We start from the raw sequence: 144,179 nt of genomic DNA, 5'->3' as shown, positions 1-144,179 counted from the left end.
TCCCCTGGTACAAACAAACAATGAAACTGTGCCTACCCCATCTATTATACCCCCAAGCGCCCCCTCCCCCCAGTTGGCCCCACTAATAAACAAACACAAGAAAGGGAAAAAAGTCAACACAACGCCAGCTATCGTTGATAAGGCGGACAGTTTGGAGGATAAACTAGAGTAACTTTTTGTGGCCAGGATTGAACCCCTCCTGGTGGGTATTGCCAAAGACATTGTGGACACCTTGAATACGTGCCTGGAAGGTCTCTTAAAGCAATGTTCCCTTATTGATAGAATTGTACGCTCACTACCTCCCAATATTGTGGTAACAAGTGAGGGTCAAACTGAGGAAGTGGGCATGGGTGTGGTACCAGCAGGCAACCTGCCAAATATTCTCCCCACAAATGGCACTATGCATAAAGACATCAGGCCCCAGGCTTTAATCACAGTTCCTCCCCAGGTGTCGGTTAACGCTCCTATTTTGGGATCCCAGCCATTGGCCTTGCCCCAGAAGCGCCTACCGCCTCAGAGGAGGGTCACCCCAAGTTCATACAAACTTAACCTTCCCCCGGAGGCGTCTCCTCTGGTAGCGGTGTTTATCGGGGTAGACCCTCTTAGGGAAGGGGAATGGGAATCAACCAGGGACCTCATGGCCAAAGTGAAGTCTTGGTGTGCTGAGAAATGTTGTGGGGAGAACATTGCAGATATGATTATTCACGCAAGGAGGGTGGGTTGGATTGGCAAACAACCGAAAACTACATATGGTGATTGCGTGGTTATAAATTTTTGCAGGGCAGATGTGGCTGATAGACTTTTTTGGGATGGCTCGGCGATATCGACTGAGGACCATCAGAGACCAGTTCCCTTAGGCTTCTTCTACCAATCCCCAGCCTACCCTACATCCAAAATTAACTATCAAGCCAGATGGCAGGGTTTGAGGGAAGCAGTGGCATGCAGAAATGCTAACGTTTGCACGCAGACACAAGCAGTAACAGGCCAAAATGCCCCTTTGATAATGACCCAACAGGATTCCCAGGTTATAATCGAGGAGGGTGGGTTGAGCTTGAGTAACCACCACGCCCCTCTGTCTGGTATGGACGATATGGATTGACTACCAATTGTAGAGTTAACTTCAATCACTTAACATGTCCCTCTCGGAGGCCATGCCTTTGCACTTTAACAGTGCCGAGGTTGAGAGAGCAATCCGTGCAACCACCAGGAATAAAGCCCCTGGCCCGGACGGGGTACCGGCTGACTTTTATATACATTCGCCGAAATTATGGGCCGGTATCCTGGCAAATGTTTTTATAGCAGCAAATAGTACCCCACCTCCAACCACATGGGCGACCTCCACAATAGTTCCCATATTTAAAAAGGGCCAAAGGGATGACCCGGGGTGCTACCAGCCGATATCCCTTTTGGACTCTGCTATAAAGACCTTGGGCAGAGTTCTTTTGTCTAGGCTAAGGGACAGTCTGCAAGGCTGTGGTGGTCTGGCCGACATCCAGTACGGCTTCAGAGAGAAAAGAGGCACAATCGAACAGTGCTCAAACTTACACCTGTTGATCTCCAAGTACACGGTGGCCAAGGAGGGGTCACTGTACTTAGCGTTCCTGGACCTCTCCTCGGCCTTCAATTTGGTCAACAGGTCTAAGTTATGGGAAACCCTCCTGAGGATGGGGATTGATGAGGCCCTAGTTGGGTTTTTAGCCTCACTCCATCGGGAACTTTTTGCGGAAGTGAGGGTAACAAAAGAAGGCAGATGCACATCCCGTTTTAATTCAAAGCGGGGTGTTAGGCCGGGCTGCATATTAGCACCCCTGCTATTCACAATCTACATCAACGGCCTAGGCAACCACCTAGAGGGGGCTGTGGGAGACATTCCGTGTATAGGAGAAGTTAAGATCCCAGCTCTCCTATACGCGGACGACGCAGTACTTATAGCCCGTACTGGCGTCTGTCTCCAACAGCTTTTGGATGCATTTGGTTCTTTCATGGACGGGCTTGATCTGAGGGTTAATTCCACTAAATCCCACACTATGGTCGCCGGACCGCAAAGGAAAAGGGCCATGGTGAAATTTTTTTTGTGTAAAGGAGAGGTAGTCTCTAGAGTCCCTGTCTTCCCCTATTTTGTTGTGCTTTTTGACAGCAAGTGCACCTGGGGACCTCAGGTACGGACCAAAAGCCTAGCGGTGATAAGGACATCAACGGCCATCCTGAGTTTCGCCAAAAGGCTGGGCCATAGACCAATGGAAGCCATTCTAAAGGTGTACAACAGCAAATCCCTTCCTGTGGCACTATATGGTGCACCTTTATGGGGCTACGCATGCCTGGACAAAATCCAGAAGGCAGAAAATAGATTTCTACGTTCTCTTTTGTGCCTTCCTCAATCAACACCAACTTTTTCCATTCATGCGGAGGTAGGATTGGACTCTGTCCAGGATAGGTTGAGATTGGCGCCCCTAACATACTGGCTTAAGACATGGTTAAATACAGAATTAACTCTAAACCACCTGATTATGAAGGATGTCATGAGTCTGGAGCACAGTAGTACAATCCCATGGCTGGCCTATTTAAAAAAATCTTTTATGGACCTGGGACGACCAGATTTATTTACTGACCCCTCTGGCATTACAAAACAGGATGTGGTGGTTATTAAAAAACAATTTACGGTAAGGGAAAGATTGTTTCGAGAAGAATCAGAATTGTTAAAGCCCACAGTTAGATGTCATTATTTGCTAGTTCACTCACCTGCACTTGAACCCTATTATGTTTTGTCACCAACCCATTTCACACGTTTCTGTTAACGAAATTTAGGTTTAACCTCATTCACTTTTATTTGGGTAGTTTTAATTCTTAGTTAAAACCAGAGCTAGCACCACCTTGTACTGGCGACAATTTTTCAGTTCAAGACACCATGCACCTTATTATCTTTTGCGATTTCTTCTCTGACCAGAGAAAAAAAAACATGTTACATGTTTTAAGGGAAGCTGGCTTCTCCCAGGTGAGACCAGCCATGCTTTATTTACAATCATTGGGAAATATACGCATTACATTCGCCATGGCATATTTCCTAGTGGCAGCGGCTAGATCAAGAAGACGCAAGAACTCTGTAATCCCCTTTGTATAAACTGCTTTTATTGATTTTTAAACCCTGTTTTTATTGTAATACTATGTCATATGAATTCGATTGAAATGAAATTGTTTAATTGCATTTTACTTGTATATAATAATGTTTTTTATGTCCTTTGTATGATTTTTAACTGAATCGAATAAAGTGAATTTGACTGAATTAATGTGTTTGTAAAAATGTACAAACTTATGTTACACCTGACCGACTACTTTCAAGGATAGGCATATATTCCCTCCCTCCCAATATCAAGGGTGGACCACTATTATGCAGGACTATTCATTATGGATCAGTGAGTGCCAACAAATGCATCATGCATTGGGCACTATTATTCAGGTCTAGTCAGCATACTACCAAGGTGCACACTGTGTCACTGATGAGCAGATTATATACACCATACTCATCTCTACACTAGGAATAGCCACAGCATGGGTCAGGGGAGCCATCACTCAGCCAGGAACAAAGAAAATGTCTTAAGGAATGCTAATGCATATCACTGGTGGACATACATGAGACAAGGGGTTACTAGCATAATGCCTACACATTTCTTGTTAACTTCTTGATAAATTCAGTGATTCTGTATTCCCAGACCTGTGGCCCCAGAAACTCTTCTTTCTGGATTGAGTCATGCTGGGCAGTGGCAGTTGCTGGCTTGTGTAGAACGATGTTGAAACCAGGTCCACCCCATGCGGTGCTAAAGCTTTCTAGCACTCAGGAAACTGAGTGAATCCCATTTCAGTCTCCATCTCCTAGGCCCTGCTACTAAATTATATGCATTAAGCTACATCTATGTACATTCGGTACCTGCAAATACTTTCAGTACCACTGTCAAAAAACAGCAAGAGTGACAAAAGAACAGCCTTCCCAACCTACTGCCACACACAAAAACATAATATAAAGGGGTGCCATTTTAAATTAGGCAGGCCTACTGGCTTTGTCCAGGAGGCACCAGATCAATATATAAAAAGCTGATCCCTACCTTAATAAAACATTCATCACATGTTAAGACTTAACATTAAAACTAATAGAATCCAAAACCATATTAAAATATACTTTTTGTTAATAACATGCATTGCAATGTATGTCAATAAATATTTAAATGCAGCAGTTGTATTAAAAAAACAATACATGTGTGTGTGTGAGTCTTTGTTTTGCACTCCTTGTGCCACATAATACAGCTGAAAACCCTCCACAAAGATTTCTGGAATCATCTGCTAAACAGCAAAAGCGGCAGTTCTGATATTGCTTAAAACATCCTAAACTTTTCCAGGAGACACATTTTATAGGCCCAGAAAATGTACAGTTAATTTAATCAATAATTTCTCTGGGCTGCTCCACTCCATTCAGGACCCAACAACACTGTGAAAACATTTTGCTAGTTCCCCTAACACAAAGTCAAACAGAGTCAAACAAAGTCGAAGAAAATGTCTTAATAAGCCCAAAATTAAAATGATGGAGCAGGCCTAGCCATTAGCAAAGAATAATAAATAAATGTCTCCAGCCACTTTCAAAGCCCCATGCCACTTTCTCAAATTATTTAGGTGGGATTCCAGTCCCCCACAGGACACCCACAGCTTACCACATTGTTAGTGGCCCACTAGGTAGCTCCAATGCCTCTGAGGCTCCTGCAGCCCCGTGGCTTTCCACAATATCAAAACCAGTCCTACTCTCATTGTTTTCAGCAAACTACTAAAAACCTGGCTATTTGATCAATGATTCTAACAGCTGGCGTCTTGTCCTAGGAAGCTTCTTATGCGACGAGACACCTTCGGGTATTTGTGCGCTATACAAATCACAAAAACATAAACATAAACATGCAGCCTCTAGCCACTGGGTCCACACAGAGCTGGCTACATTTCTTTCTGATCCTATCAGTTGGGAGCACCCTTTCATCTATTCTCCCACCAGTTGGAAGTAAAACTTGGGGTAGTGAAACTCACGGAGTTTCACTACATGGAATTCTGTATTGTGTTTTTGTGATGATTTTTGGTGCCTAGAGTTTATCCAACGCTGTAAAATCAGCACAGATAGGACAATATGGCACTCCAGAGAGTGCTGCTTCTTTCTGCCACAAAAGCAGATTTTCTATTTGAGAGTCAGCTTTCTAAAGGCAAGTAGCAGTTTACTCCACATGAGCGATAGCGACCGACCTGCCGCAACCACCTTCATTGATAAACGTCACCAGGAGGCAGTCTAGCACTCGATTTTCTTGCTCTAACTCGCCCTCACGATCTTAATGTTGTCAAGCCACAAGTGAGAAAAAACTCCGGAGGTGTGGAGTTTACCACCCCATAGCTTCCCTGTGGACAGAGTACAGTGCCTGAATTTATCACTCTGTCCTAGGGCATGGGGAATCACAAATTTCGATTCCCTAATTGCAAAGCATTATGCATTCGCAAATTGCGTTTTCGCAAATTGGAATTGCAAATTACCATCAACTTAAAGTTGATGGTAAGTTGCGCTTCCTTTGATAAATGCAAATGTGCATACTTCCCTTAGTTGGGGTGCATCAGGGTGGCCTTTTGGCCCCCATGCACCCTTGAGATTGTATGCGCAATTTGCAATTACTTATTTGCCCCGTTTATTCCTTTCGGCCTCTGGGCCCATAAGAATGAATGGGAAGGCATTCCTTAATTGTGCATGTGTAGGAATCGCACATTTTTTGCAAAACCTACATGCATAAGGAATAGCGATTCTTTAATAACGATTCCTTAATGCATGTGGCCCTTAGTTCTCTGCCAAAATTGGATTAATTTTGTTCAAGTGTTTTGGCTGTACTGCTGTTGAAAGGTCCCCACATATTTTCCATGGAGAAGAGGTGTTTTGGGAAGAAGCTGAGATGAATAATGTGACAATTCATAAAATGGTGACAACGTTATTACCAAAACAAAAAAACACTCCTTATATGGAAAGTCTGACTTAACTATAACTGCACAGTGGTGAATGGCACTATTTCATCTCTCCCCCCCCCCACACCCCCCCTCTCTCTCTCTCTCTCTCTCTCTCTCTCTCTCTCTCTCTCTCTCTACCATCATTGTTAGGTATGGTAAAAATACTGAAAAACGAACTTTAAAAAAACAAAAGGTTAAAGTTAGGTGAAAATGTAATTCAAAACATACCTTAAGTGAATTTCTAAGTTGAATTTTTTTTTAAAGTAAGTTATTATTACCATGGCTAACTATATAGCCACTTTAAACCTTGGCTTTCCAGGGTATTTATATGTTTCTTTTTTAGTGTAATGTAGGATTTTGGTATAAATGATGTAATATAAAAGGGTATAAGCAGTGCATGGAGGTTTGATGAATTATAGTTGTTGTGTGGTTAGAGAGCTGAATACAGTGTCAGTTGAGGAGCTCTAGCTATAACAAAGAAAAGGTGGTATAGAATTGAAAATGTAAGGTATAACTGCAACTTTTAGGTTTTTAATTTGTGTGTTCTTTAAGTTTGGCTTGTATACAAGCAAGAAATAAAACTATTTTAATTTAAATGTGGTGTGTACATTATAAATTTAAGGAATAACTATAACTTTAAAATTACTAATGTTTGTTTTTTGTGTTGTTTAAGTTTGTATTGTATAGACAGAATAAAGAAAGTTTTCATAATATAAATATATATTAAATTGATGTTACACCTCTGATGACTTTGTCATTCTGCATTGATTTTTAACCATGTCATCCTTCACATTGAGCTATTTATTGACTAATCATCAAGGCAAGAGAGTCAAGGACACTTTGGCAGCAAACAATCTATGCCACACCAAGCATCCTGCTTCCTAATGGAACACCTTCAACTCACTTCAGATCATAGTTGTGATCTACATCGATATGGGGAATGCCTGATTTTACATATGAAGCCTCTGCCATAACAAATATCAGGGTGCTGTTCACCAATGAGCTAAATAACTCCCTTTCAGATGTCTCACTCCTTTACACATCCTTGAATAAATGTAAATGCATAGCCTCTCCTTTCTTACGGTAGTGTGAGCTTTGGAAAAACCAAGTAAGACCATGTCCGTGAGCCTCACTGCTTTGTCTAACACAGAGCTTGTCAGTTTAAAGAACAATCATGTACATTCAGTTGTCCATTACACACAATCAAGCAAGACTGGTTAGCTCTACACAGGACAATGGCCAGTATTGAATGTAAACACAAAGGAAACACAGGACATCATCTACCTGCTGTCCTGAGAACTGTCCATCAACAAGGGGAGCCCTCAATTATAAGGACACATCATGCTAAATGTGTTTGACATTTTGCAGTTGTAGACCTGGCCCTTGTAGCTCCGGTGTCTATGTCTCGGAAGAGCTCCCTGCAGAGTTAATGCTTTCTCCAGCTTTATATAAGCAGATGAGAGAAGGCACAAACAGAGGATGGAAAACTCATCATGGTGAATGTCATGAAGTTTGTCAACCCTCTCTCTTCTGTAGTGTGCACGTTTACATGCATTGTGGCCTAAAGGGAATATGTTCCTTCTCCACTTCCTCTTCTTTGCATGACTCCTCATCCTTGGAAGATGTACAACTTACCAATTCTCATATGACTGTGTTCGCACAGTAATTGCTGGGAATCTATTTAATATGCTAACCGTCTATAATACGCATTATTAATGGATTATTTACCAGTTTTATTAACAGTAATTTTCAGTGAGCGGTGTCAAGTGTTACTCTGAGTTGCTCATTATTATGTCTGTACCCACACATGTACACCCATTAGGCAAATGACCTCCCACCAGCAGCAGGACATCCATGTCACCAGTAAAGTCTTATTTGGCTCATTTTGGTTCAGGTTCCTTTCTAGCAAAGGCACCAATGGCACCAATGGCATCAATGTGCTACTTATTGAGCTCACTTCCTGATATACTCTTGACCTCTTCAATGAGCTTTAGCGCTCAACAGGTATTGGTTATCAGCTAGCGCCAAGAAGATGTGCTCCATATTTCTTCCAGTGCTGTGATGTAATTGACTGCTAAGCCATGAGACATTTTAATCTGAGTATGTGAAAAGGGAGCTGGCAGTCTGTGAACAATGGCACTTTCAGCTGCCGGTGTGGTAGCTGCACACCAATAAAACATGCAAAGAAAAGGCTGGCATGGAATTTGATCTCTCTGGCACATGTCTCTACATTAAATACAACAATGACCGGGGTCGTGTGCACCACAGGGTTCATACATTGTGCATCAAGGCTTAAGCAAAAATCGGGGTAACCGTTCTCGGTGGTCACAAAGCAACTTTTGGGAAGTCACTACGCTTCATCTACATTCCAATGGTCCATCCATGCAGACTTTCTGTAGAAAAAACTGTGCACTGGGGAGCAGTGTGCAGCAGCCATAGCCCCTGTTGCTGGGATTTTTAACATTCAAGATGAAGGTAAATACATGTGTTATGAATATGTAGTCAATGCTTTGACTCCTTCTCTAAATGACGCAGCACAGAAGTGATCGCATTGTACACAATCAGCTCACACTTACCCAGTTATGAGTTCCCTTTTACACAGATGGGATATACAGGCTGGTACCTCACCATGTGTTAAAGCAGAGAGTGACTTAAACTCCGAAAATGGGTGATGAGGCAGAATTCCACGTTCTAGATATGAATAGGAACACCTGGCTGATGGTCTTTATTGCCTGCTATAGAAGTGTGGAGGGGAGAAAACCAGTTCCTAATTATATATTTCCCCTTGTCGTCTGACTAAAGGACCACAGACTCTGGATTCAGGTTTCTTAATTTATTACAAAGCCCAAAATAAAACAATATAGACACACCTCATATTCAGAGTGTAAAGATACATGAATACTAATACAGAGCCCAGTTACGAATATAGTTCATTTAGCACAATAGGCACAGAGCAATGAATTCAAGAATCAGAACACAACTGAGTATAGACACTGTGTACAAATCCCTTTTTCATTTGTATTTCCGGAATCAAAGAATAGGCTGTTCCTACTATACTTCTAAAGTGGCATCCCTTCCTAATTTCCCAAAAGAATTTTCCTTAAAGGTGTCAGCATGTGTTGACTTCCAAAGAAGTGCACTCACGTTAAATGGGGCAAGTAGCGAAGCTACGGAGCTTGTTCTAAGATGCTCCCTTTCCTCAGTCAAAAGCAGAAGTCCTGCAAATCTGTCCCTGTGCCTTATACAAAAAGACAAAGGTTCACCCCTAACAGTTCACATGGTAAACAATTCCATGAACACCCTCCTTGAGTAACTTTACACAGACTGCAATTCATTCGAAGATTTCTCTGACGACCTTGGTACCCAGGTTTCACCAGGCACGGAAGGTGTCCTCCTTTCTCTCTGTTCAAGTTCTTCAAAGACATTCCTCTCCTCTTATATATCTCCTTAAAACTAAAATAACGAGGTTGAATTCCTGCAGTAGAGGCGTAAGGAAACTTTCTACATACACATACATTTTAATTAACTACCAGTTTGTAAGCAAACAAGGAGAAACTAAACTTAAGAGAAACAAAAGTTAGGCCTACAGTTGGCTAACCTGAGAAGATTCTTTAATGTGCACCTGTTACACAAGCCTCTTTATGAATCATTTATAAACAGAGAATACATTTTTAACCTAATACTTATAATGCACATGCATGATAACATGATTTCTCTAAACACATGCAAAATCCTGATCAGTCCTGTATATAGCATCACAAGTTAATTCTACTGATTTTATTATGAAGATATAAACTTCTTTCTAATAACACAAGTTACAGCAAAACAATAAAATATATGGAGTGCAGTTCGTACATGAATATAATGCACAAATTTAAGAGCATTGAGCGCTCTATCATCAAGAATAACCACCTCAATCTATAATTTTTAGGTTCTTTAAGGCAAGGATTCCTTGACATTGGGTAGTTTATCAGAGACATTTTTTGAGAAGGTGGTACATACCTTATGAAGAGCTGCTGCAGTTCCGGTGTATTTTACCTGAGGAGAGAGAGAGAGAGAGAGTCTATCGGGATTCTGGATAGTGAGGGTATGGGTCAGGCTGACACCTTTGCCATCAGCCCATGTCCTTCCACACCGGATTAAATGGGGATTGGTGTTTCAATAAGTGGACATTTTGCAGCTGCACTGCCCCCTATTCCCCCTCGGATACCACTCAGGCCAGTTTTTTATCGGACACTTGAAACTATACTATCCAGCAAAAACCTATGAGGAAAAGTGTCCCTGCAGCTAGTGGAGCTTTCTTTCTGCAGAGCAGACATCATTTGTACTCTTTGAGGTGATACTACTAACATCTCTAATGTGCACCACATGTTATCCTGGGCGTTTTTTGGTTTTGCCGTTTTACATAGCCCAAACTTGAATGGACGGTATTGTAGTGCTTTTACATGAGCACCAGTTGTGATACACAATAAAACATTCGATTTGGTAGGCGCAGGGTGATTAAGTGATTGCCCAGAATCACAGGAAGTTTAGACTCAACCCTGATTCCCCGGTTCCACAGTCAGCAGCTCTAGCCTAATTCTGTTTTGAGTGTCACGCCTTAAAGTACTAGAAACGGATCTGCAGACCGGATGTTTTCACCAAACAAATATAGTAGCATTGGTCAAAGCAGTGCTATCATCTGAGCTGCAAGAGCTGCTTCTGGTGGGTACTGAGTACAGAAGGGACCTGCAGATGTGAGGTACACATACAGTAGCTTCAGCTGCTCTAACATTCAATTATTTGAGGAAAGTGGTAATACGCTCCCACCGCTTGTCCAGCAAGAAAAAATTACAGATGTTTCATTGGAATTTCCATTTCACCCATGTCGGTTTCTGCTCACCAAGAGTTAGAGTTAGTCATTCCACTCTCTTCAATGGTGAGGGTGGTCCAGGTTGTACTGTTCACACAAGTAGCTTGCTTCAGTAGCAATCCTTTGTCTCTCTCAGAGAAGATGAGATTGTCTAGGATTTCAATATTTTTGCGAACTGGGATCTGAAAATTATTGAGTCCTGTGACCAGTGCAGATACACATTTTTACCCCTCTTGTATGTGTAGGGTGGACTATATCAGGGTGTTGTACAAAGAGACTGAACACTGAATATCGTCACACCCTAATATTTCCCAAATTACATTCAAAATATGAATAAGGCAAGTGAATGCTATTAAGAATACATTTACTTTTAATGTTAATCATAACCAAATATACATTTTCAAAATATATCGATAAGAATACTGAGCAACACACACTTGCAACCCTCCATATTTTGGTTGCTGAGATTTGTGTGACTGTAGTATCTTATCACATTTACTAATGAATAATTTGCACATGCACCCCATCCAACTACAAAGTGTGGACCAGATTTATCAACATTTTGCACCTGTACAGTGTCACCAAAAGTGATCCTAATGTGCTCAATCTGTGCTTAATCTGTATTTACTTTACAGTAGGAATATTGTTTTTTGGTGGAAAGTAGTCCTAAAGTGATGCAAATTAGCACCATGCATCACATTGTGCTCTCCATGTTTAATCAAGGGGCACCCATGTGTGGTATATGGTTTACCGATGAAGTCCCCCCTGCTTTTTAAAGCAAAGCCTTATAAACAAAATAGCAGACTGAACTTTGGTCGAAAAATGTAAACCTCCTTGAGGTGCCTTAAGTTTGAGAGCATTTTTTCTTTCACATTTGTTCAGACATCGCTTGAGTGCTGTAGTATAAACACACATACAATGTTGGAATTTTTGTTAACTATGTCCAAGCATAGTATTTTATATTGGAAGGGTATCATAAAGTTCACCCTAACTGGGGAAGACATCAACAGAGCTATAGTCTAGTAGATATGGCTCTGTCCCATCTCTCCTTTTCACGCAATGCAGCAACTATGGTTGCTGCACGGCATTGCATGACTTTTTTGTAAATTTCCTTTGTGATGTCAATGGTCATTGTCCTGGAATTTAGGGCATGGTTTCGAGATTGGTGGATGGGTTATTCCATCACAATTGTGACAGGTAATTGGTCCACACTGATATAAATGCATTATATCTATATATATTCTATGGCACTTGTAATACAGCCAACAGGATATCCATCTTGATTGTGATTGAGTAATCCGTATGTCGAACTCTAGATCTAGCCCTTAGTCTTGATTCACCACAGTATGCAGAGGCTTGTGTTAATTGATAACCAAATGACCAGTTCACCACTCGCTCAATCTGTGGATATTATTATCATAAGATTTGTAATGCGCATGGCTGCCCCAGGAACGGGTCGCCCCAGAGTAATCAAAAACCTTTGGCTATAGAATCTGAAGAGGAATCACAATAGAAAATGCCAGGTCTTTATGGCTTTGCAAAAGGCACGATGATTCTGGATCCCTCTGATGGATGCTGGGAGAGAGTTCCAGAGTCTGGTCGCAAGAGTTCTAAAGGAGCGGCCTCCAGCTCTGGCTCTTAAGACTCAGGGAAAAAAAGCCAACCCTCGGTCAGCTGAACATAGAATGCGCCAAGGAACATAGAAGGCGAGCAGATATGCTAACCCTGGCGGTGCATGTTGAGTCACAATTTTATGAGTCACACATAGCGTTTTAAATTGGATTCTTTTTTCTACTGGCAGCCAATGTAAGTTAGGTCGAAACTTAGACACTGAGCAAGATTTTGGGAGCGCCAGAAGAGTGCAGGCTGCTGTATTCTGTATTCTCTGCAGACGCCAGATAATGGAATTATTTGCGCCCAAGTAGAAAGAATTACCATACTCTAGTCTAGATAAAATCGTGGCCTTAACAATGGTCTGACAGATTTTTGAATCAAAGAACCCAAGTAGAAGTTTTAATCCTTGCAGGAGCCCAAAGCAGGACTCTGCTGCTGATTTGCATTGAATATCAAAGGAGAGACAACTATCAATCCAAACGCCTAGATTCTTAACTGCCTCTTTAGACAGGGGTGTTGGTTTTAGTTGGTCTGGCCAATATTGCTCTGACCACAAGTCACAGTCTCTCCCGAACAGCAGAATTTCTGACTTACTGGCACTCAACTGCAGGCAGTTCGAAGCTATCCAGTCCGCGATCACCAACAAGTCCTCCTTGAATTTAACAAGGTTGTGGTTACATTTCTTAGAAAAGGAAAAAACCAATTGGGCGTCGTCAGCGTAAGATACCACCGACAACCCTCTATTTTTAGCCACAACCGCTCAGGGTTGAACATAAATGTTAAAAAGTAACGGGCTCAATATTGAGCCTTGTGGCCCCCCCGTTGCAGGGCATACTCCTGAGAGTGAAAAGGGGGCACCAGGACCTGGAAAGATCTGCCCTCCGAAAAAGAACAAAGGGCTGATCCTCTAATTCCTAGCTTCTGAAGACGATTTAAAAGTTTCACGTGGGAGACAGTGTTGAAAGCGGCACTTGAATCTAAAAGAACTAAGGCTGCAGAATTTCCCGACGTTGAGGCTACCACGGATTTCTTCCGTCACTGCCAACAAAGATGAAGTGCTGTGCTGAGATATGAATCCGTTTCGCTCTATAAACTCTGTGAGAATGGTATATAAATGAGATTCTACCATCTTTGCCAGAAATGGCAGCTGGGATATAGGACTGTAATTCCTCGGATACCCGGATAGTGTAATAGTTGGGGACATGTTATTAGTAATTGTTCTCCTGAGTCGAAAATCTTAATGTTTCATACTGTTAGATTCTCCTTCCTTGGCAAACAACTTGCAATCCTCTCAAACAGATTTCAGTTGAAGATCTGTATCATAGGTTCTGTCATGCCAGTCTTGTCAGTTTTTCAGGCATTACAGTTATGGTTCATTTAGGTATTGTCTTTATCCTTTACCTTTCAGTTAAATGCTTTTGTGAGAAAAAAATCCCACAGACGTAAAATGAGGGATGGCTAAACAGCCCCCACTGCGTGTGCTTTCCCCTAACCTACTTAAACTGTGGGATTAATTATCTGGCATGAAAGACATGTTTACAAATGAGCTATACATGAGCAAACATTGCCCAGAATGCATAAAAATCAAATGTCATACATGAGCAGTATTGAACCCTAGCACATAGGGCCTATGTGTTGAAAGGCAAAAATACCTAATTTTATGTATTTAAATTATTATGTTTGGTGGTATATAAAGCCTAGTAGGTGGGTCCAGTCTCCAATAGAAAGCAATTGGCTCAAACCACCTAATCACACTGCACTTGCATATCACCGACTGAGTCAAATTTGAAGCAGTTTAATACTTCCTCAGGTTAAAAATTTGAGATGATCACAATTTCTGATGCTGCTAATACAACATGCACCAGCACTTTATTTTTTAGACCAGATTGTTATTCCTCATCTCTTCACTCACTGATATTTAGTGGGAATTATCCCCAAAGAGGGAGTTTGCTCGTTAGCTCCCTATAAGCCAATATTATTATTATTATTATTGAGTTTTATATAGCGCGTGGTTACCCTTGGGCATCCCAGCGCTTATCCAGAAAAAACACACCATAGCAGAGAAAGCGTTAGGCAGGGAACAGATGGGTCTTTAGAAGTTTGCGAAATCGTAAGGTGCCAGTTTCGGAGCGCAGGGCAAGCGGAAGGGAATTCCACAGTGCTGCCACATTAACGGAAAATCTTCTACCGCCAGTCCTGGCCTTTCTTACTATCGCGACTTGCAAAAGATGTTGGTGGTCTGAGCGAAGGGCGCGGGGGGCCTTGTAAGATTGAACCATGCCCCGTAGTATAGGTGGCCCTTTCCCCTGCAAGATTTTATGGGCCATGCAGAGTGATTTAAACTTCACCCTCTCTCTAACAGGGAGCCAATGAAGCGCCTTCAGCGCGGGACGGGCTGATTGCCGCCTGGGAAGGTCCGTCAAAAGCCTGGCAGCAGCATTTTGTACTTGCTGCAATTTGTTTAAAGTTGATTCTGGAGCCCCCAGAAACAGCGCATTGCTGTAATCCAGCTGTGAAATGATGAGCCCCTGGATTATTAACCTCCTAGTGGCCATCGGGAGGAGGGGTACGATCTTCCGGGCTGACCGGAGCAGGCCGAAACACACGCCTGCGGTCTTTTTAGCATGTGACTTGAAGGAAAGGTCCTGTTCCAGCCACACCCCCAAGCTCTTAATCTCCTGTTTTGGGATGGGTGGCGCTCCCAGACAGCTATGCCAACTGCTTGGGGACAAGGAGGGAGGGGAGTTCCCCAGCATCATCAGTTCAGTTTTTGAACCGTTGAGTTTAAGTGCTGAGTTGCACATCCAGGTGAAGATCTTGGCTAAGCATGTGTGCAGCAAGTCGGGTTGGTTCGCCGACTGGGGGAGCCCTACCACCAACTGGGTATCATCAGCATAGCTGATGATCTTAATACCCAGTGGCAGTACCACACTCTCCAGTGGGGCCATATAAACGTTGAACAGTGTGGGGCTCAATGATGAGCCCTGTGGCACACCACACTGGAGAGGGACCGATGTTGACTTCTCGTGGCCTTCCCAGACCTCGAACGTCCGATCTTCTAAGAAGGACGCGAGCCATTTCAAGGCCATCCCAGAGACCCCCACCCCGACAGCCACTGGAGTAACACCTGATGGTCTACGGTGTCAAATGCCGCACTAAGGTCCAGGAGGATCACTGCCACCAATCCCCCTGAATCCAAAATGCTCCTGGCATTCTCCACGACTGCCAGCAGGGCAGTGTCCGTCCCCTGGCCAGGGCGAAAGCCCGTTTGGGATTCACCCAGGAGGGAGTTGGATTCCAGAAAACCCGAAAGGCGCCCTTTTGTTTGTTTTTAATATTGTATTTAGGCAAATTGTCATTATTTTAATTGATCAAGTATTAAAGATCAGTTATGTTTGGTAATAGACAAAGTTAGGTGACAAAGCATTGTTAAGATGATCATATATAAAATATGGTAGCTGAACTCATGGGCATGCTTAAAACAATACATTGGACAAACATACAAATGTTTTCAGTGATCCTGCAGCAGTGCACATATTGATAAATGTGTGCAGGTTCAAAATCCTATGTTGTCATTACCTTGGCTTAGCAAAAGATATACATGGCATCTTGCAATAGCTAATTATCAATAACAAAAGTAAGTCAGCATTTGTTTTGATACAAGAATGACCTTTTTGAGGTTGCTGAATTCCTGATTTGTAATTGCTTTATCACCTACCTCCAGTTGTATCCACTGTAGTTAAAATTTGGTTCTACTGCAGTTTATTGCTTTTTTTAACAATATTTTACGTCATACTTTTCGCAACCCATGAAAGGTATGGATCTGTAATAGATCTGATGATCCATGACTCTACCCCCCCCCTCACCAGCTTGAAAGGCATTTGTCAACTGTAGCTTGCCTTATCACAAATCTGCTTAGAAGAAGAACTGTTAGACTTGTCAGTGCATTCTGCCTCAGCTGTCCTCTGGTAAAGGAAGGGTTGGCAGTTTTCAAGGCCCAGCTCCCATGAAGGCATCTGTTCAAGCAGCTAGTAGTAAAATAGAGACCACATCAATGCCCCATTTAATCTCACTGTGCCCATAGACCAAATTCTTTGGGAGAAGGTGGGTTTGGTTTGAGAGGAGACTGACAGTTCGGCTAGTCAAAGAGTGAGAGAAACAGAGGAAAGACTCCAGTCCTCCATCTGGCAAAACTGGACCACAAGAACTTGTTGGATTATATTTTACCATATTTCAGCATCAGAATCCAGGCAAATTTGTGACTCTGCTTAAACAATGATGAGGATATGTGGGAATATTGTTGATGTGCTAAGTAAATTACTTTAATCAATGCTTGTTAACATTATGACATTTCCATTATGAAATACATTCCAACCACTCTCAAATCAGAGGGAAAACTTTGAGTAAGTGCAGGTGGAAAATAAATATTGATTGTGCAAAAGCTACCCAAAAAGGGTTTCCCGGCGCATACCATGAAGCCATGACACAAGAGGTACTGGAAAGTTATTTATCAAACAGCCAAGTTTTTAATTGCTTGCGGAAACTGGAGTAACTTATTTCTTTCCTAAGTGGAATGGGAAGGGAATTCCAGTATATAGGCCCTAGGTATGTAAACGATTTTCCTCCCATGCGGGCTAGCTTGTATTTTGGAACTGCAAAGCATCCTTGGGAGGCTGACCTAAAATCTCTCGATGGAACATAGGGTGTTACCATGGAGCAAAGGTATTTCGTGGCTGTCTCAGCTTTGATTTTAAGCATGTAAGTAAGTGCCTTAAACTTTACTCGATTTTCTATAGTTAGCCAATGCAGTTTCCGTCGAAACACGGTAAGTGATTCTTTTTTAGGCACGTTGCATAGAAGTCTAACCTCTGCATTTTGGGCCATCTGTAGTCTATGAGTTACTTGTTGAATGGAACCCACATAAAGGATGTTTCCATAGTCTAGCCGGGAGGTAATTAAGGCATCAACTATCGTTTTGTTGGTAGTTTCTGGTAACATCCAGCAGATTTTTTTCAACCATTTGATGATAGAAAAGCAGGTGGCTGCAACTTTTACCGATTGGGCCTGCATGCTCAAGGTGTCGTCCAGGATGAAGCCTAGATTATGTACGTGGGATACGAAGGTGGGTAGAACTCACATTTTATCTGGCCAATGTTGTGTGCTCCAGAGGTTTTTTTTGTTTACTCAATATGAGCACCTCTGTTTTCTCTCCATTTAATTTGAGAAAGTTGGATTGCATCCAAGCTGCAATATCGGAGAGTCCTGTTTTGAGTGTAGAGGTGTCATTTGGGTTTTGAGCCCATAGTGAGAACATGATTTGGGAATAATCTGCATAGGAGAAGATTACCAAACCAGATTTCTCTGCTAGCTCTGCCAGGGGTTTCACGTATAGGTTAAAGAGTAACAGACACAAGATGGACCACTGAGGAACTCCATGTGTGAAGGCTTTTTGGGAAAAGACCTGAAAGGTTCTGTTTGAAAGGAAAGCTTGAATCCATTTTAAAGCTCCTTCACCAATACCGATGTCACTCAGTGTGTTCAGGAGTACCGTGTGTGAGATGGTATCAAAAGCAGCGCTCAAATCAAGCAGAATGAGCGCCACTGTTTCTCCTTTGTCTACATTATGGGGGATGGTTTATGTGACCCCTAACAGGGTGGTTTCTGTTGAAAAATCCACCCTGAAACCTGACTGTGAGGGGTGAAGTAGGTGATGCGAGGCTACATATTGTGTCAGATGAATGTGCATGTTTTTCAAGAACTTTGGACAGAATTGGCAACAGAGATATGGACGATAGTTTTTCATGTCATCGGATCTGCGTTGGGTTTCTTTAGCAATAGGTGAATCATGGCATGTTTCCAAATAGGAGGAATTTCCGCTTCTTTAATTGTATTGAGAATATGCGTTAGCACAGATTGCACGGAATGATCCAATTGCTTCAGAATGTTGGCTGGCAGTGGGTCCATAGGCGAACCCAAATTAAAGGAATTCAGGAGTGTGTTCGTATTTTCAATTGTTAAGATGGGCCATTCCATTAAGATGTAGTCCGTGCCTGTTTCATTGTATTCAGATGCATCTGGGGGATGGTACACAAAAGGTGAAGGTGTATTAGTGTTCCCATTGCTGTTTTCTACCTATTCCTGTGATATCATCTCTTGGTAGATACTTTCGACTTTATTTATGGAGAAGGCTGCCAAATCCTCGCATTTAGCTTGAGATAACATTGGTGGTTTGGCTACTGTCTCTGGGCCAGCGAGTTCCTTTACTGTGTTGAACAGTGTTTTGGCATTTTTAACGGCATTGAAGAGTGTCAGATTAACGAAAGTTGCTTTGGCTAGTTTACATTCTTGGTGGTATTTGCTCAGAAACAAATAAAGCGTCCCTAGATGGTGGGGGTATACCCTAAGGCGTAAGATAACCTAGCCAAAGGGCTTGGGGGTTATCTACGCTTTCAGAGACAAAATTATATTGCTCGAATCAACATACAATAACTCAAATAGAGGCCAACAGTCAGTGTAGGAACCCTGTCTACAATTCACCACATTAGTTAAGAGACTATAATCTTCACCAGTATAAAAAACAACAGTTTATTTAAAACAATACAATGTTAGTTTGCAGTAAAAGAGACAATTATACAATCAAGTACACATTTTAAAAACCAAAAGTCGACGCGGCGTTTCGGTGTCTTGTGTCGATGATAACACCATTCCATTCTACCAGCTCGCGTCTTATTCTTTCCAAATCTTCGGAATGACGCTTTCGAGTGGGTATCGGCCTCCCTGTCACCTGGTTCCTGATGCAGCTTCCTCATGGAGGAAGCTGTATCAGGTTCATGAGAAGAATAAGACGCGAGCTGGTAGAATGGAATGAAACAGATACGAATGCCTCTACCTACATAAGACAAGTTGGAAGTCTATCTACACTATACTACAAAAGTTACATGTTGTAAAGCTGAAAAGATATACAGTGGTCACCCCTGATACAGCACTGACCACACATATGAATTTTTATATCCAGGTGGAATAAGTATTGCTAAATTCCTCCAATGAAGAAAAGTCCATGAGGGGAAGAGTAATGATTGAAAAATCTGCATCCTCATGATATTTCATATGCCCCGAATCCCTCAAAATCTCTGAGAGATTTTTTTAAAAAAAACCCCGTCCTGAAGAAGGTGTTATCATCGACACAAGACACCGAAACGCCGCGTCGACTTTTGGTTTTTAAAATGTGTACTTGATTGTATAATTGTCTCTTTTAATGCAAACTAAAATTGTATTGTTTTAAATAAACTGTTGTTTTTTATACTGGTGAAGATTATAGTCTCCTAACTAATGTGGTGAATTGTAGACAGGGTTCCTACACTGACTGTTGGCCTCTATTCGAGTTATTGTATGTTGATTCGAGCAATATAATTTTGTCTCTGAAAGCGTAGATAACCCCCAAGCCCTTTGGCTAGGTTATCTTACGCCTTAGGGTATACCCCCACCATCTAGGGACGCTTTATTTGTTTTTGCACACTTGTTAACCCGGTCCCTTATTGGTTCCAAGGGTACCTCCCTCCTTGTGTTGTGGGTATTTGCTCAGAGCCATCTTATAGATCTGTTTGGAGGGTAAATCATAATTTCTCCTCCACCTTCTTTTGAGGATCTTGCAGTTGGTTTTAGAGCTTTTTAAGGAATCGTTATACCAAGGTGCTGGGGGACGATGAATGGTTCTTCTGTATTCGGTGGTAGGCAGGCAGGTATCAATGGCTTTAGAGAGCCATTTATGGACTGACTCAGCAAGGGGACCAGTTTTTTGTTCTAGAGTACGTTTGTGTTTCTCCAGACATTCGTTGAGTTTGCCAATATTAATTTTTTCCAATTTCTTTGTATTTCTCCCACTCCTTTGCTATTATTGGAGTTGAGATTATCTAAGGGGGAGCTCACCTTGAAATGTATCTGGTAGTGATCAGACCAACTAGTGGGAAGTGCCGGGGAGCAAGTAATGGTACTGATATTAGAAAAAATTGGATCGAGAAAGTGTCCTGCCGTTTGGGTAGGACCGGAATTCAGAAGCTTTAGATTTAGTGAGGACATGTCCAATATGAATCCAGTACTATTGGTGCAGGTATGGTCTTCCAGATGTAAGTTCACATCTCCTAAGACTGTGAAGTTATCTTTGTTGGTGGCTAGAGGGGAAACCTTTTCCATGAAAGTAGGGATCCAGTTAGCATGGTGTTCAGGAGGACGATATATTAGTACTCCTGAGAATGTAAAATTAGGAGAAAGAGAAAGTTTAAATAAAGCAGCCAGTGGGGTAACAGAACTTGAGGGGGCCCCCCTGCAAAGCACAAGGAGGGGCCCTCCCACATCCCCTCGCAAGCCCGGCCGACACACCACCTACCACTTTCATTTTTCACAGGAAGAGGACATATTACAGCTGGATAAGAACCCACAATGCTTGTAATCGTATTAATTGTGTATATATATATTTATGGCTGTATGGCAATAGAACAATACATACATACATATATACATATAAATGTATAGTTCTTCTATTATCATACAGCCATTGCCGAGTGCTTGAAGAGATTGTCAGTAACCAGGGCCAAGGCATTTAAAGAGCTCTCATTGTTTAACATATATAGGCCCAGGAATCGAAAAAGGAAAGGTATGTGGACTAGGTTGGGTTCGAAGACAAACATTTTCGGGCACACATTCAGGTACGATGCATTACAGTTTAATATTTGGTTTATGTTTAGATTTACCTAGATTTGTAAAGATATATTCGCCAGAAGACGGGCAGCTCCTAAAACAAGTGGCAATGAAAACTCCTCTCCACATCTTGTCCGTCAGGAGCTTCACTGAACTCGCTGCACCATGTGACAAGTTTCAGGTGACGTGAAAAAGTAAGAGGCTGAAATGATGGAGCTAATTATTAACATATACCTGGAAGGACATGGAACCCAATGCAAATTTGAAAAACCTTGGAGGAGTTCATCTTGCCAGGGACTGTGAGGACCAGCAGCCCATTTCCACCACAGCTGTCTCCTCTTCCCTCATTGCTCCCACCCTCTGCCTGGACTCTAATACTGCTCGCAGCCCACCTCCGGGGAGCTGCTCGTAGCAGTTTTGCATGCCTGTACCTTGGAGGAGTTCATCTTGCCAGGGACTGTGAGGACCAGCAGTCCATTTCCACCACAGCTGTGTCCTCTTCCCTCATTGCTCCCGTCCTTTGCTTGCACGTATTTATTTGACTATTCCCTCAGCTACGCGTGAGGTGCCCGGGCGCGCGCCGGGCAAAGCCCGGGCCATGGCCGGGCCCGTTTTAGCCCGTTCTAGACTGAGAGAGACCGGACCGGGCCATCTCCCTTGTGTCGGCTGCAGTACACATATTTCATTGCCTGGGTGTGCCATAAGTACTCTTGTGGCTGACGGCCTCAAGTAATAGCATGGCTGTACGTGAAATGAGGAGTAAAACCTTGGTTGATAGGGGTAACCTAACAGGAACTTTGGATAATTTTATAACAAGAGCAAATGGTGGAGGCCAGGCATCCTTAGCGTTGTGGGGGCCGTTGTGGAGATTAAGCAAGCTATTGCCCAGAATTGCAGAGTGGCACTCCATGATTGGAATAGGCACCGAGGCGAGAATTATCAGGTCCTTGGAATTTTTTAGCCCAAGACCCGCCGAGGCGGGGAATTGAACCCTGGTCCCGGGCTACACCTCCGCATCAGGTTCTGCCGCTTTAATCATTGAGCCACACTTCTCCATATTCCCGTATGCAGGAACACAACTACTATTTATAGGTAGAACAAAACTGAGGAAATAAAGGGACCCAAAAATGCAGCAACACTAATCATTTTTATATAAATTAATGTCTACAATCTGTTAAAGAAAGTGGGGAAAGCACGTGACTAGAAATGTTTTTCTTCAATAAAATAAGTACTCTTGAAAATAGAATTAGTTCTTCATTTTCGGTCATTTCTGTCATAGGGCACTTGCCCTAAGCTCACCTTCTGCTCGGCAAAGAGAATACCACAAATATTGACCTGAGCAGTGATGGTGTAAAACAAAAACAACGGGGGACCAAAAGACAGAAGAAAATGCACCATACATAACGTAAGCATATCTTTGTATAAAGAAGCCAGTAACATCTAGGGCCTAAATGTTACTGGCTTTTTTATACGAAGATATGTAGGATCGACAAATAATGCAGATGATGCAATGCCCTCCCCCCCATTGGCATCACAGGGCTTCAGCCCCCACTCAATCCCCAACCCCCGTTGTGTGTGGCATCCCAGGCCCGTTCACAGCCGCACCCGAGCACTTCACAGGTCGTTAAAGACCTTGTGCATGTTAATGGGGCTTTGTTGTTGTTTCACCGCTTCTAAGAGCCCCTGCAGCTCGACTCTGCCGATTGTCGGCAGAAGTCATCTCATCCCGCGACACACCTACGGCATATTAGATTTATGTTTGGGGAGTGAGCGACAGTTTATGCTCGCTATGCTATAACATTTAGGTCAGGAGGTTATTTCAGCACCGACAGATGTGGGAGTGAAGTGAAAGCCGCAGTGGGTACAAAGTAAAGGATCAGAGATAGCGTGAGTTTTTATACAATTAGATGTTCGGGATTTATTGCAGGCTTTCAGGGTACTAAAGTCGTATTTATGAATCTTTTGAAATGCTGGGGTCGTTAATTTTGCCGTTGGTATTTCTGTGCCAGGGGTTCTGGCCCTAGGCTTGGGCCAGGCGTGGACGGGCGCAGACGGTCTTGGCATGCCTTCGGTGCGCCATCGGCGCAACCGCTGCGCGCATCTGCTGCGCGTACAGTCTGAAGTGCTCATTTATCCTGACTGTGCCCCACAACTAGTCCGCTGCCCCTCCGAATACCTCTAAGATGGCGCCGGCGTTTTCGGCGGCAGTTCCCGGTATTGCCTAGCGCCCCTGCTCTGCTCCTAATCTGCAGATTCAGGTGGGTGAGTAGAAACTGTGCAGTTTTTAAAAGTATTGCGTGGGATATCGCGAAACAATAAGTGACACAAGAACAATTCTAAGTATAACTTAAAAACACAACCTCCCGGCTTCCGCCTCAGGAGTTACTGACTAGGTGGTATTAAGGTAGGGGGAGAAACTGGACGTCTTTTATCTTGACTGTGCCCAACAACTAGTCCGCTGCCCCTCCGAATACCTCTAAGCTGGAGGTGGCGGTTTTCGGCAGCAGTTCCCGGTTTGGCCTAGCGCCCCTGCTCTGCTCCTAATCGGCAGGTTCAGGTGGGTGAGTAGCAACTGTGCAGTTTTTAAAAGTATCGCGTGGGATATCGCGAAACAATAAGTGACACAAGAACAATTCTAAAGTGTAAATTAAAAACACAACCTCTCGGCTCCCGCCTCAGGAGTTACTGAGTAGGTGGTTCTATCTGCCTTTTTATCCACTCCCATAGTTACCACAGTTTTCTGTCTAACCTCTTTGAGTACTAAGATCTGCTCTCCTTTTATATGTACCTTTTGAGCAGGTGGGTCCTGCTGTTTGATACACATAATATGAAAATTTAAAGGGACTGTGAATACACTCATTCTGCATTTCTTATATATGTTTGTATACCCTTATTCCACATTCCTATATTCCCTCTTCCTAGAGATTGTGATCAGTTAGTGGCTCCAACAGTGTAATAGGGGTCTCTATTATTGGAAGGGTCATTCTCCTTGTGGCCTTCACACAGAACTGAGAGTAGCACCGTGATGATGATCAACATAATGAACTTGAGCGGATTATTGTGATTCCAACCTAAGCCCAGTGTTGGTACTTTAAGTAATTGAATATGTTGTGTGTATTGTGCTGACACTTTCTATTATAATGTCTATATATTTCCATGATGTTATTAAGTGGTGATACAATGGTGATAACTGGATCTTACTGCATTGGATCTCAACAACGTTATCTCTCACTTTGAGCTATTTACTGATTGATCAGCTAGACCTGAGAATCAAGGAGGCTTTGGATAAAAACCTGGTATTACAAAACTAGTGCCAAGGGGCCTGGTCAGTATGGAACACCTACACCCTTGCACTTTTTCTTTTCGAAATCTGAAAATATTCCTAATGAACAAAATACAGGACTAAGAAAACCCTCCAGTTTCTTGCCTCTGCCTCATACCGTACCAGCAAAAGTTATAACCTTTGAGGAAGCAGTGCGACACAACATTCAGCACCTGTTTAAGGGCACTGAAAAACCATATATGAACCTTTCGAAGAAAGAACAAGAGGCTTTATCCAACTTAGCGAAGGATGACACAGTCATCATAAAGCCCGCAGACAAAGGAGGTGCCACAGTACTTATGGATACAGATACTTACAGACAAGAATGTCTGAGACCACGCCAGGACTTGAACTCTTATAGTCCATTATCCATAGACGCTACTGAGAGACTTTCAAATACGATCAAATGTCTTATGGAAGAAGCATTATCAGAAGAATGGATTACTACCAACGAGGCTTCTTTTCTCTGCACTTCGAAGCCGGTGATGCCATATTTTTATGTGCTCCCGAAAGTTCACAAAGAGAAACGCCCTCTACCAGGACGCCCGATTATTTCAGGCATCGGATCACTTCTGGAACCTTTATCGACTTTTGTCGATATTTTTTTGCGACCACTGGTTAAACTTATGCCAACATATATTCAGGATACTAAAGACCTTCTGAGGATGCTTCCTGATATTGAATTTGATAACACCTTGGACATCCTGGTATCGTTTGATGTCGAGTCCCTGTATACCTCGATACCGCAAGATGACACACTAGAGACGATCGAGATGCTCCTACGAGAAAAGGAATGGGACTCCATCACTCCGGTATCCTTTATCATGGAACTGGCTACCATTGCAATGAAAGAGAACTTCTTTCGTTATGAAGATACACTGTTCCTGCAAACGTCAGGTACCAGCATGGGGAGCGTTTTTGCCCCCAGCCTGGCAAACCTGTACGTTCACAAATTAGAACAGGACTGTGTGTTGTCATCTATGAACCCTTACTTACAATCAATAAGGGTCTGGAAACGTTACATAGATGATATTCTGATTGTGTGGCGTGGATCCGAAAGCGAACTTAAGTCCTTCCACTCGTGGCTGAATGAACAAAACCCGTTTCTGCGCTTCACATGTGAACATTCAACCTCCACACTGGCCTTCTTAGACTTACGAATCAATGTAACCCCAGGGTGTTTGACATCTGAACTATACAAGAAGCCCATGGCACGCAATTCGTTGCTTCAATACGATAGCTGCCATCCCAAAGCGTTGCGGGATAACTTGCCCTTTGGGCAATTTCTACACATTCAGCGTAATTGCACCAGCAAGGAGGATTTCCAGAAACACGCTAAGGAATTAAGGTTTGTCTTCGAGAGAAGAGATATCCAAAAAAGCTGATCAAGGACTCCATGAAACGAGCCTCAAATACTGATCGAGAATCATTACTAGAACTTACCCTCCCTAAACCCAAAAATGAAAGGATAGCCTTTGTGAACACCTTCAACACAAGGTCAAATGCCATTCAGAAGATCGTGCGCCAAAATTGGAAAATCCTGAACACTGGCCCAGATACCCTTCCAGAACCACTTTTCGCTTACAAAAGGGGAACTAGTATAAGAGATCGGCTGGTGCACACACGACCGGCGCCCCAGAATGTCCACCAAGTGGGGACCTTGTAGGATTTACATACAATTGTGGGACACCATCCCTGTGGACACTGTGCAGCCTGCCCACAGACTAGTCGTTCGACGAGCTTAGACATTGGAACATCCAGGCGGTGGGAACAGAAACAGTTTACCAACTGTAATAGTACCAATCTCATCTACCTGATTACATGTCCCTGCCCTCTACAATATGTTGGTATGACAACGCGAAAAATCAAGGTGAGGATTTCCAAACACAAGAGCACAATCAGATGCAAGAAGCAGGCAACGTGCCTCACGAATCACTTCTTAGAGGTAGGACCTAAGCCAACTGATTTTACGTGGACTGTTCTGGAGCAACCACGCATTCCACCTCACATCACTGACATCAATAAACATCTATTCAAATTGGATCAGAAATGGGTGTATCGCTTGAACACTGACAAAAATGGCCTAAACGAAGACATTCCATGGACAGCAATATAAAAACTTGGTCCCCTTTGACTTCCAGGGTTGGTCCTTTTCAAACGGTTGTGTGTCAGCGACCTATTTGTCAGGCTTCATAGAGACCCCAACCATATGTGCCAGAAATGATGATCCAAAGCTTGTTACAATTCAGCAGGCTGAGAAATGCCATAGATACACTCTGAAGGGGATAAATAGACCATCCCACAAGCTTGTTATGACAGCGCCAACAGGCTATAATAATGATTCATTCTGACTCTGTGGGGGAAGCGCATTAGTAACACAGGAACACTACATCCCACAAGTAATAAGCCTATATCGTATTTAATAAACAGCACATTGTGCACATTTCTGGCAGGAGATTCCCTTGCTGTTCCTTTATCATCTGTATCTTTTGTGTCTTTGTCTTGCCCAGTAAATATCAATGGGCTTGAGACTGGATACTTGCGTACTTCTAAAACAACTACCGCACTAGGCACTATAATAACTTCAGAGTCTAAGACCGAGTGTGTCCTGGTGCACATTATATATTTTTCTTAAAAAGATCGCATTTTCCTAAAAAGATCGCATTTTGCTTAAAAAGATCGCATTTCCCAAAAAAAGATCGCAATACCCTAAATAAGATTGCAATATGGTTGATTGCCAGATCGTAATAGTGCTGACTATTCAAGCTACTATTCATGTATGATTACTGTATTTGTAACCAAGAGACCGCATCTGGCAACTGCAAAAAACTACTACTCCCATGTCTCCCTGGACGCAGTTAGATGACTCCAGGGCCAGGACCAATGGATCAACACGTCGCGTAATGACGTGTAACCATGACAGCCTGGACGTAACAAAATACGGAAATGTCCGTCCCTCGGTGCCTCCCCGAACAGCGCAGATGCCTGTTCGGTGCACCGACGGACAGGTACGCATACTAGCAGCATGGGGCTCAGCGGACTCGCTTAGCTGGAGGCGGGACGTTAATCGGGTTCTCGGCACTCCCGCCGCGAGCGCATAAGAAAAGACTCCGTTCTCGCACGCCCGCTACAAGTCACCCCTTCTGAAAAGCACTTGCTCAGTTTCTCCTGTTGCTCCAGTGAGTTGTCGTGGAAGGGCAAAGTAACAACGTTGCTTTTGGGTGAGGTGGTAGCTATATGTGCTGTTGGCCTTAATGAGTTAGACAGAATACTAATCCCCTCCGACCAACCTCAGGGGAGCGAGGGCTTACAATTTGATAGCCTGATGGTAATAGCCTTTCTATCCATGCACCCGTTTTTTAATAAAAGCGAAGCGGACAGAATATACAATCCCCTTTACCTATTACAGGGGTTCAAGGGCTCATAACTGTATAATCTCATTAAGAAGCCACGTTAGAATGCCAAGTGGGATGCGATTTAGCATGAACAACATAGGGCTTTGACCAGACATTGATATCATCATAGATTTGCAAACTCAGTGATGATTCTGCTCAGACCTGGAACAGCAGCTGACCAGTGGGGTTTTCCCACTTTCGTTTTTATGATTTCAATTAGAGAGGTGTCCCCAATTCCTGAGCTGTAGCCAGGTGAGGAGTGGCGCTGGTCCCTCATTCTTCAGGTGAGTGAGAGGAGTATCCAATTAATGTATGGTTGGGTAATATGCTCTGTACATAGTACAAACTTAAAAGTTATTAGACTTTATTTGAAACTAAGGAGAGATAACTTTTTTAATAATATGTTATCCTATCATCTCTGTTTCTCTCTATATGTGTCTTCAACACCTGTGCATCACTCTAACAGAACAGTGAGAGGACTTATTCAGGTGATACCCAATTTATTTATATCTATACTACTATTATAAAGAGAGAACTTGCACCTTTTGGCAAGGTAAACTCGAAAAGTACACCACCAATCCGAACAACAAAGACATCATTGAAAACCGCAGGGCAAGCAGAAGGACATAGGCTATTTAAAAATAAAAAATATACATTGTTTTAAAAATGTTTAAATAAATAAAAGTAGTCCCTTGCAACTAGCGCCGGCCGCGACGTCTGCGTCATGACATCGGGAGCGCGGGGAGGAGCGGCGTGGAAGCAACAGGAAGAGCGGCGCTGGAGAATGCAGGAGGAGTGAGGCTGCCTACAACGCAGTAGGACTCCGGAGCAAGCTGGAGCTCAGGCAGCGCGTGATGAAGTCTCGCAGGAAGAAGGAAAGGTAAGTTCTTCATCATCCCCCCCCCTGTGGTATCCTGCTTTGGATGCCATGTGAGAAATCATTAGTAACGAAGGTGCAGGCGAAATCAAAGTTTAACATTCCTCCAGTAGGTGGCAGTAAGTATCCAATCATGCCCGTAGCAATGTTCCAAATCATAATTCACTGACTCAGTTGTTGGTACTGCTTTTCTGAAATGTGTGACGCAAGGCAGTAAAACGGCCAGACAAAACATTCGCAGCACAGATGAACAACAGGGCACACAGGCGGAACCTCACACATTTCAAATGTAGGTGACAGTAACTGGAACACATCACACGTGTGCAAGCGGGAGGGAGTTGTACACACAGATATGAGAAAGTAATTGGCACACTTCACTTGTGTGCAAACAGGAACGATGGAACAAAACCAGGCAGCATCAGTCTCTGTGTTCATGAACTGTCACATCCGGGTTGTCAGGTATTTCAAATAGGGACGTGGTCTGAGCCGCTCTGCTGGTGGGTGAAGGACGACGAGGCTGAAAGATAACACACTCCACTCGGGGCAATGTAGGAGTGTTAGGGGGTCGGGGCAGGCGGGGGCCAAGGCGGGCAGTTGGCCCTAAAGCCTCATTACCCCCAGGCAACGCTGGGGCGGGCTGCTAGTATATATATATTATTGTTGCACTCACTCACTTTAGAAGCAGTCGCAAAGTAGATTTCTGGTCCTGAGGAAGCAGGAGACCCCGGTTGGGTCAATTCACTGCAGAAACATGTCGACCTTCAATAACATGCAGTAGATATTTGTTAAAAACTACTGTTACTTTGCACCTATTTGGTTTTTAATCTTGGAAGTGGTTGCCTTGCATTAAAATTACTTGTGTTTCCACTATCCATTTTTATTTTTACACTTTCACTCACACATATTGTTTTGAGCACTGCTTCCGGTTACCACTGTGTCTTGACTAGTGGTATGTACAGTGTGGACATACCACTTTGTGAAATTGCCCAAATGATGACAACAGGGCGGTTCAGAGTGTGAAACTGATGGGTACATATATCACAATGTGATCAGTCCCTTTTTGTACTTTAATAATAAGGTTGACACTTTTTTGAACACAGAGACCTTAGTTTCACGTAGACCCACAGTTATTGTTTGTTGATATATAATACACCTACACCCTCACCTCTGATTATAGCCTTGTGCCCCTGCACCTACACTGATTTGGAGGCAGCCTAATAGTCCTTCTAAATCCTCTACCATTAAAAGGATTAGGATCAGTGGTTGTATCAAAGCGGTACACATCTGCTTCACTTTGAGTTATTCTCACTCCCCAATACATCCATGGGTAAATGCAAGTCAATGGCCTCTCATATGCAATAGCCGTTGGAGCTTTGGACGTCAACTAACTGAGGAATCTAACCTCACTGATATGTCACATGGTCAACTAGGGGATATCAGTGTCAAGACTTCTCAAAATACTTCATGTTTCCCTTACACATAATCAATACTGGTGAACCTTACCCTAAGACAATTGTTTCTTAATGGTTTTAAACATAACCACTGACTTCAGGTCATCCTCTGCCTTCTACCCTGTGTATTGTTCATCAATGACAAGGACACATCATGTTAATTGTGTTTCAAAATAATGATGGTATAAAGTCTGTAACATTTTGCAGTTGTAGATCTGGTCCTTGCAGCTCCAGGGACGGTGTCTCTGAGGAGCTTCCTGCAGAATGAATGCTGCCTCCAGCTTCATATAAGCAGGTGAGAGAAGATGGGAGAGAGAGGATGGAAAACACATCATGTGAATGCCATTGATGCTGTCGAACCTTTTCTGTGGTGTGCAAGATTAAAATTATTGTGAAGTTATAGGTCTATGTTTCTTCTCCTCTTCTAAATGCCTCCTCATCCTCAGTAGTTGTACAACTTACCAATATTTTGATGGCGGTGTTTGCACAGTAAGTGCTTAGAATCTATCTTAGGCTAACCTTCTACAACATGCATTATTTATGGATTATTCACAAGTGGTATTAATAGTAGTGTTCATGGAGTTGTGTCAGTGTTACTCATTATTATGTCTGCACCCACACACATCATGCAGATGTCCTCCCACCAGCTGCAGGGCTTCCATGTCACCAGTAAAGTAATGTTTGGCTCATTTGAAACAGGTTTCTGTCTAGAAAATGCACTGATGCTATCAATATGCTGGATGTTAAACACAAATTCTTTTGACCTCTTCAAACAGATGCAGCACACAACAGGCATTGGTTATCAGCTAGCGCCAAGAATATGTGCTAGTAGTTTATTCCAGTTTTGTGATGTGCACTACAGGGTTCATGCGTTGTGTTCTAAGGCTTAAGCAAAATCAGGTTTATACCAATCCTTTCTAATGACCCCTCCATCTAGACTTTCAGTAGAAAAGAATGTGTACTGGGGACACGTGTGCTTCCTCCGTAGTCTCTGTAGCTGGAATTCTGTGACATTCAAGATGAAGGTAAATAGATTCACTGTTATGTGCATGTAGTTGATGCTTTGTCCAAGTCTCTGAATGAAGCAGCACAGAAGTGATTTCATTGTCCATAATCTGATCACACTGTGACCTCAGTTTTGAGTTCCCTTTAACTCAGCTCGGGGATACAGGCTCACCATTTGTTAATGCAGATCATGAGTTAAACTCCACCAAAATGAGGAATAACCTGCTCGATCAATAATTACCAGGTTCTTTAAGGCAATGTATCCATGTCATCGGGGAGTTTATCAGAGACATTTACCACGTGTGTTGAGTAGGTGGTACACATCTGTGGTAGGGCTGGAGCAGTTTTGGGGTATTTAAAATGGGGAGAGAGTCTGTGGGGCTGCTGGGTGGGGAGGGCATGGGCCAGGTTTATTCCATTGCCAGCAGACCCTGCCCCTCTCCACCTGTGGTGTTACTTACCATGTGCAGATTGAAACAAGATAACATTGGGCTTGGTGATTCTGGAACTGGACATTTTGGGTCTGGAAACACCTGACCACTTGCAGTTGCACCCTAAAAAGTTATCCCCCCTTCGGAAACCACTATGGGCAATTTCTCTTTGGACATGTAACACTGTCCTACTCAACAAAAGCCTATGAGCCATGGACTATGCTGCTGTAGGTTGTAGTGACTTGCTTCGATAGCAAGCTTGTGTCTCTCTCTGTGAAGTTGAAACTGCCCAGGATTTCCACAGTTTTGTGAACTGGAAGCTGAAAATCATTGTGTGCTGTGACCAGTAGAATTACACATTACACCCTCTCTTCTATGTGTAGGATGGACCCCATCAGGACCTGATGCCAGGAGGTTGTGCACTGTAAATTGTCATAACATTATCATTTAAAAAATGACAACCAAAATATGGACAAGGTAAGTGTACAATATTAATAGAATTTCTTTGTGTATATATACTATGACCAAATAAAAATGTTCATGGTATGCAGATAAGAATATTTTTTGTTGTCGATATTTGTGTATCATGATATTTGGTAGTTGATAAATTGAGAATACACCCCATCATCTCCAAACTGTTGACCTGATTTATCAAGTGTTGAATTTGGATTTACTTTCCAGCGCAAATCTTGTTTTTTTAGAGGAAAGTATTGCGTTTTGGAGCAAATCCTTATGAACTAACATGTGTAGACAAAGCTTTGGTCCGAAAATGTAAACCTCCTTGAGGTTGGAGAAATATTTTTGTTCCCAATCTTATCAACTTTCTCTTGTGTGCTGTAGGATAAGCACACATATCATGTTGGAAACTTTTGAAACTATGTGTAAGTATTGTTATTTCTATTGAAAGGGTACCTTAAAGTGCACCCGCGCATGGGAAAGAATGCTACGGGGCTATATTTGAGTCGATATGGCAGGGTTCCATCTCTTCTTTTCATGCAATGCAGCAACTCTGGTTGTTGCACTGCATCACATGACTTTTAAGTAGATTTGCCCCTGCAGTGTCAATGGTCGTGGTACTAAAATTTAAGGCCTGAATAGAGTTTGGCGGATGTCCATCACAAATGTGATCGATTATCCATCCACCATATTTCCAGTGCATGGCATCCTCTGGCACTTTTAATACAGCGGCTGGGTTATCCATCGGGCTTGTGATGGAGTAACCCATCTGCCAAACTCAAGATGAAGCCCTTATCCTGGTAGATCATGTGCGTTCCGATTTCTGTTTGAAGACCACCACATACAGGCAGGTATTGATTCACCACAGTATGCAGCGCGTGTGTTAATTGATAACTACACAACAAGCCCACCACTCGCTAGACCCATGGATAGTATTCATGATGGGGACACTTTATTGCTAATTAGTATAGGTATGTTATACAGTTTGATTCTCATTCCTTGGCAAACATCTTGCAATCTTCCTCAAAGAGGTTGCAGATCCCTCTCCCAAGTTCTGTCACGTCATTCTATCATATTTCTCAGGTAAATTGCACTTTTTATGTTATATACAGTTGTGGTAGATTTTAAAGCAATGCACCACCTCTTGGTGTGGTAGCAGACTGCTCTATTTATGGAGCAGTTGAACCCACACTAAAGTTTCCAACATGTGAAGCAAAATTCTTGGTGATGACTCAGTGCTTGACTGAACATATTGGGGAAGGATGGAGGAGTTTGAACTCCAGGCTCTACCTTCGGATTCTTAAACTGATGATTATGTTTTACGTGTTCATTGCATCCCGGTGACTAGAGACAATGTTATTTTATGTATTTATTGCACGTCTTTTAAAAGTGTTTTAAAGTTCTTATTAATGTGGTGCATGTTTGCAGTGTTACTTTTTTATATTACAAAACAAGTTAGGTGAATACCATCACACATCTCCTACACAAGTATTTGCACAGGGACATAGATTCGAATCTTCCAGATGCTCAGGACACATCATCCTTGTTGGGAATCCTTCTGTCTGCAAAGGGGTTCACTGTTATGTTTAGGAGATTTAGGGCCCAATGTAGGTAAATCTCATTTACCAACTCTAGAATACCGAATTATACCGATTTGGTATTCTAGATTTGGCAAATAAGATGTAGGAAATAATTCGGCAATATTTACCGAATCGGTATGTAAATGTAAATGTATTGCGACTTATATAGCGCACGTATCACCCGAAGGCATCAAGGCGCTTGCCTTGGGAACCCGTCCTGACTTTTTTCCCTGTGAGATAACCCCTACTGGGCATCCCCAAGGTGAAAGCCAGGCATCCCGCAGCGGGTGGGCCGCCATAGTGGAGATTAAGCAAGCTATTGCCCAGAGTTGCAGCGTGGGACCCCATGATTAGAATAGGCACCGAGGCGAGAATTGTCGAGTCCGTGGACATTATTAAGCTCAGGACCCTGCCGCGTCAGGAATTGAACCCTGGTCCCTTGCCAGACCTCTGCATCAGCCACAATTCTCCAGGTATGATATGGTAATTATTGAATCTGTATTTACCGATTCGGTAATTGCCATTGATTCCTATGTGCCTTGAGGTCCATAGGAATCAAAGTCAATTACCGAATCAGTAAATACCGATTCAGTAAAATTACCGAATTGTCAAGGGGGACAGGGTGTCACCTTGACACCCTGTTGCACCGTTGATTCTGGCTTGTGTGATTAGGGCATGTGTGGGGGCCACATGGCACAGGTGTACACTGGAATTCGTTATTTACCACAAAGTATTATTCCGTAGTAAATAACGAATTCTGAAGGGCCTGTGGCACTGTTTTCAGTGCCACCTACATCTAGATTTACCGATTTGGTAATTTTACCGATTCGGTATTTTACCGAATCGGAAAATTTACAGAATAAGTACATTTACAGATTCTGTAAAATTTAAGGCCCCTACATATCAAAAAACAAATACCGGTCGGTAATAGCCGAAATCGGCCGTTACCGACCGGTATTTGGTGTCCTACATCGGGCCCTTAGTGCTTCTACTAGAGAACAACACTGTGCATTTTGGGATTAGTAGTTTTATTTATATTTCAGTATCATGGGCTTCAGAAGCTATCATGCTGTGTGCTGAAGATGTAAAGCGAGGTCTGACTGAAGGTGCTAAACATCACAAGGGTGAAAATGTGCATCTTGGCAGTTATAAATCCATATTTATAAAAGAAGAAGTGGGGACAAAAGTCCTAGAATGCTACTTGCGTTTAGTTACAACAAAAACTGTCTGAAGATGTCACACAACAGTGCAGCACTTGGCAGACATGGAAGTGTGGTAAGGAGCTCTGCAAGTTTAGGAGGTCTGCAGTGATTGTACTGTTACCTACATGCCACCAGCTTTCTAGTCATAAGGATGCAATGAGCCACAGGCGGTGGCAGGTTCAGCAGCTGCAGGGCCCAGTGCCACTGCCATACTGGGGGACCTTCCTGTTGAGTGGAGGCTGTGGTGGCTGCTTTCAGGGTTGGAAGGACTGCCCTCTAAGCCCTGTAAAGAACCATACAGAAGTGTTCCTCCTCCAGCCTATGCACAACATACCTGTATTATACACATGAAAGACCTGCACATGGTCAGTGTTTCTCTCCCAGACCTCAAGAGCTCCAGCTCAGGGCCTCTCCTACATCTGCAGTGAGTGAGCCGAGCAGGCACAAGGGATATAGAAAGGACACAGCATGATACCGCAGGTGACAAGTGACATACTGCACATTGGAGAAGAGCGTAGGTAAAGACTGGAGAAAAGGTGAGACAATAGGAGGAGGAGAGGTGTGAAAGTACAGGGAAAGAGAGGAGGAAAAAACATGCTAAGACAACAGAGAATGAATAATGATAAGTGAAAGCAAGAAACGTGACAAGATGAAGGGAAGAAAATAATGATACAGAAACTGAATGACAAGAGAATGGGCAATAAACATCGTGATAGGAGACAGAACACAGAAAGAGTGACAAAAAAACAGGGATCAGAAGAGACGAGAGAGAACTAGAAGAGTGAAGTTTATTAAATCGTGGAAAAGACCGAGAAAAAGACAGAAGTGAAACAAAGTGTCAGCGAACTCTGAGGGACAGAGTGAAAGAAGAAGGTGAGAAAAGGAGAAAGAAGAAAAGTGAATCTAGAGTAAAGACAAAAGCATTGAAACAGCTGCAGCATGCTCAGGATGATCTGTGAGTCTAGGCAGCTGCACATCATCTTGTGCAGGGGGAGCTAAAGGAGCCCCTCAAAGGAGTGTAACAAGACAAATATCTTTAGTGGCCTTGGAGGTGTTTATGGACACTGACCTGAGGATGCTTGTTAACACACTCACGCACTGCACATGCGAGAAAGTGATGCATTGCATATTGGGGCATTACACACAGAGGGGCTCAGCAGCCTAGTTGTGTTGCATTTGCATGTTCATGTATTACATAGACCTTAATGGGGACAGGGCATTGCATACAAGGGCATGACCCATACAGCATAAGACATTGCAAAATAAACTGGTGTCAAACACAGATGCACCCGCTGACAATGGCCATAGGTGGAACGGAAAAAAGTAAGTATCAGTACTACAGCTTTTAAAATAGGATGCTGGTTGCTGAAACCGTGCTGCGTCCAGGTGTGTTTGGGACAAGTGTAAGCCGTCCGGGAGCAGTTGAGGATTATGTCCTGGTATAGTGCATTACATACAAAGGTATTACAGATAGAGGCATAGGGATGGTGCATTGCATACTGCCCCTTAGAAGTTCCTGAATTAGCAATATTGTTTCCATACTTGGGCACTGTGGATTGTATACTGGTACAATACAAGTACTGACAAGGTGGAGGCGTCTTGCATACTGGGGTACTGCAGCTAAGGCCCTAGTTGAGTTGTGCAACATGTTGAGTAATTATGGATCCTAGCCAGAGAATATTGCATTAGGCAATTACAAACAAGGGCATGTTGGATATCGCATACTGGCCTCAGGATATTACTTTACATAATAGGGCACAGAGGAATCTGTCCCACGAATAGAGCTTTGAGTACTTAGCCTTTGCCGCTCCCGACTTGGTTTGGTGGCTTTACAATCTGGGGCAATAGTGAGACTGGCCTACAGATAGTCAGCGATAGAAGTTTCTAGACTGCAGCATTGCGGATACTGACCTTGGGATGGTGCTTTATATGTCGGCCTTAAGGATACTGGCTTAAGGATGGTACTTTAGTAATTGTGGATACTTTGCTGCACTCACTGGAGAGATACTGGCCTGGCTAGCGTACCTTGCATGTGGGGACTTTGTGCCAACCGGACTGGGTACACTGCTTTATTTCCACTGACAATTTAAAAGGTGGTCATTTATGGTACTCTAACTATTGTGACACTGTGAAAACTGGCCCCACAATAGTGCTTTACGTACTACGAAGAGTTGTGGCGCCGCAGCCAGGGCGACTGACACCAGATGCTGGGGATCATGGTTCGATCCCCGGGTCTGACGGCAGGGGTCTGCCCAGCACCATTTGACTCTGGGCAATAGCTTGCTTAATCTTCCCAACGGCCCCCAGCGCTGGGATGCCTCCGGGTAGCTGTGCGCTTTACAAATACTGGATTTACATTTTTACATTTACTAGATACTGTGGAGACTGGCATTTAACCCCTTTGATGCTTGTGACAAGGTCAACTCGTCATGGGTGTTACCTGCGCTGTGCGTTTGACGAGTTGACCTTGTCACAAACAATGGGATTTTGAAAATTGCAGCGCAGCACGGGAATATATGATAGCAATGATGCGGTTAACTATTGGGGTATTGGAATATTTCATTCTTTCTCATTCAACGCTACTGCAAATTCTATTACTCTATGGCAAGGAGTTGAATACTGTGTACATTTTTGCCTTAGAGGAGGCGTGAGTGTTTTAAGACTGTCCAGGGTGAGGCTGTGTTCTCTGTCCAGAGGGCAGGTGTTGTTTCACTAACTCCCCTTCTAAAGTTACCTCTAAAAGAATGCAACATTATATGGAGTTTCAGAATAACATGTGTTTAATGCGAGCCCCCCAGCATAGCATGTGTGTTTGAAGTAGGCTCCTCAGTATAACATGTGTGTTTGATGCAGGCTCCTCAGAACAAAATGTGTGTTTGATGCAGGCCCCTCAGTATAACATGTCTGATGAAGGCTCCTCAGTTGACCTGTGTTTGATGAAGGCTCCTCAGAGCAACACATGTGTTTGGTACAGGCTCCTCAGAATAACATGTGTTTGGTGCATGCTCCTCAGAATAAAAGGTGTTTTTGCAGGCTCCTCAGAATAACATGTGTGTTTGCAGCAGGCTCCTCAGAATAGCATGTGAGTTTGGTGCAAGCTCCACAGAATATTATGTGCTTGTTGCAGGCTCCATAGAATCTCATATGTGTTTGGTGCAAGATCCGCAAAATGCCAGGTGTGTTTGCTGCGGGCTCTTCAAAATTATGTGGGCCTGGTGCAGGCTCCATAGAATCACATGTGTGTTTGGTACAGGCTCCTCAGATTAGCATGTGAGTTAGGTGCTGGCTCCTCATAATAACATGTGTGTTTGCTGAAAGCTCCTCAGAATAGCATGTGCGTTTGGTACAGACTCCTTAGAATAACATGTGCGTTTGGTCCAGGATCCTCAGAATAACATGTGTGTTTTCTGCAGGCTCCTCAGAATAGCATGTGTGTTTTCTGCAGGCTACTCAGAATAGTATGTGAGTTTGGTGCAAGCTCCACAGAATAAGGTGTGCTTGGTGCAGGCTCCATAGATTCACATGTGTGTTTGGTGGAAGATCCGCAAAATGCCAGGTGTGTTTGCTTCAGGCTCTTCAAAATGATGTGTGCTTGGTGCAGGCTCCACAGAATCACATGTGTGTTTGGTGCAGGATCTGCAAAATGCCAGGTGTGTTTGCTTCAGTCTCTTCAAAATGATGTTTGCTTGATGCAGGCTCCATAGAATCACATGTGTTGGGTGCAGGATCCCTCAAATTGTCAGGTGTGTTTGATGCAAGCTCCTCAGAATTATGTGTATTTGGTGAGGGCTCCTCAGAATAAAGTTTGTGCTATATGCAGGCTCCACAGAATAAAATGTGCGTTTGTTGCAGGCTCCTCAGATTGACGTTTGTTTTGTCTGGACTCCTGCTTTGAAAGCAGAAATATTTATTCAGGCAACTGTGTCTCATAAAGCCCTGGGTTCTACTTTACCTTCTGTACTCACGTATGTTTGCTCATTATAAATGTCGGACTAGAACTGCCTAAATTCCAAATGACTGGCGTCACAAGTGGACACCTGATCGTGTGTGAATTCTTCAGATGGAAATCCATGTAGACTGTTCTTCCAAGTCCCTGAATTTTATTGTTTATTTGGGTGTTTTATGTAGTGCTACCATACCACCTTTTTGTGTGCTTAGGAGGGCTATGTTATAGATACTATATACTATACTGTACTATACTATACTTTGCATTTTCTGATTTGGTGCAACCGCCACCTGGTGTGGGCAAGGGCATGCCAAAAAGGCCTTAATCATTGTACAATCATAATCCCCTTTTGTGAGTCTTTTAGCCTGCTGATCCACTTATTTGTCCATATTCTAACAAAGTCACACCTACCAGCAGGAGGTTTGATTAAGAGTTCAGTGTAACCAAAAATCCTCCATATTTGGGTTGGTTTGATGATTATTAAGCAGGAGAATTGTCTCTCTTGACTTCATAATTCAGGCTACCTTTACAATAATAATAATGAAAGAATTTAGACTTAATGTAGAGATAATCAGTAACGTTATGTTTGCAGTTTAATCTTTTACTTGCTCACTCTAATGCAAAGTACCTAAAGTCAATCTACTCCAAAACGTGTCTCATCTTTTGTTGTAGAATTTGTAAACAATAATGTTTTGTTTATTTTCAGATGGGAGATATCAATCAAACTGACCTGACAGGATTTGTTCTTGTGGGGTTCTCTGATCTTTCCAACTTGCGAGTTCCCATATTTGCTGGATGCCTGCTTTTGTATCTCATAGCAGTTTCTGGTAACCTTACTGTCATATCAGTCATTTACTCAAAGCCACAACTACACACACCCATGTACTTCTTTCTTACAAATCTGTCTTTTGTAGACATCTCCTACACTTCTGTCACAATCCCAAAAATGCTGGCCAGCTTCTTTCTTTCAAAAACACAAATTACTCTCAAGGGATGCCTGCTGCAGGTGTACCTTTTCATAGCCTTGATAGCAACAGAATTCCTTCTGCTCACCATCATGTCTTTTGATCGCTATGTAGCCATCTGCAATCCATTACAGTACACAATGATCATGAATAGATCTGTGTGTCTGCGTATGGCCACCGGAGCATGGATTTTAGGCTTCCTGGAGCCAATATTTCACACTGTTCTTTTATCCACATTCTCCTTCTGTAAGACTCATGAAATTAACCATTTCTTCTGTGACCTCACCGCCCTACTGACACTTTCCTGCACCAGCACTCGTACCATTGAAACAATGACTTTCATTTTTGCCGTGATATTGGTAATATTCTCATGGGTTTTAATCATCACTTCATATATCAAAATCATCTCAGCCATTCTGAAAATGCAGACCACTACCCAGAGGCAAAAGGCCTTCTCCACCTGTGCCTCTCATCTCACAGTGGTTATTTTATTTTACGGAGCCCTCATGTTTGTCTACGTAAGGCCAGTCTCTATGTACTCAGTAAGTGAAAGCAAAATGTTCTTCTTGGTCTACAATGGAGTAGTCCCTTTGTGCAACCCCATAATCTACACTCTTAAAAATAAAGAGTTCAAAGATGCTTTGAAAAGAAGAACAGGTGGAAGATCACAGAATAAGGAATAAGCCTGAGATACTAATATATCGTGCGATATATTTATTGCATATTTATTTATTATGATTTTTGTTTTACACTCAAAATAACTGGATCAATACTAGGATTTGTGGGTTATAATGTTTTTTTCTAATCTAACAGGCAAATGCAGGCATGGGTGTAGACATAACTTCAGGCATTGCATAATGGGAGGCAGTCTGCATATAGAAAAGGGGTCATATTAAAAGAGATGTCTATCTTTTTCCTTATGTATGGTTTACATTTGATGCTCACAGGTGTACTTGCTAAATTACTAATGCACATCTGAGGGGAAAGTGCCGTGGACAGGGACTGCATAGTTTAAAGTGTAAACTGAGGACAGTAGGTTTCAAGAAAATACATTAGAACATGTGCATACAATGGCATTTATTTCTGTTCTTAACCTCTTCGATGCTAATGACAAGGGTAACTCGTCATGCACTTACCATTCATTTCAATGGAAATTAAAGGGAAATGATAATATTGCCTTAGCACTAAAGGGGTTAAAATCACTAAACATGGCACAGCGTGTGCACCTTCTAAATTACTATCCTGAACACAATAGACCTGATTTACGAACTGCACTTTTACCTAATGTACAGCAAAACATACTACATTTTGCCTATACTTCTATGTGCAGAGTTGTCTTCCCCAAATGTAATGTAGATTGCTATTGCTGCAAAATACAGACCCACCCCTGGACTATGTGTGGTCCTTGCTAGCATTATGCTAGTACACCCTTGTATCATGTATGTCCACCAGTGATATTTGTGAGCATTATTAAGACATTCTCTTTGTTCCTGGCTGAGTGTTGGGTCACAGGACCCATGCTGTGGCTAATCCTAGTGTAAACCTGAGTATGGTGCACAATATCTGCCCTTCAATGACACCCTGTGCAATCTTGGTAGTATGCTTACTAGACCTGAATAATAGTGCCCAATCCATGTTATGTTTGTTGGCACTCAATGATCCATAATGAATGATCCTGCATATTAGTGGTGCACCCTTGACATTGGGAGGGAAAGAATATATGTCTATCCTTGAAAGTAGTGGGTCATGTGTAACATAAGTGTGTACCCGCTAATTCATTATGTCTAAAGTATTTATGGTACATCAGTGACATATTTTGAGCATTGTATGCTGCCTAGCAAGGCATAATAATGGAGCAGCGTTAGCATATTTATGGACAACGTTAGGGATCTTCAGCCTTCTGAAGAGTCATTGGTAACCCCTCAGTGACATATTGTGAGCACTCTTGGTAACATGCTGACTATAGCTGCATAATAGTGGCCCACCACTTGCACAATCACCAGCCACAGCTGGGTGTATAGGAATGGGAAATTAAACGTAGTAGGATTTCCCAATACATATGCCTCTATTAATATAGTAAATGGTTGCCTTATAAATTTTAATGAAGATACTTTTATGTCAAGTAAAAAGGTACATTCATGCTTTAGGCTCCACCAAAAAGAAGTAAAAATATTAAGAAAGAAATGTGCCTCATATTTTAAATCCAAATTGTGAATGTGAATGATAGGTGTGTTTCATAAAGGACTGTGTGATCCACAGTATACTATGGGCCCTTTACAAATGACATTCAGTGAAGGTGGACATGCATAAGAAAGTCATCCTGATGTTTGCGAGATGTGACCGGAGGCGATGCAGCTACTACCAGGTGTAATCATCAGCATCAAGGATTAAAGCGGGTTTCGTAGGAAAAGGCAGAAAAATAACTAAAATGTGGTAGAAAAAAATGTATTTATACTTTATAAGGAAGTGAAAATGTACTAGGCACTGCATTTTGCTACATACAAACATAGAAGAACAGTGCTAAACAAATACAATAGACATCAAAACCTACGTAGCAGAGATTGGGCACCTGGGAATGTCCATGTGGTGTGTACCCCATATTGTATTCTGGACAGTGGGGAGAGTCCATGTGGTGTGTACCCCATATTGTATTCTGGGCAGTGGAGAGTGTCCATGTGGTGTGCAACCCATATTGTATTCTGGGACCCGGGAATTGTCCATGTGGTGTGTACCCTATATTGTATTCTGGGCAGTGGGGAGTGTCCACCTTGTGTGTACCATATTGTAATCTATGTCATCACGAAAACCAACCTTCAATTTAAAAGCTGTGTATCAATCACTTTCTTTTCTCATATAAGAGCCACCGATCCATTTGATTGTTGCTTCTTATTGACATCCCTTCTATATCTAACCATCAAATGTCAATCAGGCAATGTTCGATTTAAAATAGATAAAATTAGAGACCTGTTTATTAGCACGTTTGCCAATCCAAATAATGATTGTGTGTTCATTAATAAAAACCTTGATCACAACCTTGATCATAACATCACGTTGTTTTGTGCACATTACATGAGATAGATGACTACATGGTGTTATGTTTGCTTTGTTTCCGCTTTCTCCAAGTGCCCAAGAAGGAGCAATATCTGTGGCTGAGCTTGGTTCTCTAGTACAGACAAACTCAAAATCACACCAGATGACAAAAATAATAATCATCCAACTCATTATTTTTTAAACAAAAATGACCTAGAGTACATTATCAAGGGGTTTGTAACCATAACTCAGCCACTACAGAGCATTCTGAAGTTGGAATTTTTTTTACAGTCATGTTTTTGTAATATTGATTCATTTCACTGCTATGATTAACATGATTGGCAAGATCACAAAACATTTTTGCCTGAGGCAATTTCATGTCTTGTTCGCAAGTTAAGAAACGTGCTTGTTCCAAACACCTTTTACCATTGTATCACAAAATCACAAATATAGCTGGTGATGTGTAAGAAGAACGTTTGTGAATTTTTGGCATGTGGAGATCTGTTCTGTTGTTTTTTGTACTGTTTTGTTGTTGTGCTGCATTGTTGCAAGGTTATTTTGTTATGTAGTTGTTGTGTTGGGTTTAGTTTGGATTATTGTATTATGATGTGCTCAGATATGTTTTGACCTAATTGTACAGTTTTGTTTACATTATTGTACTATATTGAATTGTTTACATTAGGAATTTTAACAAATGTAGCTATGTTTCTAAAAGCTGGGCATGCCTTGCTAGTTCCTCTGACAGTAAATCCCTTACTACACTTTAAGAGGGAATATTAGCTTTGTTCCAGTTCTTCAACAACAGACCAAAGTTTCAAAATTAGTATCAACACTTATGTAAATTCTTCACAAGTTGCGTACAGGTCCCCACATTTTCAAGAAATTCAAAGGCTTGGCTCTTCAATACCAGGCCATGTCTTCGAATGATAAAAGGGGTTTCCCCACTTACAGTCAAAGGCCAGTCCCATCTGGTTTTGCAGGTTCATAGATCTTGAGACTTTTTTCCTCAGACCCAATAAAAGTACAGCTTATTTGACCATTAATGTTGTCTGTCAGAGTCAGGGATTCCTTTGTTCTTTTAAAGGCAGGCGGGAATTCTCTAACAGGCAGTCTTCTTGATGCTTCCTGTGTTTAAAGCAGCACTCTGAATTTAGAGTGATTGTAATGAATTTTATCATATTACCAACTATCCATTAAAATATGTCCTTATAAATGGTAATATTGCTACTTAACCTCATCCTGTTTCTAAGAAGAATCATTAATTGCCTGGCTTCTGATGTTGAACTGTGGTAAAAATATCCTAGCAATGCCTGGTGGTCCAGTTTTGTCAGATGGAGGACTGGAGTCTTGCCTCTGTTTCTCTTACTCTTTGACGAGCCGTAATGTCAGTCTCCTCTCGCCCCTCCAAGCTCCAAGCCAAACACACTCTTCCAGCGACCTCATCTTCGCCCAAAGAATCTTGTCTATGAGCACAGTGAGCCTCAAAGGAGGCAGTTGTTTGGCCTCAATTGGACCTCTAACTGCTCAAACAAATTGCTTCATGGGAGCAGTCCCTTGAGAACTCTCCCTTTACCAAACAACTCCTGGGGCAAAAGGTACTGACAGCCATGTAGTTCTTCTTTTAAGCAGGTTTATGATAAGGCAAGCTATGTTTAACAAATGACTATCAAACTGGAGCGGAACTGGAGCCATGGACATTCAACATCAATTGTAGTTACTGCCACTATGGATCGGTGGGTGCCAGGGCAGCAGAAGCGTCGGATGGGAAGGGCCAGTCAGGGCAGGTATAGAATTAAAACAATTTAAATTACTAGTTCCTGCAGCTGCCTTGTGCTTCGGTGCTCCTCCTTTCTGCTGTTCCTGGGAGTCCCTGGGATAACACACTCCAATCCAATCTAGGCGCTGCTCTCATATTATGGGAGCAGCATGGGGATCGGCCTGAGTAGGCTGTTTTTACACTCTACTCAGACACAGAAAGTCTGTGCCTTTCTCTAACCCAACTGTGTGAATTCAGCCGGGTTAGAGAAACCTAAGTGCGCATGTCTGTTTGCCCAGCCTTGGATGGTCGGCCAAGCAGACATGCACACTTAGAAGAGCACAACACTCCTCCTTCCATGCCCATGGAAAGGCCCTCCCACTCCCTACCCACACTAGCTCAGAGTCAGCAGCTGAAAAGTAAAACAATTTAGCTTCTGGTTCTGAGCCAGTGGCAACCGGAGGCAGGTATATTGCTACTACACACAAAGCATTCTTGTACCAAGCAAAATGTTGACTGACTTATTATTATCTATAATTAGCTGTTGTTAGATGCCTTTTCTATCTTTCTCTAAGCCAATTGGATGTTGAACTTGCAAACATTTATCAACAAGTGCACCTCGGAAGGATCACTAAAATCATTTGTATGATTGTCCAATTTATTCTTTTAAACATGCACGTAAATTCAGCTACCATATGTTATATCTGAACAGCTTAAATTACTGTTTAATTTCAAAATGCAGTGTCACACCTGACTCAATCCTCTACCAAAGATAAAATGAGGTCACTTTGCCTTTTAACATGGAGTCCCCATGTGCAATGTACCGGTGCTGCTTCTCAGCTAGGGTTTGCTCCACCTGTGAGTGGAGAAAGATATCACTAGATCTCAAATGTGAAATCTGAATTTTACGCAGACTGGACAATTATTGCTTATGTATTACTGACTTGAAAAAGTGCCTCTTACTCCAGGTGATTACTTCAACGATTGCCATAGTTGAGGGAAAAGCACATGGAGAGAGGGTTTCTGAGCAGTCACTTATTCTACCCTGAGAAGAATTTTTATAAATTTGTATCTACAAAAATGTAAAGATTAATTTTCAACACTCACCACAAGCATTTTTAAGGTTAGATTTTATGATTCAGTATCTTTGAATTCTAAAGACTTAACATAATCATGTCTGCTTCTCACATACATGAGATGTGGGTTAAAAGCCAAAAGGAGGCAGATAAACCAAGCAGAACCTTCCACAAACTCACTCTGGATCTTATAAGCAATCAACTCAGACTGAAAGAACAGAGAGAGTAAAGGAAGGAAGGATAGAAAGGGACTGAGTGAACCAGAAAAGAAAGGAAAGTGAGGGAGTGTGGGTGAGCAGGAAGACTGAAAGAAGTTGAATGTGTTAGGAAAGTAAGGAAAAGGGAAATAAACATGGAGGATAAGAATAAGTGAGGGAAGCAGATTAAGGAAACAGAGGTGAGGTAGGGTGTGACAAAAGTAGTGAGGTTAAATACAAAGGGTGATGACAAACTACATTTTTTAATCACACTTACCATATAATTAATGAAAACTTACTTGCATGTTTAAACTACACTTTATATCTGTGAAAGACAAAAGAAAAAAAAAGTTTTAATTAGTAAAATATATATTTTAAAAAAGAAGAAAAGGGTCAAGAGGTAAAAAATCTAAAAAAGTGTACTAGGAAATAAAGCAATAGTTAAGGATACAAAAACAGAAATAAAGAAATGTAGAAAGACAACAAAGAGGGAAAAAGAAATAGAAGGAGAACAAATTACTGAAGATAAGTAAGATACTAAAAGAATGTGAGATACCAAAACGAAATCAGGAAAGAGAAGAAAGTAAAAGGAAAATGAGTGAAAAGGAAAGGAGTCTAAATGAGGATCTATTAATAAGAAAGAGGAATGGAAGATGACTGAGAGTGAGTGAAGGGGAGTCACAGAGTGAAGGGATGAAAGGAATGAGGTTAATATAGAACGATAGAGGAACAAGGAGTGAGAAAGTAAGTACACAGAAAGACAAAGGGAAGGACTGAGTGAACTGCAGTACAATGAGTGAAGAAAGGAAAAAGAGTAAAGGAGCAAAAGAAGGAAAGAGAGGGGAAGAGAACTAAAGCAGTGGTACTGAGAGAATGTGCGAAAGCTGAAAAGTGGTGAAAGGGAGAGAGGAAATGCAGACAGTTGAAATTGGATTGAGGAGTTGTGAAAGAAGTGGAGTAAAGGAACAGCGATGAAACAAAGTGAAAGAAAGGTAGTGTAAGTGAGTAAAGAGAGCTAAATAAGGGTAGAAAAAGGAAAATGAGTGTGAGACAATGGGAATACAATATAAATTACACAATGCAAACTATAGAATGACTTATACAATATGTTACATTGTTTATTTTTGCTGTTCTCAGAATATATTGAATTTCACTTAAATTAGTGAGTTCAAACTCTTCATCATATAACAGCGGGGAAAAAAACACAATCTAAAAGATTGTGTTAAAAAAAACATAAAAACTTACAAATCATATATGTACACTAAACTTTGATTCACTTACTTTTCCTTGAGGCCAGATAGTAGATAGTTAAGGTCCTTTTGGTGGAAAAAAGTCTGCTGTTCTCTATAACTTCCATTTCATCGACTTCCTATGAAAAAAGATCTAAGAACATCATACCTTACACTTTCCTTACAGCCAAATAGTGTCAGATATATGAGTATTTTTTACTATGAGATCCACTTACAGTACCTATATGAGATAAATAATTTTAAACATTAGACTAACTAACTAACTTTAATTAACTACACCTGTCTTCAACGCTAATTACCTTTACTAAAACTTTGGTTTTAAAAACACTAGGTAAGAATTTTTAAAGTCATAAGGCAAACGTGGTTTATAAGTCAAAGGAGAATCATTGCAGCAACTCCAACCTTTTTGACATTTTAAGTAGCATGTATAATGTCCTGATGTTGTCGAAGGACCGTCATGATAAATATTAGCTACAGTTGTAAAGGTTCTTCCTGAAATTGATAACTGAGAAGCCACAACATTTTTGATACAAGTTGTCAATTTAGTTCCATCAGGTCTACATCGTTGGAAAACTAAAATGATATACTGACCATAACTTTGTATAAATAATGTGGATAGCATTGGACACTTACATTGGGTACACACCATATTATGATCTGCTACTTTAACTAGATTTTTAAATGACAGTGATTTACAGTCTGGCAAATATATAAATCTTTCAGTGTCTATTCTAGTAGTACTTGATGAACTACAGTTGTGGCAGTCATGCTGCCATTGATAAGAAAGGCTAGAAAGATTATCTACATCTACACCTTCATCTTCCAAAACACCAAACATATACATTAAAAATTCCTGACAATCCTGCTGAATGTTCTGTGAAAATGTATCTTGACCAGAACACTTTTTTAAAATATTTCGAATTTCTGTTACACTTTCTATTTTTGTTCAATCACTGCTACATTTCTCAAACACAGAATTCAATAAACCACACAATCTTTGATCCCGATTTTCAACAATCTGTTCTTATAAAGTTTGAAGAAAAAAACAACATTAACCACTACATTAGCATAGCAGTTGACACCAGAACTGTTTTCAAACTGAAATCCAACAACATTTTCATCAGAATCCTTTTTCTTTCTGTTTTCAAATACATTTTCATCTACTTTTTGTCTTTTTGCTACTACCTCACTGCAATTATTCTCATTTCTTCTCTTTTGACCTACCACATGTTTTTCAAACAGAGGATATTGAGGCAAATGTGGAGCATACTCTCTTCTTAACCTATTGTATTCTTTAACACAATCTAGATCTGCACAAATCTTTGTCTCATTCTCATCACACTCAATCAAGTACAATCCTGATAAAGTTCTGACTCGTGATAATGCCACATATGCCATACCCTCTTTAAACACAGATCTTCCAATGTTCACCAAAGCACTATCTACACTTAAACCTTGAGATTTATGAATTGTCACCACATATGCCAAACAAACAGGAAACTGTTTTTGGCAAACATATAAGTCTTTTACTAGCAAACATCTCGCAGAACAACAACTGATTTGTTGTACTTGCTCAATGTCTTCAAATTTTATTTTTAAAAATTCAATTCCATCTCTATTTCTATAATTCACAAAATCAACAACATGACCCATTGCTCCATTTACCAGACCTCTTTCAACATTTAATTTCCTTCTAAAAACGATACGACAATTTAAACACACATTCAGAGTTTTTTCAAAACCAGCTGTTTTAGAATTAGTTTTCTCTAATGAATCCAATTTTGTTTTCAAATTTTCTGACAAAACAATTGTTGCACCCATATGCTCTATTTTATCTATTGCTTCCAGTTTCACAATTTCTTCATTTTCTAACTTTAACATTTTGTTGTTGAAGATGGAACATTCTTGCAGAGTTTGCATCAAACATATCCCAGATTTCTTCTCAGTCATTTAGAAAAAATATTCTCTGGAAGAATGTTTTCATTTGGATACAAATTTGAAATGAATCGAGCATGTAAAGCTTCTTTCCCAAGCTCATTTACTTTTCCGATTCTTACATCTTGTAGAATATTTTTATAATCTTCATCCTTTGCCTGTTGCATATTTTGAAGCAGTTCAGCATATTTAAAATTTAACCATATATTAACGTTTCCAATGCTTCCAAGGGACTTCCTGGTATATTCATGCGTACGCATTTTAAACACTGGTTGCCCTATTACTGGAGTCAACTGCAGTAGATCTCCAAAAACAATAATATGTTTTCCTCCAAATAACACATCATACTCTGTTCTAGGAATTTCTTGCATTCTCAAATGCACAAAAGCAAGCATTAGATTTGAGACCATGCTTAATTCATCAATGATAAGAAGTTTCATTTTCTTCAAGACTCTGGAAACTTCAGAACACGCATCTCCAGATAGCTTGTTGTAATGCAATTTATTATCATGCTCAACTGGCAGCATCAGTAAACGATGTAGAGTAATCCCTTTAATGTTATATGCTGCCAGTCCAGTTGGAGCAGTTACAACACAAGACAGCGGTGATTCAGTCCTTTCCTGCAAATAAGTTGCAATGGCTTTAATCAGAAAACTTTTTCCTGTTCCCGCTTCTCCACTTACGTACAGTCGAACAGGCTTAAATGATGTACATGAGCACACTTTGTTCTCATGTCTGAACCCATGTTCAATCTGTTCTGTAACTTCGTCATATATCTTTTTCTGCTCAACGTTTAGTTGCTTTACCAAATCTTTTAAGTTAACTCCATCCTCTTGTGCTTGTTCCATAGCTCTTTCCACCTCATCCATGGCAATTTCAGCTTCATTTTGGTCCTCCTAGTGGATCCTGACTCAATGAAGTAGAACTCTGACTGTCTTGAGAACTGTCTCTAGCAATCTCTTCAGCAATTGTGCTTTCTTGCTCTATTTCTTCATTCAACATTTGCAGATAATTTGGAAAAACAGGACATTCTATGGTATCCTTAGTTGCATTCAAAGAGTCTTCATAACAGAGAAAATCTCCAAGTAGTTCCTCTTCTGTATGCCATGGCTTAAAGAGTTGCAAAAGAGCTAAATAGTAAAATTATCTTTTGTCTGGAGCTTCGCAACTCAATTTTCGATGATTAATCAAATGGCCTTTTCTCTGCTTCACTAGACATCCTTCATACCCAATGACAACATATTTTCCATTATTGATATCTTCTGTGATGCTCCTCTTATAACTGTAGTTTTGCAGAACTTCATACAAACAAGTGTTCTCAAGGTGAGTACTTCTATTTGGATAGTATGTATCCAACATGTTTGTCTTCAAAATATCTGTACTGTTTGGTTCTTTCTCCGCCAAATATTCAATTTCTTGTACAGATTTCAAAACTCGATTTTGTGTTGCAGCAAGACCTAGACTCACCCAAATGATTGTTCTTGATTAGGCATAGAGACTTGCTGATGATAACCGATCAGAACATTCAGATGCTCCAATTTCTCGATGCAACAACATCTTCAGACTGAAACTCTACAATTTCTTGCTTAGACTCTTTTCATGTGAAATGTCCTCCCACATTTCCTTCAGTTCTGTCTTTTCTTTTTTTGTGATATAAGATGTCACATATTGAGCCACAGCAATAGAGTTGTCTGCAACGAACTGAATATCCATGTTAGCATTCCACATGGACAAAATCACTGGGTTGTAGTCGTTGATGTACTTGGACTCTTCGTTTCTTGTCAAATTATATGTATTTTTGGGTGATTTCCTCGTCACAGTATGTCGTAGAGATGACATCCAATTATTTGCTCTTCCCTTAGAAATCACTGGTCGTGGAAACGCAAAACGACATTTCGTGTAGTACTTTTCCTTGTTTTTGAATTTTCGACGACAGTACTTTACACAACGATGAGATTGAAAACGTAAAACTTGTTGCCTTAAACTGTTTTCTTCAGTAGTTTTCAGAACAGCACATGTTGAATACTCTTCAATGAAACTCATCACTGTTTCATCCGAATCTGATCCAAATCTGGGTGCATCTTTAATCCATAACAACATATGTATATGAGGAGCACCTCTCGCTTGATATTCCTTCAATAGGACTTCCTTTTGCTGCTTTCATTTGAAACAAGTCAATTGCATTCCCCATTACTTCTTTGGAATGCAAAGGATGAACAGTATAATGTTCATATATTTCTTCACTTCTAGACACATCAACTTTTTCAATTTGGCCAACTGAACAATCACTGTCTTCTTCTGTAGCTGTTTCCTCTGCTCCAACACTTACATCTTTGTAGTACTCATTGTTTTTGACCAAATACAACGTTGCCTTTTTGACATTCCTAACATCCACTAAATCTTGCCAGATTTTCTTACTCTTTGTCGGAACCCCATTAACTAGAATAACCAAAGGATCCTCTTCTACTCTTTCTTCACCAATTGTATCAATATTTTTCTTGACATCTAGAGGCAAATAAACAACTCTTCCCTTTAATCCTCTTTGTAAATCTGTAGGAGGTAATTTCCCTATCCTAGGCTCCATGCGAACAATAGCTTGAAAAGGATGGACACATTGAATCAAAATTGATTCATAAGTATTTAAATCCATCAATTCAGAAGGAATATCTATCAACTGAAGATTATTATGAGCAGCTCTAGCAGGCATTCTATTTTCATTTAATTTTTCTAAAGAATAATTACAAATACGCTGATCAAAACTCAAATCAAAAGAATTCTCCACCAACAAATAACCTACAAAATCCTTCCATTCACTATTATTTTCCAATTCACATTTTGCATATAAATCAACTAACCTAGTCTGAATCTTATAATGAGTCCGTCGACAACACACACAAGTTAAATTAGGCCTTTCACTTGATTTCACCTTTAACTTGGTAATTTCCTCGTCAAACTTTTCTGTACTTGAAATCTGTACATTGTCTTCCACATTACCATCTATTACTATATCCATTTCTACACTGTCCTCTTTGTTCCCAAAATAACAAAACTCAATTTCTTCACAAATAGTCTTCACATATACTTCAGATCCATGCAAAAGAGCACTGTTTAATTGTTTAAGCTTAAGTGCTGGACTTTTTGCATAATACAACCTTCTCACTAATTTCCTCACCTTATTATGATGCACTGCTAACATCCTAAAATGATGAAAAACACTCTGACATACTTTTCTAGAAATACAAGCCAGTGAATGCCCATGTAAACCTGTGTTTTCTCTCACTCTGCAAGGATCTAACTCTTGCAAGATCTTCATTTTTTGTTTCAGACTTTTCTTACTCTTACTATATGTACGTAAGAAATTTCGAAGCAAATCGATTGAATCCTGTCGCACACTACAAATACTACTGCACTTCCATGTGTACACTGGACTCGTACGTCTCCCTAAAACTTTATCAGCTAACAACTCTTCTGCATCTCTAGACACAAGTTTCTCTTTTTCCATCACACAACCATCTTTCACCTCATATGCTCGACCACTAATGTCAACTGCATGCACCAAATCATTTTCCTGAAAGTAACTCTCCTCATTAAAAAATGGCTCAGAACTTGAACTATGCATCCATTCTCCAGAAAATACTTCACAAAAATTAGTCTGATTAATAATTCTTTTCCATCTACTGTTCGATTTGAAAAAATCAATTGCCTTATTAAGTATCCTAATTCTATTGATTACTAAAATAAATAATTTTTTCTTAACTTCAACAATCGTCTCTACACTTTTCTTTTTCTTGTAAAAAGCAGCTCTCTGTTTACCTTTCTTTTCATTTTTTAGCAAATTTAAAACTACCCTATTGTGAAATATTCGTCTACGAATGTCCCTAAATTGATTTAACCTTCTATTGCCATCCATATTCTTTTCTCCTGCTCAAATAGAGACATTTTTTGAGGGCCTCTCCTTCCTTTTCAAATTTGCACTTTCCTTCTGGATCTTCACATTACCGTTAACATTTGTTTTTGTTTTACATATGTTGCGAAAAAAAGACTTAGTTGTCTTACCAGGACCTTTTTGGGTGTTTTTTGAAGTACTTGTTGTAGAGGATTCCTTTACTTCCGTTGCTAATTTTGTAATATTCCGTATGGTATTTTTCTTCTCCTTTGCCTTGACGGCATTTTTGCTTACTTTGTAAATGTTGATTTCAATCTGTTGTAAAGAAAAAAATAACACATTATAGACCACTATCAGCAAACAACAAAGCAATCACAATAAGCAAACGATATAAACACTAATTTGCAACATATCTAAGTTTATACCACAGCAACTATATAACTAGGAGTAAGACACAAACCAACAGCAAAGAAACTCAGGGCCTTATTTATGGAGGCCTTGCGCCACCGGTGGGTCACTTTTGTCCCATGTTAAAAGTGACGCACTGGCGCCACAAGGCAATCATATATAACACCTGTTGGAACTGGCCCTTCTTGCAGGGTCATCCCCAAACTTTTTGCTTCTTCCTCCCTTATTTTACCTGACCCGTGGCTGTTGGCAATAGGACTCGCACTTTACCACTGCTGATCAGTGCTAAAGTGCATATGCTCTCTGTTTAAATTGTTATTCTGATTGGATATACATGTTTGGCATATTTGTATCACCATGAAGTCCCTAGTAAAGTGCACTGGGTGTGCCAGGGCTGGTGATGACAAATGCTACTAGTGGGCCTGCAGCACTGATTGTGCAACCCACAGGAGTAGCTCTAAAAATGGTGTTTCGGGCCTGCCACTGCAGTGCCTATGGGCAGTTTAGAACTGCCATGTCCTCCTGGTCAGTGTCCCCACTGACCAGGCCTAACCCTTCCCTTTTCGTGCACATCAGTCACCCCTATGGAAGGCCCAAGGTACCCCCCTGGGCAGGGTGCAGTGTATGTGAAAGGTAGAGCATGTACTAGTGCAGATGACATGCTCTGGTAGTGAATTACAGCCATTTTCGTTTTTCACTATTGTAAGGCTATCTTGCTCCATAGGTTAACATGGGGGATGCTGGCTACAGTGGTTAACAGCATTTCTTCCCATAGGAACGAGATAGGACATAAATATCTAGTATCCCTGAACTCAGAATTTAATAATACATCTTTTAGGAAAGGTGGTTTTTAAATCCTGTGTTTGAGAACAGCACTTTTAGAAAGTTGCTGTTCTCTTGTCTGACCCTTCTGTGTGCCTGGGCCTGTTTGTGTATTGACTGTCTGGTTTGTGAGTGACAGGGGCTGGGGAATTCCCCCAGAGGCTGGATGAGTCAGCACTAGGCTGAATGGATACAATTGCAACCTGAGTGGTGGGAGGAGTTAGCACCTGGGCTGAATAGGGCTGTGCCTGCCTGCCACAATGCTGGCTCCACCTCCTGCTGGGCAGCTGAGGACCCTGCCCGTCACTCTGAAAGGAAAGATGCAGCCAGCAAAACAAAGTGCTCAGGATCCACCCAGAACTGGTTCAGACCGGGCTCAGGGCCCACATGCACAGAGAGAACAAAGACTTTAGGGGTATAAGTACAGGACCCCTGACAACAGAAAATTAGATCATCCTGGAATCAAGAAAGAACCTCTGCCAAGGAGAAAGCTGACTCTGAAGAAAGAAGACTGTCCTGCTGTTGCTCTGCTGGACTGACCTGCTGTTGCTTTGCTGCCAATGAGAGGGGAAGGACTTTGCTGTGAGCTGTGTCCCCTGTCTTGTAGGAATCTCCAAGGGCCCGAGAAGAGCTGGCTCCCTGTTTTTTAAGTCCCAGGAACAAAAGGACTTCACCCCCAGTTTCCCTGAACTCTGCTGAGAGAGTTCTGTCCTTCCTAGAGTGCTTGATCCAGTTGTGGGGCCTCTGGAAGTTGAACCTGAGCTGGGAAGCTTGAAACTAAGCTTGAGAGACTTTTGAAACTGAAAAGTGTCGCATCGCTCGCTTGCGGAGCGCATCCCCGACAGTACGAGAAGTTTCCCGACGCTACGAAGGTCGAGATCGGCGCAGCGCCTGACGCCGCTGCCAGAGCCGTCGCATCCTTCGTTTGCGGGACGCACCAGACCGGTGCGGGAGAATCGAACTTCGCTGCGAGTGTCGTCGCAGAGCCTGTCGTCGCTGGGTGAGATCACCACACCGCTTGCTTGCGGACCGCATCACGTTGCTGCAAACATCGTCGCAGAACCATCGCATCGAGGAGCTGCGAGAGAGAGGATCACCACTGGACCACGCATCGTCGCCCCGGAGATCGTCGTAGCCCCTACGAGATCATCGCATCGTGCCTTTGCGAGAACAGACTTCCTACGGAACCTACGCACCGGAATCCACGCAAGCAGCCTTCCTCCCCATACAGACCGGATTCGTCGCAACACGCCCGCTGCTGCAGCGGGGCTGTCGCATCGCCTCCCCAGGGTCTCAGGAGTAACGCATCGCTTGTTTTCCACCGCACCAGCTTCCTGCTTGTGGAATTTTGTTGCATCTAAAAGGTACTGTGAGTAAACGTGACGCAACTGTGAATTTTTCACGCATCTGTGGTTTATTTTACCGCAACTTAAAGAACTTTGATTACAACCTGAAGAACTCTTTTGAAACCATATTCTTGAACTGTGTATGTTGGATTTTTGCCGTTTTGGTCTTGTGTAGTTTAGAATAAAATATCTTTATTTTCCTAAACTTTTGTGGAATCAGTTTGTGGTGTTTTCACTGTGTTACTGTGAGTGTTGGTACAAATACTTTACGCATTGCCTCTGGTTAGCCTAGACTGCTCAGGCCAAGCTACCTAGAGGGCGAGCAGGGGTTATCTAAGAGGGTTATCTCCTTGCCCTGACTAGAAGCAAGGGTCCCTATTTGGACAGTGGTACCTACCTCTGCCAACTAGAGACCCCCAGTTCTAACAACACCCATATGTAATTGCCATTCATTTGCCCCCCAAATCGTTTTTTGAATAACATTCTAGAAACAAAGCGCAGGACCTATGCACAAGCATTCAATTTCACTACTGAAACCTCACTGTTTCACAAAATACAAATCCTCTATCTTGCAAATGTTCATAGCAAGCATTATCAAAAAGCAAGACAGAAATCGACAGCAAAGAAACTCAGGACCTTATTTATGAAGGCCTTCCACCACCGGTGCATCACTTTTTTCCTATGTTAAAAGTGACGCTCCAGTGCCACAACGCAATCATAAATAAGGCCCAAATATAAATACCATTGATTTGCCACCAAAATCGTTTTTGGAATAACATTTAAAAAACACAGCGCAGGACCTATGTACAAGCATTCAATTTCACTACTGAAACATCACTGTTTCACAAAATACAAATCCCATATCTTACAAATGTTCATAGCAAGCATTATCAAAAAGCAAGACACAAACCAACAGCAAAGAAACTCAGGGCCTTATTTATGAAGGCCTTGCGCCACCGGTGCGTCACTTTTGTCCCATGTTAAAAGTGACGCACCGGCACCACAAGGCAATCATAAATAAGGCCCAAATGTAAATACCATTGATTTGCCCCCAAAATCGTTTTTTGAATAACATTTTAGAAACACAGTGCAGGACCTATGTACAAGCATTCAATTTCACTACTGAAACCTCACTGTTTCACAAAATACAAATCCCCTATCTTGCAAATATACATAGCAAGAATTATCAAAAAGCAAGACACAAACCAACAGCAAAGAAACTCAGGGCCTTATTTATGGAGGCCTTGCGCCACCGGTGCGTCACTTTTGTCCCATGTTAAAAGTGATGCACTGGCGCCACAAGGCAATCATAAATAACACCCAAATGTAAATACCATTGATTTGCCCCCAAAATCGTTTTTTGAATAACATTTTAGAAACACAGCGCAGAACCTATGTACAAGCATTCAATTTCAATACTGAAACCTCACTGTTTCACAAAATACAAATCCTCTATCTTGCAAATGTTCATAGCAAGCATTATCAAAAAGCAAGACAGAAATCAACAGCAAAGAAGCTCAGGACCTTATTTATGAAGGCCTTCCACCACCGGTGCATCACTTTTTTCCCATGTTAAAAGTGACGCTCCAGCTCCACAACGCAATCATTAATAAGGCCCAAATGTAAATACCATTGATTTGCCACCAAAATCGTTTTTGGAATAACATTGAAAAAACACAGCGCAGGACCTATGTACAAGCATTTAATTTCACTACTGAAACCTCACTGTTTCACAAAATACAAATCCTCTATCTTGCAAATGTTCATAGCAAGCATTATCAAAAAGCAAGACACAAACCAACAGCAATGAAACTCAGGGCCTTATTTATGAAGGCCTTCCGCCGCCGGTGCGTCACTTTTTTCCCATGTTAAAAGTGAGGCACCGGCACCACAAGGCAATCATAAATAAGGCCCAAATGTAAATACCATTGATTTGCCCCCAAAATGGTTTTTTGAATAACATTTTAGAAACACAGCGCATGACCTATGTACACGCATTCAATTTCACTTCTGAAACCTCACTGTTTCACAAAATACAAATCCCCTATCTTGCAAATATACATAGCAAGCATTATCAAAAAGCAAGACACAAACCAACAGCAAAGAAACTCAGGGCCTTATTTATGGAGGCCTTGCGTCACCGGTACGTCACTTTTGTCCCATGTTAAAAGTGACGCACTGGCGCCACAAGGCAATCATAAATAAGGCCCAAATGTAAATACCATTAATTTGCCACCAAAATCGTTTTTTGAAGAACATTTTAGAAACACAGCGCAGGACCTATGTACAAGCATTCAATTTCACTACTGAAACCTCACTGTTTCACAAAATACAAATCCCCTATCTTGCAAATATACATAGCAAGCATTATCAAAAAGCAAGACACAAACCAACAGCAAAGAAACTCAGGGCCTTATTTATGGAGGCCTTGCGTCACCGGTACGTCACCTTTGTCCCATGTTAAAAGTAACGCACTGGCGCCACAAGGCAATCATAAATAAGGCCCAAATGTAAATACCATTGATTTGCCACCAACATCGTTTTTTGAATAACATTTTAGAAACACAGCGCAGGACATATGTTCAACCATTCAATTTCACTACTGAAACCTCACTGTTTCACAAAAGACAATTCCTCTATCTTGCATATTTTAATATCAAGCATTTCCAAAAAACATGCCACAAACCAACAAGAAAAAATCTCAATCTGCTTCCTAATTTGAGGTAACGCAAGTGACATAATTCTAAAACATTCAAATATATTTCTTTACAGAGGCAGACACTATTTATTGCTTCTCAAAAAAATAAAAGCCATTCTTATACCCCAAAATCGTTTTTTAAATAACTTTTTACAAACACAGCACAAGTCCCATGTACAAGCATTTAATTTTACTACTGAAACTTCACTATCTGCTTCCAAATCTTCTCCATAGAGCAAATAAGTCTCTATCTAAATTAAATGAATCATTACTTACCTTTACAAATGCTTTGGGAGATTAAGAACAGTGTCAGACACACACCCCAATTTTTCTTTAGCAGAGCAAAAGGTGAACACTCAATACACTGAAACCAAGACTGGCAGAGAAAACATCTAATTCTACACACATATGCCTCATTTCAACCAATCAAAACTCTTCCCTCACTTTTTTCAAACCAACACCCTACCCCCTCCCAGACCTTTCTATCTGTTACCATAGCAACTTCCGTCCTAACAGAACTCTTAGGTTCAAAAGTTTATTCTACAATGTTGCAAATTAAGTCAGCAAGGATGTTTGACCTCTCAATACACCAGCTTATCCAGGGCATTATTGCTTTTAGTAACTTTTTCTTAACCATTCAAATTGCTTCTTTCACACAACACAACCATGCACCCTAACTTTCAGTTTTCAACTATCTGAATCCACCAATCATTGCTTGTGATTCAAGAGCAGAGAAACTCCACAATTATTTTTTTGTAAACTCCTACTGTTTCAACTGCCATTTCATTCCCACACTTCATCTGACTGCACCAGAACCTTCTCTCTCCATGTATTCTGTTTGGATTATTGGACATAGCTACATCCACTGGGCTCAAAGGTATGCAGCTTGCAGAAATGTTCACAACCTTGATTTACCAAATGTGGAAATCAAGTGGATTGGCCGGAGAGGATTGAGATGTCACCAATTGATACCATTGGTGAAAACCTGTTTGCATCTGCCAAACCCTGACCTCTTAATAGTGCACTGTGGAGGAAATGACTTGGGCACTTTAACTGGGGTAGGTCTGGAAATGCTTTTAAAGGACACCTTTGATCAATTGATGACACTTTTTCCACAAACTGCCTTGGTATATTCCAATATATGCCAAAGACAGAAATGGAACTGGTCCAACCAATTTTGTCCACAATTTGAGAAAGCATGGAAACATGTGAATAAATCTGTTTCTGCTTACATGAGAGACTGTGGAATGGGTTCAATATACAATAATAACTTGCGTTACAACATGCAAGACATCTACAGAGGAGATGGTGTACACTTCTCAGATGAGGGGAATAGAATATTCCTCCTGAATTTAAGACTGTGCATTGGAACCTACTTGTAGGTACTTAAATCAGCCACAGAACCCAAAAGCCCTTTTCAGGGCTACCCTACCTCTGATCACTCATAATGATTTTCTGTTTCTAACTTTTTTCAGTATTTTTCACCAAAGTACGCTCCCCGGTACGCTTCCCGGTGCGCGTACCGGGCGCTCCCCCCTCAATTTTTTTTTTTTAAATTATTTTCTTGGCCTATATGAGCCTCCTAAGTCCCCCTCAGAAAACCTAGGGGGTCAGGGGCTGTCTACCGTGCCCCCTTCTACCCATTCCCAACGTTGTTTGTCCTCCATCTTGTGTCTCGAAAGTACCGAAACACAAAATGGAGGACTCCTGTAATGCTGCCGGTGCGCGTACCGGGGAGCGCACCGGTAAGCGCTCCCTAAAAAAAGGTGGGAAAGTAATTTACAGAAAAACTACTGGAGACACTTTCATCAAATATAGAATAGGCCCTACTACATAGCAGTCCCTACCCTTTACCCAAATTTTGTGGAATTCCATTGAGACATTTAGGATGTAGGCCTGTCTAAATATCCTGAGGTAAATTACATGACAAAAACACATATGAAGTGTTAGAATTTACAACCAATTAAAACGTTTCTTTCATTTTCTACGATTATTTCATGACATTTGATTGGTTATGTACATGAATATATATAAAAAGAGAGGGAAACACAGCCATTTTGACTACTACTTCCTGAAGTACATTTGAAAAGGAATTACACTGAGAACTTCAACTGCTAAATCAAAGGTAAGTTGTTATTTTGGAAAGTGAAGTATGTTGTGCACTTTAAGTTAATTTGAGAAAAAATATTATGATAGTTATGTACTATCACTCTGTAATAGTTATAGATTGAGATAGGCTTCTCTGTTATAGTTATAGATTGAGTTAGGCTTCTCTTGTATAATTATAAATTTACTTAGGCTTTATCACATACACTTTTTTATATTTCTAATTCCAGCCTGATACCATACACTGCCCAAAGATAACTTCACTGTTAAAAAATTGCTGAAAATGATAACTTTGATTTTATGGATGAGTCTCTGGACCATGAATTAGTTCAGTGTGTGGAATCAATGGAATCACAGAATGAAAATGAGGACATTCCAGACAATATATTATTAGAAGTTTTATTAAATTATGAAACGCTTTCTGTGCTTTGAGGAAGGAGTACCCTTCTGTGCTGCTTTTCCCCCGCTGAACTGCCTTTCTTTGCTAGGAGACCTCGCGGAACCCGCTGCGCGGGTCCCGCTTCGCCTGTGTGTCAGGGCGCTTCCCTGAGGATTTTACCATCGGACACCGTGGGCAGGAGAAGGAAGCACAGGGCTGCGAGCGCCAGGCGAGGGACAGGGACTCCATTGCCCAGGAGTCCCTGCGCTGTAATCACCTCCACCTGGTCGCTCTCCCTGTTTGCCCCGCCCTTGAGCACCGAGTGAAAGGTGCCTGCAAGCTGCTGCTTTGGTGGAGACGCTTTCTGTGCTTTGAGGAAGGAGAACCCTTGTGTGCTGCTTTTCCCCTGCTGGACTGCCTTTCTTTGCTGGGAGACCTCGCGGAACACGCTGCGCGGGTCCCGCTTCGCCTGTGTGTCAGGGCACTTCCCTGAGGATTTTACCATCGGACACCGTGGGCATTAGGAGGAAGCACAGGGCTGCGAGCGCCAGGCGAGGGACAGGGACTCCATTGCCCAGCAGTCCCTGCGCTGTAATCACCTCCACCTGGTCGCTCTCCCTGTTTGCCCCGCCCTTGAGCACCGAGTGAAAGGTGCCTGCAAGCTGCTGCTTTGGTGGAGATGCTTTCTGTGCTTTGAGCAAGGAGAACCCTTGTGTGCTGCTTTTCCCCAGCTGGACTGCCTTTCTTTGCTGGGAGACCTCGCGGAACCCGCTGCGCGGGTCCCACTTCGCCTGTGTGTCAGGGCGCTTCCCTGAGGATTTTACCATCGGACACCGTGGGCAGGAGGAGGAAGCACAGGGCTGCGAGCGCCAGGTGAGGGACAGGGACTCCATTGCCCAGGAGTCCCTGCGCTGTAATCACCTCCACCTGATCGCTCTCCCTGTTTGCCCCGCCCTTGAGCACCGAGTGAAAGGTGCCTGCAAGCTGCTGCTTTGGTGAGACGCTTTCTGTGCTTTGAGGAAGGAGAACCCTTGTGTGCTGCTTTTCCCCCGCAGGACTGCCTTTCTTTGCTGGGAGACCTCGCGGAACCCTCTGCGCGGGTCCCCCTTCGCCTGTGTGTCAGGGCGCTTCCCTGAGGATTTTACCATCGGACACCTTGGGCAGGAGGAGGAAGCACAGGGCTGCGAGTGCCAGGTGAGGGACAGGGACTCCATTGCCCAGGAGTCCCTGCACTGTAATCACCTCCACCTGGTCGCTCTCCCTGTTTGCTCCGCCTTTGAGCACCGAGTGAAAGGTGCCTGCAAGCTGCTGCTTTGGTGGAGACGCTTTCTGTGCTTTGAGGAAGGAGAACCCTTGTGTGCAGCTTTTCCCCCGCTGGACTGCCTTTCTTTGCTGGGAGACCTCGCGGAACCCGCTGCGCGGGTCCCGCTTCGCCTGTGTGTCAGGGCGCTTCCCTGAGGATTTTACCATCGGACACCGTGGGCAGGAGGAGGAAGCACAGGGCTGTGAGCGCCAGGCGAGGGACAGGGACTCCATTGCCCAGGAGTCCCTGCGCTGTAATCACCTCCACCTGGTCGCTCTCCCTGTTTGCCCCGCCCTTGAGCACCGAGTGAAAGGTGCCTGCAAGCTGCTGCTTTGGTGGACACGCTTTCTGTGCTTTGAGGAAGGAGAACCCTTGTGTGCTGCTTTTCCCCCGCTGGACTGCCTTTCTTTGCTGGGAGACCTCGCGGAACCCGCTGCGCGGGTCCCGCTTCGCCTGTGTGCCAGGGCGCTTCCCTGAGGATTTTACCATCGGACACCGTGGGCAGGAGGAGGAAGCACAGGGCTGCGAGCACCAGGCGAGGGACAGGGACTTCATTGCCCAGGAGTCCCTGCACTGTAATCACCTCCACCTGGTCACTCTCCCTGTTTGCCCCGCCCTTGAGCACCGAGTGAAAGGTGCCTGCAAGCTGCTGCTTTGGTGGACACGCTTTCTGTGCTTTGAGGAAGGAGAACCCTTGTGTGCTGCTTTTCCCCCGCTGGACAGCCTTTCTTTGCTGGGAGACCTCGCGGAACCCGCTGCGCGGGTCCCGCTTTGCCTGTGTGTCAGGGCGCTTCCCTGAGGATTTTACCATCGGACACCGTGGGCAGGAGGAGGAAGCACAGGGCTGCGAGCGCCAGGCGAGGGACAGGCACTCCATTGCCCAGGAGTCCCTGCGCTGTAATCACCTCCACCTGGTCGCTCTCTCTGTTTGCCCCGCCCTTGAGCACCGAGTGAAAGGTGCCTGCAAGCTGCTGCTTTGGTGGAGACGCTTTCTGTGCTTTGAGGAAGGAGAACCCTTGTGTGCTGCTTTTCCCCCGCTGGACTGCCTTTCTTTGCTGGGAGACCTCGCGGAACCCGCTGCGCGGGTCCCGCTTCGCCTGTGTGCCAGGGCGCTTCCCTGAGGATTTTACCATCGGACACCGTGGGCAGGAGGAGGAAGCACAGGGCTGCGAGTGCCAGGCGAGGGACAGGGACTTCATTGCCCAGGAGTCCCTGCACTGTAATCACCTCCACCTGGTCGCTCTCCCTGTTTGCCCCGCCCTTGAGCACCTCCCTTACTTATAAGGAGTAGTCCTTGCCGCTGCGCGGGAGCGCGCCGGAGCGACCGGGAGAAGCCCGGGACAAGGGCGGGACCGTCTGTGGCCGTCAGGGGCCGAAGGTGGCCGGGCTGGGCCACCTCATTGACGAGTAGGACCAATATTTTTCTTGCTACTTTGGTGGACTACACTGACTCATTTCAATTTGTGCCCTATTGCGATCAAATATTTGTAGTTTTGTTGTGGGGGGCTTTAAGTAATGTCTCTTACGCAAAATAGCACCACCTTGACACCCTCTCAGGCTGAGGGTGGACCAACCATCCTTGGCCCTTTAGACAAATTTTTTAATCGTGTTGTCCAAGATATTGATAAGGAGATTTCCTTAGCAGAAAAACGAGCTGAGCGTAGGTTGTCTATTGAGCTCCTTAAAAATTCTACAGAAAAACGCCTGCCGCAAGCCTTCCCGGCATTGGTTACCCCTTTGTCCTCCACAAGCCTGCCTGCTGTGTTTGAAATACCCAATGTTTACCCTTCAATTATGGAGCCTGAGGGTGGTTCGCCACCGAGATTGGATATTACCACCCTGTCCACAACTCCATCTGTAAATCCCATAGACTCCCCATCTAGTATAGTTGAAGCTAGTGTTTCTGATTCAAAACCATGCGCAAAAAGAAAAAGGAGTATTGCTCCGAGGAAATGTTACTCCTCAAAACCCCCTAACAAGGTTAGGAAAATCGCAAAAAAACCCTTACCTACCCAAAAGGAGAATAGTGGGGTTAGCGAAAGTGGTGACCTATCAAACGAGGGGGGAAATGTGGACTTGGCAAGCTTAAACCCTTCTTCTAATGACTCCCAGGGGAAGGGGTTGGCTGTGAATGCCCTTTCGACAGATCTACTGATACCCGAGTTGGAAAAGCTATTAAGGTCGCTTTTGACACCCATAGAGGTTCAAGTTAACAAGCTAGTTAACCGTTTGGATCATTTTGAGCAGGCCACCTTAGACAATTTCTTCCACATAAAGTCATTAATCAAATCACAACCTATATTAATTGAGACTAGCAAGGTTCAGGAAACCACGGGAAAGACAAAAAACATGCCTATTCTAGAATCAAAACCCCCGTCAGGTAGAACTACAAACGTGTCTCAGAAAAAGGGACCTAGTCAATCGCCCAACCCTGTAGTGCTAGCACGTACGGGTACTAGTACAGGAGAAAAAGTAACTAAGGTCCCAGACCCGGTGCCAAAGGGCAATAATAAAGCGTGCCCGCAAAGTAGTACCGCTGTTCCAAATAACCCCCAGCCCCGGCCAAGCATTCTTAAACCCCACCCTAATGTTGGAGCGGGGGGTATCAACGGCTCCAGGCCAAGCAATGCTGTACCCACTAACTCCCAGCGAACATCAAATATCCCTATACCCTGTCCCAATGTCCCAGCAACCAGACATTCACCAACTTATCCAGCGAAGCCACCTCAAAGGATACCTCTTGTGAATCTTACCCCGGACTCCCATCCCTACGTCGCGGTCCTCACCAATGTACCACCTCTTTTGGTTGGACAAAGAGAAACCTTCCAGATGCTCAAAAATAAAGTAATGCACTGGTTAAGGGTAAATAGACCATTACCGGGGGAAGTGGATGGGTTGATAATAGGGGTAAGGAGGATTGACTGGATTGGCTACACTCTTAAAAATCTGGGGGGGGACTGTATTGTTATTAATTTTCAAGACCCCAGGGTGGCTGGTTGGATAATGAGGCAGGGTTGGGGTACAAGTAGTGGTGGAATTGGCATTGTGGACCTCACCTTTTTTTACCCAAGGCAAATATGTGCCAAAACAGGAGGGCCTAGGAACCCAAACAGCTCAAACAACCCCCCGATGGTAAGGGTTGCTCCACCATCCATTACCCCATTGCAATGGCAAACCCACAGTTATGGTTTAAACTATAACTATCTGGAAGGCATGCAATGTTTGAATTGGGGTTGTTGACCAAAGTTTGACTATTGGAACAACAGGGGAGGTACATCTTGTTGGAAGTCTTGTTGGAACCCTGATGTCCCTGCATTGAATACTGATGTTGTGTCAAATGAAACAAATGATGGTGAAAGGACTGTATTTGAGGAGGAAGCTGTAGGGGGGTTAATGCAAAACTTGGGGAGTGGGGAACCATTTGTTTTAAGCACTACTGTTTCTCAAGGAGTTGAACAAAACACCATGTGTAACGTCCAAAACTGGGGAGAGCAGGGTGGTAGTCCAATGAACTCCCCTAGACTGCCCATTACAAGAACAGTATGCAGGGATGGATCTGCTCCAGGGAGTTTTATATCTTGGAATATTGCAGGACTGGGGAGTAAGCTGATGTCGCAATCATGGATTGATTTTACTAATGGGTTTGAACTATGCCTTCTACAGGAAACATGGGCTTGTGATCCTATTTTTCTCCCAGGTTATTTACATTTTTCGATTCCAGCAAGTAGAGGTGTCAGGGGTAGACCTATGGGAGGCCTCACAGTCTGGATTAGGCAGAACTTTGATACCACTGTGAAAATGTGGGATCTGGGTTGTAGAGATATTTTAATGTTGCAAATTTCATCAGCAAAGTGGGGCTCCAATACTGGGAGTTCCCCCACTTTAGAGGCCTTATCTAATTCTCTGCAAACCAAGTCCCTTGGAAATCGAATAATAGTGGCTGGGGACCTAAATAGGACCTTCGAACCCTTAGATAGTACTGAAGATCCATTGGGGCAGGAGGAGGACAATCTATGGGGAGTCCCTTATCTGAATCTAGCTCCTGTTAAACGCTGGACAAAGGATATACTTCTCCTAAATACTATGTGCTTGGAACATGGGATGAGAGCCCTCAATGGAAGAATAAAGGGAGACAAGGAGGGTGTGTGTACATATGATAATGGTCACAACAGAAGTAGGATAGACTACGTTATATGTAGTCTTAACCTCTGGCAGGGGGTTTGTGACATGGAAATTAAGGGCAGGATAGAAAGTGATCACAACCCCCTTTGTATGACCCATACCTGGTGGAAGTTACCACAGCCCAATCTCCAAGCAAGTGATGGGTTGCTCCCAGACATGGCAAATGATATGCGCAGACTTAAATGGCCATGTGTGTTGGCGAATGCAGCATCTATGGACTCTATTGCTTCCGAGGTGGATAACACAATTGTCTCCATGGAACTAGCAAGCTCTACAGTCCCAGGATCTAGGACAATTACTGATATTCATAACAATCTCTTCTCCCTTTTAAAACCCCATTTTGTGAGAGCATGTAAGGGAAATCGTACAGTACCCACCAAACCAGCTAGGTGGTTCAATCGAGAGTGTAGGGCAGCCAGATTAACCTTGGGAAATGCTATTAGAAATGGGGACAGGGCAGCAATTATAGCAGCAAGGAAGCAATACAATACAAGCATTTCCATGGCAAAGAAAACGTGGGATGAGAAGTATTGGGATGAACTAAAAGAGGCCTCTACAGCCAAGGATTCCAGGCTTTTCTGGAAGATAGTGAAGTGGGGCAGAGGCGGTACCCCAAACAAACCAGATAATAATGTTGCAGAGTCCGCTTGGGTGAACTATTTCAGGCCCCAATATGCAGAGACAAAGGACATAGTGGGAGGGGATGCAATTGTAGCTGTATTTCCCAAAGACAATTTGTTTTCCGCCAAAGAAGTTGAACTTGCAATAAGTTCCACACAAGGGGGTAGGGCCCCCGGTTTAGATGGGATACCCTCGGATGTTTTTAAAAATGACAAAAATAGGTGGGTTAGGTATGTGTTTTTATTGGGGAATGCCATCGCAAAAGGTGCGCTAGTCCCAGACCAATGGAAGGGAGCTATTATTATACCGATCCATAAAAAAGGAGACCGATCCCTCCCGGCTAAATATAGGCCAATAAGTTTGATTACCACTATCCAAAAAGTAATTGGGAAGATGGTGGTAAACAAACTTATGGAATGGGTGGACGAAAATGACTCCCTTTCCCCCTTCCAGGCAGGCTTCCGGAGGGCCACTAGCACCATTGATCAGGTGTTTCGTTTTACTATGCTGCGGTGGGGGACGGTACTTCTTGGCAAGGGCAGCCTGTATGTCGCTTTTGTCGACATGCGGGCTGCCTTTGATTTAGTTCCAAGAAGTAAGCTCTGGACAGTTTTAAATAGGATAGGCATTCCAGCGGAATTGCTCACTCTAATCATGAGGTTGCACGAGAGCAATTTTGCTAAAGTCCAGTGGGGGTTGAATGGCCAAACCTCCATCGACTTTTCAGTGAAAAGAGGGGTTCGCCAAGGCTGTGCCAAGGCACCCTTGCTTTTTACATTATATATTAATGGGATAGTTGGCAGGATGCTAGCGCCGGGACACCCCCCCGGGTGTAGCTGCGCGCTCTACAAACTACATAAATAAATAAAATAAATAAAATAGTGTGGATGCACCTTCGTTAGCGGGCATCAGGGTTCCAATCCTGATGTTCGCCGACGATACATTAATAATGTCTAAGACCCCGGCTCGGCTACAGAGTGCCTTGAATATTTTTGATGAGTTCTGTCTGGAGCATGGCCTTGAAGTAAACATAGGCAAGACTAAGTTGATGGCTTTTTCCCGAGGATGTAAACCTCGCCCTAGGATACACATGAATAACATCGGGCTGGAGGTAGTAAGGGAGTTTACCTACCTGGGGGTACAAATAGCAGATAACCACGGCTGGTCCCACCACATAGAAAAAGCTGTTTTGAAACATCAGCAAATTTCGGGGGCACTACGGGTGGAGCACAAAAGATCAAAAACAAAGCCCATAAAACCTGTCCTTGCTGTATATGATGCAAGGGCAATAGGGTCGGCCCCATATGGGGCCGAGCTGTGGGGTTTTGATAAGTTTACTTCCCTACAGATAGCAGAGAACAGGTTCCTTAGGGGAATTACGGGACTCCCCCAGAGCACCCCACTAATCCCTCTTAGTCTTGACCTGGGGAGAAGATCTGTCAGCGATCGAGCTAGATTGCGTCCTATTTTATATTGGGGGCGACTTTGGTCCACTCCCGAGATTAAGCACTACGCAGATGGGTTTCTGGCAATAATTAAAATGGACACCTTCCATAAAATACCATGGTTGAAAAACTTAAGGGTAATGTTAGGTGAACTGGGTCTTTCCAACCTCTATGATAATCCCGCGGGGGAAGTTTTCCCAAGCAAAAACACACTCAAAACTCTATACTGGGAGTGGATAGATGGTAGGCTTTGGAGGGGGGTAAAATCTGATTCGATGGGTGGTTGTTTCTTGGAAAGCAAAATGTGTCCCGTATTAGAACAGTATTGGGACAGGAAGTTGTTTTTCCAGCTAAGATCTGGCTCCCTCCCCCTGAGACATTTAACAGGCAGGTGGAAGAGTCTGAATACCCTGTGCTGCCCAGCATGTGGAGCAATTAATGAAAGTGTGGGTCACTTCCTATTTGCTTGTAACGCCAATGCCACCCCAAGAAGGGTATGGTTAGCCCCAGTTTGTAAGAACCTTGGGACATCCAGTGCTGTTGAGGCTCAGAGAATTATCTGTACCACTACGGAGGAGCCTATTGTCATGGGAATAGCTAAGTATTTGAGGTGGGCCTGGTCCATTAGGCGGAGAGCTCTCTCTTCAAATGTGTTTTGATTATTGTTTTAAATCTGTGCTAATTTTTATATTGATCAAACTGGCACAACTGTTTTATAAATATGCATCTGACTAAATGTTTTATTATCAATTGTGAAGTTTTAAAATATATGTTGTGCTTTTATGAGTATGCAACTCGAATAAAGCTTTCCTACCTACCTAAATTATGAAAAAGAATCAGAAGAATAAATTTATATTTAATAATCAAAAATTGTTCGAGACATTATTCATTTTTATATGTAATTCATCAAGTAGTTCCAAAATGTTTATAACATAAAGTGAGACTTATAGTATACTGTGCAACTTTTTTTGTGTTACATAGTAAGTTTTCTCATAGTTACTTCCTTTTTCCCACTATATTATCTCCAATGTGTATTTAACAACTCTTTATCATCTCCTGCCTCCATGTTGTTTCTGCTTTCCTGACAGACTATGGTATAAATTCAATATACCACAATAACTTCTGTAACACCATGCAAGATATCTACAAAGGAGACAGTGTATATTAAATTTTAGACTCTGCATTAGTACCTACATGTTGGTACTTAATAAAAAAAAAACAACAAAAAGAACAATTAATAAACATACAATTTTTGAAAAGTCTGTCATTCTTTTTTCCCCATAGTACGCTCCCTGGTACGCTCCCCGCTGCGCATACCGGGCGCTCCCCCCGCGCAAAATGAAAAAAAAAGAAGTTTTGCCCCGCGGGCCCCTTTTATAGCCCCCACATCAAACCTAGGGGTTCAGGGGGGTCTACCCTGCCCCCTTATGGTCATTTCCCCCTTTGTTTTGGCCACCTCTTGTGTCTCGATCCTACCGAGACACAAGATGGTGGCCGCTCCGGACTTTTTGGAATGTTGACAGACACCCAAGAGCCAATCAGCTTTCCGCGCGCGAACTCGCATAGCGCGCCGGTGCGCGCCCCGTTGCGTGTACCGGGGCGCGCTTATAGATATATATATTTTTTGGAACCTAAATTACTCAAAATCCACTGGAGCACATATCTTGAGACATAGCAAAGGCACATCGGGCTACCAGTCCCTACAATTTTGCCAAGTTTCGTGAAAATCTACTCAGCCGTTCGGGCTAAAAGTGAGTTTGACCGCCCTATGGAAATTAACATGGGGAAAACATGTTTTGGGACCCCCCTTTTATCTCAGACCCCACTTGACGAATCCCCCCCAATTTGAGGAAATTTTCAGGCAGATTCGTCAACCGGCTCCAAAGTTATTCCAAATAGAATTTTGAGATTTTGCATTGAAAAAAATCCTAACTATAACTACCTACTGGCGACCGCCAGTAGGTAATATATATATATATATATATATATATATATATATATATATATATATTACCTACTGGCGGTCGCCAGTAGGTAGTTATAGTTATGACCTAGTTTCCATAGGAAATCAGCAACATTCTATTTGGAATAACTTTGGCGCCGGTTGACGAATCTTCGCGAAATTCTCAAAGAAGATTGGGCGCTCCGCTCCTTCCCTGAAAGTTTCAGGGTGATTCGTGAAGTGGGGGCCGAAAACGTGTTTTCCCCATACAATTTTCCATAGGGACCTTTAGACACGGCTGCAGTCCGAACTACTGAACGGAATTACACCAAATTTGGCAAAAAGGTAGAGTTTGGTTCGCAGATTACGCTTTTTGTTAAATGTTGTAAATCCATTCAGTAGTTCCTGAGAAAATCAAAAGTAAAATCATAGATAAATCTATAGACCAAGTACCGTACGCGTACCATCTGAGGACCATCTGAGGACTATACGTGTACCATTACGAGCACAAGCTGCAAGCTTGGCTGTCAACACTCCAAACAAGGAAGTGTTGGCAGCCATCTTGTGCCTCGGTAGACCTGAGTCAAAAGAAATCACTAAAACTAAGGGGCAAAATGCAAAAAGGGGGCAGGGTAGAAACACCCTGACCCCCTAGGCCTGCTCAGGGGGTCCCACAAGGACTCCCAAGGCCCAAAAGGGGTGTGCATACGGTACATGTACCCTGCCGATAAATTAAAAATAGCATTTTTTTTTACCCCGGGAGCAATATCCCAGAGGCAAGGGACTCTTTGTAAAGGGGGCCCAGAGGGGCCCCCTAGTCCCGGGGACTGCCACCCCCTGAGGCCCCCTCAGCCCCGGGGACCGCCACCCCCAGGGCTTATTTTTATAGGGTGGGGAGGCTCTGAGGCCCCCCAGCCCCGGGGAATGCCACCCTCTGGGGCTTTCTACAAATGCTGGAGGGGCCCCTCCTGGAGCCTTATAGATGCCCGGGGGACCGCCACCCCCAGGGCCGGCTCCTTCAGTGTCCCGGGGTGCCCACCCCGGGACACTGTAGTTTGCTATGGTAGGGCGGAAGCCCCGCGGCTCCCACCCTACCATAGCAAGCTGCTTTAGTTTTTGGAAGAGAGAGCCGGAAACCTGCTCTCTCTTCCAAAAACCAAAGACAATTGCTTTTCTACATGGGGAGCAGCATGTTAGCTGCTCCCCATGTTAAAAAGCGATGCCGGCTCCCGCAGGAGGCTGGGAGCCGGCATGGACCGGGGTGGTTCGGGGACTGCCCCACGGTCCCCAATGGAGTTGGGCATCCCCGGGGGATGGGGTCCCCAGGGCTACAAATGGCCCGGGAGGGGGGCCACACGGCCCCCCCTACAAAAAATAAATGGCCAACCTCGGGGAATGGGGTTCCCAGGGCCAAAAGTGGCCACAGGCTTAAGACCTGGCTATTTGCCAAAGCCTACCCTTAGCTCTGGATTTGCCTTTTTTTGATTCCCTTTTTGGTTAGGCGCCTTGATGCCTTCGGGCTTAGTAGCACGTTTATAAATTGCATTTTCATTTCATTTCATTTCGAGCGGTGCAAGGCAGCTCCCTGCCTAACAAAAAAATATTTTTTTTAAAAGGCCCATGCCCTAGGGGATAGGGTCCGCGGGGCAGACTATGACCTTGGGAGGGGGGAACCACGGCCCCATCCTGATTTAAAAAAAATAATAATAATATTGGGGGCAGGCCCTGGGGATGGGGTCCCTAGGGCAAAAAAAAAAAGAAAAAGAAGGGGGGCTACACAGCCCCACTCTTAAAAGTACATTCACAAAAAAACGGATGGGGAGGAGGCCACACCCCCTCATTGCACCTCTCTGAAAACACACCCCCTGGTGCGTTTGCAGAGGGGGAACTAATTCCCCTTGAATACTGGGGTTTACTGGGGGACAGCAAGCCCACCAGGAACCTCCAGTATGTGCCACGGGGCTGCGTTGCAGAGAGGTGTAAAAAGGGACGTGGCCTCGTTACACCTCTCTGCAACGCAGCCCCCTGGCATATATTGGAGGTTCCTGTTGACCAGTTGGCCCCCAGGTACCCCCAGTATTCAAGGGGAATTAGTTCCCCTAATGCAAACAAGCCAGGGGGCTGCGAGCAGAGAGGTATAAAAAGGGGCGTAGCCTCATTACACCTCTATGCAACGCAGCCCCCTGGCGTGTTTGCAGGGGGGAACTAATTCCCCTTGCATTCTGGGGGTCCCTGGGGCCAACTAGCCCAACAGGAACCTCCAGTATGCGCTAGGAGGCTGTGTTGCAGAGAGGTGTAAAAAGGAGCATGGCCTCATTACACCTCTCTCCAACGCAGCCCCCTAGCATATACTGGAGGCTAGTTGGCCCCCAGGGACCCCCAGTATGCCAGGGGACTTAATCCCTCAACTTAGAACGCGCTACGGGGAGCATTTGCACAGTGGTGAAGGTAGGGGGCGGGCTTGAGGTGATAGGTGTGCAAACATGCCCTGTGGCTCATTTTAAGTTGGGGAATTAATTCCTCTTCAATCCAGAGGTCCCCTAGGGGCCAAACGTGCCACAGGGCGTTTTTGCACACATGTCACATCAGGCCCCGCCCCCTTCCTTCACTATTGAGCAAAATATTCCTCTAAAATCAGCCGAACTACGATTTCTGATTCACTCGCCTATTATCACAGGAGACCTCAGTGCTGCATCTTTGAGCCCAGTACGGACCCTGAAAAGTAAATCTAAGCGTACTTACCAGTAACTTGTATTTCCTTCCATAGGAATCTATTGTGTGGTTTTCACCAGAAAAGTTTCTAAGTGTCTATTTTTTAAACGTACAAATATTCCTCTAAAATCAGCCGAACTACGAATTCCAATTTACTCAACTGTTATCACGAGAGACCTCAGCGCTGCATCTTTTAGCCCAGCACTGACCCTGAAAAGTAATTCTAAGCGTACTTACCAGTAACTTGTATTAACTTCCATAGGAATCCATTCTCTGGTTTTCACCAGAAAAGTTTCTAATTGTCTATTTTCACAAACTAAAAATATTGCTAAAAAATTGCCTGTATGACTTAAACGCATTCTTTCAACTGTTTACAGGAGATGCTGCAGTGCTGGATCCAGGATCCACCACTGAGTAAGAAAAGGTGACGATAACAATACTTACTTGGTAAGTGAATTTTCTTCCATAGGGTAACATTGACTGGTTTCACTTGGAAATTATTCTAAGCGTGGAGTTTTGGAACTTTAAAATATTTCTATAAAATCAGCAGAACTATGAATTCCGATGTACTCACCTGTTATCAGGAGAGACCTCAGTGCTGCATCGTTGAGCCCAGTACTAATCATGAGAAAGTAATTCTAACCATACTTACCAGTAACTTGAATTTCCTTCCATAGGCTAACATTGACTGGTTTCACTTGGAAATTCTTCTAAGTGTGGAGTTTTGGAACTTTAAAATATTCCTATAAAATGAGTCGAACTGCGAATTCCGATTTACTCACCTGTTATCAGGAGAGACCTCAGTGCTGCATCTTTCAGCCCACTGCTGATCCTGAAAAGTAATTCTAACTCTACTTACAGTAACTTGAATTTCCTTCCGTAGGCTAACATTGACTGGTTTCACTTGGAAGTTCTCTAAGTGTGGAGTTTTTGAACTTTTAAAAAATCCCAATAAAATCAGCCGAACTACGAATTCCTATTTACTCACCTGTTATCAGGAGAGACCTCAGTTCTGCATCTTTCAGCCCACTACTGATCCTGAAAAGCAATTCTAACTGTACTTACAGTAACTTGAATTTTCTTCTATAGACTAACATTGACTGGTTTCACTTGGAAATTCTTCTAAGTGTGGAGTTTTGGAACTTTAAAATATTCCTATAAAATCAGCCGAACTGCGAATTCCGATTTACTCACCTGTTATCAGGAGAGACCTCAGTGCTGCATCTTTCAGCCCACTACTGATTCTGACAAGTAATTCTAACCTTACTTACCAGTAACTTGAATTTCCTTCCATAGGATATCATTGCCTGCTAGTTAACATATTTATAAATTAAAAAAATAAAAAAAATAAAAAAATATTACAATTTCAATACTTTTAAAAACATGTTTTATTCAATTTGTATTAAAAATATGTTATGTAACTTAAAAAATAAAATATCTAAAAATAAATAGTTTATTACAATGTAGTAAATCAGTTTAAAAAATCACAATTAATACATTTGAAAATTATGATTTAGAAAACCTTCAAAATTCATTGAAAAAAACATAGGTTTCAGCCACGTTATAGTTAGGAATTAGCATTTAAAAAACCTTAGAAATTTACTGAAAAAACCATAGGTTTCAGCCACGTTATAGTTAGGAATTAGCATTTAACAAACCTTAGAAATTCACTGAAAAAAACATAGGTTTCACACGTTATAGTTAGCTGGACATTTCACTCATACAAAACCTTTGAAATTTCCTCAGCTAACAATAACTCGTGCGCCCGCAATCCACTGCTGATGACATCACATATTACATCACTCATGACATGGTCATTGAAATCACTGATGACATCTCAAATGACATCACTGATTACATCACTGAGTGAATGCACATCAGCTTTAATGGCTGCAGACGCGTTACAGCTTTATGCCTTCTTTAGTGTGGTAAAGTAAATGTCAGATACACACAGTGCAAAATTCATTTAAATAGTCCAGCTTTGAAATTGGGTGATCTCTGGCCAATCGCGGGCATCAGTCGCTTCTGGCATGATGATGACGCGGCAGCATCCTCATTCCATTGCAAATCAATAATAGACCTCAATGTCCAAATAACTTTCATATTTGATGTTTTCCATTGGATGCCAGCTCTCATTGTTCACACCAGTCTTCATGATGGTAAGTTCCTGTGTGTATCGTACCCCTCATCTGCATCTGGGTTGAATACAATCTCTCCATGGGCATCAGTCAGATGGCCGGCATGCCTGGATTTGGATAATCTGTGACCTCCATAGGCCAATGTCAGCGGTGGTTCAGGCAGGCCAAAATGAATACGTTTATAATCTTCCCGCCAATGTCTCAAAAATCCTGATGGGTGCATCCATAAGGCGGGAATTGGACCCATCAGTTACACAACTACTTCAAAAAACGGTTGGAGCACGCACGAGGTAAAATAATCAGCTTTAATGGCGGCAGACGCGTTACAGCTTTATGCCTTCTTTAGTGCGGTAAAGCAAATGTCAGATACACACATGCTAAATACATTTAAATAGTCCAGCTTTGTAATTGGTTGACCGAAGGCCAATGGGATGGTAGCATTCACTTCCGGAATTATGATAACGCACCGACAACCTCATTCCATTGCAAATCAATAATAGACCTCAATGTTCAAATAACTTTCATATTTGACGTTTCCATTGGATGCTAGCTCTCATTGTTCACACCAGTCCTCATGATGGTAAGTTTCTGTGTGTATCGTACCCCTCATCTGCTGCTGGGTTGAATACAATCTCTCTGTGGGCATCAGTAAGGTGGCTGGCATCCCAGGATTTGGATAATCCATGACCTCCAACGGGGTTTGTCAGCAGCGGTTCGAAAAGGGTACAATTAATACATTTATGAACTTCCCACCAAGGCTGCGAACTCGTGATGGGTGCATCCTAAGGCGGGGGTAGGACCCGCCAGTTACACAACTACTTAAAAAAAATGGTTGGAGCACTCACGGGGTAAAATAATTAGCTTTAATAACCGCAGATGCATTTCAGCTTTATGCCTTCTTTAGTGCGGTAAAGCAAATGTCAGATTCACACTGTGCTAAATTCATTTAAATAGTCCAGCTTTGTAATTAGTTGATCTCTGGCCAATCGGAGGGTAGCAGTCACTTCTGGCATGATGATGACTCGCCCGCATACTCATTCCATTGCAAATCAATAATAGACCTCAATGTTCAAATACCTTTCAGATTTGATGTTTCCATTGGATGTTGGCTCTCATTGTTCACACCAGTCCTCATGATAGTAAGATCCTGTGTGTATCTTACCCCTCCTCTGCCACTGGGTTGTATACAATCCCTCCATGGGCATCAGTCAGATGGCCGCCATCCCTGGATTTGTCAGCAGCGGGTCCGGCAGACCAAAATGAATACGTTCATGAACTTCCCTCCAATGCAGCCAAACTTGTGATGGGTGCATCCGTAAGGCGGGGGTAGGACCTGCCAGTTGCACATCTACTTCAAAAAATGGTTGGAGCACTCACGGGGTAAAATAATCCACTTTAATGACCGCAGAAACATTTCAGCTTTATGCCTTCTTCAGTGCGGTAAAGCAAATGTCAGATACACACGGTGCTAAATTCATTTAAATAGTCCAGCTTTGTAATTCGTTGATCTCTGTCCCATCGGAGGGTAGTAGTCATATATACATATTCTAGAGTATATTTACCAGTACAGTTTTATTAGTGTACTTTTCAAAGTCATATTTTTTTTAAAGTGAGTTTCCACCTCCAACCTTTTTTTCCTGTTTCCGCGACAGACAAAGGTGCAAAAACTTCGGTAGTTGCGGATAGCAAGCGTTTTTCAACAACCTATTTGTAGTGGCACTGCAAACAAGTTCAGTATATATGTTAACTATTATAATATTTCAAGTTCTGCTTTTCTTTCCATTTTTAAAAAAAACAACTTTGAACTTGGATTTTCCATTTCCGCTTCACTTTTAGTAACCAAAACTTTTTCGGTCACTGTGAATATCACGTGACAGGGATGCAAGAAATATCACTGGCTAATATAGTTTTCAGCAAAATCAGTAGGAAGTACACACGCACTGCTCCTTCTTTAATCTTCTTTCATAGAACTTCATTCTGAGCAGGTGGATTCATTTACAGTGGAAACATTTTGCTGTTTTTTTCAGAAGTGGCAGCACAGCAAGGAGATGGGGGTCAGTAGCAACAACAGCTCAACCAGGATGTGGAGGAGGGGGACAGTGAAGATCTAGAAGAACAGGAACCTCCACAAAAGAGAGCTAGTGTGGCTTGAGATTTTCTTTACAATCCTATCAGGTGAATCAAAACAACTGCCAAATGTGTGCAATGCAATGCACTATTTGTGGGACGACCCTCACTAGAGGTACCAACAAGGAATATTCAGGCAGGACAACGTCCATGTCACACCATCTAAAAACCTAGCATTAAAAAACTCTCCAAGGGGTGACCAGGTAGAGGGAAGCTGAAGGGTCATGTACTTCAGTGGCAGCATCAATTCCTGGTCGAAAACTCCCTTCCAAGGTGCTGATTACTGCAACATGTATGGCTCCAGAGATGGCAAAAATGGCCACCTACTACATGAACTGTAGTGTTGTCATAAGTGCTGGTGTGCAGTCTCTTACAGCTATTTACAATTCAGCAAAACAGCATACATGCTAATTTGTTCCATATTTTATACGTTTTGCACATTTTTCAATGCATGTTTTTTAAATTCCTGCTCTCCCAGTCGCCATTTTTATTATTAAAAACAATAAAATGTAAAACTTTGCGAAACATTTAAAAAACAAACAAGAAAAAGGTTGCTATTTGAACTGTCTTTTACAGTTAAAAAATATCTAACATATGTATATATGTTGGATTGAGTGTATGACTGGTGTATAGATGATTGAGTGACTGTACAATTGGTGCATGGAAATTACAATGAGTGCAGCAGTGGTATCTTAGTAAACATATGAGTGCATAAGTAATTGGGTTATTGCATGTGTGCATGGGTAGTGTGTGGCTATATGGATGAGTGCATATGTAAAGCCTGAGTGAATGGAAGAGTTAAACGGTTGTGAATGGATGAGTGCATCGATAATGCCTGGGCGAATGAAAGATTGCATGGATAGTGCATTCGTGAATGGATGAGTGCCTGGGTACCACCTGAGTGAATGGATGAGAGCAGTCATAGTACCTGAGTGAACAGATGAGTGCAAGGGTAGTACCGGAGGGATTGGATGCATACAAAGGTTGTGCCTAGGTAAATGCGTGAGTGAATAGATGAGAACAAGTGTAGTGCCTGTGTCATTAGACACGTGGTTGGATAGTGCCTATGTGAAGGGATGAATGCATGCAATGTGACTGAGTGAATGGATGAGTGGAAGGGTAGTACTTGGGTGATTGGATCTGTGCATGCCTTAGTGCCTGGCTGATTGGATGAGTGTATGAGTGGTGTGTTGATACAAGGCTGAGTGTATGGATGATGCTTGGGTAAATGAATCACTATACAGGTAGTGCTTGGGTGAATGGATGAGTGCATGTGTAGTACCTGAGTAAACAGATCAGTGCAAGAGTAGTTCCTGAGTGAATGGATGTGTCCATGGGTAGTTGTTGGATGAATAGATGAGTGCATGGATAGTGCCTGCGGGAATAGATGAGTACATGGGTACTGACTGAATGATTCGATATGTGCTTGGTTAGTGAATTGGTGACTGCATGACTGCATGAGTGAATGGATGAGTGCAAGTGTATTGCCTGGATCATTAGACAAGTGTTTGGATAGTGCCTAAGAGAATTAGTGAATCCTTATGTAGCCCAGAGGAGATGGCACCCCCACATTTCACATACTTAGCCCCGTGGAGGAGGGGTTCTCCGGGGAGGCTTTTTTTGTAAATATAACCCCTGGGAGGAGGGGGTCTCCGGGGCTGTGGGGTTGCTACATGACCCCTCTCACTGAAAAGCATAACCCTGGGGAGGTGGCCGTCCCTGGGGCCATATCTCTTTTTATTATTGTCCCCGGGACCTGGCCCACACAGGGGCCTGAAGGAAATGAAGTGCAGGAGCCCACAATTCATTTTCTTCTTATTTTTCTGCTGGATTTGCAGATCAACAGCAAATCCTGCTGAACATGTACGAATAAAAATTATTTTTGGTCCCTGGAGGTCCTTGTGGGACCCCCTGAACAGCCCTAGGGTGTTTCTACCCTGCCGCATTTTCTTATTTTTTCAGGTTTTTAAACTTTTTTTCTTGTGACTCGGTTCAACTGAGTCACAAAATGGCTGCTAACACTTCCTGGTTTGAAGTGGTGGGAGCCAATCAGATCACAGGCTCAAGATTGGGAGGGTTTGCAGATCCTCTGTGGCCACAGTCGTATATCTGAGAAATGTTTACTAAACGGATTTACACAATTTAACAAAAAAAATGCCTTATGAACCAAGAGCTACCTTTTTGCCAAATTTGGTGTAATTCTGTTACACAGTTCTGGCTGTAGACTTTCTTCTTTTGTGACCCCCCTTTTTCACGGCCCCACTTGACGAATCACCCTGAAACTTTCAACACATGAGCTGAACTGACTGATGTATTAGTTTGAAACATTTTGCGAAGATTCATGAAACTCCTCCAAAGATATTGGCAAATGAAAAAACGCTCTTCCTATTGAAACTAGGTCCTATCTAAACTACCTATTGGTATAGTTGTTTTTTTTATTTATATTATTTTTTTGGGGGGGGGGATTCTCAACAATAAATAGCCATGTATTATTTTTAAAATATTGAAAGCTCAATATGTTGCCCAAACACTGTGGGGGGAAAGCACAACTAGAACTATTTTTATAACCATCGGAGTATTTATTATCTGAAACACTTTACTTATTTACCACTGGCATGTAAAATTAGACAGTGTGTAATAGATGAAGAATAATGGGCTCTAGTTAAATGTACATTGCCATAGCCAGGTCGGGTGGCCACCACTTCTGCGCACAGCAGGAGTTTATTTTAATCAGTTGTTTTTTTATTAACTGGGTGGCGCCGGGCAAAGAATCCAAACATTTTGATGGTCAATGCCCATTGACCAGCCGGTTCAGGTGGCTTAGTTGACTAATGTGTCCACTGCAGGGCCTGTGTTTGACCTAGGGCTAGACTGGAGGACATCTGCTGAGCGGATTCACTGGCGGTGGTTATTCGAGAGCCAGGCCAGAGGCATGGCCTGGATGCCAAACCCATCATGCACAGCCATGCACAGTGAGGCTTGACTGCCTACTGGTCTTGACCCTGCAAGAATTGATTACTACACTCAGGACGTCGATGCAGCACAGCAAAAACTAAACAAAACATCACTGACAAAAACATTATTGAAGAACAGCAATTGCCTATTAAATAAGAACTTATCTTGAAAAACGCAGCTAAAGTTATGATAATGCAAGCAATCAAAACTCGCCATGAAATTGACTAATTACAGTTAACTCTGCAAACTATAACTGATGTGTCTTGAGAGTTAGGGTGAGAGCGGTGGCCAATCTTCACTACTGACGTCAGTAGGAGGGGTTGTACATGCAGGATGTAAGTCATGCTCAGTCCCATCTCTGATGTCATCGCCCAATGAGCTAGGCCGAAGGCGGAGAGCAGCGGTGGTTGCAGGTTTAGGAGCTTGATTTAGTATATACAAAAAAACACAGCAGAAAACTTTCTGAAAAAATTGTAACGGGTGAGTTATGGTTTATGATATGCCATAAAAAAATTAAATACCAGATTTAAAGAAAAGTTTTGATTGTGATATAAAACGGAACACCGCTGAAGTGGTCAAATTACCACACAAACATGATTTGCACCTTTAATTCCATAAATCACCAACAAATGGCTGCCCATGTCTTTACAATTTTAAGAACTTACCAACAGAACATCAGGGAGGAACAATATAACACCAAGAAAAGAAATAGTTACATATTCAGTATAAATGTCAATGTTAAGGTAAAATGAAAAGTCATCCTTCTTTTCATCATGGTCACTGGGAATGGTATCTGTGACGTCACGTGAGAGGTCATGCGAAGTCCTTTTGGATGAGAGCGCGGATCCTAGCAGCAGGATTCGTTTTTTTTGTTAAGTTCAGAAGAAAAGTTTATTGAGCAAAAAAGCAGGTATCAAGGGGTAATAAACGAAAAAAGGAAGGGTAACAGAAGAATGGGAAAAAGAAACTAAAGCAATCATAAAAATAGAGCATTGGTATCAATACATAAGTAAATTATGAGTAAAAAAAGCAGAACATGGGTAACATATTGATTATACATATGAGCAAGATAAATTACAAACAGTGAAGGAAACCGGGATGCACACCATTTTATTCTATTTTTGCAAACTAATCCATGCCTCTATGATAAATGCGTGCAACGTTGGTGAAGTGCCTTGCCCTGATGGCACTTATATTTGTGACAATGTAAAAAGGTGAGGCGAGTTTATGCCCCAAACCAACTGCACTGCTGTAAATGCCTGCTTGGACAATTCATTCCACTGTTCATCCATCAATTAATCCATATTTACAAGCTAATCCAAAACATTTTTTCACTCATGTTTTTCCTTTATTTGTTCAACGCTCTACATGCGGGATTCACGACTCTTTTTTTCAGGTTTCTCATGCGCAAACTGTGCCCATCCAGGCCTCTTGTTTAAACATGAAAGATGCCAAGGTTCGTTTCCAAGCAGTGTTTTTATTGATATCCCAATGCATTTCGGGCGGGATACACCCTTCGTCAGGGGACACTGTAAAGTCACAATACAACTATTACTGTTTGTGCATAGCTAAATGTTGCTATTTCATTCATGAAGTACATTAATGCATTTAAAAAAATCCTATGCATGTCGGAATTATTTTCTATATTGTGCTTTTAAACGTGTATTAACGCAGACACAGTTATATCATTACTTATGGGTTCACTTTCCACATAAAAACGCTTTACATTCTGTTAAACAAATTCCTTACATGGCAATAAATATTGCCTGCAAATAATCTTGCCTTCTAATGCCATTACTGATAACGGGCAGTTTACCAACCATCTATGCTGTACCTGCAGTCCAATCTCCTTATCCCTCTATGTACCCCTTCACTCTACTGTCATTCACCTTCTAACAATGCCGCCCCTAGATACCTCCTCTCTCCCATTATCAACCCAAAACCACTCGTGGATTTACAGTATTTTTCACAGCGTGCATCTCGCACTTTCCTTCTATTGCCGTTATCCACTTCCTTCTGCTAAAAAAGTCCGTTCAAACAACCTCATTTAAATGCCCCATTCTCCTTACAAATCAAACTTAAATCCTCTGCTAACTGCCGTACCTGCTACAGAAGCTGTGAGCTTGCTGCGTTCTCCCGTTTAGCAAATAGAATCTGACCGCATTTTTTTCTTATCACATTTAAATCATGCTCATGTGACCTGCTACACTCTGATTGGTATTCCAAACATAATTGACCCACCTCGTGGTAACTGAACCCTCCTTACTCTGTTAACGGCCTCAACTACCCACAATGCATTATATCTGTACCCATCTAGTTTCATGCAAGTCGTGAAGAAATGTCCATAGTCTTTCAATCAATGTTATTCAGTGCAGTGTCAATTCATTCCAAGGGTCGTGTTTGTCACTGCTGTTGTCCCTTCTTTTTCTTTTTAAAAAGCGCTGCTCGTTATCCGAACTAGATCTTTTCTCCGTTCATGTAGATATCTAACTTCAATTACTTCCACTTTTAACATTCTTTGCTTTGCGGGTGCTACCCCTTGGTAGGGCAAAATATTGTGGCAAACAGTGAAGGAAACCGGGATGCACACCATTTTATTCTATTTTTGCAAACTAATCCATGCCTCTATGACGCTCCCTTTCCTCAGTAAAAAGCAGAAGTCCTGCAAATCTGTCCCTGTGCCTGATACCAAAAGACAAAGGTACACCCCTAACAGGTCACATGGTAAACTATTCCGGGAACACCCTCCTTGAGTAACTTTCCACAGACTCCAATTAATTCAAAGTCTTCTCTGACAACTTTAGTACCTTTGGTTTCACCAGGCACAGAAGGTGTCCTCCCTTTTCTCTGTTCAAGTTCTTTAAAGTGTAGCAAAAAGAATCCGTGGATGATGGATCAAAAGAACATAGCCGAGGACATACGGGTCGTTCACCAATTGGGTGGAAACCAACCTCTGTTAGCCGAAAAGAAACATTGATTTTCTTGAGTCCCCTCACTCACCCAGGGTTGCCTCAAGTTCTTCAAAGCCATTCCTCTCCTCTCATATATCTTATTAAATCTAATATAACAAGGTTGAATTCCTGCAGTGGGGGCGTAAGGAAACTTTCTAGATGCACATACATTTTAATTCACTACCAGCTTAAAGGCAAACAAGAAGAAACAAAACAAGAGAAACAAAAGTTAGGCCTACAATTGGCTAACCTAAGAACGTTCTTTAATGTGCACCTGTTACACAGGCTTCTATATGAATCATTTATAAACAGCATTTTTTATCATCATTTATAAACAACAATGTTGCTCATCTCTGACTGGATGGCTCACAGCCAGCTCAAGTTGAACCCGTCTAAGACGGAACTTGTTCTGGTGGGTGGCCCTACCAATCCTTGGGATGACAATTACTGGCCATCTTCTCTTGGCACTCCCCCTTGCCCGGTCAGCTCTGTGAAAAGCCTTGGAGTGGTCATCTCTGAGGACCTATCTATGAAATCCCAGATCTCGGCTGTTACATCATCCTGCTTTTTTCAACTGCGTAGGATCCGTAAGATCTGCCGATTTCTTACCAGAGAGGCACTCATACTAGTCATACTGGCTTTGGTCATCTCCAGGATTGACTTTGCTAACATCTTGTATGTGGGGATACCTGCCTATCAGCTTCAAAAACTCCAGCTAATTCAGAACCAGGCCGCCCGCTTGGTGTTCCATCAACCTAAACACCAGCATGTCTCTCCCCTTTTAAGGAGCCTCCATTGGCTCCCAGTAGCCAAACGGTGCTCCTTCAAACTCGGATGCACCATATTCAAATCTCTCCATAACCGCGCCCCTGAATTCATCTCCTCCAAGCTAAAGAGATACCTCCCCACCCGTAATCTCAGATCTTCTGCTGATAATCTTCTCTGCATCCCATCTAACCGCCGCAAAAAACACAGCGGAATGCGTCTTTCTTCTTTAGGCCCTTCCTTCTGGAATTCCCTCCCTTCCTCTTTTCGCCACTGCCCCTCTTATGAGTCATTCAGGAAAACCTTAAAAACATTCCTCTTTAAAGCAGGCTCAGAATAATAACCTTTGCCCTGGCTCGTTATGTCTGTTATGAGCGCCAAGAAACCGTCTCGGTGTACGTGCGCGGTATACATTTTTTAACATAACATAACATTAACAGTGAATACATTTATTTTACCTAATATTCATAATGCACATGCATGATTACATGATTTCTCTAAACACTTGCAAAATCCTTATCAGTCCTGTAAATAGCGTCACAAGTTAATTCTACTAATTTTAATATGAAGATATAAAATTTGTTCTAATAACACAAGTTACAGCAAAACAATAAAATATATGGAGTGCAGTTTGTACATGAATATAATGCACACATTTAAGAGTGCTGAGCGCTCTATCAACAAGAATAACCACCTGAATCTTTAATTTCCAGGTTCTTTAAGGCAAGGATTCCTTGACATTGGGTAGTTTATCAGAGACATTTTTTGAGCAGGTGGTACATACCTTATGAAGAGCTGCTGCAGTTCTGGTGTATTTTACCTGAGAAAGAGTCTGTCGGGCTTCTGGTTTGTGAGGGAATGGGTCAGGCTGACACCTTTGCCTGCCATCAGCCCCCGTCCTTCCCTACCTGGGGTTCTACTGTGTGTGTATCCACACCAGATTAAATAGGGTTTGGTGTTTCCAGAACTGGACATGGGTCCGGAAAAACCTGACCACTTGCAGCTGCACTGACCCTTATTCCAGCTCAGATACCACTCTGGCCAGTTTGTTATCAGACACTTTACTCTATACTACCCAGCAAAAACCTATGAGGAAAAGTGTCCTGCCAGCTAGTGCAGCTTTCTTTCTTTATAGCAGAGAAAATCTGTACTCTTTGACATTATACTACTAACATCTCTGATGTGCACCACTTGCTATCCTGGGCTTTTTTGTTTTTGCAGTTTTACATAGCCCAAAATTGACTGGAAGGTATTGGAGTGCTTTTACATGAGCACCAGTGGTGATACAAAATAAAACATTGATTTTGGCAGGGTAGGCACAGGGAGATTAAGTGATTGCCCAGAATCACAGAAAGTTTAGACTCAACCCTGATTCCCCAGTCACGCCTTAAAGGACTTGACACTGATCTGCATACATGGTTTTGTCACCAAACAAATTTAGTAGCATTGGTCAAAGCAGTGCTATCATTTGGGCTGCAAGAGATGCTTCCGGTGGGTACTGAGTACAGGAAGGTACATATACAGTAGGAATGTATGGCCTAACCACTACTGCCTAAACCACGACTTCCTCATTAACGAACTGTGGGGCATATTACCAAGCATTAGCGATAATTATCGCTATTGCTTGGTTAGAGCCAACAATTTACCGCAGCGCTGCGGCGATTATTACCGCAAATAAACCTTGGTATTACCAAGGTTTAACGCAAATGCGGTAAAAATCGCCGCAAAGCATGAATATCGCTGAAAAGTCAGCGATATTCATGCATTAGCGAGCTAATGCTCTTAGCCATGTTATCCACCTCCCATTGGATAACATGGCTAAGAACTGCTCAGGGCAGGTGTTAGCTTTTGGAGATATTCCCGCTTAGCGCGAATATCTCCAAAAGTTGGTAATAGGAGATAGCGATGTTAGCGACTGTTTTCAGTCGCTAACATCTTGGCACGCCCACTTTGCATCTCATTAGTGATAAATATCACTGACATGCAAAGTGGGGCCCAAGATGGTCGCTATCTCCTACTAGCTGTCGCTAACTGGTGTTAGCGGCAGCTAGGTAATAGGGAGATAATTTTATCTCCGCTTTCTTGGCTTTTAAAGCCAAAAAAGCGGAGATAAACCCCCTTGATAATATGCCCCTGTATTTAACCACTACTTTTTAAACAACTACTTCCTAAACAACGAAAATCATTAGCTTTAAATGCACATTCCCAAATGATACCAGTTTGTTACTTAAAATAAATACGTTACGAGCTGTTACTTATTCTGCATAAACAAAAAGCAGAGTGAAGCACAATGAAACCATTATTTTTAAAGCTGTGATGTGCGCAATTAAGCATTTTTGAGATTCAAAAGTCATACTTCAAAATACAGGAAAAGAGTTTGAAAGAGTGTTAATTCACACTGTGCCACTAAATTTCTAGTCCTCCTTCTATTTTAATACAGCTAACTGCAATGTACACTAAAATGCCGGAATAACGAATTAGAAAGGTAAAAGTAAAAGCATTTTGTTAAAACGTCAATACATTAATTCATAATAAAATATATATTTTTTTAAAGCATTGTAATACATATTTTCAATGATAATACATGTATAGAACATTCAAGCACATTTAAAAAAAACGGGCATCCACCATTTTGCAGTCATCTCAACTGTGAAAGCAAGAGAGTACGGACGCATCGAGGAGAGAAAGGCTTCACCAAAGAGAAAAGCAACGCAACAGTGCCATCTACTGGCACAAACAGGTAATTAAATTACAAACACATTAACTAACAAAGTGAAATGAGTAGGAAATGAAATAATTATTTCGAGAAATTACATTTTTAAATATGTTGAATAAAGACAAAGTAAGCCAACATTTGTAGTCAAGACAGAATTAATAAGCGACATCAACAAATAAAGAAATGTTTTGAACATTAATCTTTTCACGGTGTTTAAACGTGTATAGAATTAAAGAATGTAAATATTAAAGAGCAATGATCTGCCCACATCCTCTAAATATCCTGCTCTCTTTTCCTTAAAAAACGAATATTTAATAAAATGTCAAATTTTAAATAATTCAAACAAAATTTACATTTATTTATTCCTTTAAAATTACAGATACACTACTTAGCACCAAAATAATAATTTGAGACGTTGAGGAATGCAGAGACAACCGTAAACAACAAGTATGTTAACATTAATTAATATTATGTTTTTCAATTTAAATCAAATTTAAAAATCAGCGGCCTCATTTATGAAAACAGACGCATCGCTGCGTGAAAGCAGCGATGCGTCACTTCTCAGTGCGCACTCCTTACAAAATTCCTGATGCGTCATATATAATGTATGACGCATCATGTCGCACGTTACAGATACGTCAGTTTTTCTGACATATCTGTAAGCGCAAAAGTGATGCATTGCTGGAGTGTGTCACAAAAGTGACACACTCCAGCAATCCATCCATTCACATGGGGCTTGCCTGCGTCAGTCTTACGCCTGCTGTGAGACAGGCGCAAGATTTTGACGCAACAGCGTCTTAAAAGTGACGCAGTGAAATCTCATATATTTCACTGCGTCACTTCTACGACCCTTCCTTGCATCAATACGCCCCCCTTGCATACATTACACCTGGCGCAGGTATAATGTGACGCAGGGGTTTACAAAGTGACGCATTACCTAGATGCGCAACTTTGTAAATATGGTGCAACAAAGTGTATTTTTTTACTCCTCTGGTGCGTCACAAAACGTGACGCACCGGCGGCGTAAAAGTGACGCACAGCCTCATAAATGAGGCCCATACTCTTTAATTATTTTATAAAAATAAAACAACATGTAAACATTTTAAAAATGGGAGAAAAATGAAAGGTAGATGAATGAGAATCAAAATAATTTTGATTTATTTAAAATTGCAGACGAATTTCTGAATTAAACTACAGGAAAGGACAAGGAAAGTGCAGACCCTCAAAGAAAGAGATTCCAAAAATAATTGAATAGAAAAAAGGCATGGTAAGTTTTTTGAAGATTGTTAAAATGTATCCTTACAAACAAACAAACAAGAAAGCAATGTACGGAGAGTTTAGACAGTGACAATAAAAATGAAAAAGAAAATCACTTTTAATGTCAAAAGAGATTTTAAAATTTATTTTTAAATTTCAGAATACAAATCCTTAAAAAATCCTGCATTTCCTTGGATTAAACTAAAGAGCAGTGGACTATAAGGATCTACGAAAAGAACAGAGTGAAATACAAAGGAAAATACAGGAAAATACCTACATAATTAGATAGTCTTTTTTTAAAAACACCAAGGGCATCATTAGGATGGTGGGCGCGTCCGCCATCCACGTGGTAAAAGGGACCTCCCGCCATAAGGGGGAATTAGGATGTGCCCATCACAGTGGGGGGCAAATCCTGCATGTTAAGCATTTTGGCGGGCGGTGCTCTCAGCACCGCCTGCCACAATGCTTAAAAAGCACTTTTGCATTTGCATGTTCAAAGCGACAGGCACCGTGCGGTTCCTGCCGCTTTGATTATGTAAATGCAGGGGAGGTACCACAGGTACCCCCCATGTGCACCCCCGTACTCTCCTTCACTCTGAGAGAAGGCCAGAGTGAAGACCGCAATGCCGCCACGGAAAGGTATTGAGAAATGCCTATCATAATATGGCTGCCGGTGTCTGATAGACACCGCCACCATATTATTCCTCTAGCGCCCCGGCCGCAAGGCGACTAATATGGCGGGGAGAAATCAAGAGTGGATGTCGGGCGGATTGTCCGCGCCAGGCTGGCGGTGGCCACCGTCAGCCGTGCGGGGGCAATCCGCCCAACATCATAATGGACCCCTAATTTTTAGTAGAGGGACCCCCAATTTTCACTTAACAACACATTTTTAATTCCCTTAAAACAAACATTGTGAAAAGCATGTAGAAAAATAAAAACATGCATTTAAAAAAAATGCCCCCAAAAAATGTGTGAAAAACCGGTTGATAAAGATTCTTTTAATTACAAAAGCAAGGAGAGAGTACCAAAAAATGCCAAGTGTATAACAAGGACAATGAAACAACATAAAACAAGCCTATGAAAAAAAGGAGATAGTATGAGTACACCAAAACGTATATACCCTTAAAAAAAGCAACATAGAGAGTGTGAACCAAATCATAATGCAACTTATCCAGGGAGTCAACACAGAACAGCTCTGAATACAATCACTTATTGTACAATGTCTATTCTATTTTCAGAAATGTAATCTTCACAAAAACCAACGTTGAGTTGATTCAAACAACCAAGCAGGGGACTAAAGGAATTTACAAGAACACAGAGAGATTTACAAGGTAAGTAGACATTATTTAAACTCAAACATGCTTTAAGTTACAAAACCATTACCACGTTTTTTTACAAATTTTAAAAAAGAGTGAGTACAAATGAAAAAAGAGCATAACAGTGAATCTGAAACAACAAAATTAAAGCTTTTTAAAAAATTGAAAAAAATAAATAAAAAGAAAAAAATAAGGGGCCCATTAGTGGTCCGCCCGTGATCCGACCCCACCAGCCATCCACTTCCCCAGCTGCCAAGGGAGGGACCAAGGCAGGCGTAAAGACCGTCCGCCGCTTTTTTCTTCCGTTCATGAAGTTGACTGGGTGTAAAAGGGTTTAATATGGTGGCGGTATCTAATATACACTTCCAGCCATATTACTATGGGTGCGGAAAGATGCAGGAATTGACTGTGGGGGCCCGTTGCAGGCTGTCAGGTACTCTGGGAGGTGCACATGGGTCCCTATGATACCCCCACGAAGTTCCGTGCACAACATGGCTTGCACCACGCAATGCCTGCCTTGTTGTGAATGGAAGTACGCACCATGCCTTCCAGACATTGTGGCTGGCGGTGCTGAGTGCACCACAGTGGCGGCCACATCCTAATTGCCCCCAAAGGATCCCTGCCCTTAAGGCCCGATACCTGATAACCCCCTAAGACTTAACAACCATGATTTTTTTAAATAGATAGAGACTAAAGACCAAAGCAAAACAAGCAAATCAACCAGAAAGTCAACACAGATCACATGTTATAAAAATATTAAAACTTTTTGTACCATTTCTATTCTATTCACAGAAATCTATTCCAAAATTTCAAATCTACATCTCATTGATTACTACAACAACGCAGTATCCTTCAAGAAACTACAAAATATCAAACATATATACAAAGTAAGTATAACTATAAGTTAGAAATGAGTCTTAAAAACCGTGCAAGTGACTATCATGGCTTTTCCTTTAGAATGTTTTTTGATTTAAGCATGCTTTTCAAACGCTTACCTTCCCCAAATTTGTATTACTTTTTAAATATAGTGAATTTGGGGGGAGGGGTGGGGGTTAATCCACCCGCCCCCATCTTCCCATAATATCATGGTAATAGCTTGTGTATTTGTGGGGGGAGACCCCCTACACCACCCATCTGCCAATGTTTACATTATAATTAAATGCGTATTTGTGGGGGTAAACCCCCCACACCCCAGTCTTCAAATGTTAACCTTATAAATAAATGAGCATTTGTGGGGGGAGACCCCCCACAACCCCATCTACCTATAATAACATTGTAAAGGCATGCTTCTTTATTGGTGAAGACCACCCTTACCCTCCATCTACCCATTAATACGTTTAAATAGAATGCGTATTTGTGGGAGAGACCCCCCACACCCTCCATCTACCCATAATAACGATGTAAAAGAATGTGTCTTTTTGGGGAAGACCACCCACACCCCGCTTCTTTCCATCATTTCCTAGAATAATCATACATATCTTCTCTGAAATATCTTTTAAAGACCTATGTTCATTAAGCAGCATGCGTAGAAATGATAGCTGATATAATTTTTTTTTTTTTTTACATTCAAATAGATTTATCAACAATGTCAAGCAGCAACCGTGCATCGTATGTAAAATCTCGGACAGGGAATAACCTTCTTAAGTATGGTGGGTACCTCTATTGTAAAGATAAAAGTGTTGAACCCAGATGTCATTGGACGTGTGTGCAATACTTCTCTTCCCATTGCACAGGCAGAGCGGTTACTCTGGAAGACACCATGGTTAGGACAACAGAGCATAACCACTCTGCCTCTGCAATGGAAATAGAAGTAAGAGAAAATGTCCAACAGATCAAACTTCTCGCACACACCTCCAATGAAAATTGTGGAACAATACTGAGGGAAGTGGCTCATAACATACCGTTGCATGTTGCAGGTAGCATGCCCTCCATCCCCAACCTTAGGCGGATGGTTCAAAGAGAAAAAGTGTCAAGTAATCCACACCCAATAACACCCCGTAATTTTGAAGATATTAACATCCCTAGTAATTTATTGATGACTTTCTCTAATGAATCCTTTCTTTTATATGATAATAGAGACTTACTAAAAAGAACATTTTAACTCTTGTGAACAGTCAAATTTGGATGATGGATGGGACTTTCAAATCAACACCCCATCCATTTTCTCAAATTTACACTGTTCATGCTAACATAAATAACACCACAGTCCCTCTAGTCTATGCTTTGCTGCCTGACAAACATTCTTCTACGTACACTGATTTTTTGTCAGTATTAAAAAACAGAACCATGAATAAAAGTCCTGCAAAAATAATAATAGATTTTGAATTGGCGATCATTATTACAATCACAAAATTATACCCTGAAACACAAATTCAAGGATGTTTCTTTCACTTTTCGCAGGCTTATTGGCGCAAAATACAGAAATCATCCTTGGTTGAGGAATATTTGTCAAGCAGCAAGTTACAATTTGAGTTAAAGAAACTAACAGCATTGTGTTTTGTACCACCTGAGAGTGTAGATGAGTACTACACTGCAATTGCTGAATCAGATTTTTATACCCAAAATGAAGACAAATTGGCACCAATTTTAAATTATTTTGAGGATACCTGGATTGGCCGTCTAAGCAGGTCGGGTCGCAGGAGGAAACCCAAGTATCCTATTGAATGGTGGAACTGCTATTCAACCTGCTTGGAAGGTGGTGCCAAAACAAACAATGCAATTGAGGGTTGGCATAATTCTTTTAATAAAACAGTAGGTAGACATCATCCTAATATATATCATTTTCTAGAAATTTTGAAAAAGGAACAAAGTTTCCAGGAAATGAGACTAGCGCAATCACTTTCAGGTAGTCTGAATCCACGGATTTCCAAAAGAAGCAGAGAAATGTCTGAGAGACTATTGGCTAAAATACAACTATTTTCGTTGATGGTGGCTTCAGACTACCTTGAAAGTATTGCTTACGTTTTACATTACTGAAAATTAAAAATATTAACAACATTATGGTATTACTTGACTTTTTTTCTTCAGTCAACAATTCGATTGGAATTTTATAAAAATATTTTTCACAAAAAAAAAGGAAAGTTGGGGTTCCTACATTTTGCTGACTTCTTTTTTTCAACGCAATGGGACTGCGTAATAATCCATGAGTCACCATTGGCTATCAACACCAATCTTTGCCCAAAACCATTTTTCCATAATATCCAAAGAATATGGCAGAATATCCTGTTTTTACTTTTCAAATTCACAAATCCAGGACAATATTTCCAATAGGCAATTTGGTTTGCCTTGATGCATTGCATAAATGCAAACTCCTTTTATCCAAGAAATAAAAAAATACGCAATATTCTTTGTTAATTTCCAACATCCAAAAGAGAATGCTTTTTGAAGACTAAGGGCCCCATTAGGATGGCGGGCCGCCCTCCATCCTATCGGACATCGGGACCGCCCGCCCTAAGGGCGGGGGTCCCGCACGCAGCATTAGGATGTGCCCGCCACTGTGGCGGGCACATCCTGTATTTTTAGTATTGTTGCGGGCGGAGCTCTGTGCTCCGCCCACCACAATACTAAAAATGCTGTGCAGCATTTACATAATCAAAGCGGCAGGCACCACGCGGTGCCTACCGCTTTGATTATGTAAATGCAGGGGGGTACCACAGGTACCCCCCGTGTGCCACCCCCCTTTGGCCTTCACTCTGGGGGCCCACAGGGGGCCCCCAGAGTGAACACCGCATGCCTTTCCGTGGCGGCAATGCCATAAAATGCCCATTGTAATGATGCGGGCGGTGTCTGACAGACACCGCCTGCATGTTACTCGTTTTCCGCCCCGGCCGCAAGGCGACCGGGGCGGAAAAGTGGTGGGCGGTGTTTTGCTCCACCGTGACCCCCCCGCCATTCTAATATGGCGGGGGGAATACAGGGAAGGATGGCGGGTGGATTTCCCCCGCCAGGCTGACGGTGGCTACCGCCAGCCTGGCGGGGGCAATCCGCCAACCATCCTAATGGGGCCCTAAGACTTTGAAAATAAGGCAACTCGCCAAAATCCAAGACAATAAACATTGCTGGTTCTCAACAAGGTAACTTCAAAAAAATTCCACAAACCATCTTGTTTCAATCAATCATTTTTTTAAGACTAATGCCAAAAATCCAGGTATTAAGGCCAATTTACACACTAGCACGTGAAAACCTGTTTTTTTAAAAAATGCTCCTGAATTAGACTTCGAATGAAAATGTAATTCTTAAAGTAAAACAAAAAGATGTCTTCAAACAAAGGCACCCTTGGGAGCTCTTATTGCTTATAATGTAGACTTGGTTAAGAAAACAAGTTGTATGTTTTAAACTGGGTGGTCCATTAATGTAAACTATTTCTGGAGGGATTACAAGTACACATTACACCGTCAGACTAAGGGTTCAATGGGAACAACAGACACTACACAGTAAACCTGTTGTGTCTCAAAGGTTAGATTTTTTTTTTAAAAAGTGCAGGCCACCAGTATCCAACCACAAGACCACATTTCAACATGCAGAGTATAATAGGATGCTTCTGAGTAAGTGTGGCTTGATATCAATCACAACATAAAGAACATTCTCAGTCTTGGATTCACGGAGATGGCATGGTCATTCATCAATAAGGAGATTTAATTAGTCAAACGAAAAGCATTCTCAAAATATTACATTTAAATTAAAACATTTTTTAACAAGGAACCATTCAAATGGGGGTAATACTACTTGTAAGGTGCATCGGTGTTTTTCATTTTATAATAGAGCATTTCATTAAATTCTACTAAACCTGTTCTTTAGCAAAGCCCTTCCCTCACTTTTATCATTACATTAGAGGTGTCCACGATATTTTACTCAAGTCAAGTCAAGTCAAAATATATGTTTATTATGACCATGGTCTTTAAACTATACAGTGAACATAACGCAGAATGGAGTATGCACCATAAATTCATACACTTATTTTTAAAAACTTGTCCATTAAAAGATCATACACGCCATTATCAAAAGTACAAAATTCAGTAAAATTTACACTTATCTTAAAACGTATTTTTGTATATTAAAACCTATTCACATTCTTACTACTCCAAAGATTTCATTCCGCTAAGATCCATACAGTACTACATGTAATTCTTTGGCTCTCGATGCACTCAGGGCCACCTTTATAAATTTCCCGAGGGCAATTACAATGTCGATATAGGGGATTTCTGTTAAGATGCTGGCTGCCTGCGATCTTGTTTTTACATCATATCTTATAAAAAATTGGGCGCAGCCAAAGTTTTCTATGTTCTAGGAGTGTCAGACAATCTAACATAATATGCAGCAGGTCTCCCTTAGTTCCCAGATTACACCTGCAGCGACCATCCTGATCTAACATTTTTATTTTAAGTTCTCTGTTTATTAGCCATGGGTTGATCCCAATTCGAAGCCTCAGGATCTCTTGCCTGAGTCCACGATTGTGTAATCTATCAAGGTAGGGGAACCAGTTTTCTTGAGACCAAGCATTTAGCATATGCACAACTGATTTTTTCTTTGTTAGATGGCCTATATCAAGCACTTTGGAGACTTCTTTTCCCCTTTGCTTCAGGTCACCTTTGGTACTTGGAATTTGATATGTTCCCAAGTCCAAGACGATCTCTAATGAATTACAGATTCCCTTCAGTTTTTCCCTACTGGCCTTCGCCCATTTTAGCTCGCTTTTCTGAATTTCTTTGCGACACCAGTATGCTACTTTTTTACTTTCTGGGTCTTCTAATCTCTTCCAGAATCTGATCACAGCCATCTGGGTTAGTATCGCCCAGGACTTTGTGCCTATTTCACTTCTGATGGCTTGTATCATAGCAGATTGGGGAAGTGATAGGAGCCTTTTTATGCAGTTCCCCTCTATCACGTCCCAAGATCCCTTACCGCTCAAATAAAGGATCTCTGCGCCATATAAAACTTGGGGGGGATCATTGCATCAAAGGCTCTAAGCAGTGGTCGGTGTGACATCTCACCATAGTCCCCATTAAACCTTTTTAGGCCACATATGGAAGAGAGAGCCTTTGCTTTTTGTGTTTCCAGGTGGGTATTTCAATTTAGAGCCCTATCGAACCATATACCCAAATATCGGTACTCATTAACTGTCTCCAGTTTAAGGTCACCTATGTACCAACTGAATCTACTTAATTTTTTCCCAAAGCATAGGGTTTTAGTTTTATCCAGGTTGATAGTTAGAAATTTTCTGGCACAATATGTGTTGAAGGCATTAAGCTTCCTTTGGAGGCCCCTCTCAGTCTGATCTACAATTACCAGGTCATCCGCATACAATAGGCAGGGAATCTTATTTCCATCCATTTTAGGGCTGGCACTGCCCTCCACCTCTAGATAAGCCGGGAGATCTGACAGGAAAATCGAGAAAAGCTGGGGGGCCAGCACACAGCCCTGTCTTAATCCATTAGCAATGGGTATTTTTGGGGTCAAGGAACCCACCGTATCTTTAATAACTTGACCCCAGTTTTCTCTATGTAGTTCTTTTATTATAGTAAGGAGGTCTTTTGGAATATTTAACCTCTTTAGGGTCTCCCATAGGCAGGCCCGATCCACAGAATCAAAGGCTGCTTTGAAGTCGACGAAGCAACAGCATAACTTGCCATTTTGTTCCGTCGACTTCCTCGCCATCGCCCATAGAGCAAATCCGTGGTCTATTGTCGAGTGGCCCGCTCTAAATCCACCCTGTTCTGTGGGAATTACTTGGTGCTCATCTACCCATGCATTCAGTTGTTTCAATACAATTTTAGAAAACACTTTCTCACCTATATCTAGGAGATTATTCAGCCGGTAATTTTTTGGCGCCTCTTTGCTCCCTTTCTTATGGATCGGTCTAATTACGGCCCCCTTCCAGGTTGGAGGCATTACCCCTTCTTTTAGGACTACCTGGAACATCTTGGCAAGAAATCTTGCCCACCATTTAACCTCGGTCTTCAGAATTATTGCAGGAAGATTATCTGGGCCTGCTGCCCGTGTTAGCTTTAGTTCTTTTATTGTGAGCTCAACTTGTTCTTCATTAAATTTAAGTAGAAGGTCTACTGAGATTTCTTGCCATGTTCTGATCTCCATCTCCTCACTTGGAGTCCTTGCCCCGTACAGATCTCTTATGTACCCTTCCCAAGCAGCCTCACTCACCACACAATTTAGTTCACCGTCTGTTGCTCCAGCTGCAGCCTTTACTAGTTGCCAAAATTGCCTTAGGTTTTTGTTCTCTATGGCTTCTAGTAATTCTAACCAGCATTTTTCTTTATATAACCTTTTTGTGGAGAGTACCATTTGCTTGAATTCTTTTTTCTGCTTAACTAACTGTTCCTGTCTCTCTAGGGTGAAGAACAACAGACACTACACAGTAAACCTGTTGTGTCTCAAAGGTTAGATTTTTTTTTTAAAAAGTGAAGGCCACCAGTATCCAACCACGAGACCACATTTCAACATGCAGAGTATAATAGGATGCTTCTGAGTAAGTGTCTGGCTTGATATCAATCACAACATAAAGAACATTCTCAGTCTTGGATTCACGGAGATGGCATGGTCATTCATCAATAAGGAGATTTAATTAGTCAAACGAAAAGCATTCTCAAAATATTACATTTAAATTAAAACATTTTTTAACAAGGAACCATTCAAATGGGGGTAATACTACTTGTAACGTGCATCGGTGTTTTTCATTTTATAATAGAGCATTTCATTAAATTGTACTAAACCCGTTCTTTAGCAAAGCCCTTCCCTCACTTTTATCATTACATTAGAGTTGTCCACGATATTTTACTCAATTTACAATTTACATATAATCTTACCTGTCTACATTTGCGCCGTCATCCTACAATCACCGGAAGGTTTGGATTCCTGAAAACGAAGTAAAACTATCACGCGAGTACATCAGCATATTAAAGCAAAATAGAAGACGGACGAGTATTTCCATGCAAGTTATGGAAAAGCATGTGAATATGTATTATAATTGAATGTTACCATATTTTTATTATAAAACAATACAGCATCAGTTTTGAAACCATATAATAATTTGTATATTTAAAAATTAAAAAACGATCATAATAATAATAAATAATGTATTTTTCACAAAAATGACTGCTTTTTTTAATTAAATACAGCAAAAATGTTTAAATAAAGCATTTTAAATGTTTACAAATACGCTTTTCAGAAAAGGCTTGCCACACATTTTGAAGGAAAAATCCTTTCCGCCCAGCTGTCGGTCACAAATAGCTGGGACCAAACTGGAGTAATGGCCTGACTAGATACACGTCTGGAGAATGTCTAGTTGGTTCTCAACCCGCCCAAAGAAAGGAAGGCATTGCCCAAGACACAGCTAACCATGTAAGCTGCCGAGTGTTGACTGGCTCATGAAGTAACAACAGAGCAGATTTCCCCACTGCTGCAACTACACTGAACCATCTAGAGCTGTGACCTAGTCTGGTGGACATCCTGCTGTCTCTAGCTAAGAGTCTGCCTCCCACTGGCACTACTTCCAAAACATTCCACAATAGACTGCCTCTGTATTCTTGGTATGTCAAAGGCACATGAACCACCTCTACAATGCTGCAGGGGTGTGTGTGAAAATACTGTAAGTCTTCTTTCCAACCCTTTACCGCCTTCTAGTGAACCAGCAAACTATTCAAAGCTTACTAGTCAGATAAGCTTGCATGACCCTCCTAGTCTCTAGCCACAATTACCTGGAGCACTAGGTACCAAAATAGCATCAGAAAACCCAGCCCACAACTGGGCTATTCAAGGATGCATGCCTATTTGTTTCATTATAGCCATGTGTTAAGGCAGAGCCTGGAGCTGCAGTAAACTACATTCCAGGCAATGGATAGGAGGAAGGGTGTGGGGGAGAGAAATAACGTGCAACACATAATGCCAGAATGTATTCAAGTCATAAAGATTGTACTTTTCTTTACTTTTTAATACAAATTATTTTAAATGTGTATCAAAATTGATACCTTGGTATTGAAATACTTCCCTACCCATTACCCCTATCATCCCTATATCCCGTCCCTAAAAATAAGTATTAATGAATTGTGTAGGAAGGATTTTTTTTTTAATGTTCATTTTTTATATTTACTGTAATTAAAAAATAAACTACGTTAAAAATGTCTATGCAAACAAATACCCCTTTAATGCACTCTTCCCATCTCTGTAGGGATTATACAAAAATATTATTATATATCTTTTTTTAAATCTATAAAAATTAATAAGAGTAGAATAAATATAAAAATAATACCTGGGTATTAAAATGGATACCTGGGTATTAAAATACTCCCCCACCCATAACCCCTCAAACCCTACATCCCGTCCCTAAAATTGTAATTGTAAATATAATTTTACTTCTAATGTACATTTTTTTTTAAAATACGTATGTAATTTAAAATTAAAATGCATTGAAAAATTCATCTCAAAACAATAACCCTTAAAACCAATCATCCCATCTCTGGAGGGAATTTAATTAAGAATTAAAATATTTGTGATTTTAAAAATCATTTTTAAAAATAAATACTAGAGTAATTACAAATATAATACCTGAGTATTAAAATTGATACCTGAGTAATAAAATACTTCCCCACCCATTGCCCCTATAAATCCTACATCCCATCCATAAAGGTAAGTATGTTTAAAAAAAATATATATATATACAAATATATATATTTTTTATAATTTTACATTTATTTAAAATACCAAAGTATAACAATATTTTTTAGAGTATTGAAATAATTCCCAAAACCAATAACACTAATTTCCTAACATCCCATCCCTGATGGAATTTAATATAAATATTATTTATTTTATTTATTTTTGTATAAAAACATAATTAAAATTTAATGAATAAAACAAATACAGATTTATTTATAAACTTCACAATCCATTAGCCCTTTAAAGCCTACATCCCGTCACAAATTGCTAAACAAATAAAAATAATATATTTCTTCAATAAAAGTATGACTATAAAATTAAATTAATAATTAGGTATTACATTTAATCCATTTAAAAAAACGTAACTGATATGCCAGTAAATTCCATTAAAACGCTATTCCCACGACGTGCTACAATTTACAGAATCTAAAAAGTACAATAGAGACAAGTTGGGGGAAAGGAGAAGAGTGACGTTGTACCACGTCACTGGCCAATCAAAATGCAGGAGAGGTGAATGGGACGTGCCTAACATATACTGGAAGAATGAAGACAGATGATGTACCTGACATTCTTCCTGGACTTCGTGGTTCCGGTCTTCGTGGTTCCAGTCTTCGTGGTTCGAGTCTTCGTGGTTCCAGGTTTCGTTGTTCATCGTGGTTCATTGTAAAGACATCGTGGAAAACGTAAGTCATTGTTGAGACTTCGTTGTTTAGGATGTTCCCCATACAGTAGCTTCAACTGCGCTAACATTCAATCATTTGAGGAAAGTGGTAATACGCACCCACCGCTTGTCCGGCAACTAAAAATTACAGATGTTTCATTGGCATTTCCATTTAACCCAAGTTGGTTTCTGCTCACCTAGAGTTAGTCATTCCACTCCCTCCAATGGTATGGATGGCACTGCCGTCCATGGACTATTCTGCTCCAGGTTGTAGTCTTCACAGAAGCAGCTTGCTTCAGTAGCAATCCTTTGACTCTCTCAGTCAATATTTTTGCGAACTGTTATCTGAAAATTATTGAGTCCTGTGACCAGTGCAGATGCACATTTTTACCACTCTTGTATGTGTAGGGTGGACTATATCAGGGTGTTGTGCCAAGAGGCTGAACACTGAATATAGTTATACCCTAATATTTCCAAAATGACATTCAAAATATGAAGAAGGCACGTGTATGTTATTAAGAATACATTTACTTTTTATGTTAACCATAACCAAATATACATTTTCAAAATATGTAGATAGGAATGCTGAGCAAAACTCACTTGCCACCCTTAATATTTTGGTTGCCGATATTTGTTTGACTGTAGTATCTTATCACATTTACTAGTTAATAATTTGACATGCACCCCATCCAACTACAACGTGTGGACCAAATTTATCAACACTTTGCACCGGTACAGTGTCACCAAACGTGATCCTAATGTGCTTAAGTGCTTAATCTGTATTTACTTTCAAGTACGAATATTGTTTTGTGGTGGAAATTAGCCCTAAAGTGATGCAAAGTAGCACCATGCATCACTTTGTGCTCACTATGTTTGATCAAAGCGCGTCCAATGTGTGGTATGTGGTTTACCCCATGAAGTTACCCTGTACTTTTTAAAGCAAAGCCTTATAAACAAAATTAGCAGACTGAACTTTGGTCACACCTCATTGAGGCATGCCATAAGTTGGGGAGCATTTTTTCATTCCACTTTTTTTAAACATCGCTTGGGTGCTGTAGGATAAACATGCATACAATGTTGGAATTTTTGGTAACTATGTCCAAGCATAGTATTTTATATTGGAAGGGTACCATAAAGTTCACCCTAACTGGGGAAGACAGCAACAGTGCTATAGTCTAGTAGATATGACACTGTCCCATCTCTCCTTTGCACGCAATGCAGCAACAGTGGTTGCTGCACTGCATTGCATGACTTTTTTGTAAATTTCCTCTGTGATGTCAATGGTCATTGTCCTGGAATTTAGGGCATGATTTTGAGATTGGCGGATGGGTTATTCCATCACAAATGTGACAGGTAATCGGTCCACGATATTACAAATGCATTATATCGATATATATTCTATGGCACTTGTAATACTGCAGACGGGATATCCATCTTGCTTGTGATTGAGTAACGCATTTGTCGAACTCTAGACCAAGCCCTTAGACTTGACTCACCAAAGTATGCAGAGGCTTGTGTTAATGGATAACCAAATGACCAGTTCACCATTCTCTCAATCTCTGGATATTATTATTATAAGATTTGTAATGCGCATGGCTGCCCCAGCAACGGGTCGTGCCAGCGCAACCAAATATCTGTGACGTTAGATGCTGAAGAGAATTACAACAGAAAAAGCCAGGTCGGTATGGCTATGCAAAAGGCTAGATGATTCTGGATCCCTCTGATGGAGGCTGAGAGAGAGTTCCAGAGTGTGTCTGTGAGCGTTCTAAAGGAGCGGCCTCCAGCTCTGGCTCTTAAGACTCAGGGATTACAGCTAAATATAGAGTGCGCTGAGGAACATAGAAGGCTAGCAGATCTGCCACCCCCGGCGGTACATATTAAGTCAGAATTTTATGAGCCACACATAGCGTTTTAAACTGGATTCTTTCTTCTACTGGCAGCCAATGTAATTTAGGTAGAAACTTAGACACTGAGTAATATTTTGGGAGCACCAGAAGAGTGCGGGCTGCTGCAATCTGTATTCTATGCAGATGTTGGATACTGGAATTATTGGCGCCCAAGTAGAAAGAATTGCCATAATCTAGTCTAGATAAAATTGTGGCCTGAACAATGGTCCAAGTAGAGGTTTTAATCCTCACAGCAGCTCCAAGCAGGACCCTGCTACTTATTTGGATTGAATATCAAAGGAGAGACAACTATCAATCCAAATGCCTAGATTCTTAACTGCCTCTTTAGGCAGGGGTGCTGGTTTTAGTCCGTCTGGCCAATACCGCTCCACAAGTCACAGTCTCTCCCAAACAGAAGAATTTCTGACTTACTGGCATTCAAATGCAGGCAGTTTGAAGCCATCCAGTCCGCGATCACCAACAAGTCCTCCTTGGTTGTGGTTACATTTCTTAGAAAAGGCAAAAACCAATTAGGTGTCTTCAGTGTACAATACCAACGAAAACCCTCTACTTTTAGCCACAACTGCTAAGGGTTGAACATAAATGTTAAAAAGTAAGGGGCTAAATATTGAGCCTTGTGGCACCCCCTGTTGCAAGGGGTACTCCCGAGAGTTAAAAGGTGGCACCAGGACCTGGAAAGATCTGCCCTCCAAAAAAGAATGAATCCAGGCCAGGGTCGATCCCCTAATTCCTATCTCCTGAAGACGATTTAAAAGTTTCACGTGGGAGACACTGTCGAAAGCGGGACTTAAATCCAAAAGAACTAAGGCTGCAGAATTTGCAACATCGAGGCTACCACAGGTTTATTCTGTTACTGCCAACAAAGCTGATTCAGTGCTGTGGCGAGATCTGAAACCGTTTTGCGAGGGATCTAAGATTTTACTTCACTCGATAAACTGTGAGAACGGTATTTACATGAGATTCTACCTTCTTTGCCAGAAATTGCAGCTGGGATAAAGGATGGTAATTACTCGGCTACCTGGATAGTTTAATAGATGGGGACATTTTATTAGTCATTGCTCTCCTGAGTCTAAAATCTTAGTATTTCATACAGTAGATTCTCCTTCCTTGGCAAACAACTTGCAATCTTCTCAATCAGATTTCAGTTGCAGATCCGTCTCATAGGTTCTGTCATTTCAGTATTGCCAGTTTCTCAGGCATCACAGTTATGGTAGATTTAGGTACTGTCTTTATGCATAATCTCAGCCCTTTTACCTTTCAGTTAAATACTTTTGTGAGAAGAAATCCCACAGCCGTAAAATGAGGGACTGCTAAACAGCCCTCACTGCATGTGCTTTCCCCTAACCTATTTAAGCTGTTGGAATAATTACCTGGCATGACAGACATGTTTGCAAGTGAGCTATACATGAGCAAAAATTGCCCAGAATGCATAAAAATCAAATGTCACACATGAGCAGTATTGATGTCTTTTTTCACTCGCATGGGGAGCTAACCCTAGCACATGGGGCCTATGTGTTGAACGGCAAAGAGAACTAATTGTATTTATTTAAATTATTATGTTTGGTGCTACATAAAGCATAGTAGGTGGGTCCAGTCTCCAATAGAAAACAATTGACTTGAACAACCTAATCACACTGCACTTACATATCACCGACTGAGTCAAATTTGAAGCAGTTTAATCTTTCCTCAGGTCCAAAATATGAGATGATCCCAATTTCTGATGCTGCTAACACAACATGCACCATCACTTTATGTTTTGGACCAGATTGTTATTCCTCCATCTCTTCACTCACTGATATTTAGTGGGAATTATCCCCAAAGAGTGAGTTTGCTCGTTAGTTCCCTATAAGCCAATATGGACCCTTTTGTTTGTTTTTAATATTGTATTTAGGCATATACCAATTTTCATTATTTTAGTTGATCAAGTAATACAGATCAGTTATGTTTGGTAATAGACAAAGTCAGGTGACAAAGCATTGTGAAATGAAGTCTTACAATAAGAGGATCACATTTAAAATATGGTATCTGAACTCATGTGCATGTTTAAAAGAATACATTGGACAAACATACAAATGTTTTCAGAGATCCTGCAGAAAATCGATCAGTGCACATATTGATAAATGTGTGCAGGTTCAAAATCCTATTCTGTCATTACCTTGGCTTAGCGAAAGATGGAAATGGCATCTTACAATAGGTAATTATCAATAATAAAAGTAAGTCAGCATTTGTTTTGCTACAAGAATGATGTGTTTGAGGTTGCTGTATTCCTGATTTGTAATTGCTTTATCAACTACCCCGGGTTGCATCAACTGTACAGGCATTTGACAGGCATTTGTCAACTGTAGCTTGCCTTATTAGAAACCTGCTTAGAAGAAGAGCTATTAGACTTGTCAGTGCCTTCTGCCTTAGCTGTCCTCTGGTAAAGGAAGTGTGGAAAATCGTTACGATTTGGTGAACATCGTCTGCGCCATCTTGCCCTTTGCCCCGATGCCACACTCCTTGTCGCACATACTCACCACTTTAGCTACCTTGATCAGAACCACCCTCTGCACATCCCTGGCACCCAGCACGGCTCTTCGCCCTCACAAGCACCCCCACGCACTAATCACTCCCGCTCTCACATGCCTTGTGCGTAAGCGGCAGCCATTTCGAGCACCATGGCCCCTCTGCCCCTCGCTGATAGCCAGCGCGTCTCTCACTCTCCTCGCAGGCATCCCCCGCACTCTGACAACCCCCTCGCTCTCCTTGGGTCATAAACCCCTCTTCAGCGCAGATCTGCCTCAGAATCCCATCCTGTTCCCAGCGCGACACCTCCCTTCATTCCTTTCATAGTCTCAGGCCCTTTGATGCAAACCCCCTCTTTCCTGTGTGCCCGTCTGTCTTCCTTGTTCCCAAGCCACCACCTGGCCCTGCGGATACTGTTTATTACCCCGTACAGTAGGAAGCCTCCCCTTATCAAAGGACCTTCGGGTCGATCGAACACCCCTCACCCCATGAGATCCGATCAACTCCACACATTCCGTGAATCGGCGGAATGTCCAGCTGCGCGATAATCACCACCTGTTGTGACCGGGGTAGGGGCTTCTACTGTAAATGTGTGGGAACGGGCTTGAAGCGGGGATTCCTAGGATGCTTTTCCAAACATCAAAGTATTGACGAATATGTGTTTCATGTAATAAAGCAATAAACCTGCGTATAAGAGGCCAGGCCTCAGAGATGTGGTTAGAGCACCTCGTGACAATACTTGCTGTCTGAATTGATGTGTTCTCCTCCGGAGAGAATAAACCCTTGTTTCCTGCCTTTCAGTCTCCAGCGCCTGCTTCTTCATTTGATTAATATTGGTGGGTCATTGAGGCGACATCGCCGGGCAACACTAAAGGGTCTTTGGTCACTGGTTGTCTGCACCCCTTTTACAATTGGCGTCCCAAGCGTGGGGCCCATCAGCGACTCGTGGATCCAGTGGGAGAGGTCCTGACGACAGAGTGAACGACTGCAACGATCGGAAGGTACCCTGTCCGATAGACCCTCGTCTGACAGCCGATCATCCGAACTTCACTGGTTCCGAACGGACCTCTCTCGAGTGATCTACGGTCCTGACTGGGAACCATCAGGAGTGCCACGAGGAGTACGAAGAGAAGAGGACGATCGGGCGCTGGATTCGGAAGACAAGAAACTGTCCATGCGGTCCGGGTAAGGTCGTGTAAACACGACAAATCGCGAAATGATTGATAATTGATGAAAAATACTAGTATTACTTTTTGTTAATTTATTTGGAGATTCGCTGTCTGCAAACGGAGAAACAACCGGCTCTCTCTTTGCAAGCAGTGAAGGATAGGTAACGCACCCGTCGTGCCTATCTTTCTCCCCCACTGATCAATTGCCCCTCCCCATTGATTAACTGTTACGGATTGTTTTCTGGAGATTCTCTGTCTGCAAACAGGAAAGAATAGGTCCCCCTCTTTGCAGATAGTGAAAGGGTAGGTGACGCAGACCTTTGCGGGCCTACTTATTCTCCCCATTGACCATTTTTTATTTCTTATTTATTGACCAAACACTGATTGCCCGATATTGGTTCTTGAGGTATTCACTGCCTACAAACAACGTAGAATAGAAATATTCTGTCTAGTCTTTGCACGCAGTGATTAGATAGATAGTGCTGACTATTATCCCCATTGTGATCCGTCATGCCTGTCTTCTCCCCACTGAAGGATAGCTGGTTCAGCCCGGACCATTTTTAGAGGTGGACCATCTAGCTCCGCTGGAAGGCACCCCTAATAAAGAAATGTTCACAAAGTATGGATTAATTACCATAGCCTATAGTAAGCTATGGCACAAGTATACCAAATCAAACCAAGAGAAACAATGGCCACTGATAGGATCCTTCGATTTAGACAAAATAGAAAGGGTAGAAATAGCCCTTTGTAATAATAAGACAACGCCTATTATGCTCGATAGTCTCGGAATGTGGCGCAAAGAAGCTACGCAACGAAAGGAAAGAGACGAAGTCAGAGTAGGTAAAGAAACACGGCAGACAACCCTCCAAACGTCCGGTAGGCAAAAGGAAAGGCCAACGACGACACAGTGCCGAGGTTTAGACACAAAAAGAGAACGGTGTAAAGGGATGTGCCGACAGGACAACCCCGAGACACAACGACCCAAAAGTAATCCCCTAACACTATGCACAGGACGAACAGATTTAAGGCAAAACCAATGTGCTTTTTGTAAATGTCTCGGGCACTGGAAAGCCCAATGCCCGACTCTACAGAACATAGGTAAGAGCGGAGGGTCGACAGAAATAACAGGTCGGCAGAAAGGGAGAAGGCGCGAGATAAAAACAAATCAGACTAACACGGACAGGACGGATAGAACCACCACGTTTGATTATGCTCGATGGCACAGATTTCGTCAGACCAATTTCAACGACATGCCTGAGTTCTGGGACTGATTGCTCCCTGTTGCCCCCCCCCCACTCTGAAAAACAGAAGCAATTACAGGCCTGCGTAGACAATCCCCCGTTAGAAAAAGGACTCAAGGAAACCAAGCATCTGTTATATAATTTAGGATTTAATTACGATAAAGATAACACACAACCAACGATAAATAGAAAAACTAGTAAAACATTCTTTAAAGTAAACTGTACTAATAGGAACAATACAAAACATATTACGTTCACTCCGGAAGTTCTCAAAATGTAACAAGTCAACGGTCCCGCCCATCCGGAAGGCGAAACACAGCACGTGTGGGGCGGGACCAGCCATCAGCCATAGACCAAAAGAAATCGCCGACGAGAATGTACAGGAGGCTCCATGGGCCGACATGAAAACGGTCTTCCCATACTCTCCTTCCTGGGGTGACGTCCCCTGGGCCACGAGTAGGGAGGGAGCGGATGCAGATGACCCCCTCCCTCGTATCTCCTGGTCCGGCCATCACGAATTCCTCCATCGAACTGGCGCAGGGGGACTGGGAGGGAGAGGCGACGCGGACGAGCCTCTCCCACCTCCACAGGTAGGAGGTTTCCCAGCCCCGGCCCGGCGCCGAAATCCTCCAGCCGGGCCACAGATCTATTAGCGTAGCACAGGACGTACAATGCCCGACGGGCCTATTTTCGCAGCACAGAACATACAATGTCCGACGGGCATACTTGTGCAGCACCGGACAAACAATGGTCCCCCAAGAGTCGGAGTCAGGGGTGTAGGGTGGTCATCATGTGCACCCCTGATTCGAAGGGACGGCGTGGGATGCGCCGGGAGAGGGAGTGAAGGACTGGGTTCTTTTGGACCCAGCGGTGCCAGGGCACAACACCTGAAACCTTCGTGGGTAACCTGTTCCGGCGTACAAGTCACAGAGACACGGGACACTTCCTTCGGCGTCAAAGAGTCAAGGTTTATTTACTGCAGGGAACACAGAAATCACGGCAAGTACAACGCGTGCTACTTGTGGAGACTGCTTCAAATTGGTTATGTGGATCGCTCCTTTTATACAGTTTTTACCCATAGGCTAACATTGAACACAAAGGTTTACAACTCAGTTCCCACATCTAGCTCCCAGAGGGGTCGCTTTGGTCGCTTTGAAACACATAAGGTCCGGAACATAAGTGCGGAAACATTTGGCGGTTCCCAACTGTAAAAACCCATCTTCCCACCATTAGCAAATTCCAATCAGCAATCAAGAAGATCGAAACAGGAACGAAAACAGGTGCAGAGGAAGACGGAGACAGTGGGGAGATCGGAAAGGGTGTAAAAGGGGAGGTGTCGGGAAGCACGAGATACAGGCATCAAAGGGACGTGCCTAATGAGATGCACGGCTGAGACAATAAGCCCGTGCGGCAAGATGAGCCTCGAGCGGCACCACCTGCCTTACAGTAGCAACCCCCTCGTCATAAAGACACTTTCAAAGAACATGTGTCTTCCGCAAATATCTTGGGAGTCCCAGGGTCGCGAAGCGGACAGCGTCCGTTCGCTGACTACTTGAGGGCAAGAGACAAAATGGATGCCGTATCTAAGATGGAACCCGTGGGTACAGATGAAAAGCCCACGTAACAAACGAACGGTTTAAGTTAGCACAGCGAAACTGCGCACACTTACTAAACTCGTCATTTGCGGTTCATAGATACCGGACTCGACCATATTCGTACGAGTCGAAAACACCACTTACAATTGTCACGGAACCTCAGACGCTCCTTTTGCCCTCATGTAGGCAAGCACTAGTCGGAATCGTATTCGATATTCATCAGACCATCAAGATGTCGTTGTAGCATAGCCTTGTCCAACCGAGTCCCCTTGGTAACAGGTGGTTGTCTCATACACGTTGTAGCACAGAGGCCACATAAGGCAGGACCACACTGCACACAAAGGCAACACGTGAACAGGAACACTACCACAACTCCGATGATCATCAGAATCTTCCAACCCCAAGTCGACATCAGGCCCCAAAACCAACCGAGTAGCGTCCAATCCCCTACATCCACGTGTATGGATTCGGAGATCTTATGCAACTTCGAGATGGCTTGATAGACAGTAGGAGCATTATCAGGTATGAAAATGCAACAGCTCGAATGGATCACCTTACATACCCCACCACGATCTGCCAAGACGACATCTAAAACCATACGGTTTTGTAACGTCATAAGTCTCTCCGCCTGAAGTTCTGTGGTGATATTACCAAGGGCACTGGCAGTAACATTAGCTGTCGATTCCACCACTCGAGTCAAATGTCTCAGGTTCCTACTATTAACCATAGGTCCCCAAAACGGGAGGAAACCCTTGAAAAAGTCTCCTGCCTCTTGACCGGCAGTATCCTCTTCGCTAATTACGCCTCGTACAACTCTAGTCTTATGGTAATCGGCATCTACAGTAAACGTCGGAGGCAACAGATTTGCAACAAAACATGAGCCCATGAAGTCCGAGGGCAACCATGTATATGCACGATCATGACAGATGAAGTACGTACCCTTGGCAGCCAGAAACACAGGGATCGGGGACATTGACAGAACGTAACTTTCAGTGCAAGCACTTACTCCAAGTGAGGCTTGCGAACCACGACCCACAAGACAAAGATTACCAGTGTGGGGTACGACCCATATTGGAGGCGAGCTTTTAAGCTGCTTTTCATTAATGAACGTACTATATTCCCCTCTATCCGGTGCCCTATAGGCTTGTACCTCTGCCTTAGGGATGAGAAAAGCATCATAGATCTCATCTTCCAAATCCTGTATTATCATCGATACCACCCACTGCCACGAGGTAGGACCCGGTTTGGGGGAACGTTCTGGAGTGGGGTGGAAACCTAGTGCGCTTCGAAGCATTGTTTGGTATGCTCGAGCTGACCCTTGGGAACTATACGGTAACACCAGATATGGAATTCCCTTACCCGTAGTATGTGGCATCAACCCACACACCCAACAATTAGTAGTGTTAACCACTAACTGATGCTGATGGAGGAGCTGGATAAAGGAATTGTTGCGGAATTCTACACGTCTAGCCTGTTCGTGTTCCGGTAAAATGTGAAAAGAATGGGGAGAAGCAGTAGTAGCAGTAAGAGTAAGATTAGGGTAAGGAGTAGGAGTAGGGGTAGGAAGTAAAAAGTAAGACATAGCGTAATACACCCCACCCGCCAAGAATGCAGAAGCAGTTAAGAACAATACAAACAATTGGAATACAAAACATTTAGTACGACTAAGTTTCTGCAGTTTGACTCTATACGCCTGAGCTCCTTCCAAATCGTTCAGCTTCGAAAATGCCATTTCCCTATGACCGTCCGCAACGTTTCTTGACGCACTTCGTTCTGTGCAGCAATGGTCAATCCCTAGGAGTTCCTAGGAACCGACGGCCTTTAACCTAGCGTCAAGACCTACTGTCCAGAAGGAAGTACGCGCGCGGCCCTACGGCCCTCAATACACAATATGTATTTATTTAACACAATAATTCAGCTGTGGAAGGAAAAAGATACAAGGAAGAAGCTTAATATATGTACAAAACAAGTTTCAACGATACGAAATGTTCAAAGTTGATCAGGGGAACGAGGATATTGCAGTTATCAATTTCAACAAAGCAAGAAATTTTATTAGTCCTTAATGCGAGAACGCAAAGAATATCGATGTTTCCCGGGACGTGTCTGCTCGTCGAACAAAGGATCCGTTGAAGAGACAGCGTCCTGCTGATCAGTTTGTTGATTTGATCTTGAGTCTTTTGCTGACAATGTTCCAACAGTGGCTTTCCGCTGCGCTGAGTGTTCACCAACAAGCTGTGCGTCGCTAAAAGGTACAAACGCCGGCAATGTCTCTGCTTCTGTTGACGCAATGCCTTTCCTCACCCACGGGTCTGCCGGTAAAGGAATAGGGACTCGTTTGCAATGGGTAGCATGTACCCAATTCTTCCGCCCCTCAAGACGAACGGCAGTCCTCGTGGCCAGGAGCACCTGGTGAGGTCCAACAAAACGGGGGTCCAGATTCTTCTTGCGTGAGAAGTTCCGGGTGACAACCCAATCACCGGGTTGGAGCTGGTGGCCTGGACCCTCCGTCTGCGTCGGCAAGGCGTCGTAAACCTGTTGATGAATTAACCTCAGTTTAGCAGTCAAGTCATGTAAGTAATCAATCAACATCGGATACTCAAGATCAACGAATATACCTGGCCTAGGAACCCCCCACACATTCGCAGGACGGCCGAACACTATTTCATAGGGACTAAGCCCTATTCGGGAGTGTACAGTCGCCCTAGTTGACAGTAATGCTAGAGGCAAAGCGTCAGGCCACGAAAGTCCAGTCGTAGCCTGAATCTTCGCTAGCTTTAGTTTAAGGGTGCCATTGTACCCTTCAACCAATCCAGCTGACTGGGGATGATTGGCGCTATGGAATTTCTGATTAATTCCAAGGCCCTTACACACATTCTTCATTACACTTCCAACAAACTCACTTCCGTTATCTGACCACACAACTCTAGGCATTCCATACCGAGGAAAGTATTCCTTCAGTAGGATTTTCGCAGTAGACAAAGCAGTATTGTCTTTGAGGGGATAGGCCTCGATCCATCGGGAGAATGCGCAAACCACAACCAAAACATATTTCAAGTTATTGCATCGCTCCATATGGATGAAGTCCAATTGAATCACCTCAAAGGGATACGAAGGAGGAGCAAAACTGCCAGGGGGAGTTGGGGTTCCTTTGCCAGGATTGTACATTATACACACCATACAATTCTTCACCAGACGTTCAGCACACTTTGTAATGCCATCATTCTTCCACACAGGCGACAACAACTTGCAAATGCCTTTCGCGCTGATATGTGCTAACCCATGTGCCATTGTCACAACGGCCAGCACATACGCATCAGGCAACATCCATCTTTTCTGATCCGACAAATCAATCCAACAACCATTCACATCCAACCTTCCCGTACTTTCTTTCCACTTCATCTTTTCCGTATCGGTGGCCTCATTCTGAATTGCTTTCACGCTCTCTATAGTATTTTCACACATACTCGATTCTGTAGGCCACCTAACCGAACTTGTCACATACATTCGAGTACTAAGGTTCCGGGCAGTCTCCTTAGCAATCTCATCTGCAAACGCGTTACCACGACCAACATCATCCGTTACTTTACGATGCGCACTACACTTAACAATCGCAACTTGAGCAGGCAAAGTCAATGCATCCAAAAGATCATTCACAAGCTGGCCATGCTGTATTTTCGTGCCGTGTGACGTCAAGAAACCACGCTCTCGCCACAATCGTCCAAAGCTATGCGCTACACCGAAAGCGTACTGGCTATCGGTGTACACATTCACACGTTTCCCTTTCGCTAACACGCATGCTCTAGTAAGAGCAATCAGCTCTGCAGCTTGGGCAGAATTCTGATTCAATCTCGCAGTCTCAACAACAGTATTCAACGTTACAACAGCATAAGCAGTAGTCACATCACCATTCGGCAATTTAAAACATGACCCATCCACATACAAAGTGCCGTCAGGGTCTTCCAATGGGGTGTTTTTAAGGTCCACTCGACCTTTTGTTTCCTCTTCTGTACGCAAGTAGCAGTCATGTTCTGTTACTGCATCTGACTCTGCACTAATTGGTAACAAAGTTGCCGGATTCAGGACATTACAACGTTTTATTTGAATGTGGCTTGCCAAAAGCGTCAATTCGTACCCAGACAACCTCGCACTCGTCAAGTGCTGAGTTTTCGTTCGATTCAAGAGGGTATCGACTGCATGCGGAACCATCACCGTGAGCATATTATCCATGACCAATCCTGCTGATTGTCGGATGGAGACCGCAGCTGCCGCAGTTGCTCTCAAACAACTCGGCAATGCTCTAGCTACTGGGTCTAAGGTCGAGGAAAAATATGCACATGGACGTTGCTTACCACCAAAAGGTTGCGTTAAGACACTCAACGCACAGCCTTCTCTCTCGTGAACATATAACGTAAACGGTTTGCTGTAATCAGGGGTACCTAACACAGGAGCCGAACACAATGAATCACGTAATTCAGAAAAACTTTTCTGACATTCTTCCGTCCATGGTAAAGGAGTTGAAACATCCTTGCACGTAAGAGCCACCAATGGTTTCGCTAGCAATGAAAAATTTGGAATCCACTGCCTACAGTACGACGTGATACCTAGAAAGGCACGCACATCTCTTTGGGTTTTTGGCACAGCCATTCGCGCAATCGCTGCAATTCTCTCTGGGGTCAATCTCCTTCCCTCCTTTGACAATAAGTGACCTAGATAGGTTACTTCTTGACAACAATATTGGAGTTTAGAAGGTGACACCTTGTGATTCAACTCACAGAGATGCTGCAGCAATGACACCGTAGCAATTTTGCAAATGTCCTGAGTATCAGCAGCCACCAATAAGTCGTCGACATATTGAATTAAAGCCGCACCAACCGGCAACCTAAACGCATCCAGTTGACCCTTCAAGGCTTGACTGTAAATAGACGGACTTTCACAGTAGCCCTGAGGAGCGCGTTTGAACCGGAAGCTACGTCCACCAAGAGAGAAACCGAAAAGGTCCCTGCTCTCTTCGGCGATCGGGATGCTGAAAAACGCATTTTTCAAGTCAATCACCGAAAACCATGATGCAGTAGCTGGAATCAGAGTCAGTAGCGCCGTGATGTCAGGCACAACAGGGAATTGAGGAACCACAATTTTATTTACCTCCCGTAAATCGATAACAAAACGATAAACAGGCGGTTTGGTAGGATCAGTACGTTTAAGAATGGGCAGTACAGGGCTATTGCACACGTTTCCCCGAGTCTCCTCAATAACATCTTTCTCGATCAAATCATAGATGATCGCTAACAAAGCTCGTTCACCATCAAGGGAGATACGGTATTGGGGAATACGTGGCAAGCGCACATTCGATTTCAACTGAACAACATAAGGGGAGATATCAAGTAGGCCCACATCGTTCGGACCCGTCGCCCACAAAGACGCAGGAAGAGAATCCAATTCCGGTGGAAGCTTATCGAGGGACAAATACATGGGAGAGACTACTTTCTCCCCAAACGTAAGCTTTACACCCGCAGGAGAACAATACAAAGTTGCATACAAACGTTTAAGCAGATCCAGACCCAAAAGATTTTCGCCACAACCAGTGGTCAAAATCAACGGAGCTTCGAGCTCACGCGGCCCAATTTGAAGGGGCAAAGGGCGTGAAACTGGATTGCTAACGGGGGCGCCAGAGAATCCAACGGATACATTTGTTAAGCCAGACAAAGGTGCGCCAGGGAGTTTCGAATGCATAATGGAACTTTTCGCTGCACCAGTGTCCAACAGAAAAGGCTCAACGACGCCCGATGTAGCAACTGCGACGTAAGGCCCTCTCTGATCAACCGGAACTGATACCACTCCCTCTCCTTGTCTTCGGCTGTCCTAGTAATTACTGTCGTCAGTTCCCTGATCGACGTAATAATCGTCTACATTGTACTGCGCAGATCGTCCTTGAGATGATCCACGTTGGTCGAAACAGTTATTAGAATTTGATGAGTTGTCAGAGCGGTCGTTCTGAGCACCACGACCTCTACCACGTGATGCATTCTGCGAACCACCACGGCCTCCTCTAGACGAATTACCACTATTACGATCATTTAAAGCAGGACAATCAAATTTAATGTGTCCCTCCTGTCTACAATAAGCACATTGATTGTACCCCAACGAAGATCTGTTGAAAGAGGAATCATTACGCGACTGCGATCGATTCGATTGCGACTGTGATCTATTCTGCTGAGACGCATTCTGATTAGAACGCGGCGGATATGCTTGTTGTAACAACACTTTAGTTTTCAGCTCTTTTGTCTTTTTATCAGCTCGGTCATTTTCTTCTTTCTCTCTATTTTCATAATATTGCGCCGTAGCCAGAATCTGAGCTGAGGTAGAAACGGCCCATGCACTTTCTGAATTCTTCAATTTATTGCACAAGTCGGGCAATAAGTTCGACACGAATTTATCCACAAACAGCCTTTGTCCACCCTCAGTACCCATATCCTGTCCACTATGATCAACAAATGTTTCCTCAAACCTCGTAAAGAAGTCTGAAACACTCTCATCTTTCTTTTGCTTACAGGCTGACAACTTGTCCCAATTTACCCTCATAGCTGGCATAAGCGTTTTCATTAAAGTAATGATTCGCTGGGGAAGAAGTTCGATCAACTGATCGGGTTTAGCAGCAGCCACTTGTCCAGCGTCTGCCGCTGTAATGGCAGCCCAGTCACCACCTAATTCATTTGTGTGATCTTGATGACGAATCTTGGCCCATACCGGTTGCGGTACGACATTGCCAAACAACATGTCAATATCGGCAAGATTCATTACCGTAGCATCTACAAGCTGCGATAATTCTTTGTAATACCCCGCAGGATTTTTGCGAGGATCAGGCAAAGTTTGTTTCACCTGAAGCACTTCAGATCGTTTCCATGGGAGATGTATCCATACTCTCTGGAAATGTGCCGCTACTGGAGCGTTAGCATTAGTATTATCAGCGGGTACCCAAACCGGCGGAACTTCACGCATGGGATATTGGCCAGACTCAGCTTGCTGGCGTTCAAGATCCTCAACAAACAGTGCGTGAGGAATAGGAGCAAGGCGAAAAGACAGCAACTGCTCAATAGCTCGTCGGACATTAGTATCGACTATCAGTCCAGTTGCGAACTGAAGCCGAAGATTAGACAGGGCGGTCAGCACCTCGTCAGGCGCAACAGCCGCTATCTGATCATGTAGGAGTTTACACATTTCGTCAAACACATATCTCTGAGTCGGTATGTTGAATTGACTAAATGTATCAAGAACGACTCGGGGTGGATTTCTTTGCGGATTGTCCATCCAACCCATCGCCATATTGTATAGCGCAGCGCGTTCCCTATTACCGGGAAGCTGACTACGTCTCTGAGGTGGACCATCAGAACCAGCGGACCCAAAGACAGGTCCGAGCGACTGGAAAAAATTTGTCGCAATGGGAGAACTACGATTACGAGTAGAGGGACAAGAGTAAGACACAGAACTAACAAGAGGAGGAGTAGAAGCGTTAGCAACAACAGGAGTTAACAACACAGGAGCAGTAGCGTGAGTAGGAGTATGTGGAAGCGGAGGAGCAGTAGGAATAGAAACAGGCACAGGAGCAGGAACAGTCGGAAGAGCGGGTGCAGGTTGAGGAACGGGTGGAGGAATAACAGGTGGAAGAACAGGTACGGCAGGGACCACAGGAGCTGCGGTACCCTGTACGTACGGGGGTGGCGACTTCATAAGATAGGACATTAAAGGATCCTCAACTGCCTCTTCCTTCTTATCCGACTCCGTAGGCAAAGCAGGATAACATTTATCTATGGTCATACGTTGTAGCCTCTCAAACACTTCCTTATCCTTATCCTCCTTATCACGCTGAAACTGCTCAGCTTTCTTCACAATGGTAGCAACATTATCTCGCTCACTACGTTTATTCTGTCTGATCTCTTTCTGTCGGGCTTCTTTGCGCCACAACCGAAAGGCATCAAACATGGCCGGCCTAGATTTACGTTCGAACAACTTAATTTCTAAATTATCTAAGATCGACGCTTCGAAGCTACCGTGAGGTGGCCAACGAAGATCGCCGTCTTTCTTTGTATATTTTATCCAATAATCGTTAAAAGCAATCGGGCCTAGCCCATGTTTGCTATATAAGTCATAAGTAGGAGTTCCAACCGGAGGTATCGGACACGAGTCCTCCAGCAGGGAATCCGCACCACAAGGTCTACAACAACTGAACAAAGTACTGCGACCAGGCATCTTGCACACTAGCCGAGTTTCACAAACTTCAAGGGTTACGGGATTTACCAAGTCCCAGCAAGAACAAAACCCTCGGTCTTTGGCGGCTGCAGTCGTCAAACAAATACAACAACAAAGTACGCTAGCAAAGTGTCACCGACAAAAACACTCACACAGCGTGTACAACAAAGCCACTAGTGTTTACAACAAAGACACTCGCTAAAGTGTCTACAACAAAAACACTCGCTAAAGTGTTTACAACCAAGGATTCTGGGAGCGACCCACAAATACTTAACTCAAAGATCAATGGCGTCCTCAGGAAGGCCCGTCAATCGTCTCGCTATACCAAGGTCTACGCCAGGCGCCAAAACAGGTCTACAGTCAGGGCAGCAGTCCGTCGCAGCCGTCAGGAGGCGGGAATCTTCGCGGGAAAAGTCTTCGGGCCACTTATTTCGACAACAGGATCGATGAAGCGGGGTGCACCTTCCCTCGGAGATTTCACACGAAGTTCCTCACGATCGTCGGGCTTGGACCGGTACCACTGATGCAGCCCCACGTTGGGCGCCAACTGAAGGACTGGGTTCTTTTGGACCCAGCGGTGCCAGGGCACAACACCTGAAACCTTCGTGGGTAACCTGTTCCGGCGTACAAGTCACAGAGACACGGGACACTTCCTTCGGCGTCAAAGAGTCAAGGTTTATTTACTGCAGGGAACACAGAAATCACGGCAAGTACAACGCGTGCTACTTGTGGAGACTGCTTCAAATTGGTTATGTGGATCGCTCCTTTTATACAGTTTTTACCCATAGGCTAACATTGAACACAAAGGTTTACAACTCAGTTCCCACATCTAGCTCCCAGAGGGGTCGCTTTGGTCGCTTTGAAACACATAAGGTCCGGAACATAAGTGCGGAAACATTTGGCGGTTCCCAACTGTAAAAACCCATCTTCCCACCATTAGCAAATTCCAATCAGCAATCAAGAAGATCGAAACAGGAACGAAAACAGGTGCAGAGGAAGACGGAGACAGTGGGGAGATCGGAAAGGGTGTAAAAGGGGAGGTGTCGGGAAGCACGAGATACAGGCATCAAAGGGACGTGCCTAATGAGATGCACGGCTGAGACAATAAGCCCGTGCGGCAAGATGAGCCTCGAGCGGCACCACCTGCCTTACAGTAGCAACCCCCTCGTCATAAAGACACTTTCAAAGAACATGTGTCTTCCGCAAATATCTTGGGAGTCCCAGGGTCGCGAAGCGGACAGCGTCCGTTCGCTGACTACTTGAGGGCAAGAGACAAAATGGATGCCGTATCTAAGATGGAACCCGTGGGTACAGATGAAAAGCCCACGTAACAAACGAACGGTTTAAGTTAGCACAGCGAAACTGCGCACACTTACTAAACTCGTCATTTGCGGTTCATAGATACCGGACTCGACCATATTCGTACGAGTCGAAAACACCACTTACAATTGTCACGGAACCTCAGGAGGCGGCGCGAACGAGCCTCCCTCGCCTCCCCAGGTGAAGGCTCCACAGCTGCACCCTGGCGCCCCAAACCAAATGTCCTGCTCCAACAGCATGATGTTCTGTCTTTGTCGCCACAAGAAGTTTCTTCCACTCCTGAAAGACACGACGAAGGGCGGCGGCTGCAGGGTCTCAAAATGGCGTCTGGGCCCTCTGGAAGGCGGGTCTAGGCCGCTGGAGTAACTTTGTCCGGAATTGCAACTCGGGCACTTGCCCACCTGGGCACGAGCCCCCACCTCCGACAACATCCCCACAGCTTTGAAGATTCTACCAGAGTCCCAGAAGCCCTCGGCCCCTACAGGCTTCCGGTAGGGAACAACTGCCTTGATCACAAATGGAACGACCACGACATAGCCACAAGATGGTGGTGCTCTCGTGTCTGCACCAGCTTCAGTCTGAACCACCCAGGAACATTATGGGCTAACGAACTCGAGTAAGTTCCGGCTGAGCATCAACGTGACCCGGTAAGAAAGATTCTACCTCTCTCCCCCCCCTTTTTGATTGACGGTCCACACCACCAACCCCTCTGTTAGCACAGGTTTTTGAACTGCCGAAAGGGACTCTGGTCCAACCGCCAATCGTCGGAGACATTTTTCCCCTGATGCTACTTCCGGACTAAACCGGCCTCGCCCAAAATGGCACCGGTATCAAATAGGAACTAACGGACACCTTGTGGTGTTCTTTAGCTAATGAGACTTGATGTACTAAGATATATATGTGAACCTTTGCACACTTGATGAAAAGGAGAGGAGGGTTCGCTTGGCGAACATTTGAAAGGGGTCCCGACAAAATGTTGATTTCAATGAACGATTTATTTTGATATTTATTGTAACTGGTACATAATGTCGCTTATGATGCACACCCACGGAATACATCTAGGAAATGTGATTACAATAAGCTTGACTGTGTTCCCATTTATGAACTAAAATGCCCCTGATCCCTCATCACTTAACGAGACGTTTTTAGTTACTTGCAAATAATTAATTAGGCCTTTTTTAACATGTTCTTATGCGACAAACTCCCCTACTGTATGTGCCATGTCCAGCCAAAATATGATTGCACTCTCACATTTTAAGTACTGAACGATTATGCAAATAAAGGTTTTCCAAACTATGAATGGGTATCACATACTTTTGTAAATGTGGGAATCGGCGGGAGGGCTATTTTGTGCACAACCATTTTGCTCTCTTTTTAAGGTTATTAGAAAAATGGCTGTTCGGCCCCGGATTGATGATCGAATCTAAGGTATGATACGCTGCCTCCAAATATGCGACTAAGCTCAGGAACTAATGCATGAAGAAGGACCTTGACTTCGGAGAATGGGTAAAAGCAAAACGGTATGAATGTTAGAATGTCATAAGGGTATGATGATCGAAGGTACTAAGGGACAGGGTGAGCCGAAGAACTGATATGCCCTAGAACATCACAGCGTTGGGAGTGATTTAAGGATCCCCAATAGCTGGATACATTTACAAACCAGATACCTCGCGCTAGGCACCTCTGATTTCTTTTTAGCGTTCTCCCCACACACGATCTATAATGCCACCCTCGGACCGTCTCCCCCATGAACAACCTATCGCTCGCCACCCTTGCCACACTGCCCACCCCTTTCGGAAACCGAGACCCCAGGGATTATATCCTGAGGGGATAAGACGGGCATGTGGTAAGTAAAGGACTTTCGTGCCCGTACATTTGATATGCTCGAATGTTGTTCCCCCTCCCTTTCCCTCTTTTTCTCCCTCTGCAGGTTACAATGGAATCACGATTAGGGTATCGTAACAGATCCGGAGCCACGTCACGTCCGATACATGAAACGGACTAACGCTGCAAGATGACACCAAAAGGCGCCCAACTCAATGCACGTCCTTCTTGTACCTGACCTAATGCTCTTCCGTCCCCAAACTGCATGCTTTCTACGTCCTAACACAGACCCGAAACGTCTTATATTGGGTAATGCACTGAATAGCCTAAATGGTACACAGTCACTCCCCAGGACACTTGTGTATCATTTAGCCTATTGTTGCATCTCTCTCTCTCTCTCTCTCTCTCTCTCCTCCACACTCTCACTCTTCATAACGACTGGCACCTAATTGGCGAACCGCCATCCATGGTGCACCACCCAATTGGCTCCAAATACCGCAAGTATTTGCACAAAATTTGTCTTAATAAAATCACATTTATGCCATGTTACTACCTCTCCTTTCTGCTAAATATTTATAAAAACTAGATTGGCCAGAAGAGAAAGGACAGGTAAGACGACTGAAGTTCCCTAATCTGACCCGTAATCAGGGAACCACATGTCAGTGGCTTTTATGATAAAAATGCCTCAGGTAACGCGATCCTCCCCGTCCCGAATTGTCTCAATGCCCAAACAGTAAAAGTGATCGAAACATCCCCGTCTTCCCAGAACACCCCCAGTTTTGTATCAGCTGCCCCGAACGAGAGTTTGAAAAATGTGGCTCACCCCCCGGCTGTAAGAGATGGGTTGGCTTACAACTGACACAGACCAGCCGTTGTTCCTAGAAATAATTTTTGATGAACAAGCTACAAAGTTTAGAAATTCGAGAAATGTCCCTGAACGCATACCAACTGAACTGTAGCCTTCTGCTAGATAACACCCTTATGACACAAAGCAAGATGATAGTCCCTCCCCCAGTCTGCTATGTTCCTAGCCGTTTTCCATAAGACCCCGGTCACCCCAAGGATGAGTTGAATAGTTATCGCAAGCCCCCCGTTTTTTAATGAAGTAGCTAGGTTGTAAAAGACTATGTAGAAATTAGAATGATGTTTGCGAAGTTAAGATTAGATCGAAATGAAGAAATTGTTGCAAGTAAACCCTGTTGAAAGTAAACTGTTTAGCCGAAAGATAGGATGCACTGATATAATGAAAAATCGTTTAGCCTATGTTCATTCCTCAGAAAGATACCTATTAGACCATGGTGAATAGCACGTTGCACTTTTTCGTACAATACAAAACCCTGAAGAACGACATAAGACTCGAACTAGGAAAGTGGGTCTCTGCCAGAAGAATTGAAAATGCAACAAATAAGTATCAGACTTCGTTCCGCGACAATGAATGTAGTATAGCAACGAAGGAAAGCTGTAGGGAACCCAGCAAACCTATCATCAAATATTTATACATTGGCTGCAAAACCTCCATGTAACGGATGCTTACCCAGCTGCTTAAGGTTGGGAGAGAAATAGATTTATGTGATTACCTACCTCTGCAAAACCTCTAAAGACTGTCTTTTCAAACTCATTTAAGGGTACCACTGTCGGAGGAGAAAGAGACCGGATGTGGGACAACGCGGCCTGACTGCAGATCGTGGAACCTCAGCGACAGAGGCCAAGACGAGACCACAACAGTAAGGAGTCGCAGGACGAGGCACTGTTTCTGACAGAGTGAAAGGAAAGGGCTGACCTGAGGCCCCTGCTTTATGATCGACATGTGCCGAAAGGTCCCCGCTCTCTGAACCTGGACATGGACCTGCCTGTCTAAAATTCTTCGTCTCCCTGGTCTGTTCCCGATCTGGCCCTGCTCCATCCCCTCCTCCTCCGACCTACCATAAGGACTATTCACACACCCCCTCCCTCCACCTGAACTTCCAAAATCCTCTAAATACTACTGTACCATCCAGAGAAGGGTATTTCCTGTGCCAAAAGGAAAGGAGCTCCGACTAAGTAGACCAGGAACTGTGTTAAGTTTCATGACAAGTGACCTAAAACACCACCAAGGGTCACCCCAAAGAGAAGCTAAATGAAGTATGTGGTTCTGCCCGGTACCGAGCACCTTGAAGATGATGGAAGCAACAGGAAATACCCACTACAGAGACCTAAGGACAGACAGACTCCACAGCTCAAAGACAATTGCACTCTTCATCACAACCTTTTTTTTTTCTGTCCCCTCCTAATGACCATACTCTGGATTATGGAATAAAATGCACCTGCTCCAAAACCGTAACGCATTTCTCCCATGAGGTCTGGCGAAACAAAACAAAGCCACTCTCCTGCCCGCAGACCTCCAACGGCTCAACCCACATGGACATTCCTACTAAAGAATGAATTATAATTCGGGTGCTCAACAGTGCCACCAGAAGACGACAAAGAATGCTGAGAGCTCACTAATAATGGTCCACGACCATAAGACACTGGGAACCCTGATTATTGTTTTTACTATGTCTCATTTCTCTCCCAACCACCATTGAATTGACTATGCTCCAACCGAGTACAAAAAGAACTTACTTATATGATAACTTACCAGTTCCTATTCCGGATGATTATAAGCATCTATGATCTGTACCCAACGCCCTCGCTACATAATTCTAGTCTGACATTGCATTACTATGGTTTTTTTTGCAACAAGCTTAACGATGAACCCGCCTACTAGAAGACCAGATTTTCAAATGTGATATTTATAATGCGATATTTATGTACAGTCCTTTGCCTAGGTCTCCACCCCCTTACTTATAACCACCGCAGTAGAGATAGATAGGAAATAGGCCAGCAAGATGTCTTGGAAATGTTAAAGGGAGGACTGTGGAAAATCATTACGATTTGGTGAACATCGTCTGCGCCATCTTGCCCTTTGCCTCGATGCCACACTCCTTGTCGCACATACTCACCACTTTAGCTACCTTGATCAGAACCACCCTCTGCACATCCCTGGCCCCCAGCACGGCTCTTCGCCCTCACAAGCACCCCCACGCACTAATCACTCCCGCTCTCACATGCCTTGTGCGTAAGCGGCAGCCATTTCGAGCACCATGGCCCCTCTGCCCCTCGCTGATAGCCAGCGCGTCTCTCACTCTCCTCGCAGGCATCCCCCGCACTCTGACAACCCCCTCGCTCTCCTTGGGTCATAAACCCCTCTTCAGCGCAGATCTGCCTCAGAATCCCATCCTGTTCCCAGCGCGACACCTCCCTTCATTCCTTTCATAGTCTCAGGCCCTTTGATGCAAACCCCCTCTTTCCTGTGTGCCCGTCTGTCTTCCTTGTTCCCAAGCCACCACCTGGCCTTGTGGATACTGTTTATTACCCCGTACAGTAGGAAGCCTCCCCTTATCAAAGGACCTTCGGGTCGATCGAACACCCCTCACCCCATGAGATCCGATCAACTCCACACATTCCGTGAATCGGCTGAATGTCCAGCTGCGCGATAATCACCACCTGTTGTGACCGGGGTAGGGGCTTCTACTGTAAATGTGTGGGAACGGGCTTGAAGCGGGGATTCCTAGGATGCTTTTCCAAACATCAAAGTATTGACGAATATGTGTTTCAAGTAATAAAGCAATAAACCTGCGTATAAGAGGCCAGGCCTCAGAGATGTGGTTAGAGCACCTCGTGACGATACTTGCTGTCTGAATTGATGTGTTCTCCTCCGGAGAGAATAAACCCTCGTTTCCTGCCTTTCAGTCTCCAGCGCCTGCTTCTTCATTTGATTAATATTGGTGGGTCATTGAGGCGACATCGCCGGGCAACACTAAAGGGTCTTTGGTCACTGGTTGTCTTCACCCCTTTTACAGAAGGGTTGGGAGTTTTCAAGGCCCAGCTCCCATGAAGGCATCTGTTCAAGCAGCTCTTAGTCAAATGGGGGCCACACCACTGCCCCATTAATCTCACTGTGAGCACAGACCATATTCTTTGGGAGAAGATGAGGTGCCTTGCAGGTGAGTTTGGCTTAGAGCTTGGAGGGGCAAGAGGAGACTGACATTTGGGCTAGTCAAAGAGTGAGAGAAACAGAGGAAAGAATCCAGTCCTCCATCTGGCAAAACTGGACCACAAGGAATAGTTATTTTTTTCATAGTTCAGCATCAGAATCCAGAAACCTGGTGATTCTGCTTAAAAAAAAATTATGAAGATATTCGGGAATATTTTCGATACGCTAAAGAATTATTTCAATCAATGCTTGTTAGCCCCTTCGATGCTCATGACGGAGCGGTTCCGTCATGAGCATCGGTTGGGCTGTGCTGATGACGGAACCACTCCGTCATGAGCACAGCCCGCGCGCTCCCCCTGGTGCATCGAATTTACCCCCACAAACAGGGATGGCAGTGGAAGAGTTTCCGCTGCCACCCCGACCCCCCCAAGCTTTCCCATGACGTCAGCACGCATAACGCGCGCCAATGTCATCAGGAAGGGCTGGACACGCTGGAAACCATTTGTTTCCAGTGCGTCCAGGGAGAGGAGGTAGGTTTGGGCCTCCAGTGGGGAAGGGGGGCCTTTCTTGGTGCCTTGAGGCATCGGGGGAGGATGTGTATATTGTTTTCTGTAGATTAATTGTTTTTTTCTTCTTTCTAGTGAGATATCGTTGATTTTTGCTGTGTCTTTGCAGAGTAGGTGCTAGTGAGTGAAGCTGTCCCTTGTAAGTGAATCGTATAGTTTTTGAGTATTTACATCTTCGTGATAAAGGCACACATTTTTTAACTTACATTGCACAGTGTTGGTTTTTGACTTGTTTGTGCAGTCTCCTTTCTTAGTAAGGATAATGGCTAGCCGCAGGATTACTGCTCAGCTGGTTTTTGGAATACCTTTTGATTCATCCTCTGATCATGGTCCAGAGACTGACTCTAATTCTGAGGCAGAGGTGGGAGGGGAAGATTCAGGCAGTGAGTTTTCTCTCCACATGGCATCATCCGATGATGAAGATACTCTCAGTGCAGATGACGCTACTCTTGGTTCGGATGAAGTGCCTGTGTTAGAGGAGGACATTGATGTGCCAATAGGCATCTGGGCTGCAGCCTGAGGCTGCAAGACTTCCCATGGGTATAGTGAGACAAGAGGCAGCTGGGCTGCAGTCTGGGGCTGACACGCTTCCCTATGAAAGTGCTGACCTCTGGGTTACCCCAGGCATGGTGCAGCCGGCATTGCTACACTTTACTGGTGTTCCAGGGTGTAGGGTGAATACTGAAAACTTTTTGCCGATACATTTTTTCAGTTGTTTATGGATGATGTGTTTTTGGCAGAGATTGTTGAGAAGACTAATTTGTATGCCGAACAGTTTTTAGAGGGACAACAGTGCCAGCCTTAAGCCTTAAGCCCCACTCTAGAGCTACCCGGTGGACTGGAATAGATGAAGAAGTTATTGGGTTTAACTTTTTTGAAAAGCTTGCTAAGGAAGCCATTAATGGCTTCATATTGGTCTACTAGTCCCTTGATGGCAACTGCTATATTTCCGTCAGTCATGAGTCGTTATAGGTATTTGCCTCTGCTTCGGACGATGCATTTTGTCGATAATGGTTTAGCTTTGCCGCAAGATCACCCTGATTGTGACTGTCTTTTTAAGATTCAGCCTGTCATTGATCACTTTGTTGATCGATTGTCTGAGATCTATGCTCCAGGGAAAGAAATTGCAGTGGATGAGTCTTTGGTGTTGTTCAAGGGCCGCTTGGTTTTTAGGCAATACATTCCTAGTAAGAGGGCACACTATGGAATTAGGCTGTAAATGCTGTGTGACAGTGGGACTGGATATGTCTCTAATTTCAGGGTGCACACCGGTTAGGAATCCAGGATTAACCTCCCTGGTTGTCTGACCACTTTTGGAGTCACTGAAAATTTTTTGTGGGAACTTGGTAGAGGATTTTTTAACAAAGGCAACACTTTATATGTAGATAACTTCTACACTGGTATGCGGTCGTTCAGGTAATTGGCCAAAGTGGACACTGTTGCTTGTGGCACAATCCGCTCTAACCGTAAATGTTTCCCAAAAGAACTTGTTTGTCAAAAGCTTGTGCGGGGACAGTGCAGTGCAGTGCGTTGCATTGCGATGAGCTTCTAGCTGTAAAGTTTTCAGACAGGAGAGATTTCTACATGCTGACTACCATCCATGATGAAAGCACTGCACCTGTGACTGTTTGTGGTTAGGTTGCTGAAGTGCGCAAACCTGTGTGCATTTTAGACTATAATAGGGTTCTGAGTCAAAGATGACTTTTGCTAAGTTTCAGGAATCTGTAATAGGCAGCTGTGTTTTAGTGGAACAGGCAAGTGTTCTTAGAGTTGGAGTGGTAGAGGATGTTGCTAGATTGAAAGATTGCCACTTTCCTGATCACATTCCTCCAACACCCTCAAAAGACTTTTCCAATAGGAGATGTAGAGTGTGTTGGCGAAGAGGTATGTGGAAGGAGGTTCGTATGTACTGCCCCGAGTGTCCTTCTAACCCTGGGCTGTGTGTGCCTGCTTGTTTTAGAATGTACCACACGCAAAATAAAGTAAAGTGAACTGCCTGGCCTCTATTGTTTAATATTTTTTGTTCAGTTTCGAGGTTGGCATTTGTGTAGTGTATTTAGTTTCAGTTTTTGTGTTAGTAGATTTTTAGCTATTTCTAATGTGTTTGTGCTTTCTTATTTATGTATAAAAAATCTGACATGTTATGGCGGTGTGTGTGGAGTGGCTCTTGTCTGGCGGTGTGTGTGGTCTGGCGCTTGGCTGGCAGTGTGTTTGGATTGGCGCTTGGCTGGCAGTGTGCGTGGACTGGAACTTGGCTGGCGGTGTGCTTGGACTGGCGCTTGGCTGGCAGTGTGTTTGTACTGGCGCTTGGCAGGCGGTGTGTTTGTACTGACTCTTGGCTGGCAGTGTGTTTGTACTGGCGCTTGGTTGGTGGTGTGTGTGGACTGGTGCTTGGTTGGTAGTGTGCATGGACTGGCGCTTGGCTGGTGGTGTGTGTTGACTGGTGCTTGACTGGCAGTGTGCGTAGACTGGCACTTGGATGGCGGTGTGCTTGGACTGGCGCTTGACTGGCGGTGTGCTTGGAATGGTACTTGGCTGGCAGTGTGCATGGACTGGTGCTCGGTTGGCGGTTTGTGAGTAGTGACTTGCTGCTGGTCACTACACACACTGCTAGCTGAGCGCCATTCCATGAAATCCATCAGTTTGTGTAGTTGCTGTGTCAGGAATGTGGGCGTGTGAAAGTGATTGTTGCTGTCTGCTGGTAGGAGTGCTGTAATGTGAGGGGCCCATTGAGGCACCATTTTTATCGGGAGACATAGGGTAACGCTGGGTGGTAGAACATTTTGCGTGAGCCCGGTGATGCCACACTTTCCCACACAAAAATGTGTGAGAAAAGTCATTTTTTCAGCAAAAATCGAGGTTTGCAAGGGATTCTGGGTAAGGAAACGCTGGAGGATCTACGCAAGCAATACCTCCCTGAAAGCCCCCGGATGTCTAGTTTTCAGAAATTTGTGGATTTGGTATGTTCCCCTAGATGGACGCTGAGCACGGGCCCAAAAACCCTGGTGACCCCCTTGCAAAACGAGGTGGTTTGGAGATAGGCAAATTTGATGTCGCCTCACTACGTTTTGGGCCTTGCCTGTCGCGGGTTCTTGGGCCTCCCACACAAGTGAAGCACCATTTTTATCGGGAGACCTGCAGGAACGCTGGGCGGTAGGGAATTTGTGTGAGCCCTGTGATGCCACACTTTCCCACATGAAAATGTGTGAAAAAAATTATTTTTTCAGCAAAAATTGAGGTTTGCAAGGTATTCTGGGTAAGGAAACATTGGTGAATCCACACAAGCCATACCTCCTTGGAAGCCCCCTGGTGTCTACTTTCCAGAAATTTGTGTTTTTAGTAGGTTTACTAGATGCTGGCAGAGCTAGGGTTCACAAACTATAGCTAGGCACTTTGCCAAAAAAGGGTCATTTTTCACTGTGAAATTGAGGTGTGACCACGTAGCGTTTTGTGCCATTTCCTGTTGCGGCACTAGGCCGAACCACACAAGTGAGGTTTCATTTTTCTCAGTAGACGTTGGGAAATGTGGGGTGGGTTGAAATGTGTGGATCCACACAGATTCCAGAACTTTCCACCACAGAAAAATGGGGAACATTTGTTTTTTGGAACAAATTTTAGGTTTGCAAGGGATTCTGGGGAATAGAACCTGGTAGGAAGCAGTCAGGTCACCCCATTCTGGATTTCCCAGGGTGTCTAGTTTTAAAAAATGTATAGGTTTGCTAGGTTTCCTTAGGTGCCAGCAGGGCTAGGGTTCAAAAACTACCCAAACAAGTGAGGTACCATTTTTCTTGTAAGACTTTGGTGAAAGCGGGGTTGGGGGGAGTTTTTGGATCCACGCAGATTCCAGAACTTTCCACCACAGAAAATTATGGGGAAAATGTGTTTTATTTGACAGTTTTTTAGGTTTGCAAGGGATTCTGGGTAACCAAACTTGGTGGGAGGCAGTCAAGTCACCCCATACTGGATTCCTCAGGGTGTATAGCTTTCAAAAATGTATAGGTTTGCTAGGTTTCCCTATGTGCTGGCAGAGCTAGGGTTCAAATACTACAGCTAGGCACTTTGGAAAAAAAGGGTCATTTTTCACTGCGAAATTGAGGTGTGACCACGTTGCGTGTTGCACCGTTCCCTGTTGCAGGCACTAGGCCGACCCACACAAGTGAGGTACCATTTTTCTCGTAAGACTTTGGGTGGAAGTTTTTGGATCCACGCAAATTCCAGAACTTTCCACAACAGAAAATTGGGAAATGTGTTTTATTTGACAATTGTTTAGGTTTGCAAGGGATTCTGGGTAACATAACCTGGTGGGAGACAGTCAAGTCACCCCATCCTGGATTCCCCTGGGTGTCTAGCTTTCCAAAATGTATAGGTTTAAGGGTTTCCTTAGGTGCCAGCAGAGCTAGGGTTCAAAAACTACAGTTAGGCTCTTTGTCAAAAAAGGGTCATTTTTCACTGCGAGGTTGAGGTGTGACCACGTTGCGTTTTGTGCAGTTTCCTGTCGCGGGCACTAGGCCAATCCACACAAGTGAGGTACCATTTTTCTCAGAAGACATTGGGGAACGTGGGGTGTGTAGAAATTTGTGGATCCACACAGATTCCAGAACTTTCCACCACAGAAATGTGGGGAAAATGTATATTTTTTTTACCATTTTTTAGGTTTGCAGGGGATTCTGGGTAACAGAACCTGGTGGGAGGCAGTCAAGTCACCCCATAATGGATTTTGCTAGGTATCTAGTTTTCAAAAATGTATAGGTTTGCTAGGTTTCCCTAGGTGCCAGCATAGCTAGGGTTCAAAAACTACAGCTAGGCTCTTTTCCAAAAAAGGGTTATTTTTCACTGCGAAATTGAGGTGTGACCACGTAGAGTTTTGCGCTGTTTCCTGTCACAAGCACTAGGCCGAACCACACAAGTGAGGTTAAATTTTTCTCAGAAGGCGCTGGGGAATGCTGGCTGGGTGAAAATTTGTGGATCCACAAGATTCCAGAACTTTCCACCACAGAAAAATGGGGAAAATGTTTTTTTTTACAATTATTTAGGTTTGCAAGAGATTCTGGGTAACAGAACATGGTGAGAATGCAGTCAAGTCACCGCATCCTGGATTCCCCTCGGTGGCTACTTTTTAAAAATGTATAGGTTTGCTAGGTTTCCCTAGATGCCGGCAGAGCTAGAGTTCATAAACTACAGCTAGACACTTTGCAAAAAAAGGGTAATTTTTCACTGCAAAATTGAGGTGTGGCCACGTTGCGTTTTGCACCGTTCCCTGTTGCAGGCACTAGGTCGACCTAAACAAGTGAGGTACCATTTTTCTCGTGAGACTTGGGGAATGCTGGGTGGGTGTAAATTTGAGGATCCACAAGATTCCAGAACTTTCCAGCACAGAAAAATGGGGAACATGTTTTTTTTTACAATTATTTAGGTTTGCAAGAGATTCTGGGTAACAGAACCTGGTGGGAATGCAGTCAAGACACCCCATCCTGGATTCCCCTCTGTGGCTAGTTTTTTAAAATGTATAGGTTTGCTAGGTTTCCCTAGATGCCGGCTGAGCTAGGGTTCAATAACTACAGCTAGGCACTTTGCAAAAAAAGGGTCATTTTTTACTGCGAAATTGAGGTGTGACCACGTTGCGTTTTGCACCGTTCCCTGTTGCAGGCACTAGGCCGACCCAAACAAGTGAGGTACCATTTTTCTCATAAGACTTTGGGGAACGCGGGGTGGAAGGAAATTTGAGGATACACGTAGATTCCAGAACTTTCCACCACAGAAAATGGGGAAAATTTGTTTTTTTGGAAAGAAATTTAGGTTTGCAAGGGATTCTGGGGAACAGAACCTGGTAGGAAGCAGTCAAGTCACCCCATCCTGGATTTCCCCCGGTGTCTAGTTTAAAAAAATGTATAGGTTTGCTAGGTTTCCTTATGTGCCAGCAGATCTAGGATTCAAACACTACATCTAGGCAGTTTGCAAAAAAAGGGTCTTTTTCACTGTGAAATTGAGATGTGACCACGTTGCGTTTTGCACTGTTCCCTGTTGCAGGCACTAGGCCGACCCAAACAAGTGAGGTAGCATTTTTCTCGTAAGACTTTGGGGAAATTGGGGTGGGTGGAAAATTGCTGATCCACACAGATTCCAGAACTTTCCACCACAGAAATGTGGGGAAAATGTGTTTTTTTAACCATTGTTTAGGTTTGCAAGGGATTCTGGGTAACAGAACCTGGTGGGAGGCAGTCAAGTCACCCCATCCTGGATTCCCCTGGGTGTCTAGGTTTTCTAGGTTTCCCTATGTGCCAGCAGAGCTAGGGTTCAAAAACTACAGCTAGGCTCTTTACCAAACAAGCGTCAATTTTTTATGTGAAATTGAGGTGACCACGTTGCGTTTTGCGCCGTTTCCTGTCACGGGAACTAGGCCGACACACACAAGTAAGGTACCATTTTTCTTAGAAGACTTTGAGGAACACGCGGTAGGTGGAAAATGGTGGATCCAAGCAGATTCCAGAACTTTCCACCACAGAAAAATGGGGAAAGTGTTTTTTTTTTTTTTACAAATATTTAGGTTTGCAAGGGATTCTGAGTAACAGAACCTGGTAGGAGGCAGTCAAGGCACCCCATCCTGAATTTCCCTGGATGTCTAGTTTTATAAAATGTATAGGTTTGCTAGGTTTCCCTAGGTGCTGGCAGAGCTAGTGTACAAATACTACAGCTAGGCACTTTGCAAAAAAAGGGTCAGTTTTCACTGCAAAATTAGTGTGTGACCACGTTGAGTGTTGCACCGTTCCCTGTTGCAGGCACTAGGCCGACCCACACAAGTGAGGTACCATTTTTCTCGTAAGACTTTGGGGAACGCGGGGTAGGTTGAAGTTTTTGGATCCACGCAGATTCCAGAACTTTCCACCACAGAAAAATGGGGAAATGTGTTTTATTTGACAATTGTTTAGGTTTGCAAGGGATTCTGGGTAACAGAACCTGGTGAGAGGCAGTCAAGTCACCCCATCCTAAATTCCCCTTGGTGTCTAGGTTTCTAAAATGTATAGGTTTGCTGGGTTTCCTTAGGTGCCAGCAGAGCTAGGGTTCAAAAACTACAGTTAGGCTCTTTGTCAAAAAAGGGTCATTTTTCATTGCGAGAGTGTGTGACCATGTTGCGTTTTGTGCTGTTTCCTGTCTCGGGCTCTAGGCTGAACCGCACAAGTGAGGTACCATTTGTCTTGCAAGACTTTGGGGAATGTGGGGTTGGTGGAAATTTGTGGATCCACACAGATTCCAGAACTTTCCACCACAGAAAAATGGGGAAAATGTGTTCTTTTTAAACAAAAATTTAGGTTTGCAAGGGATTCTGGGTATCAGAACCTGGTGGGAGGCAGTCAAGTCACCCCATACTGGATTTCTCTAGTTATTTAGTTTTTAAAAATGTATAGGTTTGCTAGGTTTCCCTAGGTGCCGGCGGAGCTAGGGTTAAAAAACGACAGCTACACATTTAGAAAAAAAAGGGTACATTTTCATTGTGAAAATATGATGTGTTCATGTTGGGGTTTTGAGCCCTTTCTAATTGTGGACATTATGCCTACTTAGACAAGTGAGGCACCATTTTTATAGGGATACTTAGGGTATTTCAGATTCGTAAAGCAACAGTTATTACATATTGATTTTTGATGCTTTTCTGCCTTCCAAATGAAAGACATTGTGTAAAAAAGAAGTCATTTTGAAATATGTCCAATAATTCTTATGCTAGTATGAGTATTCCAAATTTTAAAAATGTGTGAATATCTACTGGTTCTAAACTCTATAATTTGTTCCCATTTTAGAAATACATAGATGTCTTTCATACCAATTTTTCCATGTATACATTTTCACACAATAATTGCTATATACCCAGTACATAATACAAAGCCATTGCTACTCAGTTTTTTAGACTGAGTTTGTCTGGTTCTTGGTGAACCTACAATCCTATATATCCCCACAACCAGGAAGGTCCTCTGGATGTAACGGTATATTGCTTTCAAAGGGCTGTCATAACTGCAAAAAGTTACAGGTGAAAATGCTATTTTTTCAACTTATTTTCACTTTTTCCAAAATGTAACAGTTAGTTTCTATGAAAAAACTTTGATGGATCTACACAAATGACCCCGTGTTGAATTCAGAATTGTGTCTACTCTTTCAAAATGTAGAGCTTTCCAGGATCCATTATTGCATTCATACTCATTTTTACCTTTAACTGGAAGGAGGTGAAAGCATAAAAAATAGCAAAAATAGTCCATGACCCAAAAAAATTCCAAAACTGTTTAAAAAATGTTGCTTTTCTGACAAAAGTCTGTCATTCCCTAAAAGCTGGGAAAATGGTGATTTCATCCCCACAAACCCTTGTTTGATAACATTTGCAGGGAAAAACCCAGACGCTTTTATTTGTAGCCCGTTTTTCCAATTTTTCCGAAAAAACCCAAAATGTTTCTGTATTTTGACTAATTTCTGGGACTCCTCCAAGGGAATCCACAAACCCTGGGTACCTTAGAATCCCCATGATGGTGGAAGAAAAGGACGCAAAATTGGTGTGGATACCTTATGTGGTCAAAATGTTACAGGGGCCTCAGCGAGCACTACCCCAAATAGCCAAAAAAAGGCATAATACAGGGGAGGAAAAGGCCTAGCAGCGAAGGGGTGAACATTATAACATTAACTTTGGAAAATACATTCCAACCACTCTCAAATCAGAGGGAAAACATTTGAGTAAGTGCAGGTGGAAAATAGATATTGATCCATGCAATAAGAGGCCTTTATAGATTGTACCTGCCAGGTAGTACAGAGACATAGGCTCCATCAATGCAAGTAGGAGGAATTCTGTACACATACTACAAAGAAACCTCTCTGAAGATAAAAAGATCTACCCAAAAGTTGTTTGGTTGGGATCCAAACTTCTAGTAAGCACCAGCACCAAATGAAAACCATAGAATGCATATAAAAGTTGGAGACTAACTCTAGCGCACAGATAGTGCAAGCACTTTATGAACATGGAATAGTGAACTTCCTGTTACCTCAAGGCCAGGACCGAGACTAATGCTCAACATCTGCAAGGGTCATTGAAGCCCAGTCTGGGTCTTGTGTATGTTCTTTCCTCCTTTTTACCCACTCTGATAGTTACCACCCTTCTGTGTCTAACCTCTTTGAGTACTATGATCTGCCCTTCTTTTATATGTACCTGTTGAGCAGGTGGTTCCAGCTGTTTGATACACCTGATCTGAACATTTACAGGTACTGTTAATACACTCATTCTTCATTTCTTATATATAATTGTATACCCTAATTCCACATTCCTATATTTCCTAGAGATTGTGATCATGTAGTGGCCTCCCACAGTGTAATAGGGGTCTCTGTTATTGGCAGGAGGGTCATACTCCGTGTGGCCTTCACACAGGACTGAGAGTATCACAGTGTTGATGATCAACATAATGAACATGGGCAAATTATTGTGATTCCAACCTAAGCCTAATGTTGGTACTTTACGTAACTGAATATTTTGTGTGCATTGTGCTGAAACTTTCTATTATAATGTCTATATATTTCCATTATGGTATTAAGTGGTGTTACAATGGTGATAACTGGATCTTACTGCATTGAAACCCAACAACTGTATGTCTCACTTTGAGCTATTTACTGATTTATTAGCTAGACCTGAGAGTTAAGGAGACTTTGGATAAAAACCTGGTATTACAAAATTAGTGCAAAGGGCCTGGTCAGTATGGAACACCTACACCCTCACCTCTGATTATAACCTTGTGCCTCTGCACCTACATGGATATGGAGTTAGCCTTTACCATCAAAAGGATTAGGATCAGTGGGTGTATCAAAGATATATGGCCAACTAGGGGATGTCAGTGTCAAGACCTGTCAAAATACTTGTTTCCCTTACACACAATACAGGTGAGCCCTGACCTAGGACAATTGTTACTTAATGATTGTAGACATAACCACTGACTTCGGGACATCATCTGCCTTCTGTCCTGAGAATTGTGCATCAATGACAAGGACACATCATGTTAATTGTGTTTACAAATAATGATGCTGTAAAGTCTGTAACATTTTGCAGGTGTAGATCTGGTCCTTGTAGCTCCAGGGACTGTGTCTCTGAGGAGCTTCCTGCAGAGTGAATGCTGCCTCCAGCTTCATATAAGCAGGTGAGAGAAGATGGGCGAGAGAGGATGGAATACACATCATGTGAATGCCATTGATGCTGTCGAACCTTTTCTGTGGTGTGCAAGATTTAAAGTATTGTGAAGTTATTTGTTCCTTCTCCTCTTCCTCTACTAAATGCCTCCTCCTCCTCGGAAGTTGTACAACTTACCAATATTTTGATGCTGGTGTTCACACAGTAAGTGCTTAGAATCTATTTTAGGCTAACCTTCTACAACATGCATTATTTATGGATTATTCACAAGTGGTATTAGCAGTGTGTTCATGGAGTTGTGTCAGTGTTGCTCATTATTATGTCTGCAACCACACACGTCAGGCAGATGTCCTCGCACCAGCTGCAGGGGTTCCATGTCACCAGTAAAGTTGTGTTTGGCTCATTTTGAAATGCACTGATGCTATCAATATGCTAGATATTAAACACACAGATGCAGCACACAACAGGCATTGGTTATCAGATGGCGCCAAGATGATGTGCCAGTAGTTTATTCCAGTAGTTTATTCCAGTGCTGTGATGTAACTGAAGTGTAAGCCGTGAGACATTGCAATCTGTTTACAAGTGACACAGTATGTACAATGGCACCTGCAGCAGCTGGTCTGACACCAACAGATCATGCTAAGAAAAGGCTGTCATGCGAGGTGATCTCTCTGCCACATATCTTCACTAAACATACAACAATGATCTGGGGACACGTACACTACAGGGTTGATGCATTGTGTTCCAAGGCTTAAGCATCAATCAGGTTTAACCATTCCTTTCTAATGGTCCCTCCATCCAGACTTTTATTAGAAAAGAATGTGTACTGGAGAACAGTGTGCTTCCTCCGTAGTCCCTGTAGCTGGGATTCTTTGACATTGAAGATGAAGATACATAGATTCACTGTTATGTGCCTGTAGTTGATGCTTTGACCAAGTCTCTGATTGAAGCAGCACAGAAGTGATTTCACTGTACACAATCAGACCACACTGTGACCTCAGTTTTGAGTTCCCTTTAACTCAGCTCGGCGATACCGGCTGGTGTCTCACCGTGTGTTAAAGCAGATCATGAGCTAAACTCCACCAAAATGGGGAATAACCTGCTCGATCAATAATTAACAGGTTCTTTAAGGCAAGTATCCATGTCATCGGGGAGTTTGTCAGAGACATTTACCATCTGTGTTGAGTAGGTGGTAGACACCTGTGGTAGGGCTGGAGCAGTTTTGGGGCGTTTGAACTGGGGAGAGTGTTTGTGGGGCAGCTGGATGGGGAGGGCATGGGCAAGGTGCATTATATTGCCAGCAGACCCTCCCCCTCTTCACCTGTGGTGTTACCTACCATGTGCAGATCAACACCAGGTAACATTGTACTTGGTGATTCTGGAACTGGACATTTCGGGTCTGGAAACACCTGACCACTTGCAGTTGCACATTAAAAATATTATCCCCCCTTGGATACCACTCTGGACAATTTCTCTTCGGACATGTAACACTGTGCTACTCAACAAAAGCCTATTAGCCATGGACTATGCTGCTGTAGGTTGTAGTGACTTGCTTCGATAGCAAGCTTGTGTCTCTCTCTGTGAAGTTGAAACTGCCCAGGATTTCCACAGTTTTGTGAACTGGAACCTGAAAATCATCGAGTGCTGTGACCAGTAGAGTTACACATTACACCCTCTCTTGTATGTGTAGGATGGACTTCATCAGGACAGGGTGCCAGGAGGCTGAGCAAAGAAAAATGTCATAACATAATTTAAAAAATGACAACCAAAATATGGACAAGGTAAGCGTACAATAATAATAGAATTTCTTTGTATATATACTATAATGACCAAATATACATTTTCAAGGTATGCAGATAGGAATAGTAAATTTATACTTAGCAATGTAAACTCAAAATTTGTGTATCACAATATTTACTAGTTGATAAATTGAGAATACACCCCTTCACACTCCAAACTGTTGACCTGATTTATCAAGTGTTGAATTTGGATTTACTTTCCAGTGCAAATCTTGTTTTTTAGTGGAAGGTATTCCTAAAGTGATGCAAAGTAACACGGTGAAGCACTTTGTGCTCGCTAATATTCATGGAGGGGCATCCTATGAGTGGTATATGGTTTATGCTATGAAGTCCCCCCTGCTTTTTGGAGCAAAACCTTATGAACTAACATATGTAGACAAAGCTTGGTCCGAAAATGTAAACCTCCTTGAGGTTGGAGAAATATTTGTGTCCCAATCTTTTCAACCTTCTCTTGTGTGCTGTAGGATAAGCACACATATAATGTTGGAAGCTTTTGAAACTATGTTCAAGCATTGTCATTTCTATTGGAAGGGTACCTTAAAATGCTACATGGCTATATTTGAGTCGATATGACAGGGTTCCTTCTCTCCTTTTTCGCGCAATACAGCAACTCTGGTTGCTGCATGGCATCAAATGACGTTTTGGTAAATTTGCCCCTGCACTGTCAATGGTCATTGTACTACTATTTAGGGCCTGATTAGAGTTGGCGGATGTCCATCACAAATGTGATCGATTATCCATCCACCATATTTTCAGTGCATTGAATCCTCTGGAACTTGTAATACAGCAGTTGGGATATCCATCAGGCTTGTGATGGTTGGGATATCCATCAGGCTTGTGATGGTTGGGATATCCATCGGGCTTGTGATGGAGTAACCCATCTGTCAAACTCAAGATGAAACCCTTATCCTGGAAGATCATGTGCGTTCCGATTTCTGTTTACACATACAGGCAGGTATTGATTCACCACAGTATGCAGCGCGTGTGCTAATTGATAACCACACAACAAGCCCACCACTTGCTAGACCCTTGGATAGTGCTCTTGATGGGGACACTTTATTGCAAATTAGTATAGGTATTTTATACAGTTTGATTCTTATTCCTTAGCAAACATCTTGCAATCTTCCTCAAAGAGGTTGCAGATCCCTCTCCCAAGTTCTGTCACGTCAATCTTTCAAATTTCCCAGGTAAATTGCACTTTTTATGATATATACACAGTTAGATTTCAAAGCAATGCACCACCTCTTGGTGTGGTAGCAGACTGCTCTATTTATGGAGCAGTTCAACCCCACTAAAGTTTCCAACATGTGAAACAAAACTCTTGGTGATGACTCAGTGCTTGACTGAACACATTGGGGGAGGATGGAGGAGTTTGAACGGCAGGCTCTACCTTCAGGTTCTTAAACTGGGGATTATGTTTTACGTGTTCATTGCATCCCGGTGACTAGAGACATTGTTATTTTTTGTATTTATTGGCCTTCTTTTAATTGTGTTTTAATGTTCTTAATAATGTGGTGTATGTTTGCAGTGTTACTTTTTTATATTACAAAACAAGTTAGGTGAATACCATCACACATCTCCTACAAAAGTATTGGCACAGGGACATACATTTGAATCTTCCATCTGCTCAGGACACGTCATCCTTGTTGGGAATCCTTCTGTCTGCCTAGGGGTTCATTGTTATGCTTAGGAGATTTACTACTTCTACTAGAGAACAACACTGTGCATTTTTTGGATTAGTAGTTTTATTTATCATTCAGTATCATGGGCTTCAGAAGCTAGCATGCTGTGTGGTGAAGATAAAAAGCGAGGTGTGACTGAAGGTGCTAAACATCACAAGGGTAAAAATGGCAGCTGAGAAATGTGCATCTTGGCAGTTTTAAACCCATATTCATGAAGGAAGAAGTAGGGACAAAAGTCCCAGGTGCTACTTGCTCTTAGTTACAACAAAAACTGCCTGAAGATGTCACACAACAGCGCACCACTTGGCAGCAATGGAAGTGTGGTAAGGAGTTTAGGATGTCTGCAGTGATTGTACTGTTACCCACATGATACCAGCGTTCTAGTCACAAGGACACGATGAGCCACAGGAGGTGGCAGGTTCAGCAGCTGCAGGGCCCAGGGCCACTGCCATACTGGGGGACTTTCCTGTTGAGTGGAGGCTGTGTGTGGCTGCTTTCAGGGTTGGAAGGACTGTCCTCCAAGCCCTGTAAAGAACCGTACAGAAGTGTTCCTCCTCCAGCCTATGCCCGACACACATGTATTATACACATTAAAGACCTGCACACGGTCAGTGTTTCTATCCCAGACCCCAGGAGCTCCAGCTCAGGGCCTCTCCCACATCTGCAGTCAGTGAGCCGAACACAAGGGACAGAGAAAGGAAACAACACAATACTGCACATTGGTGAAGAGTGTAGGTAAAGACTGGAAAAAAGGTGAGACAATAGGAGAAGGAGACGTGTGAAGGTAAGAGAAGGAAAGGTGTGAAAGTAAGAGAAGGAGAAGTGTGATAGTAAGAGAAGGAGAGGTGTGAAAGTCAGAGAAGGAGAAGTGTGATAATAATAGAACGAGAGGGGTGAAAGTACAGGGAAAGAGAGGAGGAAAAAAGATGCTAAGAGGACAGAGAATGATTAATAATAAGTGAAAGCAAGAAACGTGACAAGACGGGGCGGAGTTTGCCGGCAACAATGGTGGACGTGTGATCCACGAGCTCCGCTAAGCTGACCAAAATTATCCTTCAATATCCTACATCAGGGAGCTTATTTGTAAGCGTTCAGTAGCCTGCCTGTCAACTCTACTACATTGACAGCCCGAGAGACCCTGATCTGCACACGAAGGAGCTGTAATGACCGAAGGCGAGAGAGGCTAACCAGGTGGCGTGAGAGGCCGTGAAGCCGTGAGCTTGGGTGCTCCCAGACCCAGGCAATGTCCTCATGCGTGCGGATCGCTGAGGCGCAAGAGCCCGGTGAGCGCCTGGTTCTATACGCTGAGAGCTGTGAGACCCCTGATTGCGGGAGCGGGGGGAAATATCTTCCATCTGCCCCCCCTTGTATTACTGTGCCCTGGAGAGCTACAGCGCAACAGGATATTTTTCCCCGTCGTCACCGCAGCTTCCACGAGTGGAGGTAACTCTGGGCCTTGGCGGACGGCCGGATACAGTGTGACCCGGACTGGGGGCGATTGGAGAAGGGTACTCGGGGCGCAGAGAAGCACATACCTACAGCCCTGCCAGCAGAGGGTTGTGAGACATTTATAACGCTATGCCTAGGGGATCAGCCTCACAACGGGAGCAAGATCCCCTCCATCATCGCGGCTCCCTCGTGGAGACGTCTCTGGGACTTGGCACATAGCCTGACTAGGTGAAGAACAGCCTGGGGGCTTCGGCACAACGACGTCACACACAGAGAAACATGTACCTACAGCCATTCTCCCAAGTCGAACTAAGGTCTTTATCACACCGCGGACCCCAGTTCATGCCTAGGGAGATGGCGAGCCAAGAGAAAGACTGCGACGGTGACGGCGCTGCTGCCGCCCATAAACTTGGGATAAGCCACGCTGATGAAGACTGGCGCTGAGGGACATAGATTGACTGAATCACTCGGGTGTGGCCCCGTGGAGCGTTGAGACCTCGTATCTGGGGAATACACAGTGACGGCGCCAATTAAGGCTCGATTCGTAAGATCACGCAACTCAAGGATCCCGGAGGGACTACACAACTCTGATCTGCAGCACCCTGACGGGGTAGGATTGTAAAGTCCCCAGCCATATACCACACGCCCAGCCCGACAACACCCAGAAGGCTCCTGCACAAGCGTGGCCTGCACTAACAGCCCCCCTTCGACAACATGGGGAAAGGTGGCAAGACCCAGGCCAAGCTTCCATTCGAGCAATGCCGCAATAACACCCTGGACTCCCAGGAAGCAGATAAAGCCATCTTGACCAATGGTGCGGGCAGTTCAGATCATTCGGACATTAATTAATTAATTAATGAATTAATGTTTCAGCTTGTAAAGTGCACTGCTACCCGTAGGTTTCCTGGTGCTGTATAACGCTGGGGAACCCGTCCTGGATTTCCCTGTGGGATGGTCCCTGCTGGGAGTCCCCAAGGTGGATCTAGGCATCCCCGGCATTGATGGGGCCGTTGTGGAGATTAGGCAAGCTAATGCCCAGAGTTGCCGAGTGGGACCCCTGATTAGAGTAGGCACCGAAGCGAGAATTATCGAGTCTGCTGACCCAAGTCCATGACCCTGCCGCGTCGGGAATTGAACCCTGGTCCCGGCCGACTTCTGCTCCCGGGTCTGCCGCTTCTAACCAGTGAGCCACACCACTCCACACAAGACACATTAAGACCATGCTCTTAGCCATGGAAATCCAAGACAGCATGTCGTCAATAGGCACCAAGATAGATGCCCTCACTTACAGTATGGACCGCATGGTGGAGCGCGTCGACAAACACGCTGAGCGCTTAGACATGTCCGAAAGATGCCTCACAGAGGTTGAGGAGGCACAAACGGAGTTAGACTCAGACCATAAGAAAATGGAGAGACTTATGCAATCGCTCCAAGAGAAAACCGAAGACTTAGAGGCCCGTTCGCGACACTCTAACCTCCGCATCACGGGTGTACCGGAAACGACACAGACTGGCAACATAGAAAAGTTAATTGAGAAGCTCCAAGTCACTCTACTGGGTGAAGACGTGTTCTCACCAATGTTTGGAGTTGAGTGCGCGCACCGTTCGATGGGCCCTCAACCGCGCCCGGGAGCCCTACTGCGTCCCATTATCGCCAAGCTCCTCAACTACAGGGACAGGGACGTGGCACTCCGGTCAGCCAGAGATAAGAAATCATTGCAGTTTGAAGGCTTGGAAATCTCCCTATATCCTGACTTCACTGCTAGGTTACAGGAGGCCCGCAGACACTTTGCCGCGTTTAAGAGACAGCTTTGGGAACTCGGACTGTATTATGCCATGCTGTATCCCGCAAAACTGCATGTCAATCGGTAAGGACATTCCCACCTCTTCACTGACCCTAAAGCTCTACAGCAGGCCTTAAAGGTTTGGTCCAGGGATCACTGCAGGGAAACCAACAATCAGGCAGACGGCGAAGACCGGCACACCCAACTTGACGAGCAGGAGTGACACTGTCCTCTTGCCTACCGGGTGAGACGATGGTTTTAATGTTCTACAACGACCACTGAAGCTGGGCTCCTTCCAGAGGAGACAATGGAAGTAGTGTCCTAGAGGCTCCTGTACCAGCGGGTCGGTAAGGACTAATTGACTGAACTCTGATGGCCCAGCAGAGCTGTCTGTGGGTGAGATATCTATGTTGCTCGAGACATGAATATGGGTAGTTTTGTGGGGATGTTGATTGGTGGCCTGCCCATGATGGGTCTAGTTGTGTAAAGAGGGGGAGAAAGTCGATGATATGACCCTTCAGCTGGTGCAATTTAGGTGATAATTAATCTCAGGATTTAAATTTTAGCTGATGTTGCTGTGTGACCGAATCACTTGTTTGTTGCCCGGCATCCTTGGCCCCCGCGCGCAATGCACTTTGACTGCCTGACGGGAGGTCCAACAGTTGGGTATAAAGTTGGGGGGAGGGAGGAGGGGGAAGGGGGATACTCATGCATGGCCTTGTTGGGGGCGATCTGCTGTGGGAGGTGGGATGCGGGGATTCTGGGTAGGGACTGTTCAATGGGGAAAGGGGGGGTACTGTATCTGAATTTGAGCGCACTAAATATCCTGGACATATGCAGGACATTCACTCTTAGGAAACACTTAGTTTACCACAACGGCTGACACGGCGGACACGGCTGACAATAGTAACAATACCTACATACCCAAACTAAGGGCACTCTAATGGAATGTGCATGGTCTGAATGACCACAGGAAAGTCAGAAAGGTCATCAGTTACCTACAGCGTCAACATGTTGACCTGGCACTGTTGCAGGAAACTCATCTTCCCCTAGCCAGTAGAATGCTACACAGCAGGGGCCTAGAGGGCAATATAACGGCGGCGGGATTCATGTCGCACGCCAGGGGTGTGATCACCTGAGTGAACCCGAAATCAAAGCTATCCTTACAAAACCTAAGGGCAGACATGGCAGGTAGATTTGTCATTTCCAAATGCATGGGACTAGGGATAGACTTTGTGATAATTAATGCCTATGGCCCGAACTATGACTCCCCTGATTTTTTTCAAGCCCTAGCTGCCATTGCTAGGCATTATGACACTGATCACATATTATGGAGAGGGGACTTCAATCTGGTCCTTGACCCTACACTGGACAGACCAGCCGGCCCACCCATTAACCATCGGCGGCTGCCTTGGCCCTAAGGAGCGCAATCACCAATCTGAACCTGGAGGATGTGTGGCGGATCAGACACCCAGAGCAGGGGGGGTACACTCGGCCTACTATGATATTCATACCAGAATAGACTATTGGTGGCATCCACCTTAAGGTTAGGGCAGATTAGTGACTATAATGTGCTGCCTGAGAACTTGTCTGACCACTCGCCAGTGTTGCTGGTGCTGGACACTCCGGGGAAGGCCATACTGCCCTTCACGTGGATATTACCCCCATATTCCCTCCTAGACCCGACATTTAGAGTAGAGCTAGCGGAGGCCATTGATATTTTTTTTTAGACTAACCTAGGCGCTGTGGACAGCTTCCAGGTGGTATGGGAAACATTCAAAGTATATATCAGGGGCATAGCAATGTCTAAGCACTCGGGAGTACTCAAATCCATCAGACAGAGACTAGCTGACCTAGAGCGTCAACTGGCTGCCCAAGAGGAAAGACAGCGTAGACACTCGGACAGCGTGATAGGGGATGAGATCAAGACACTCCTGACTGAATACCACGAGGAAGCAGACAGGGAAGTGAAACACCTGGGAAAATACGCAAAGGCTCGGACGAATGGGGAGGGAGAGAGACCTAGTTAAGTCCTGCCCAGAATCTTAAGTGGGAAAAGGGACGACAGCAAATCTCGGAAATAAGGACGGGGGACGGTGCAGTAGTAAGGGAAGAAACAGATATAGCGCAGGCCTTCTACACTGAGCTGTACTCGTCCAAAAGTGGAGACCTTGAGGATGATTTCACTGACTACCTAGACCACATCAATATACCTACATTGACTAACACACACAGGGAATTCCTGATGCTCCCGATAGAGAAGGACGAAATGGCGGAAGCCCTGGCAGACATGCAAGCCGGCAGTGCCCCGGGAGAAGATTGCCTCACGGTGAGGTTCTACAAAGGCGTTTCAAGATAAATTAATCCCACACCTCTCGGCGCTCTTTGATGACATCTGCGTAGAAGGCAGTATGCCGCAATCAATGAGGGAGGCGTTACTGGTCACGATACTAAAGCCGGGCAAGGCATGAGATGAGTGCGGTTCATACAGACCCCTTTCACTATTAAACGTCAACACTAAATTATTTGCTAAAGTTCTGGGGAACCGCCTGGCACTTTTGGCACCTCAGTTAGTTGTGCCTGAGCAGGCTGGCTTCATTCCCAGCAGGTACTTGATATACAACATACGCACAGTCTTAGGCACGATGCAACACATTCGGCAGGATCGGAAGGAACTGGCGGTGTTCCTCGACATGGAAAAAGCCTTTGACTCGGTGAAGTGGCCCTTTATGAGACTGGTTCTACAGAGGATGGGCCTGGGGCTGCCATTCCTCCAAATGATAGGGGCCCTATATAACTGTTCACAGGCCAGGCTCCGACTTGGCAACCTGGTCACTGACTCCTTCCCCATCAGCAGAGGTACCAGACAAGGGTCCCCGCTGTCGCCCCTCCTGTACGCCCTGGTGGCAGAACTTTTAGCCTGTGCGCTACAAGAATACCATGGCAATTAGGGCATAGGTTTCCCCACATACAAGATACTGGTGTCCATGTATGCTGATGACACTTTGCTTTACGTTCGCGACCCGGACAACAATTTAACCTCTGTTTTGAGACAGGTAGTCCACTTTGGCACCCTATCGGGCATGAAGAGCAACTGGACGAAGTCCCTGGCCTTCTCCTTAACCCCTATGACACAAAACATCGAAATGGAATACCCACTGCAGTGGACCACAGACATAGTTAGATACCTGGGTATACAGTTACACACTGATGCTTAGATCCTGTTCAGAGCAAACTATGGCACTGCCTTCAGCAGGCCGGAGAATGATGTGGAAGCCTGGTGCAGGCTCCCACTTTCTCTTCTGGGCCGGATATCCATAATGAAAATGGTTGTGCTGCCCAGATTACTGTTCTTATTCATGACAATCCCAATAGTACTTCCCAAGTCCTTTTTTCAACGACTCACGCAACTCATGGTTAAATTGGCATGGGCAGGGAAACAGCCCTGTGCCAAGTGGACGCTACTCATATTGCCTTATAGTATGGGT

General features: G+C 43.3%; 1 protein-coding gene and 1 pseudogene across 1 annotated transcript in view; both read left to right on the top strand.

The window, feature by feature from the left end:
• The first annotated feature begins 27,394 nt into the window (after window positions 1–27,394).
• Window positions 27,395–92,094, top strand: LOC147700718 (uncharacterized; annotated as a pseudogene).
• Window positions 92,095–142,960: 50,866 nt separating this feature from the next.
• LOC147700717 (olfactory receptor 5J3-like) overlaps window positions 142,961–144,179 on the top strand; it is a 16,776-nt gene continuing 15,557 nt past the window's right edge. Inside the window, exon 1 of the mRNA XM_086929195.1 lies at window positions 142,961–143,020. Within this exon, the coding sequence (XP_086785321.1) occupies window positions 142,961–143,020 (60 nt within the window). The remainder of the gene's footprint in view (window positions 143,021–144,179) is intronic.

The sequence above is a fragment of the Lissotriton vulgaris genome, chromosome 7 (assembly GCF_964263255.1).
Source record: "Lissotriton vulgaris chromosome 7, aLisVul1.2, whole genome shotgun sequence".
Taxonomy (NCBI): domain Eukaryota; kingdom Metazoa; phylum Chordata; class Amphibia; order Caudata; family Salamandridae; genus Lissotriton; species Lissotriton vulgaris.
Note: the sequence above shows the minus strand (reverse complement) of the source record. Positions and strands in the feature narration are given on the sequence as shown.